Below are 144,179 nucleotides of genomic sequence, written 5' to 3'. Positions count from 1 at the left end.
AGGGTGCAGATCCTTCCAGAAGTCAGTCCACCGCTTGTCACAGGGGAGGTGGGAAGGGAGAAAAGAGCAATCAAAGGTGGTATTTGTCAGTCATGTGCCTGGCCATGCTCTGGGCTTGAATCCCCAGCTTCATCTTTCATTAACTTGGTGAACACAGGCAGTTTTCCTAAACCTTATAAGCCTCAGTTCCTTCTGCTACATGAGAACCAAAGTCAGGGTCCCCATCCTGCTGGGTGACTCTGAGAGTCTGTAAGATGTTCTAAGCACCTAGAGCAGGACAGGCACATGGGGTGCCCCAGATGAACCATAACTGTTACTGTTGCTTGTGTCCCCAGTTTCTTGCATCTTGTGGGGGTTCCCTTCGTGCGTGGGGAGTCCGTGTAAGAATTCAGAGAATATATAAATGTAAACCAATACGCTGGCATAATTTTTACAGGCGTAGAAATGACCACTCACCTTCCTCGCTGATGCAAATGACACATGTGCCTGTGGGCTGGAAAGATTGCCAGTTGCCGGCGCGTGTTTCCACCAGGGATGACTTCCATGGGAGATGGCAGCCCCACGGCTTCTCCCACTGTAGAGACTGGTAAATGTTTTATACTTATTTACAAGGCAGAGCAATTATGTGTAATTATTCCATAATGCAAACACATTATGAATACTTACAGCACCGCTTTCCCCTCCTCCTCCTGAGGAATCTGGCTGAACCGTGCGTGAAAGATATTTTGTGTAATTGAAATTTGGAACAGGTGTAAGAAGGGAAAAAGGAGCCTTCTTGATGGAGGTGAAGAGAACTGCAATCAGGTCTCCTGTTAAAAATCAGAAACGAGGGACTTCCCCGGCCGTTCAGTGGCTATGACTCTGTGAACCCAATGCAGGGGGCCGGGATTCGATCCCTGGTCAGGGAACTAGATCCCACATGCCACAACGAAGATCTGGTGTCCCACAACTGAGACCCGGTGCAGCCAAATAAATATCTTTTTAAAAAATTGGAAAGCTAGCCTAGGAAGGACTGGGGAGGGGCTCTGTTATGGAGGAATCCTGCATATGAGAGAGCATCAGACTCAATAGGCAGGGAAATCGAGACCTCAGAGGAAGAGGTCCCAGACACAGCGAGGCCACCCCTGAAAGAATCTTCATTTGATCCCTTGCCCGCCTCCCGCATGGGGGGTCTTGTTCACTGGTGTGTCCTTGTAGCCACAGCACCCCAGAAAGGTCTGGGCACATAGTAGGCACTCAATAAATGCCTGTTAAATAAGCAAGCAAAGCAATGAACACTCTCTGGAGGGAAGCCGAAGGGAGGAGGAATTAGTATTAAATGAGCGCTTACTATGCAGGACAGTCACGTGCTTACGTTCACTCTCACAAACACTCTTGGATCTGGGGTTTGACCCCAGTGTACAGGGGAGAAGCCTGGGATTCAGAAACACTAAGATCACAGAGGTACCGAGCTACAGAGATCAGAGTCTCGCTCAGGACTGGGCTCTGTCCGCCGCACCACTGACCTGTCTCCCACATCTAATATCAGCACCCTGATAAAAGAGGCATGCTGTCTGGGTGCCCAGAACATCTTAAGTCCCGCAACTGAACAGCACTTCCAAGATCAAAAGAGCCGTCAGACACAAACGCTGTTTTCAGAAAAGAAAAGGGAATCTGAGTAGCTGGGGGAGGCCGTTCATCAGGGGAGCTCATTTTCCCGACAGCTGCATGGAAACTTGAACTACAGCCTCTCAACCTGAACTTCGACTTGGCCTCATTCTATATCGAGTGGCGACAGTTTGCCATCTGTCCTGGGTCTGGCCTGAAGAGGACCTCAAAGGGCAGATCTCATCTCTTCTTGCTTGGCCTTGACATTCCAATCCGTCTGTTCTTACTTAGGAAACAATACTGGCATTTATGCCCTGACCCCTCACAGATGGCCGGTCAGCCGCCTGCTCCCTCTGTCCCTCCATTTGAGAGAGCTGGGAAGGGACAGTCACTTTCAATCTCGGGTGGAGCCGATAAAAGCCCTCATAGCTGGAATTAGACGGGACATGACAGACGACTCCCATGCACCTTTGCCCTAAGTGTCAGCTGGAGACGCCCCATGGAGACAACGTGGACTTGGGAATCAGACTGTCATCAGACCCTGGCTTCCTCCATGCTAACTGTGTGAACTTGGACAAGATCATTTAGTTCTCTGTTCAGCTGTCTTTAGCTTCAAAGATCGCCCCTTCCCCACTGGATTACTGAAGATTTAATTTAATGGGATAATGTCTGTAAATCACCCTGGCTCTGACACGGAAGGAGCTTCTTAAATAGTAGGTATTACTGTTAATAATACCTAGCGAGACAGCGAGTGCATCTTAAGCTAGAGAAGTCTCCAGGAACACAGCTGCAAATCTTTTCCTTTGTCGCACTAAGCTCTTCCCAGGACTCATCCAGAAAGTCAGTTCATCATAGAGCCATGAGAGATCTTAGAAGCAATTTGATCAGCCCACTTTACAGATGAGGACACCAAAGACCAGAGGAAAAGGATGCCAGAGCCACCCAGTGAGACAGTGGCAGAGCCAGGAGTGGAACCCCAGGTCCCCGAGTTCCCCGTCTTCACTTCCCCAAGCTCTGTATGCTCTGTATCAGTTACTCTTGCTGCATAAAAAATATCTCCCAAATTTAGTGACTTTAAACAACAACCACCTATTCTTATCTGTATTCATTTGCTGGGCTGCCAGAGTCAAATAATACAGACTGAGTGGCTCAAACAACACATCTTTTTTTTCTTCTTCTCATAGTTCAAGTCCAAGATCAAAGTGTCAGCAAGTTTGGTTTCTCCTGAGGCCTCTCTCCTTGGCTTGCAAATGGCCACCTTCTCGCTGGGACCCCTCTTGGCCTTTTCTCTGTGCACCCACATCCCTGGTGTCTCTTCCTCTTCTTAAAGGAGACCAGTCATATTGGAATTAGAGCCTCACCCTTATGAACTCAGTGAACCTTAATTGCCTCTTTAAAGACCTGATCCCCAAACATAGTCACATTCTTAGGTACAGGTTAGGACTACAGCATGTAAATTTGGAGGAGAGAGACATGATTCAGCTCATGGCAACATCTCTCACTGTTTCTGCAGGTTAGGGGGTTCGGAGGCAGTTCTGCTCCCAGTGGGCAGTTCTGCTAATGGTTTCTCTGGCTGTAGCAGTCAGATGGTGGCTGAAATGGAACCATGGGGGCCGGGGCACATGAGGACTCTCCACACAGTCTCAGGGCTCCACCAGGGGTCTCTCCACGAGGACTAGCTTGGGTTTCCCCTGGAGGTGGGATGGCTTACCTGGCAGCACAGGCTCTGACCCAGGTGATCAGCCAATGAGCTGTCAGGCAGGGCATCACTTTCGCCCCTTCTGTGGGTCACACGTTACGCGCTGTACCGGGTAGGAGACTGCACACCCAGAATCCATGTACACCCAGAACCTCGACATGTCACTTTATTCGGACACAGGGTCTTTGCGGATGTGATTAGTTAAAATGAGGTCCTAGACTTCCCTGGTGGTCCAGTGGTTAAGAACCTGCCTGCCAATGCAGGGACACTGGTTTGATCCCTGGTCTGAGAAGATCCCAAATGCCATGGAGCAACTAAGTCCACACGCCACACCTACTGAAGCCCATGCACCTAGAGCCCGTGCTCTGCAACAAGAGCGGCCACTGCAGTGAGAAGCCTGTGCACTTCAACCCCACTCGCGGCAACTAGAGAAAGCCTGTGCACTGTGATGAAGACCCAGCACAGCCAAAAATAAATAAATTAAAATTTATTTTAAAACATGAGATCCTACTGGAATAGAGTGGGCCCTCAGTCCAATATGACAGGGTGTCCTAATAAGGAGAGGGGGATTCACATCCAGAGACATGGAGGAGACACAGAGGGGAGCGGGGTGAAGACAGAGGCAGAGACTGGAGGGCTGCAGCCCCGAGAATCACCAAGGATGGCCGGCTGCCACCAGAAACCAGGAAGAGGCAAACAAAGAGTCTCACCTAGAGCCTTCGGAGGGAGCGTGGCCCAGCCAACACCAAGAGCCCTTGATGCTCCTGAATAAACATCAAGAGAGTAAATTCCTGTTGCTTTATCCAGTTTCGACAATTTGTTACCCAGCCTCAGTGAACCAAGACACAAGCCCACCCAGATTCAAGGGGAAGGGAATTAGACTCCAGCTCTGGAGGGAAGAGGTGAGGGTCTTGAAGAGCACAGATCTTCTTGCAGGGGCCACCTGTCACCAGTGCCATCTGCCCCAGACTCTGAGTCAATTAGACAACTGTGACTTAAGTCACAGGCCTCCAGACCCTCCCGAGCCAATCCTAGCTCTCAAGGGTGGACCACCCCCAGCCTGGGGAGCTCTGGAACCATTAAGATAGTGGTTGGACCTGGGGCCAGAATGAAGGCTGGCTCAGGTGGGCAGAGAAGCTGGGGAGGAATGGCCTCTGGACTAGCATGAAGCAAGTCCCCTTGAAGCCTGAATAGGAATGTTGACCAGGCAATGCCAAGAGTCTGTCTGAGCTTAAGGGAGATCTCATCTTTCCAGGGCCAGCTGGGGCTAAAGCGGAGGACCCTTCTGATTCTGGAGATGCTCTGCTGCTGCTCCTGGCTGCTCTCCTGCTCTCTTACCACCTCACCCTCCACTGGGGCCAGAAGGAACTGCATCGCAGGTTTTTGCATCACAAGTGCCAACCTTGATTCAGAGTGTTAGGGGTCAGGGCTGGGGGCCAGGGAGACCTACATGCTAAGACCAGTGCCCAGAGGTCTCAGCAGGAGATCCTAATCATTCCATCAATCGGGATGCTGTGTGTGTGTGTGTGTGTGTGTGTGTGTGTGTGTGTTAGTCACTTAGTCATGTCCAATTCTTTGCAACCCCATGGACTGTAGCCTGCCAGGCTCTTTTGTCCATGGGATTCTCCAGGCAAGAACACTGGAGTGGATTGTCATTTCCTTCTCCAATCGGGATGCTAAGAGCTGCCATAAATCAAAGTTCTACCTCGATCTCAAAGGAAATGTTTTACTGCCTAAAAGTGTCAGACCAGGGGTGGGGCAAACTCCAGGCACACCGTATTCATGAAGGAAACCCTAGTGCACGCAAAAGCAAAGTCACAAGTGATTAATGCCACCAAGTACAATAGAGGTTTATTTCTCTTTATTCTCTTTATTTCTCTTTATTCATGTAAAGCCCAAAGCAGGGTTCTGACCAGCAGGTGCCTCTTCTCCTAGGTGTGATTCAGGGACCCAGGCTCCTTCCATTCTGTGGCTGCTGTATCGCCACATTCAACTGCATCACTTACAGAAACGATAAGCTCAGGGTAGAGGGTTGCTTACTTCCTGTCTCCCCGACAAGAATGCAGGGGCCGTGCGGGCAGAACGCTGAGTCTGTTTTATGCTCTAACGTATCACCAAATGCCAAGCAGTGCTTGGAACATTGCAGACCCTCAATAAGTCTGTGTTGGATGAATGAATAAAAGGGTTGCTAGGGCAATCAGGGCTGTGTGCCTCCTGATTCACACCAAGCAGGGCAAGGACAGGGGGTTTAAAAACTAATATTCCTCCAGCTATGAAATGCAGACTCCCTTTCCTAGCTTTTGAATCTGACCAGGCCAGTTTAGGAGGCATGCTACCCCAAGACTAGGATCCGCCACCCTCACTGACTTGGCTCTTTTTATCAAGCTTCCCCCTCGTGGTTGCAAGATAGCTGCTATAGCCCCAAGCATTACATCTTCACACTGTAGTATCCAAAGAAACAAAGGGAACTCCAGCAAAAAGGAGATCCCCGTAGATACCGCTCTTGTCGGAAAGGAAACTTTTTCTCAGAAGCCTTCCTGAGCAACTCATACTCCAAAATAGGAAGACAAGACTTGCCCTAGCTGTAAGAGAGCTGAGCAAAGGAACTACCAGGATTTTTGAGCCTCCAGCATGGAATGTGAACAAGGGTGAGGGGTAGGCAGCCAGTAATGTTTAGCACACAGCCTCATTCATGACCAGCTCAAGGTGGAGCACTGTAGAGGCTGCAGGAAGGAAGAATCCGAGGAATCCAGGCCACCCTGAGAGAGAGCCAGGATGAGCCACACACAGCTCCTAGTCAACTAACCGGAGCAGAGATGGGTTTCAAGCCCGACTCTCCACAGCCCAGCCAGCATCGTCCCCCAAGCTCCAGGAAACCCCACTCCATGGGGCATGAGCAAGAAGATCCTGGGAACCACCCATGAGCCACCTGGGCGGCTTCCCAGGTGGCTCAGCAGTAAAGAATCTGCCTGCCAATGCTGGAGACCCAGGTTAATCCTTGGGTTGGGAAGATCCCTGGAGGAGGAAATGGCAACCCACTCCAGTATTCTTGCCTGGGAAATCCCAGGACAGAGGAGCCTGGCGGGCTACACAGTCCATGGGGTCGCAAAGAGTCAGACACGACTGAAGCAACTGAGCATGCGTGCACGCAGCTTCAGAGGCGCCCACCTCCCGCAAGAAGGAGCAGCTTCAGAGGTGCCCACCTCCCGTAAGAAGGAGCACAGGATGGAGACAAAGCACTGCACTGCTTTCGATCAATCCCTGCATTTCTGTCATGGCTCCCCTCACACTGACCAAGGAAGAAACGGGCACAACACTGTTCACCCACCTCACGATACCCGTGCATCCTCCTGAAGCGTTTTCCTCCTATTTAATTTCCTCCTCTTTGAGCCACTGTAATATACAGTACAATATATATTTTTCCCGGAAAGAACAGCTATTTTATCAGCATTACCAAACACCTTCAATTTGAACTCAACTTGTAACCACAGCTGAGGACTACTTCACGTTTAGTCACCATTATGTTGGAATGTTATTCATTACTTTTTCCTATTTTCAGCAATATGTTTTCCATCAATGTGTATCTTTTGTGACTTTTTTCTTTTAACACTATTGAATTCTTCTCTACCACACTATTACTTGAGGAGAACACGTGTGCTAAACTCCAGCATGTCTTTGACTTCTTGGAAAGGAAAAGCAAGGTGGAACTGAATTGAGGCTCTTTTCCCTGAGCCTATCCTCAGGACCTGCAGTGACCCCACTTCCTCCACCCTCCACCTGCCAAATGAGAACCGGGCTCCGTGGGGACACGGCAGGGTTGGTCTTCCTGGTTGTCCCAAACTTTGGGGCTCGGTGGGTCATGCAAGCCCACAAGTCTAAGTTGGAGAGGAGGTGGGTGGCCCTGGAGACACCCCCAACAGAGGGGATAGCCCACTCTGGCCAAGGGAGTAGTTACAAGTGATGACAAGGGGAAGCAGCCTCAGCACATAGGAGATTCAGGCTGGGAGCAGAGCCTCAGAGCCGGTCTCCACAAAGTGGGCTCATCCCCTTGGGCAGGGGGAGGGTCACAGTCTCTCCCGGTCACCGTGTGTGGCCATCTCTAAAAGTCAGGGCTCTCTACCTGGGAGTCTTGGCTGGTCTTCAGAAAAAGCAGAACCCAGCAACAGGGGTTGGGGACCTGACAGTTTGGGAAGGAAGAAAAGCAGGAAATGCCTCCTAACTTCAAGGTCTGTCCAATGCCACCTCTGCCAGGAAGCCTTCCTGATTCCTCCACCTTCATCCCTGTTGCTCCTTGCACAATATTCACTTGGGTTCTGCGTGTTTCTGCCACACCCGAACTTCTCTCACTCATCAGTGGAAGCCCAGAGCCTACTTTCTTCTTTTATTTTAAGATTTTTTTGATGTCGGCCATTTTTAAAGTCTTTATTGAACTTGATGCAATATGGCTTCTGTTTTATGCTTTGGGTTTGGGGACCCCGAGGCATGTGGGATCTCAGCTCCCTGACTAAGGATTGAATCTGCATCCCCTGCATTAGAAAGCAAAGTCTTAACCACTGAACCACCAGGGAAGTCCTGCAGAGCCTAATTTCTACTCAACACTCAGAAAATACTAGCTGACTTGCTTGATGAGCTCAGGCATGTTCAGGGTGGTATGGCGCAGACAAAGCTGACTTGACTGAGACAGTCAGGGGTGCTGCTGCTGGGTGCAGACACAGGTAAAGCTGAATAGCGCCAGCCTCTGCAGCGAGTCCTCTGAGCTCAGGGTGAGGGCGCTCTCAAAACACAGCTCCTTGAAGAACTGACTTAGAGAAAGGCAAGGCGCATCCAAGGGCCAGGTCGTGGCCAAGTGGTCCTTTGGAAAGGTGAATCCCATCATTTCCGCATCACCTGGAGAGCCTGTAATTAACCAGCTCCTGGCAGGTGTGTTGCCATTTACAAAGAGCTCTGGAGGACGGCAAGAAAAAAAAATTTGAAATGCCTAGGCTAGTGTTGGGTTAGTTAGTATCTAGAATGGGCATGCTGCTGCTGCTGCTAAGTCGTTTCAGTTGCGTCCGACTCTTTGTGACCTCATGGACTGCACAGTCCATGGAATTCTCCAGGCTGGAATACTGGAGGGGGTAGCTTTCCCCTTCTCCGGGGGATCTTCCCAACCCAGGGATCGGATCTAGGTTTCCAGCGTTGCAGGCGGATTCTTTACCAACGGAGCTATCAGGGAAGCCCATGAGCTTAAGAGACCACTGATTTCAGAGAGGTTAAAACAATTAAAAACATGCATATAAGAATCCCTGAAACTTGGTAATTTGCGGACTTGGAGGTCATCTGGGACTGATGGAGGAGAGGAGATTGAGATTAGGCAGTGGCTAGAAGCACTGGTCAGGAAACACACCCACGACTGGGTAAATCAAAACAATAACTCTTACTAAACTTATTACGGTGGGTGTCTATGTGGAGGGAAAGATAAAGAGGGGCATGGGGAGAAAGTGGAAGAACTAACTAAGTAATGAGCAATATAAATGGTGACAAAAGCGAGAAAGGGATCTTGAAAATATTAAAAGTCACCCATTCAGCTCATTTAATCCTCACAACTCTGACAACCTCCAGCTGGTAAAACTGAAGCTCTGCAAGAGTGGGATGGAGACCCAGGTCCAGGAAGGGGAAAACTCTTATTTATTGAGCACCTATTGTATGCCAGGTGCTTGTTTAGCCTCCTAACAATCTGCTCAGGCAGGCACGACTGTCCACATTCTATAGATGCAGAAACTGAGGCTCAGAGAGAGAAGCTTTCTTGCCTGAGGACACACAGCTCAAAAGGACCAGGCTGAGATTTGAGCGTGGGGATGAGGCTCCACAATTTGCCTGTTTCACTGGGTGCCCTTTAAAGGCTCAGGCCAGGAGAGAGAGGGAGAAGAAAGTCTGAGGAACTGGAGCCTAAGGCCATGTCTGCAGGGAGTTAAAGGGCTGTGAACCCTGGAAGACAGTGGGAATGGGGAGCTCCAGCCAGTGGAGGAGCCAATCCCCTCTCACACTACGAAACTATAAGCTCAGACGACTTCACCCACAGGGCTCAACATGCGGGAGGAGACGTGTGGCCCAGGATGGCTACAACCACAGGGCAGGCTTGGTAGACAAACCCCTGTGGGTGTCTTTGCTGCATCCACACTCTGCCCAGACCTCCAGGCAAGTTTCAGAGCATCTGAGTCCTGTGCATCCTTCCTTCCAGCTGCCTACAAACACTTCTGTGCCCAGCTTTGGAGGCCAGACAGGAGGCTGATACCCAAGGGACAGTTCGGAAACAATGGGGTTAGTAGTAAATTATGGGCCAGTTGAAACTCAGGAGGGCTTCTTGGAAGAAGTGATCTTTTGAGCTGGTGGGAAGGAAGGATGACAGCAGCTCGCCAAGAGGTGCGGATAGAGAGTGAACACCAAACCCCCAGGGCTGTGACAGCGCTGTCCTTGCAGGGCCACCCTGTGCACCGAAAAGGTGTGGCCTGTGTTGCCCTGATGAGAGATCTGAGTCCCAGAGAGACATGAGGGCTCACTTGGGTCTGTCTACCTCCAAACCCTGCACCCTTCTTGCAGTATCCCAAAGCCCAGCAGATGTTCAAAGTAACAAAACCACTGGGGCACAGGCGCCCTTCAAAAGGGAAGCAAGCTGGGGTGGGGGGAGACCTCGAACAGCCCCCTGTAATCGGAACTGTAGTCAGCGGGCAGAGAGTAGTCATGAGACAGGTGGGAGGGGGAGGCTTTGTTCAGAATTCTGACACGTCTACCCTGACACCCCCTACCCCACACGTAACATGCAGCCCCCACCCCCATCCCAGCGTCCTTATCCCAATTCCAGCAGTTGCTGTTCTGTCACTCAGTCGTGTCTGTCTCTTTGTGACCCCATGGACTGCAGCACACCAGGCTTCCCTGTCCTTCACTATCTCCCAGAGCTTGCTCAAACTCACATCCATTGAGTCGGTGATGCTATTGAACCATCTCATCCTCTGCCGTCCCCTTCTCCACCTGCCTTCAATCCTTGCCAGCATCAGGGTCTTTGCCAATGAGTTGGCTCTTTGCATCAAAGGGCCAAAGTATTGGAGCTTCAGCTTCCCAGCGGGGAGCGGGGGTAAATCCCAGCTCACACCGTCAAATCACAAGCCAACCAAGCAGCTTCACTGGCCCTTGGCCTTTGTGTCCTTCCCACGTATTAGTTACTTTATGTATTTAGCTGTTCTGTTTCCCTCCCAGGAGACTGCAGCCCGCATGAGGGCAGGATCTGCTTTCTTCTCTGCTGCATCCTCTGATCTAGAACAATGTCTGCAAACAGGCAGCCTCAATCAAAGCTTTGTTGAATGGATGAACTCATGTCCGTACTCCACACTGTAGCAGCACTATGGCACCACGGTCCTGAGGTACTGGAGCGGCCAATATCTAGTCTGAGCCAAGTTGGGACATGCTCAGATGTGCAGGAGTGGATAATGGTTAGGAGCCAGGTTGCCAGCATGTGATTCCTGATCCTACCTCAGGCCAGGTAGTTTTTTTGTAGTTTTGTGGTTTTGTGCAGGTCACTGAATCATACCTCATGTGCAAAGCAGGAATGAAAATAGTACGTCCTTCATGGTGTTTTGTGAGCAGGAAATGAGTTAACACACATCGTGTTCAGAACGGCGCCTGGCACTTATGAAAGGCCCAAGAATTGATGCTTTCAAACTGTGGTGCTGGAGAAGAGCCTTGAGAGTCCCTTGGACTGCAAGATCAAACCAGTCAATCCTAAAGGAAATCGGTCCTGAATATTCTTTGGAAGTACTGATGCTGAAGCTCCAATACTTTGGCCACCTGATGAGAAGAGCCAACTCATTGGAAAAGCCCCTGATGCTGGGAGATTGAGGCAGGTGGAGAAGCAGATGACAGAGGATGAGGTGGTTGGATGGCATCATCGACTCAATGGACGGAGCAAACCTCGGGAGACAGTGAAGTGCAGGGAAGCCGCGTGTGCTGCAGGCCATGGTATGAGACGTGACGTAGCGACTGAAGAACAGTGGGAGTGTCAGTCGTGTATCTGTTAGTGTTTACTGTGTAATAAGCTACCAAAAGTAGCGACTTAAAATGGCAATCCTTTACTTAAGGCATGATTCTGCCCTTTGGCAATTTTGATGGACGTCGACTATGAGGTTCTTCTGCTCGGCCGGGCTGGACTCGTTGGTGCGTGTGCTGGCAATCAGAGATCACGCTCACATGTTTACAGGGAGACCTGGGTGTGTGTCTCTCTCATCTTCCAGCAGGCCCTCTCAGGTTTTGCTATGTGGAGGCAGGCGTAGTTCCCGAGAGCAGAAAGAGAAAGCAAGCCCCCACGTGGAGGTACTTCCCAAGCCCTGGTTGCCTCATTTTGCTAATATCCTACTCACTAAAATAGAGCCACCCCAGCTTCAAGGAACAGAGAGAGACAGACCATACTTCTTGATGGGAGGGGAAGAATTTGTGGCTGTTTTGCAACTTACTGCTGCCTTTACTTTTTCAGGAAGGCCAGAAGCAGCTAAAGGGAACTCAGAAAGCCTTTGCCGATGGCCAGATTGGCTAGAAGACTGGGAGCCCTCTGGGGTGTGAGGAATGGGAAAATCCACCCATCTCCCCCCGCCCCCTCGTTAACATTACTTCCCAGTCCTTTGACATAAAAACCAGTTATTTTGCGAGGTTGATTTCTGCTTTGTCTCAAATGGTCCTTAAACTTCAGGGGTTAGGGTGCTGGCTCAGAGCAGACCCTCCTTCAGGGGGTGGTCCCCCTCTGCCTGAAGCATCCTTCTGGGGTGGGGGGTGGTGTTCTCATCCTCAGTCCACACCATCCAGGCTGTAAAAGCCGTCTCACTCAACGCCTGCTCAAACAATAATTTGAAATCAACGAATCCTGCTCTAACATCCTCCGCCCCCATGATTACTGAGCCCTAGACACAGGGAAACAGACATTCTCCACTGAGCCCTCGATCCGTGATTACCGTTATTGCATAATTGAGGACATCAGGAGCAACCGAGGGCCTCGAGCTGCCAGGCCCCAGCTCCCGCTCAAATGGCACCCTGAGTTCAGCTGCTGGGAGACGGGAAAATGTTGGGTAATTGAGACTAAAGACTGTTCTGTGCAGCTTTCTAATTTTCTACAGTTAGTTCCTTTTCATTCTGCAGTGGGGTCCTTTTGGTAATTGACTTTCAAAAACTACTTGTTACATATCGCACTTAAGCGGGAGTGTTCATGGCAGGGCTGAGCTACACAACGGGTCTAGAAGTGGATGTCATTAGGGGAGCCAGCTCTGCAGATCTGGGCTACCCCCAACCGTGCCTGCCACATGCAAGCGCTCAAGAAACATGAGCCAAGAGGCACACTCGCACAGTTATCAGTGGACAGAAATCATGGCACGATCCACGTGGCAACCACAGACAGGATCCCCACATCCTTCCTCTCACATCACAGCATCTGGTAAAAAGCTCGGAAGGACCAGTGATAAATAAGGAAACTGAGATATAAATTTGGATCAGTCCTTCCCCCATGTAGTTTATCACCTACTCTAAGCCAAGCTGGAAATACTGACACGACTAAGGTACGATGTTCACAACCCTGATGGGGACACGGGTCAGGAGAGAGAACAAGAAAACAAATCATAGTAAAGCAGCAGGAACGTCTATACAATAAGGACTGATACAAATGCAAGATGGAGCCGAAAGGAGAGGAACTCCCTGTGGGCACTAAGGAGGTAAAAATCCAGTGGGGTCTTAAAAGGTGAGCAGGAATCAACCTGGTGGAGAGAGGGGTAAGGCACCCCAGTTAAGGCAGCAAAAAAATGTGCTGTCTATTGTAGGGAAAGGAAGAAATCCCCCAGGACCCATGTGCCAAGGGCATGCAGAATGGCCTGACCTCAAGCCCCTGGCCTGGGCAGCACCCACAGTTTTGTGGGTACATGCCATCAGACTGTTTTGCAGATAAGTTGTCCGTTTCTGCTAGCGTGGGCCCTCACGCAAGGCTCCCACGACATCCTCTGGGGAAGCCACATGCACTCCAATCTTGTTTGGAGTCTTGTTTTCAAATTGCCACTGGAGTCCATTTGTAAGCCATATAACAGTTTTGTTTTTATAGCAATATAATGTTTTTGATCCCAAGAGCTATATTCCTCAGCATAACTATCCATTTTGTTGCTAGATTTGGATAACTCCAAAGAATTTGGGACTCTCTCCAAACATTAAATCTAGCCTCAGAGATTGATGATGATCTCTGCACTGTACATTTTCAAAGAAATGGGCAGGGGACCTGGTGCCCAAACGCTGATGACCCTGAGTATCCATCAGTGGCTCTTGTCTTTCATTCAGTGGGATTATTAAGCTGGTCCTGTCCTCATCCCCACCGTGGGAGTTAGCCAATTTATTCAGTCTGGCCTAAACAGCTCACTTTCATTTGCAATTCTTGTGACTCAAGGTCAGTCAGAGGAGCTTAGGACCCCAAGATTTGGATTGGGGTTCAGAAAGCTCTAAGAGGTTCTGCTTACTTTGACAGACAACATACTTACTGAGATACAGACAACACAGGATGTTTGTTATCAAAAGTCTGATGAGTGTTTAAAAGCCACAGTTTGTATGCAGACAATGATGGGAAGAGTAGCAAAGCATTTTCCATTAAAAAAATGTTGACAAAATCTTTTTCGAGGGAACACGAACCCAGATAGATAGATAGATGAACCCAGAGCCCACTTGTAGGCCACTGAGTGAGTCACAAGATTCCCCTCCTGTTGTAAAGCATGGGGGTGCCCCCTGCACCAGGCTGATGTGTGAGCCGCTAGCCTGGAACCCCACCACCACCACCCGGAGGATACTGCTGTTCTAGGATGCCAGCTCTGGCTCTCGGAATTACAGGCTGTGAACTACTGAAACTAAAACCCCAGGACCACAGAGGGTAGCAGACAGAAGGACTGGCATTTCCAGCCTGGGAATTCCAGATTGAGGTCCCTGGGTGGGGGCTATGGTCCCTCCTCGCTCCCGAGGGCAACCGGGTGGGTGGCTGCCCCGCTTTCCCCTGGCGCCGACGAGCAGGGTGACACCGTCATTCACCAGGAAAAGTTCACTTCCCAAAATACCACACGCTGCAGGTAAACGGAAGAAAGGTCAGAATGATGTAGGCGTGCATGTTATAAACCATCTCGTACATAAAAATTGCCTAATTACTGGAAGATGTGGAAGAGCACATATTACTCTGAGCAGCGGACCCTCAGGGCTGTGCAGGAGTGAGGGGGCGCATCTCGGGATGCTGAGAACTTCATGCTTCCTCTAGCTGCAGAAAATGCCAAAATTCTTCATACCCCCATCCCCACCACGTTATTATATATAAAGCAACCTCTGTACCAACAGAAGGGAACAGCACGCCTATGCGAATCTTCTGTCTTCATTTCACACTTAAGTGATGTGACCGATCATTGTTTTTGACTCTTTGCTCTTGGGTTTTCATTATGAAGATTCAAAAGGTGTAAATTTCACCCATTAGCTTTGGGAGCACACATCGCATGTTATTTGAATGAATTACATTTTGTTGACTTGTGTCTATTTCAGTCAGATTTCGAAATAAGATGGGTATACATCAGATCAGATCAGTCATTCAGTCGTGTCCGACTCTTTGCGACCCCATGAATCGCAGCACGCCAGGCCTCCCTGTCCATCACCAACTCCCAGAGTTCACTCAGACTCACGTCCATCGAGTCAGTGATGCCATCCAGCCGTCTCATCCTCTGTCGTCCCCTTCTCCTCCTGCCCACAATCCCTCCCAGCATCAGAGTCTTTTCCAATGAGTCAACTCTTTGCATGAGGTGGCCAAAGTACTGGAGTTTCAACTTTAGCAGCATTCCTTCCAAAGAAATCCCAGGGCTGATCTCCTTCAGAATGGACTGGTTGGATCTCCTTGCAGTCCAAGGGACTCTCAAGAGTCTTCTCCAACACCACAGTTCAAAAGCATCAATTGTTCGACGCTCAGCCTTCTTCACAGTCCAACTTTCACATCCATACATGACAACTGGAAAAACCATAGCCTTGACTAGACGAACCTTTGTTGGCAAAGTAATGTCTCTGCTTTTCAATATGCTATCTAGGTTGGTCATAACTTTCCTTCCAAGGAGTAAGTGTCTTTTAATTTCATGGCTGCAGTCACCATCTGTAGTGATTTTGGAGCCCAGAAAAATAAAGTCTGACACTATTTCCACTGTTTCCCCATCTATTTCCCATGAAGTGGTGGGACCGGATGCCATGATCTTCGTATACATGGTATGCCCCAATCTCCTTTTATTTTGCTGGGTACCCAGTCTCTCTGTGGCCCAATTCAGCAAATAGAGGCTCTTTACCATTCAAACACAGTCTCTTCTGCAGCAATACCATTCTGTTTTTTTTAAAAAAACTTCCTAATTCAATTATCCCACCCAAAATCATTTATTAAATGTCTCTTATGTTGTAGACCTTGGGCATTGCTCCCGTATTTCTGTGAACTTTTTGGGAAAAAACCACATAGCAGATATGTAATTATAAAACTAGCTGTTCATAAATGTAAAACAGGGAGCAAATAGGAGATTGATGGGATCTAAGCCAGGATGATGGGATCAGGGAGGGTTTCCTGGAGGAAGTGAAGCCAGACCTTTAAAGAATTAGTAAGAATTAGTTCATTGCAAAAGAGAAGAAAGGGCTTTGGGGCCAGCGAGAGTGTCCTGAGCAAAGACACGGAGGCTGACGGAGCAGCTCATTTGAATAACTGCCAGCCATTTAAGATGCATGACACTGTCAAGAATTGTGAGTGGCAAACCCTTTATTTCCAATTAGTTTTTCTGTGCACTAAATAGAGCTCCTTCTTGAGTCTTCCTTCTTCTTCCCTTCAGGGTATGATGGTGACATCAGTGTTAAAGTCGATACCATTTTTTCTAGGAAACAGCCACTATTAGAATACAGAAGCCAGGATAACAGAGATTTCTAGCGAGATGGACAGGAGTTGGAAGAAAGAGCAAACAGCGAAGCTTTTGGAAGAACCAGTGAGGGGCTTCTCTGGTGGTCCAATGGTTAGGAGTCTGTCTTCCAATGTGAGGGACACAGGTTCGATCCTTGGTCAGGGAACTGGGATCCCATATGCTCTGGGCAGCTAAGCCTGCATGCTGCAACTAAGACCCTCAGATCAGATCAGATCAGATCAGTTGCTCAGTCGTGTCCGACTCTTTGCGACCCCATGAATCGCAGCACGCCAGGCCTCCCTGTCCATCACCAACTCCCGGAGTTCACTCAGACTCACATCCATCGAGTCAGTGATGCCATCCAGACATCTCATCCTCTGTCGTCCCCTTCTCCCCTTGCCCCCAATCCCTCCCAGCATCAGAGTCTTTTCCAATGAGTCAACTCTTCGCATGAGGAGGCCAAAGTACTAGAGTTTCAGCTTTAGCATCATTCCTTCCAAAGAAATCCCAGGGCTGATCTCCTTCAGAATGGACTGGTTGGATCTCCTTGCAGTCCAAGGGACTCTCAAGAGTCTTCTCCAACACCACACTTCAAAAGCATCAATTCTTTGGTGCTCAGCCTTCTTCACAGTCCAACTCTCACATCCATACATGACAACTGGAAAAACCATAGCCTTGACTAGACGAACCTTTGTTGGCAAATGTCTCTGCTTTTGAATATGCTATCTAGGTTGGTCATAACTTTCCTTCCAAGGAGTAAGCATCTTTTAATTTCATGGCTGCAATCACCATCTGCAGTGACTTTGGAGCCCCCAAAAATAAAGTCTGACACTGTTTCCCCATCTATTTCCCATGAAGTGATGGGACCGGATGCCATGATCTTCGTTTTCTGAGTGTTGAGCTTGAAGCCAACTTTTTCACTCTCCTCTTTCACTTTCATCAAGAGGCTTTTTAGTTCCTCTTCCCTTTCTGCCATAAGGGTGGTGTCATCTGCATATCTGAGGTTATTGATATTTCTCCCTGCAATCTTGATTCCAGCTTGTGCTTCTTCCAGTCCAGCATTTCTCATGATGTACTCTGCATACAAGTCAAATAAGCAGGGTGACAATATACAGCCTTGACGTACTCCTTTTCCTATTTGGAACCAGTCTGTTGTTCCATGTCCAGTTCTAACTGTTGCTTCCTGACCTGCATACAAATTTCTCAAGAGGCAGATCAGGTGTTCTGGTATTCCCATCTCTTTCAGAATTTTCCACAGTTTATTGTGATCCACACAGTCAAAGGCTTTGGCATAGTCAATAAAGCAGAAATAGATGTTTTTCTGGAACTCTCTTGCTTTTCCCATGATCCAGCGGATGTTGGCAATTTGATCTCTGGTTCCTCTGCCTTTTCTAAAACCAGCTTGCACATCAGGAAGTTCACGGTTCACATATTGCTGAAGCCTGGCTTGGAGAATTTTGAGCATTACTTTACTAGCATGTGAGATGAGTGCAATTGTGCGGTAGTTTGAGCATTCTTTGGCATTGCCTTTCTTTGGGATTGGAATGAAAACTGACATTTTCCAGTCCTGTGGCCACTGCTGAGTTTTCCAAATTTGCTGGCATATTTAGTGCAGCACTTTCACAGCATCATCTTTCAGGATTTGGAATAGCTCAACTGGAATTCTATCACCTCCACCAGCTTTGTTCATAGTGATGCTTTCAGTGGCCGACTTGACTTCACATTCTAGGATGTCTGGCTCTAGGTCAGTGGTCACACCATCGTGATTATCTGGGTCGTGAAGATCTTTTTTGTACAGTTCTTCTGTGTATTCTTGCCATCTCTTCTTAATATCTTCTGCTTCTGTTAGGTCCATACCATTTCTGTCCTTTATCGAGCCCATCTTTGCAAAAAATGTTCCTTTGGTATCTCTGATTTTCTTGAAGAGATCTCTAGTCTTTCCCATTCTGTTGTTTTCCTCTATTTCTTTGTATTGATCGCTGAAGAAGGCTTTCTTATCTCCTTCTTGCTATTCTTTGGAACTCTGCATTCAGATGTTTATATCTTTCCTTTTCTCCTTTGCTTTTCACTTCTCTTCTTTTCACAGCTATTTGTAAGGCCTCCCCAGACAGCCATTTTGCTTTTTTGCATTTCTTTTCCATGGGGATTGTCTTGATCCCTGTCTCCTGTACAATGTCACGAACCTCATTCCATAGTTCATCAGGCACTCTATCTATCCTAGATGGCCAAATAATTTTTTTTTTTTTAAAGAAGGGCTGATGAAACAATCCAGGGGCCATGGGAAGCAACTCTCTGACCATCACAGGAGAAATGGCAGGTGCTAGTTTCTGCCATTCCATTCCCATTTCCACATGTGTGAACACACACACCTAAGGGTCATCTGGGGTGACTCTTGGGTCATTTAGGTGAAGGGTTGAATAGATTCATACAATAGATGAAGAGAAGGTCCCTCATGTCAGACAAGGAACAAGACATGGGTCAAAGCTCCTTCCTCTGTAGTTAGCAGGACACACAGTCAGAGTAGATTCTTCTTGGGGAGTCCTGCCCTGGACCAGCTGTCCTCTGTGGACGGGGCACATAGGAGCAGGATAAAATATCTGAGGAAGGAGTTCATGATCTTGATATTTCTAAGACTCTTCAGATAGCTACTTTCCATTAGTGATGTAGCATGGTGTAGTGGTAAAGAATCCACCTGCTGGTGCAGGGGACACAAGAGATGTGGGTTTGATCCCTGAGTCAGGGAGATCCCTTGGAGGAAGAAATGGCAACCCACTCCAGTATTCTTGCCTGGAGAATCCCATGGACAGAGGAGCCTGGCGGCCTGCAGTCCGTGGGGTTGCAAAGAGTTGGACACAACTGAGCGTACACACATATTAATGATGCGCATTGGGCAGCTGATACTTCCTGTTTTTCTAAAGTGGATCTTTCTAAAGGACTAAATTAATTTAAAAACTGAAAGAAAAAAAATGCAGCCAAGAGCCTGAAATGTGAGCTGGACTGGGGCTGTGGTCCCCAGACCTTTACTGAACACACATTCCATTACTGGTTCATCCACCGCTTCATGGTCTGATGTTTGTCAAGCACCTTCTAGATGCCAAGAGTCATGGGAGACGCAAGGGCGAACCAAGAAGTGCTTCCTGCCGGTGAGGAGCAGACAGTGAGAAGACATGACCACGCTGTAGGAAGGGGGCTTGGGAGGGCCGCACCCCCACGCTGTGGAAGCAGAGGAAAGGCAGCCCCCGTCCAAAGACAGGGTGATCCAGGGAAGGGCATACAGGGGAGCACAAAGGTTTGGGCCCCCTCCTCCTAGGGGAGGAGCCGGGGCCTGCCTGTGACCACAGCGTGGTCTAACCTCGCCCTCTGTCTCGCCTGGCTTTTCCTTCACTCCCCATGGGTGCTGACATACGACCCTGGGCACCTCTTCCCAAGTCTGCCTCCTGTCACATCAGCAGCTAGAAATCAGCCATGGGGGGACTTTTACCCCAGGGAAACTGTCAAACTATAGATCAAGACTCCTCCCCGCCAGGAAGTGGTTGTTAAAGCAATACCTACATGCGTGCCCCACTGTCGGTCTCGACACTCAGCGAGCTTCCTGCCTCAAGACCCTGTCCCTGCTCAGGGTCCCTTTCCTGGAGATCCGGTTAAAGACACCAGGTGACTCAGGTAGGTACACACTAGCCCCACCTTGACACGGGGACTTCGGCCACTTCACCTGATCACAGTGAGCCTTCTGTTTCTCAAATGCTTTCTGGGTTGTGTTACATGGAATGTGGGATGCCCAGGGCATCTGCAAGGTGGTGGAGAGGACACCTCATCCATGCACAGCCTGGGACCTAAGCCCCAGGGTCCCCGTCTAGTAAATGGGGATGTGTCCCTCAGGTTCTTATAAGGAATGGAGACCAGTCCCAGCCCAGTGCATCTCTCTGTATGAGTGAAAGGCTCTCAGACGGTGGTCCCTGAGAACGGGATTCTTTACTCCCCCAGAATCCAGTGGCTCAAAAACATGCCAAGTGATTAGACAGAGTAGACCACAGCAAAGAAAGAAACAGGTAACCAGCCAATCCAAACACAAGACTTTCACTCCCATTTTTTTGTTGCCACCGTAAACAGAAGACAGAGAATTCTAGGAGAAGTATTCAATGGCCACAGAGTTCAAATCAACGAACCACCTCTTTAGGACCGCTCCGCTTTGCTTCCACTGTCAGACTACCGGCTGGTAGGTGGAAAGGTCTGCCTTGGCTTTCGGCATCACGCTCTTGTCGCAGAGAGCGGATTAGATTTACCCTCGCCTATCTGCATCCAGCTACAGTTGAGGGTTAACTGTTACCCCGGAGTGGGCACACAGCTGTAGGTCTCTCCTTGTGGAGCCTAATCAAGAGGATTCCTAGTAACCCAAGATCGGTATCAGGCCTTTCTTGGAAGCAGATGAAAGCCATTTGTCTTTAGCATTCCATCGTGCACCTCACTGATCCCCAAATGATGTGTTCGGGAAGACAGTCTGAGACACTGCTTCCGCATGGCTGTTTGGCAGGGCGCTTTCCCAAGCTCTGTCTCACATCATTTGAAAATTAGCAGCAGGTACAGTTCAGGTGGGGTTTAGCAAGTAGAAACACAGGACACCCAGTTACATGGGTGTAACTTCAAATAAATAATGAATCGTTGTTTTTAGAAAAAGTATGTCCCAGGCAATACTGGGGAGACATTTATACGAAAAAGTTACATGTTCATCTGAAATTCAAAAATAACTAGGTATCCTATATTTGGGGGCTTCCCTGGTAGCTCAGCTGGTAAAGAATCCAACTGCAACGCAGGAGACCTGGGTTCGATCCTAGGAAGATCCCCTGGAGGAGGACATGGCAACCCACTCCAGTATTCTTGTCTGAAGAATCCCCATGGACAGAGAAGCCTGGCCGGCTGCAGTCCACGGGGGTCACAGAGTCGGACTCAACTCAGTGACAAACACTTTCTTAGCCACCTGGAACGTCTTCTAAGTGATCTCAGCTACTGCCCCGTGACAAGTCCTGCCGCTTTGTCCATCATGTCCATGTTCTTCTGGAAACAGAGGGGAGCTATGAGTTAAGAACCTCTGCCTTTTCTAAGTTGGTTTATTTCTGGTTTGGTGCTTGATTTCCAAACAGGGGAGAGTACCACATTCTATCTGAAAAGTTGGTGGAGGGTGGGGAGAGGAGAGAGTAGAGGGTAGAGGAGACTGAGAGCCAGAGCTAGAAAGACAGAGAGACAGGGAGAGATATCTGAAACTGTGTGTAGCACAGGGCTTGCCCTCAGCCAGAGAAAATGCTTGGATTCTCACCTGCATTCCTGGACCAAATAAAATAAAGAGGTGGGGTGGGGGCGGGGGCAGGAGTCTAAAAGCTTCTGCACTTCCATTGACTACATCATCAGTGCTATCATGGCTCACCTTTGGCCTCCAAGACTAGCACTCAAGGGAGTTAACGACTGAGGCTGTCCTCGCAGTCTATTGGTAATTATAAAACAAGACTGTCTTCCATAAGCTACTAGGAAACTCAGCTCTCATTACTTAATACTGCTACATCATGATCTGATTCAAGTAACTTGTTATTTCAACCCCTTCCTGCTTAGGAATGAACTCCACTCAAGTTGCTGGCCAAGTATTCCCAGTTCTTCTTCCCCGGGCAGGCTGGGTCGTGGGGTCTCCAAGGACTCATAGTGTTCGTTCACAAGACAGATTTTCAGCTCTTTGCCGACACTGACTTTCTCCACCCCACTCCCTGAGACCACTTCTGTCCTCTTCTCCAAACGAAATTATCCATTTTTTCCACTGTTTGCTGGCGTAGCATGGTTTCTTAACCATCCTCTATCCTTCCCACCCTCTTTGGAAGCACGTCCCTTCGTCTGGGTCCATGCAAATGGGGCACCAAGATGTGGTCTGTTGGCTGCAGAGCGTATCAGTCAAGCAGCCTCTGGCTGGTCACCACCCTTCCACTGACCTGGCCCAGGGGACGGTCAGCAGCTTATGTCTCCTTCCCTTTCCTATGATTTGCTGATGGGCCATGCCTTCTTCATCCCGCTCTTGGTAAGTAAATGTTAGTCACTCAGTTGTGTCCAACTCTTTGTGACTCCAGAGGTAGCCCGCCAGGCTCCTCTGTCCATGGGATTCTCCAGGCAAGAATACTGGAGTGGGTTGCCATTTCCTTCTCCAGGGGATCTTCCCAACCCAGGGACTGAACTGAGGTCTCCTGCATCACAGGCAGATTCTTTTCCACTAGTGCCACCCGGGAGGCTGATACTCTTGGGTAACCAAAACTTTTTCCCTGAACATTAATGCTTGGCAGATTAATTTCATTTCCCAGTTTTCCTCAACTTCCAGCCAGTCATTCATTCATTCAGCAAATAGTTATCCCCCGTCAATGATGTGCCAGATGCTGTGCTGAGAACCGAGGCTACAAAGACCAAGACAAGAGGCTCAAGGACTGCTGAGGGAGAAGGACTGATAATCAGAAAGACTGTCCAGACTCTTCTGACTCCTGATATCATCCAAAGTATAAGCTGCTGTTGCTAGTAACTTTTTTCATCTGTGGACATGACGTTTTTGGGGCTCCAAAAAAAAAAGTGTCATGTCTACAGAAAAATGACAGCAAGGAGATCAAACCAATCCATCCTAAAGGAAATCAACCCTGAATTTTCATTAGAAGGACTGATACTGAAGGTGAAGCTCTAGTACTTTGACCACCTGATGCAACGCGCCAACTCACTGGATAAGACTCTGATGCTGGGAAAGACTTAGGGCAAAATGAGAAGGGGGTGGCAGAGAATGAGATGCTTGGATGGCATGACCAACTCAATTGGTATGAGTTTGCACAAACTCTGGGAGATAGTGAAGGACAGGGAAGCCTGGTGTGCTGCAGTTCATGGGGTCACAAAGTCTGACACGACTGAGCTACTCAACACCAGCATGACACGCAGGTTCTTATGTCTTTACGTAAAACACAAAGGAAATGTGGGGAGGACTGAGCGACAGCAGGACAGTGAGGCCTTGTCTGGGGGAGCTCTGCCCTCCAGCTACGACTCCACCTGACGATACGATGCCCATATTTCTGCACTGTTCCCAGGACCCTTTGTTTTGCTGAAATAAAGTTTCACTCTTTTTATTCCTCATAACTAGTGGCAAAGGAAATACACAAGACAGGAAGGAGGAAGGGGGAAGGAAGGAAAAAGGGAAGGGAGAGAGGGAGGGCGGGAGGAAAGAGGAAGGCTTAAAATGAAAAAGATTTACATCAGCATCATGTTTAAATAAATCCAGAATATGATGTGATGATGACATTTGAAGATTTTCCCAGTCTGTTATTTTTTCACTTTTTTCAGGGTTACTCAAAAATCACCAACCGTGTTTCAATCATCACATACCAGCATGTCCTGGCTGTCCCCTAGGGTGCAGGAGGTCAGTGCTTGGACAGCTTGGTTCACACGACGTGTAGTCCTGACTCCACTTCTCTTGAGCTTTGAGCATCCCTTAGAGAAATATTTTCCTTTGACATATCAGCATATCACTGCTCGCCCTTTCATCTGCCAACATTTACACAGCACCTGGCAGACAATGGGCACCCTCTGATGTAGCAGCACAGAAGCAGCCCCTGGAGGGCTCCCCTGGGCAGCACAGGACCCCAGGTTTCCCAGGGAGCTGGGGAGAGATGCAGGGCTGGAAAGGAGGCAGCTCACTCGGACCCTAGTCTTCCTTCCCCACTCATTGTGGCCTTAAACATTTAACATTGTCTCTAAAAATGTTTAAGGATAAACTGAAGGAAACCTCCCCAAAACTGGGATGAAAAAAATTAGAGAAAAAACAAGAAAGAGGTCCAAAAAGTAACTGCTAAGACATAAAACAGAGAAATTGGAAAGAAGGACATAAAGACTAGAATAACACTTCTCAGAACTGAGAAACAAAGTCTCTTCTGGTCAGAAAGGCCGTGGATTCCAAGCCACATCATGTAAGTCTGAGACGGCCTCCGCAGGGGTCACTGCCAGCGTCTACTCCGGGTCCTCTGCGTCCTGTTCTCCCAGAGTGCCTCAGGTGGTCTTTTAAAGGGGTAAGCAGCGCCTACCACTCCTCTCATGTCTGTGTGTAATGTTCCAAGGACTTTCCATTTCAAGGAGACTAAAACCCAGACTCACTCCTACAGCCCTGCGTGGTGTGGCATCGGCTGAGCTGCCCAACCTCATTTCTGCCAGTCTTTCGTCCACCCCTCCCCCCACTCTATTCCCTGCCCATCAAAAATGCTCGGCTCAGGACCTTCACTCTTCCTTTTGCCTCCAATAGAGAACCCTCCTCTCCAGATTGCTTCCTCCTCCTCCTCACTCCCCAGGTCTCCGCTCTGACATCATCTCATCAAAGGGAGAGGGGTCTTCGCTGACGCTGTCCCACAGACGTCCTCCAAATCCATTTTTCTATGTTCTTCACTGTCCTGTCACTATGTGAAATTATTATAGCTATCTGTGTATTTCTTAGTTTCCCCTACCCGATTATAAGCTCTATTGAGAGTGAAAACCTCATCTGTTTTATTCACACATCACCTCCAGTGTTCTGAACAGTGCCTGGGACAAAGTAAATTCTCAGTAACTGACAAATAATTGATTTCCTAATACAGCAAATGACAAGATGCCTCGCTGAGTCGTGAACTATTATAACAGCAAAGTTAAAGAGAAGATCCTAAGCGTTTCAGAGAGAAAAGGTAACCAATGCATTGGACGTCCCTTTGGCAACATTAAATGCCAGAAGGCAGTGGTGTAAAATTCTACAAAATCTGAACGAAAAGACTTTTCAACCTAGGCTTCTATACCTAGCTAAATATCTACTACATATAAAGACAGATTAAAGATATAGTTTTTCAGACATGAAAAGATTTTTAAAAAATTAATAACAACCTCCCACACGTTTTTAAAGCAGCTTCAGGAGGATTACTAGTGCAAAGTGAGAGTAAGGATCAGAGAGGAACTGTAGAAACCAGAACAGGAGATACACTACAGCGAGTGACATGGAGTTCAGTATTACAACCAGGAGATGCCCTGGGTGCAGAGCTCTGTGGGAACCCAGGGACTAACTGGCATTCAACAGAGCAAGAAGGCAGGCTCCAGCTAATTTTTAGCATATACATGTAATATACTATAGGTTCCCAAATGTTATATGGTATGCTATTTTAAAATTTCTGCCAATCACTTTTTTCCATCATCCTCTCTATACAGTTTTTTTAAAGTATAGTAGACATACAATATTAGTTGTTACAGAAGTGCTATATAATTACTACTTTTATTCCTACTGATTTTAGTATCATGTACCATTACATGTACTACCTATTCAAAATGAGTATTTCCTAAAGCTTAGTTCAAAATGATGTATGGGTTAAGGTAAGTCTAACATATATTGCAGACATCCACTTAAAGCCCACAAAGGCCATCCATCAACAGCTAGAGGGTCCCCTGAAAAACCACAGGAGGGCTGTTTCTGCCTTCAGTTGCCACAGGAGAAACCATCAAGCCCTGACCTCTAAAGAGTTTGACCTGATTTTCAAAGCCAGTTCTATTTTTATCAAAGGCCAATTAGTTACATACACATTTTTAATAGTATATTAATTAGACAGACTTAAGAGTTGAACCATAAAGGACGCTGAGTGCTGAAGAATGGATGCTTTTGAATTGCGGCACTGGAGAAGACTCTTGAGAATCCCTTGGACAGCAACAAGATCAAACCAGTCAATCCTAAAGGAAATCAACCCTATTTTGGACGGACTGATGTTGACGCTGAAGCTCCAGTTCTTTGGCTACCTAATGTGAAGAGCTGACTCATTAGAAAAGACCCTGATGCTGGGAAAGATTGAGGGCAAAAGGAGAAGGGGGCAACAGAGGCTGAAATGGTTGGATGGCATCACCGACTCAACAGACATCAGTTTGCACAAACCCTGGGAGACAGTGAAGGACAGGGGAGCCTGGTGTGCTGCAGTCCATGGGTTGAAGTTGTACATGACTGAGTGACTCAACAATACAATTTGCACATAATCTAACACGGGATAAAATGACCTTGCCCTCTTCTGTCAGCTTCTAGCAGAGGACAGAAACCACCAGAGAGGCCCTCCAGCATTTCTGGTCCTCTGCTAAGACAGGTGAAGCTCTTCACCCTTGTCAAGGAGGACTTCTCTCTCACTGATGGCAACCCAGTCATCTAGCCAAAGGCTACAGGAGCAAATCCCGATGAAAGATCGTGTGTGAATGTGGACTACTGAACACACGTACAGTTGAAATGTAACTATAATGAAAGCTTGGGTTTCACTAGAATTTGTCTGCCAGGTGGCCTGCGGTAGGGAGGATAGCACCAGCAAAGCTACAGCTTCACAGTTCTGAGACTGAACGCTAACCCAAGGAACAGCCAGACACTGGGGAGTGGAAAATATTCAAACATGCTTACTGCTTTAAAAATTAAGATTAAACTACAATTCCTAATATCTTCTGAATGGGGAAATTAAAAAAGCCACCATTTGGAGTAAAAAAAAACACAAATAAACCTGTACGTTTTTGATGGGGATCAACTATTCATTTCAAAACAGGGCATGGGCAAGAGGGGCAGCCAGAGGTGGGGATGAGCTTCGGACGCACTCGTCTGAGTCAGGGCGACAGGACCTATTTGCCGGCTAGTTTCTCCCCACATCTTCATTCCCAGGGTCCTGACAACTCAGAGAGGAAATGTCAACTGAACGTGCCCGTGCTAGTCTAATTTCTTTTGACAGCCTGTTTCACAAATTTAAAAAAAATTCTGAAATTAAGGATCTTTGAAAATGGAAAACAGACGAACTGTCCCAGGATGGAGGGAGGGGGCACGCCATGGATAAAGAAAAACTGCGGCAAACCAATTCGCAAAGGGTTGGGGGTGTCAGTGTTAGAAATGGTCTGAATTAAAAAACACGAACAATAGAGACTATCAATTAAGCATGAGGGCTCTGAGCCTATGTGCTGGCTCGTCTACAATTTTTTTTTTTTAATGTCTGGCAGAATGTTTTACAAACTAAAACCCAGCAAGACTACAATTCTACCAGAAGGTGCCTCAGATGGTTTTGCTAATAATTTTGATCAGCTGAAATGGAGAAAAGCATCATTTCAATTATTCACTTTTCAAAACCTGTCAATTTTAAGTTGGAATATTAAATGCCCCTTTTCTTTCTCCACCACCAACCAAATAAAACCAAATCCCAAAAGAACACTCACAGAAAGGAAAAGGGGGTCGACAGTGACATTTTCTAGTATGTTAACATACTAAAAATCTGGATGTTGATTTCTTGCCACTCAGAAGGAAGTGGGAGTCCAGCTTACGTGTAACTTTGAGGGACAGAAAGTTCCTTGAGAGCGAGCGAGCTAGGGAGGAGGCTGGCATTGCTCCTGACGCAGAGATACAAGTGCGAACCACCGTATATTGGCTTTTGTTTTAATAGCCTTTTAACCAACTTTGTTAATGGACTGAATGCAATTTAGATATGGAACTTGGCTAAAACGTAGCTTCAATTGGCTATTAAAATTTAAGAGCCAACTAAGATAGCTAATTACAAAAAAAAAAAAAAAAAAAGCTCCAGTGATAATGCTAAGCAGAATTAGTAATAGCAAATGACAGTCTGTCTGGTCTTATTCCCATAGGGAAAGAAACTCTTAACTGAAGTCAACCAGAGACTGTGCAGCCAACCTAATTGCATTACTGGTATTATGGCACACAAACCTGGCAGCTTGCTGGGACACAACAGAAAAGGCAGTCTATCCAACCCGAGGCAGAAAGTAACTGACCCTCTTCTCCATACCAGTTACAACAGGTTCCGGGAAATTTTATTTTTATTCGGTTGATGGGGAGGTGGTCTTTCCTGAGGAATCTCCCGGTAAAACCCTGTGAGGAGTGAGAACGAAAGCAGAGAAGACTCCAGAAAGCAGTTCAAAAGGAAAAGAGCCTTCATGACACGGAATGAGATTCTCCCGTTAGAGATTTAGGTCTGAAAGAGACAACAATAAATATCTGACTGCTAAAAGTTGAGCTCGGGGCGTGAGGGGTGGGGGGCGCGTAGGGCTGGGGCGGGGGCGGGGACAGTGGTGGTGGTGGTGAACGTTCCACTTCTTTGCTTCATTACAGAACCCTCATTATGGCATCGGGGAAGTGCAGACTAGCTCTCCTGTGAAGATTTATCGTGTGTGGTGGCCACTTTGAATCGGAGGTGCCGGAGTCTTTAACATTCCCTAGTCAAGTGTCTCCCTGCTGCGTCTGTAAATGTCAGTCCAGTCTTTTCACGGCTGTGCGCACAGATTAGAAACAGCAGGAGAGCCGGGGAGTATGACTACAATGCCAGTCAGGACACTTGTCTTCGTGGCACTGCTCAAGTGATTCTTGGAATGCAGGACCCCGCTGTTTTCTAATATTTACACACAACTGGAGTCATCAAGAGCAGTAAATGCAGTCTAAAGGCAGTCTGCTTCTTTTGTTAGGGACTTTACATTCAAATAGGGACATCAACAATAACACCAGGAAAAAAAAAAAACCAAACACCACAACCGCCATTTTAAAAAGTTTCATATTCCACTCCACCTCCAACTCCCCCCCACCCCCGATTTTGCTGCTAAAAGACCAACCAGGTATTATCGGGACTGTTCCCTTAGCGCAACCCTCTCTTCCGAACATCTTCTGTGAGCATCACACAGTTCACTGGGAACAGCAGGGGTTCTGGATTCTTGACCCCGAATTGTGATTCTGCAGGCTGCGGTTCCTCTGACCTCCACACGAATAGACGGGGCCTTGGAAACCATTTTGATGTAATTTCAGCCACCTTTGCTTGCTGAACACTTTGCATGACATATCAAAGACTTATTTGGGGCCTTGTAGCACCTGGAATAGACTTCTTTTTCAAGAGCATGGTTAGGAGCTTTAAGAAAGGGCGGTGTGTGTGTGTGTGCGTGTGTGTGGGGAGCCCACTGTAACTGTGTGTGTATCTTAAGAAATGTCTAAACGATCCTATTTTAAATGATAAATTATAGGGTAAGTTATGTATTTGATCTTAAGTTTTTAAACATCTGCCAAGAATTTCTGGAAGAGAAACCTGAGAGGTGCTTTTCACCTTATGAAACCTACACAGTGTTTGTCAATTATTTCTCAGTGAAACTGGGACAAAAAACAAAACAACTTCCGTGGCTGGTAGAAGGTGATGGAGTGCTTACATATGGACCACACATCACACACTTGGCAACAAGTGCTAAACAGGTAAGGACGTGCATAGCACCCCTCCAGGTAGCCTGACTCATGGGTCAGCACCAAAATATTCTACAAGAGGTAAAAAAACATGAAGATTAAAAAAAAAAAGCTCTTTTTTTTTTTCCCAAGGGCAGTGCGGTGCGGAATCTAAAGTGCCTAGAACATGAATGTCTTCTTAAGGATCTTAAAGGCACAGGTCTCTCCCTTGAAAAGTTCAGGAAATAAACCACCTCTCTCTCGGCCAGGCAATCCAACAGAACAATATGTACTTCCAGTTGTAATCTTCCGAGATATACAGCCCTAGAACGTCACAGTGTTCAGGGTTAGCAGACCCTTCAGTTGCTTCACTATGAATTTTAAGTACATATCCAACCCGTATGAGGAAAGCTTGAGACATCTCTCACATCTGAGAATACCGAGAAGGTGCGCCATGAACTTCTGTATTATGATTTTTGTGTTAAGGTTAGAAAAAATGTAAAATGCAGCAACTTTTTAGTTATTAAACAAACTGAGGCCCAAGTGTTATAACGTGCTCATTTACATAACTGCAATCACATCTCTAAATCGTGACCACTTGCTTCTAAGACACCAGAAGCAGAAAAACCTACAGAAACATGGAAAGATTTCAGACTACTGTCCCACCTCCTCCCCGCCCCCACCCAAGGCTGGATTCAAGCCTTTAAAATTCCTTCCTGCCTCTGTACTCCAACCACAAAGATTATCTTATTTCCACTGATAACTCAGACCCCTGACAAATGGTGGACCTAACCAAGACAACAAGAGGGTTTTTCTAAAGAGGCTTTTGCAATTCACAAATAAATCTGTACTTTGCTCAATGGAGAAATTTTACAGGTAATTTCATGACAAGTCAAGACTACAGAAATTCAGGACTACTACTCATCAGCTGCAAAATGCTACTGCTATAATAAGAAAAAGCTCACCAATATATGAATAACACAGCCTTAGTACAGTGGAAACAATATTTTATTTGTAAAATAACAACCAAGTGGTATGAGTTGCCTAAACCATCTGGGCAACAATATATTACACAGAATCGCTAATACAGTGAGTGTGGCTGTATTTACCTAAAGAACCCCTTTCTAATGTTAATTCTTCAGTGTGTCTTGCATTTTTTATATCTGTAGAGCTTAATGAGTGATGGGTATATAGAATAAACTGTGGAACTTCAGAAGACACATATGCAAAACTTTAACAGTGCAACTAGTACAACTGGAAAAATTACATGAAACAGAAAAATAATACAACCAAAGGATAAGAGTTTGATTGTTGTGGCAGTGGTGAGATCATAAATGAATTTTTTTCTCATTTTGATTTCTGTTAATGTGGTTTGGGCAGTAAATAAGAATTAATAAGTAAAACGGCACTAATTAAATCAGTGTGGTGCTGGCATAAGAACAGACAAGACAGATCAATGAAATTGAACTGACAGTCAGATCCTGGTATAAGAACTTAACATGTAATAAAACAGGCAAAACAGACCAGAGTGGGAAGCGGGTGGGGAAGAGAATTTAACAAATGGTAGTGAAACTACTGGTTAGCTATTTGGAAAAAAATCCATTGTGATCCTTATCTCACGGTATACATAGCAAAATGAAAGTGAAGTCGCTCAGTCGTGTCCGACTCTGCGACCCCATGGACTGTAGCCTACCAGGCTCCTCCATCCATGGGATTTTCCAGGCAAGAATACTGGAGTGGACTGCCATTTCCTTCTCCCAGGGTATACATATACCACACTGAATTTCATATGGATTAAAAATTCTGAAGCATTAAAAAAAAGCAAGCCCTGGTAAACATTTGATATCAGGATGTGAAATATTTTAAAACAGTGGCAGAAATTATGATGAAAAAGATCAATAGATGAAAGCCACAAAAATTAAGTCTTCAAAAAAAAAAAGGGAAGAGTCAGCAACAAACACGACAAAAGATCATTACTATACAAACAGTGCAAACACACACATTCAAAAAGTAAATAGAATGATTAGTTTACAAATAAAAAATTGCTCAGGTTCACTAGCAATTAAAAAAAATTACCTTAAAGTGTAAAAATTAGTAGTAAAGTATAAAAAATTAGTATAAGGATGACAAAAACGTTAAGCTGAGCACTGATTTATTGGGTACAGTGTTAACTGGTGTCCTTTTGCAAAGCAAGTTGATAACATGCACCAATAACCTTCCATTTTCATAGTCTTTCACCCAAAAGTTCCCTTTTGAAAATCTAAGGAAATACTTGCAAACCAGCCAGACTCTGAAATGTGTGTTAGTACTTCAGGGCTTCCCTGGTGGCTCAACTGGGAAAGAATCTGCCTGCAGTGCAGGAGACCCAACTTCAGTTCCTGGGTGGGGAAGATCCCCTGGAGAAGGTAATGGCAACCCACTCCAGTATTCTTGCCAGGAGAATCCCCTGGATAGAGAAGCCTGGTGGGCTACAGTCCCTGGGGTCACAAGAGTCAGACACGACTTAGCAACTAAACCACCACCACCACCACCACAGAGACACTTGTACATGTGGACAAAGACTTCTGCCCAATTTTATCCAAGAATATTGTTTATAATATCCTAATATTGAAAACAACGTCCAATATGAGGGAAATGGTTATAACAAATTCATAAGAAAAAAGTATTATTGAAGCACAAAAACTATATTTACAAAGTATCTGTAATAACATTAAGTATTTAATGTTCACTTTACAAAGCAGAATATAAAGACATGTGAAGTATGATGTTTAAAGATAAAAATGCATAGAAAACATGTGTCAAAATATTAACAGCGGGTTGCCTGTGTGTGGTAGTAATATGGCTAGACAGTTTTCTGTATATTCTACATTTTCTACAGTGATCATGTATTACTAACGCACTATGATGATGAGAAGAAAATAGAGCACTAAAAATAGAATTTTAAAGGATAAATAAGCATACCACACACAAATACAATGAGGTGTTTATATTTCCACCAATTATTTACTGCTATGCAACTTAAGCTCTTGATATGCACATTTAAGTTAGAAATTAAAGAAGTAACTGGGGCGGGGGAGGGGGTGGGGCGGGGCTGGGGGGGAGTTGCTGCCCTGGCCTATTAGCGTTTGATTTGTCTTAAAGATCATTATTGAAGAACACCTAGGAGCTACTTTACACCAGGGCTTCGATGGTTATCTAAGATTTATCAGTTGTTTTCTAGAAAATACAGAGCACCTGTAGCTCCTATTGTCTGAAGGCAAGTGCCTGGCACAGGTGTGGGTCCTCAACAGAGCTGCAACCCTTGCTCATCACTAAGGACCGAAGAACACAGAGCGGAAGGCAGGTCACGTGGACAGGAACGTCCCACGTGGACGCTGCATGGTAAAGGGAGAAGGAAGAAAGGCAAACCCACTGGATGCAGGGACTGGAAAGCAACACAAGACTGAAAACAACAAGTATGGAATTGAAAAAGTCAAGGATCAAAAGCCTAACTCCGAATGACAAGGAGGTTATTTGACCACTTTTTAGAAAAATATATGGGGTAAGAAAATTCAGAGAGAGGTAGGGAACAGAAGAACAGCAGAACGAGGGGATGCAGCTGAGGAATCAAACTGGCTACTGCGGCTACTGGGTTTTCATTTCTGCAGCCCTGCCAATAGAGTAACATTCGAGAAAATGCCAGCACTTGTTAAAAACAATATGTGAGGAAATATTTGTTTTCTTAATATTTAACCAACAGGTTTTTGCTATGTTTTTGTGTTTTGAAAAATAAAAAGGCGAAGGCATATACACAAAAACACGCCACACACATTTTATCCTATTTTAAGCGTCAATGTGTTTGAAACAGAACTCGAGAGTCGATTTTAGGTGTTACAAATAAACTTGAGTCCATAGCACTGATGAGTACTAAAATCCAGCAATCTACAGAAAACTGGAGGAGGTTCTGCCCCAAATCTAGTTCTCTATTCTGTAAAGACACAGAGCCCAAGAACTTCAGGAGGCGTTTAAAAGATTAACCTTTAAAAGAAAGTTGCAGATCTGCTTTGCATATTTCAATATCCAACCACCACAGTGATAAACGCTTTGTGTGACAACTAAATACCCACACTGGAGAGCAAAGGGTAAAGTCTGTGTGTTGGTTCGGAGTGGCTCAAACCTGGCACAACCCTGACAATTTCCGGTATGTCTACATCCACCTGTACTATTATTTAGTGAATATTTCCTTCAAATCAACTTGCTTTTTGAAAAAACTCTAATACCTACTTTAGCCTTGTCCTAAGCAAGAGAAATTGCCAGTTTAATGCTATTTATATTCTGAATACATATTAAATAAATGCTTAAATATTTAAATAAAAGACCATCTAAAAACACTGTATAGGTTACAAGTTGTGAGGCATACCACCCTTAGAAAATCCCATCCGATTCCAATTTCTCTAATGAAGCAAATCTTGAAATTGTTTAAATTCCAAGCTTTATTCCTAATGCAACTACAGAAAGTCCTCATTTTAAAATTTCTAATCACTTACACTCTGAAGTGTTTGGTTTTCTGTACAAGTATATGCTATAAAAAATAAAAAACTTGTAAGAAAAATAATCTCCTGTAAATGAACAATAAGTCACATGTATATATTTGACAGTATTTCCTTAAAGGAAGCCAGTCTATAAAATCTTTGATCATGCCACCTTGTGATAACTGTTTTCTTATCATACAGCTTGCACACTTAACTAATTCTCATGTAATCTTTCAAATACATATTTCATTTCTCACGGATATACTTACTATTCTATGTTTTCTTCCATAATCCTTTCCCTTCTTTTTGTACCTCTCATTTCATACAGCAGGTGATTAATAAATGCTTGTGAAACTGAACAAAATCAATACAAACTAAAATCTTATGGTTACAACAAATTGTGTAATTGTATCACGCAAAAAAGGACCTTTATTTTAAGTTGTGTACTTCCTTAAAAGTAAGGCTTTTGTCAGACATTTATACTCTGGAAAACATACAACAATTAAAAAGTGCAAACACACTGTGTGGGACAGCTTAAAGGGTATATAACCTTAAAGTTGGTACATTTTATAAATTAGGCTTTGATAAATTGTATAAAGTATTTATTTAATTTAAAAAAGTCTGCTTTTCAAACACATAGGTACTTCATTGTTACCCCCACTTCCACAAGACTCACATGAAAATAAAACACTTAATACAGAAAAGGAGGAAAAGGTCAACTGGAAAGGAGGAAAGCCAAATGAAAGGAAGAAAAGAAAACCAGTTCACAATATTTACTTCTGCACTCTCTTTCTGGTTTTTGAACCTTGAAGAGAAAACAAAGAGATTTAAATCATTAATCATTACTTTACAAAAGCAAAATAACAGATACATAAGCATTTCCATATACAGTTACTAATATTCAAAATCTAACTGCGATTTTGTGGAGTAGTCAGTGGAGATGAAATTCAGACACCAATTTATAACTGTTAATACCCTGAAAATCTTAGGAAATTGTGTCATTTTTTTTAGTGTGTCAAAAGACATGCTAACAAAGTCTACCTTCTACTTGGAGGTTATATGAGAATGCATCCACTGGTAAAATATACCCCATTTACACTGGTCATGAACTATTTCTCCCCTAAATTTTTACTGTGCAATTTAAAACATTAACTTCTAATATAAATCATAGCCAACGAGGTAGGTGTTCCTTGGGGGAAAGCACTGAGTTACGCTATTATGAAAAGCCAGGAATTGTGCCTAGAAGCGTTGCTTTTTAAAGCCTGCTCCCTCTACTCTTCAGGCAGGAGAGCAGTGGGCTATTCCGAAATGCTAAGTCTTGTCCACTAGGAATTAAGTAGATCCCAACCAAGTCGCCTTCTAGAAAAGCGTCACATCTGACATTGGCCTACGTGCCTTCGGACAGCTCCTGGGCTGGGAGAAACCAGCGCTTCTTTATCTGGGGCATGCGGATCCGCCTCCCCAAGGAGACTCTGTCCCCCCACACCCCAGGCCACCTCCACCTCGAGCATAGCAGAGGCAGAAGGACGAGCCCGGCCCAATCACAGCCGCCTGTGCTGGCAAGTGGAGTGTGCCTTCCAGGCCTCGGGCTTCCTTCCGCCAGGAGAGAGCAGCGGAACCAGGGTGAGGGCAGCGAGGAGCCCGCAAGTGATCAATGAGCGCACTGAACAACAAAGAGATCAATACTTCTTTTCTGAAGTGAACAAAACATCCTTTGAATCTAGGACAAAATATCTACCACACATGTCTAATCACACACAGTTTCTAAAGGCTTTCTGATTATAGGTTTATTTAGGTACTTAATCGGAAGATCAGTGTTTTGTTTTTTTTATTTCTCCAGGTTCTAGTTTCTATTCAGGTGCCATACATTTCAATTCATGCAAACTTTAATCTTATATAAATGCCTTTTTTTCACCACCACTCATAGTGCTCAGCCTAATACTATGGTGGGCTTAAGAGTTTTTCTTCAATTTTTGTGATATGGCCTTCTTTTAAAAATACCCCATGGCAGACTTTTAGGTTTTTACTATAATAACTTTGAAATTAATTTTGCATAGAAAACTGAGACCGCTGTGATTGTCTGAAACTGGCATAACAGAATAACACAAAATCAAGGTCAAAGGGAATACATCTCCCTTTCAATAAAATCTGAATCTACTGCCACGTTACAAAGGACACTAAAGTTAACAGTTATAACTACTTTCTCATTAATGTCCTAATTTGACATTCTACTCTTAGATTAAATACCACACTGCTACTTATCCCCATTCAATCTAGATTTAAAGTTTTCCACTGCAACTAAAAATGCCATCACCACCTAGAATTTATTATATTCTAAGTATTATGCAACGTAGACACCTTGTTACAGGTATCAATTCAAAATGGCTTCTAATAATCAATTCTGACTGTTTCAAGAAAAAACCTATTTCTCCTCCAATCCCTTTAAAATATATACTCATTTTCTTAATATTTTACTATGGGTAAAAGGCCCAATCATAAGACTAATGTGTAAAATTCAATATTTGAAAACTAAAATATACAAGATTGGGATATTCTTCTATGATGCAGAAGGAAAAAAAAAAAAGTGGGAAATTTCTTTGCAGGGTGCCTTAGAAATCTCTCTTCCTTTACTAGACCATAGCTCTTTAAGGGGTAAACATGTCATGCTTTCCTCAAAGAACCCTCAGGAATAGTCCAAAATCCAAGGTACTTCAAAAATACCATCACCAAGAGTAGGCTGTTGAGTACTGTCTATTGTATGAACAGCAGGGACAAAGTACACTAGCCATAAATATCATGGCTATATTAACTAATTTTTAGTGCAATTCTGAAATATTGGCATGGTTTTGAAATGCCAGAATACATGTGGTTTTTTTATAAAGGTTTATCATTTTGTGGGGGGAAAAATTACTTGCAGCAAATTACCAAATTTCCTCAATTGGTAAAAATTATGCCTTGCATAAAAATAAAAGGATTAGAGGCCTCTCTTCTTCCTGAAAACCACCCTGTCACCCCCTCTCTTTCTTCAAGAAAACCTACACAATACACATTTTGAAAGCTTTCAGAAAGTGTTCTTACACAATAGACCCCCAGCTAGTCAAAATGAGTTTAGGTGTATCAAGAAAATTATACACATTTTTAAAATGGTCTAAATAGATATTAAAGGGAAGTTGCTCCCATTTTGCTAGGCACAGCATTCTGAAAGATCACACAGTGAGAAAAATCTCTTACCATATTGTAAACCATAAATTGTGTTTGAAAATAAAATTGTTAATGAAGAAACTGACATTTCTAAAGCAGCTGTTAGAGGTAACCATTCTTGAAACATGTTTCTGACACAAAATCTTAAAGCTCTAGAAACACAGAATTCACTGAATCGTATTATGCATTTCTTTAAAAAATTCAAATGTAATAATGTGCCTTCTCCTTCAAGTTACTTTAAATTGATGAATACAAATACATACATTTTCATGAACCCCTGGATGGTTTTTTTCTTTGCAAGAAGCAATAACATTTTACTATCTCAGGTAAAATTTCTGTCATTTATGAATATTTAGATAGCAAAATACCTTAACCAGCCTTATATTTTAATGGAGAAAAAGAATTACAATGGGAAAATAACAGCATTTAATTAAAGCAATTCAGAGTTTATATGAATAAAAGAGAATCTATTATCTTCATTTTTTAACATCAAAAAAATCTGGATTGTTAAATTAGTGATGGAGTCTATTCTCTTCTTTTGTCATTAATAAATAAAACAAAGGTACTAATATATTTTCTTACAGTAAAAAACCATCAGTATAAGGATCTTAAATTAAAATTTTAGGCATAAAAAACACTTTTCATAATTATAGTCAAACTGAAAATCAGCACCAAAACAAATATCTCAGATGCTCATTAAGCAAAGTTCAGGGAACAAACGACCCTCAGGCATGAAGGGAGGCAGGAGGCTTCCCCAGGCACAGCTGGGAACTGGCTTCGGTCTACATGGGTATCAACCTTACTATAACAACGTAGGCCCTCTCCTAAACTAAAATTGCATGTTTTAAATGTAAGGGGTTTCTTTAGGTAAAAATATTGTTCGATCATTATAAATACTCCTTAATTTGGCTCCCAGTCACCATCATAGCTGTTGCCACTAGCCTCTGGCTGAGACATACTTCCATGTATTGCTCCCCGGGACTCCTCACTTTCTAATAACAAAATGAACAAGACAGGGGAGGAGATGCAGGGGAAACAAAAACAGGAGGGAACGGAAGATGGCAGCAGAAAAGTGAGAGGCACTGTTTCAAAGCCTTTAGCTTCCAGAGTGATGTTATACACTCCCTCTTCAGATGTCCCAAGGATTCTCTTGGGTAAATTCAGATAAACCTAAGGACGAACTATCCATAATATACAATGAAGAAAATGATCGTAAAATCAGGGTGAAGGTGATTCTCTCTCAAAAGTCAATTTTTGCTTTCCACAAACATGCACCAGTGCTGCTTGTCAAAGGGAAGGAAAAATACAGCACGGGCCTGGTCTACAGGGCACTGACAGTCTGATGAAATTTTTCCCCAAAATTAGCCTTTTCTTTCAGAAATCAGAAACATTTCAGGGCCAACAAACTAATAAATAAAAGGCAGACAGAGAGGAGAGAGATTTGGGTAGGGGGTGGGGGGGGGGTTGGGGGGTGAATAATGGTACTGTAGCCAGCTCTGAATCTCTCCTCACCGAGGCAAGTAAGCCATCTCTCATGAACCCTGGAACACTCCGCCCGTTTTCTAAGCCCCACAGGTGTGCCTACACACCACAGGCTGGCCATTCACTAACCAGACCAAAGTCCAACCTCGTCTTGCCCTTTGCAGGTGCTGCCTTGCTAAGGTCACTTCTGGAAGCCACGCTTGAAGTGTTCTCAGAACCAGTGTAGGAGTCACTGAAGAAATGACTTTATACTTTGCTTCCTGTTTCAAGAGCTTGGAAAAGTGATGATTTGAGGCTTTAATTCCGTGCAGCCCAACTTGGTGACAGAAGAGTTGGCAGACCCTGTGGGAGGCCATGTACTAACCACCTGACCTGACATGCTCCTTCAAGCCCAGAGTTCTGTAGCTAAGTGTGGGAAGCTGGCCAGAGAGCAGCCAGAGAAGTGTGTTCTGGTCTGCACATCTAACCCTTTCACAACATTCTGTCATGTAAATGCTCTGTGTCTTGGGCTCCATATCTGCAAAAAGAGACCAACTCCTGGTCCCAACTTCAGATTCCTGGAAACATGTTGAGAGTATGTAACACAATGCGTGAACAAGAACAACGTGATGGATGGTGTCTAAGACATTCTCTTACTTTTTTAATTACACAATGAGCATGTTACGACCCAAACAGTTAACCCTTAATTCACTGGGAAGAAATGAAATTTGCGTTTATTATATAAGAACCAATAGACCATTCAACTTACGGGTTTGTGTGGCCTCTTCTGTCTGTTTATCCGAGCATTCCATGTCTTCAACACTAGATTCTACGCTTTCCTCAGCTTCTTTCTTTCTCTTCTTACATATAAAAATTAAAAGAAAGAAAAAGAAATGTGGCATGATGGTTGAGTAAATATACAAGCTTACCAGATATTAGCACGAATCTATCTATACAGGATTGAGTGTGCCAAAACATACAGAATACACACAGCTTCAAGGTTGGGAGTCACCTAAGGAAGGGGTCAGGGATGAGAGAAAATCCGGTTAAGAGAAACTTTATCTATATAGTTAGCCTAGCAGTGGGTACATTTGCTATATCCACCTTTTTATGCTTCATATAATTTATCATTGAAAGTCATGTTTTAGCACCCGGACTGACTATACAGAAACCCTTTTTGGAAGCAAAGTGTTTTACAAATTTAACACCACGGCTTGCTCAAGCCAGTGATACTTTTGCCATTTACACAACGTGGGAGGAGTGGTGGTAAATCCATTTAATAGGAAAATATATACCTGGCCCATGCATTGAGTCAATGGTTATACCCTAAGTTGGTTGGAAAATTGCATTCATTAATCAACAATGACAAACTTCCAATAAATGGGTTTGTTTGGTTTTTTTTTTAAGTTTAAGAAGGCCATAAACCTTACTGTAAAGGAAGAGTCTTAAAAGTATACAGTGCTCCTAAAATCTCAGAAACAGAATGGATTTTCTAATACTCTCTCAGGCCTTTCCTGTTTTCTATGTACTTTTCTAGTCAAGTGTTATTAATACTTAGGAGCTAATGCCTACATTCTATCACAACCAATTCTTTCCAAATGTTCATATAACTTATTTTTCTTACTTTCTATCACAACTATAGTTTCTAACTAGTTCAATACTGTGTAAAACATTTTAAAATTCTTTTTTTCTTGTTACTTTCTTAATTTTATTTTTTATTGAAATACAGTTAAGTTACAATATTGTGTTAGTTTCAAGTATACAGAAAGTGATTCGGTTATTTTTTTTTAATGGAGGAAAATTACAATGTTGTGGTGGTCTCTGTTGTACATCAACACGAATCAGTCATAATTATATACATTTGTTATTATTTAGTCGCTAAGTTGTGTCTGACTCTTTTGTGACTTCAGGAACTGTAGCCCACAGGCTCCTCTGCCCATGGGATTTTCCAGGCAAGAATACTGGGGTGGGTTGCCATTTCCTTCTCCAATCTCCTTCTACATATATATATGTGTGTTTATATATATATATATATATATATATATCTCCTCCCTAAACTTCGTAACATCTCTCTATGTGGGTATACCTATAGAAGGACATTAGTAATGAACCGAAAACTTTGTATTTTCCATACAGCTTTATCCCATGTAGTCTCAAATTTAAATGAGTTGAAATCCACATCAGAACTCAGAGCTTCTCTCGGCTTCCTAAAGTAAGTTTGTAGCATTTAGGAAATCATCTGATACCTCCCAAATCTCAGAGATTACAGTACATCAGAAGGTCCTTGTTTATATTTTCCTAACAATTAGTTTTAAGTTAAACTTTGTTGAAAAAATAATTTTCCCAGCTTCAGGCCATACTGTGTACAGCTATGAAAGAGTATAAGAATGCCTGCTGACAGGACATGGTTCTTTTTCCTAATGGCAAGCATGGGTTCTGTTCCATAGACAACTACAGGGAAAGCACAACTCTATTCAAATGACATCATCTTAAAATCACCAAATGGTCAGAACTGTTGTTATCTATATACCACAATTAATCCCACTGTTCCAAAACACGCTGAGGGTGGCTATGGAAAGATGAGAACGCAGACATACACACCATGGTCCTGAAGAAAATGCACTGCAAATATAAAAATAATATCCTGACTAAACCTTATGAAACTTTCAAAGGCATTCATTTAGCAGATTTGTATATGGAGGTATTGCTTCTCAAAAATAGCTGGAAGAGTGGCTGTAACTTCATGTAAGTGATGAGAGAAGGGGATAGTGCCTCACATCTTTCTTTTCCAAAGTGTTGCTTCATGATTACCATCTAAACCCTGCTGGGCTGAACAGATTGGTTCGATAATTACATACAATAACTGCAGTGGGCAGGTAACCCTCAGCTGGCACAGGGCAGCTCCCCTGTGAGAACTTCCATATGCAAACTGCACTGATGGAGCACATTAGGTGCCTCTCTCCTGCCGGTGCACAGGCCTGATTAACGCCAGCCAAGACTCCAAGGTTAGCATGTCAGCAGATTTGTGATGCATTAGGCAGGAATAAACACAGACACTTTTGTTCGTTCGGACCAAAATTAAGGAGGAATACTTCAGTACTACGTTGCTTTCCATACGGGAGAGAATGCATTTTCCAGTTTTAGGAGAGCAGATTTTTAAATGCTCATTATAAAGGGAGCTATCCAATACGTTCTACCCAAGAACCCAATGCATTCATCTTGTTTTCAGGCTTATTTAATAAGTAGGAGCTTTCTTTATCCCCATGCAGGTAAATTACAGAGGAATGAAAATCAGACAGTATTCAACCAACAAAAGAAGCACCTGTGTTTGAGCAGGCCGCACTGGGGAAAGCACTGAATCTCCGGAGCCTACGCTCCAGGCGGGCGTCTCTCGCCCGACTCTTCTGACAATGCCTACAGTAAGGATGCAAAGGACCAAAGGTCTACAGACTAAGACCAACGAACAACAACAACCACCTTCCTGTTAAAGAGTATCATTTTACAAGGCAATGAGTAAACTTCCTAACCACGTGCTGCCAGCTTCTTTCTCCTGGTACCACCAAATGCTTCACTTTGTTACCTGACAGCATCCTGGGCTTCAGACAGTGCATTATTTTGGTTATCTGTGAACAGAAAACAACTTCACAAAGTGTGCTGAGCTCTGACTTTGACATATTCCATATCAGGTCTCACAAGTCTCTTTCTTTACATTTATAAACAAAACCAAAATATTACAGGACATACAAGAGTAATTCATAAGCTTAGGATAAGGCTTTCTTTTAATTCAGCATGGCTAAAATATCTTTTAAAAATTAGGTTTACTTCAAAGGGCATGAGTGCATACATTACACATTATATTTCTGAAGTGCCTAGATATGCTAGGCTACAACTTCTCACCTCTAATTTAAAAACAGGAAGACAAATCAGCTAGATGCATTGAACTGATAACTTACTAACAGTCTAACTGAATGGAGGCCAGTTATAGACTTAAAGCTGTTTTAAGGGAAAAGAGAAGAAAAGTCTTCAGAGACAAAAACCAAGGACCAATTCTTTGCACCCCAACTCAAACATCCAAAGATAACCTCTAAATGCTTTCAGCAGCATCTAAGAGAAGCCAATTAAATTCATGGTTACAGCAAAGGAGACGCGTGCTCAAGGACTGCTGTTGGGTTTTCCCCCCTTATTACAAAAGTCATAAATGTTTATTATATGGGACTTCCCTGGTGGTACAGTGGCTAAGAATCCACCTGCCAATGCAGGGGACACAGGTTCGATCCCTGGTTGGGGAAGATCCCACATGCTGCAGAGCAACTAAGCCCCTGTGCCACAACTGCTGAGTCCGTGCTCTAGGGCCCACAGGCCACAACTGCTGAGTCCATGCTCTAGGGCCCACAGGCCACAACTGCTGAGTCCGTCTGCTGCAACCACTAAAGCCCACGTGCCTACAGCCTGTGCTCTGCAACGAGCAGCCATGACCATGAGAAGCCAGTGCATGACAACTACAGATAGCCCTGCTCGCTGCAACTGGAAAAGGTCCATGCACCGCAATGAAGGCACAGTGCAATCAAATATAAACAATTTTTTAAAAATTACTGTTCCTTCTCTTCTGTTCCCTCCCTTCCTCATAGGAAACCATATTTCAAAAAAGTATTTATTATAGAAAGTTAGAATGCACAGCTTAAAAAGTTTAAATGTTTGGTACTGCACATGCGTCAAACAAAGAACTGTACACACAAACATGACACTGCAACACACGGTTAATCTTACTGAACTTCTTTGATTAAGGCCACTGAAATCATCAGGCAAATGTCGACACTTACAAATTACTATTATATTCCTTAATAGTAGCCAGAAATAGAGTATTTGTTACTAGTGGTAACTAAAAGGAAAAAGACAGAATGTATCTTCTATGACCCTAAAGAAACCTATGTGCTACACCACAATATTTATAAAACCAGAGGATCTTAGTTAAATTTCACTATGTAGGCAGAAAAAACTGAGGCTGGGACAGAAGAAAAGCTGGGAGAACCCGTTCAGTATTTCAATCTGGTGGGGGTGAGGCCAAGAGGACTCAGAGCTCGTGGTTCTTCTCAGAACTTCCTTCCATAGGACCATACTTCCTCCCACAAGACTTTTCAGAGTGACATGGTGGTTACCAATAGCGGTGCTTTCACTGTAACAGACCCCTTCCTGGAGAGCCAGTGAGCACTTACATTCATGTGTTCCTGGCCAGCCACTGCCCACGCCCTCGTTACCTGCCCTCCCACCCTGGACCCTCCTGGGGGCAAGGGCACCTGCCACTATGCATGTTACACACGCACACGTATCTGGGGTCTGCACCTGTTGAGCAAGGAGTCCACTACTACAGTAAAAACAGAGAGCTACGAGGCAAGCCCCTCAAAAACCATGTAAATGGACGAGTGATTATAGAAATGTTTTGAGAAAAAGTAGGAAAAGATCAGACATAACGGAAAAGAGAAGAGATGAAAAGATGGGAGGTGGGTTAGGAAATGAGTCAGTGACCTAAGTGAAGGGCAGATGAATTTAAAGAATGGTCTAAATGTTATCATACATCAAAGTGATTTATTATTTTAAATGAGTTTGTGTGATAAAGGTTGTGATAAGAGTAACACATGCTGTAATTTCCTACCACAGTAACCTTGATTCTACTGGAAAAGAGGCAGGAACCCCATCGTGTATTTTCTAAGCACCTACTGCTTCCCTGGTAGCTGACCTGCTAAGAATCCGCCTACAATGCAAGAGATCCCGGTCTGATTCCTGGGTTGGGAAGACCCCCTGGAGAAGGGACAGGTTACCCATTCCAATACTCTTGGGCTTCCCTGGTGGCTCAGATGGTAAAGAATCTGCCTGCAATCTGAGAGACCTGGGTTTGATCTCTGGGTTGGGAAGATCCCCGGGAGGAGGGCATGGCAACCCATTCCAGTATTCTTGCCTAGAGAATCCCCAGACAGAGGAGCCTGCGGGCTGCAGTTCATAGGGTCACAAAGAGTCGGACACAACTAAGCGACTAACACTATCACTGATAAGAAGTCATTCAGAGTTCCATAAATGAGTCCAATGTAATCCCACATATATAGAATTTCACTCTGTGAAGTATTAATTCATTTGTAAAGTGACACAGGCAACACAACATGGTCAAACCCTGATTTTCCTTACATGGCTGACAAAATGTGGAATATCTACGTCCTTCACCAGTTCAAGCTACCACACTCTTACGCCATGAAGAATGAAGCACTGCCTGTAATTAGATGAAAATGGTGCAGCAAAGATCATTGCTAACTCATGAGTGAGCAAATAAAACCAATGCATCTGTAAACTGTCAGAATAAACAAACAAGTGGAAACACTGCAACTAGGTAGCAAGCACACGTGATTGCCTGCTCTATGGGCAACACATTTTTTAGCAAAAATTGCTTTCACAAAGTAGGCATAAACGTCCACTTGCTTATCTGGAGTAAACGTGTGTTACTTCTGAGGACCTAGAAACGAGCTGCTTTAGGCACCTACTGTCACCCACACTCCTAGAAAAATACAGCCACTGAGCAGATAAGGAGCTGAAAAACAAGCTGGATCTGGGCACGTGACCTTCAGGAATACTACATGACTGAGAACTTATTCTCATCAAGTAATAAAGGCAATCAAAGCCTGGCAAGATCTCCCAATATAAGCACTTCGGGAAACAGTAAATCCATCTTCCACAGTGTTGGCAACAATGGCTTTTTGAGACTATCATCACTCACATCACAAGCACCACAAATATGATCAAACTCATGATCACTGAACAACTGAGAGCTGTATCCAGACATTCACATTCAACAAGCAAATGTCTAAAGACGCACACATGACAGTACTCTCTTCTGTGCTGGAATTAATATGACCTGAGGCTTCCATCACCTGTACCATTAATGTCAAAACTCCAGCAAAGTCACAGTGCTTCAAGGGCAACTTACAGGGAGAGGCAAATGCATAGCTAGTGATGCTTTAATTGTCTTTAATATTTTATATCTAAAACCACTAGGAGATTTTCAAGTGCCTTGAGTTCCTATGAAGGAAAAAACTATATAAATGCATAATAATAATAATTAATGGTTGTATGGCCCTGAACAATTCATCTAACTTCTGATTTTCACTTTCATCATTTGTAAGCAGATATATCTCATATTAGTGCTGTAAAGTATATGCAAAATAACGTAAAAGTACTGACAGACCGCAGAGTACTACATACATGCTCAAAGGAGACCGAAGGCTGATATAACCAGCGCTGAGCACTATCAAGTCCCCTGGGTAAACTTCAAACTAAGAATTAAAAGCACAAGACTCTGAAGCTGTAATGCTGCAAACTAAAGAGGCCAGTATTTATAAAAATACATATTTCAATGAAAACCAAACCCTCTGTATGTACTGGTGGGGAATTAAACGCTCTACAGGCATTCATGAACAAGTTTCTTAAAACTAAACCAGGCTGCATTAGCATTCCTATTAAAAACAGACTGTCTGACCTCCCCCCACAATGTATCTATGCCACAACATTTCTAATCCTTAAACAACATGGGTGAATGGTGAACACAGAATCCTCTGGCATCAGAAGTCCTCTGCTTTACATCAACTGCCTAGGTCCCTTAGTATCAATCAACAGCTTGAGGGAAGAAAGTTAACTTCAAACTCATTAATTTAACCATTTTTAATATGAGTGAGTTATGGAGCTCTATTTTGTAACCTTTATTTCACAGCAATTATCATCTTGTTTTTGTTGCAAAATCAACTTTTACCCATTCCCCATCATTTACTCTTCCAAACCATCAACTTGAACACACACACTCACCAAGTCAATGTAAGCAAGTCTTCATTCACATCCGCCCGATATACTTCATCACATAAACTGAACTTTAATAATATATGATCTTAGTTGAAGGTGTTGAAAGATTCAAATAAAAATTATTTCATTTGAATCTTTATTTTCCTGACATCAAGACACCAGAAAGACTTGAGAAAATGTACTCAGTGAAACAACAGCATTAATGTTGCAGTTAACATTTACTGATTAATTTATCATGTGTTCAGCACTGGTCTAAGTACTTTCTAAATCTCATTTAATCCACACAACAATCTTACGAGCAAGATAGGCAATATTATTATTTCCACGGAAAGATAACTTTTAAAAAACTCATTATTAAAAATAAATTCACACAAATGTTTAATATAATTCCTAAAAACTAGTCATGATATCACAGAAAAATGGAATCTTGGTCTAATACTGTCTTTTGAGATCCAAGTTTTGAACATATCTTATAAGCATATCTGTTTATTATGTCCAAAAATAAATCTCCCTACATACCGTTCAAAGCACTTATATGATGCCAAATTTCCTTTTCTATCTCTTCCAATAAAAATTAAAACACGGCATGTATGAATAACTGTCTATGAATACAAACTGGTCATGAGGCTGATAAGTGCTATTATTTAAAGTCTTTTAGACTTAAATGCCCAATATCTGCTTTGTCTATTTGCAAAAGGAATGCTTTCCACATGGAAGCTAGAATTCTAAGATACTCAAATTTTGGTTGGCAGTGGTTCTCAGCTATGCCTGCACAACATAATCACCTAAAAATCCTGAGGCCTAGGTCTACTCCCATAGCTTTTGGTTTAATTGGTCTAGGGTGTAAGCCAGGCAATGGAATTTTTAAAAAGCTCCCAGGTGATTTTAATATGCAGTCAAAGAGGCCACCCCCTGCCTTTCATTTGCACCAGAATCATCTGAGGCACCTGTGGTATGGTGCCCTCCCAGATCATAGCATGCAATACACAGCTGGAGACCCCACTGTGAAAGAAAACGCAGTCCTCCCCTCAAAAAGAAAACTTATAAAGTAAACTTGAGGCTTAAAAAAAGTTTTTAACGATTAAAGAAATGAGAATTTTTAAAAAAGAAATAACAAGGCAACCAGATAGCTAATAAGCAGAAAAATAATCATTATAGAATTTGTAACTATACTAGAAATTTCAAAAACCACAGACAGAGCTGACAACTAAATGACATGAAGGAAAGGTCTGGGATGATTACAGATGAGGCAAAAGAAACAGACCAAGAATTAAGTAAGCAGTTAGACATGGAAGATGTGTATATTCTCTACATAGTCAGATGCAACCACAAACATCACTGAGGTAAGTGGAAGAATACCTAAATAAATAAAGAGGTATACCATATTCATGGAACAGAAAAGAATATTGTGAAAATATCAGTTTCCCAAAAGTCAATGCAATCAAAATCCCAGAAGTATTTTTGTGGAAATTAGTAAAATTTATAGGTACAAAGGGCCAAAAACAGAAAGAATCTCATAGAATAACAAAGCTGGAGAACTCAACTATCAAATATTACCACAAAGAAGTAGTTCAAGCAGTGTGGCACTGATACAAACACAGAAGAGCAGGCCGACGGCAGAGAACAGGGCATCTGGAAACACATTCAAGCACGGGTGGCCACCTGAAAACCAGCTTCCTGCTCTAGGGACACCATGATCTTTTCAGTAAATGGTTCAGATCAGCTAGATAACCAGAGGGTAAACAAACACCAATTCACACCATTCACAAAATCAACTTATGTTAAATTACAGACCTAACTGAAAAAGACAAAATAAAATTTCTTGACACAAGAATGATTGTGAACAAAATCTTTCTAGACTAGAATACACAAAGCACTAGCCCTTAACAAACACACACACACCAAAAACCCCTAATTAGGCTTCATTAAAGTTAAGAACTTCTCTTCATCAAAGATGTCATATTAAGAGTGAAAAGAAAAACCAGACTGTATATAAAAAATGTGCAACACATATATTGTGTATATACAAAGTACTTAACTCAGCCAATCAAAGAAAAGCAGACAACTCAGACATATTTTAATGAACCTGAAATGCACTTCACAAAAAAAAGGTTATCAAGACTGATGTGCACATGAAAAGGTGTTCAAAATCAATATTCCCAGGGTATGAAACTAAAACCATCCAGAAATACTAGTGAGCACCTACCGAAGTAGGTAGAATTAACATAATGCAATAAGTAGTGTCAAGAGCAACTGAGACTCTCCTAAGCTGCTGGTCAGAGAGCAGAGCGGATAGAGCCTTGGCAGGATCTGCTGAAGCTATTAAGCATACACAGACCCTACGCCCTGCTAACTCTACTATATACACACCCAACTTGAATTAATTTTATGTGTTTCCTAAAAGAATTTATAAGCGTGTTTTTAACAGTGTAATTGCAATCACCGAAAACTGGAAACAGTGCATATATCCATGAACAGCAGAAGAAACAAACGAATCATGATACAGTCATACAGCAGAGTACTGCATGCGTGCTCAGTCACTTCAGTCGTGTCCGACTCTGCAACCCCATCGACCGTGGTCTGCCAGGCGCCTCTGTCCATGGGATTCTCCAGGCAAGAGTTCTGGAGTGGCTTGCCACTGCCTTCTCCATAACAGAGTACTATACAGGAACAAAAACCAAAAAGACTTCTGCTACTTGCAACAGCACAGAAATTCGAAATACAAATGAATCAAAGACTCAAAAGTATACAAAACACACGGTGGTACTGCTAAGTTTTTTAAAACAGCAAAATGAACTCACGATGTTAGAAGTCATACTGTTGGTTATTCTTAATGAAGGGTAATGGCCGAGAGAGGTTTCAATGAATGATCCACATCTTGATTTAGGAGACATTTAAATGCATGTGTTCACTTCTGTGAAGTTCAAATTTCTCACTTATTTGTGCACTGTGCTGCACAGGTAGAGCTTCCCTTGTGGCTCAGCTATAAAAGAATCCACCCGCAATGCGGGAGACAGACCTGGGTTCGATCCCTGAGTTGCAAAGCTCCCCTGAAGAAGGGAAAGGCTACCCACTCTGGTATTCTGGCCTGGAGAATTCCATGGACTGTATAGTCCATGAGGTCACAAAGAGTCAGATACAACTAACTGACTTTCACTGCACAGATATCATAATTTCACTTATTTTAATGGACTTTAAAAAATTAGGGGCAAAAGATACTTGACAAAATCCAAATAAGACAATATTCAAAGTAAAGAAATCAATAATGGGATTTATTGATATAATGGGATTTATTGATTTATTAAGGACAGAAATGGTATGGATCTAAGAGAAGCAAAAGATATTAAGAAGAGGTGGCAAGAATACACAGAAGAACTATACAAAAAAGATCTTAATGACCCAGATAACCATGACAGTGTGATCACTCACCTAGAGCCAGAGAGACATCTTGGAGTGCAGAGTCAAGTGGGCCTTAGGAAACATCACTATGAACAAAGCTAGGGGAGGTGATAGAATTCCAGCTGAGCTATTTCAAATTCTAAAAGATGATGCTGTGAAAGTGCTGCACACAAAATCCCAGCAAATTTGGACAACTCAGCAGGGGCCACAGGACTGGAAAAGGTCAGTTTTCATTTCAATCCCAAAGAAGGGCAATACCAATAAATGTTCAAACTACTGCACAAATGCACTCATTTCACATGCCAGCAAAGTAATGCTCAAAATTCTCCAAGCTAGGCTTCAACAGTACATGAACTGAGAACTTTCAGATGTGAAAGCTAGATTTAGAAAAGGCAGAGGAAACAGAGATCAAACTGCCAACATCCGTTGGATCATCGAAAAAGCAAGAGAATTCCAGCAGAATATCTACTTCTGCTTCACTGACTATGCTAAAGCCTTTGACTGTGTGGATCACAAGAAACTATGGAAAATTCTTAAAGAGATGGGAATACCAGACTACCTGACCTGCCTCCTGAGAAATCTGTATGCAGGTCAAGAAACAACAGTTAGAACTGGACATGGAACAACAGACTGGTTCCAAATCAGGAAAGGAGTACGTCAAGGCTGTATACTGTCACCCTGTTTATTTAACTTATATGCAGAGCACATCATGAGAAATGCTGGACTGGATGAAGCACAAGCTGGAATCAAGACTGCCAGAAGAAATATCAATAACCACAGATACGCAGATGATACCACTCTTATGGCAGAAAGTGAAGAACTAAGGAGCCTCCTGATGAAAATGAAAGAGAAGAGTGAAAAAGTTGGCTTAAAACCCAACATTTAGAAAACTAAGATCATGGCATCCAGTCCCACCACTTCATGGCAAATAGATGGGCAAACAATGCAAACAGTGAAAGACTTTATTTTCTTGGGCTCCCAAATCACGGCAGATGGTGACTGCAGCCATGAAAAGAAATGACACTTGCTCCTTGGAAGAAAAGCTATCAGAACAAACCTAGACAGCATATTAAAAAGCAGAGACATTACTTTGCTGACAAAGGTCCATCTAGTCAAGGCTATGGTTTTTCCAGTAGTCATGTATGGATGTGAGAGTTGGACTATAAAGAAAGCTAAGCGTGCAAGAATTGATGCTTTTGAACTGTGGTGTTGGAGATGAAATCAGTCAATCCTAAAGGAATCAGTCCTGAATATTCATTGGAAGGACTGATGCTAAAGGTGAAGCTCCAATATTTTGGCCACCTGATGTGAAGAACTGACTCCTTAGAAAAGACTCTGATGCTGGAAAAGACTGAAGACATGAGGAGAAGGGGACAACAGAGGATGAGATGGTTGGATGGCATCACTTAATGGACTTGAGTTTGAGCAAGCTCCGGGAGTTGGTGATGGACAGGGAAGTCTGGCGTGCTGCCATCCATGGGGTTGCAAAGAGTTGGACATGACTGAGCGACTGAACTGAACTGAATGGGATTTATAGGGAAAGAAATTCTTAGTAAACACCAAATCCACTTAGATATAGATTTAAAAGCAAACTACCATTAAAAAACAAAGAAATGTATCAACTGCAACAATCTAAACTTATATAATTAAAATACAGTTTCTGCTATTCTATCATACAAAAACAGCCAGACAGACCTTCACCAAATTTAGATGGTATATTGGAGCAATCTGACTTCAATTATAGGCTACATGGTATAAATTTAATGATGCTGAGGTGTGATCACATCAAAGAGACAGAAGTTGTCCACCAGAGCAGCTGCAGGCCACTGATGGGAGCTGGAAGACCTTTCTTTGCTCTTGTTCAGTCCTCTGTACCATGTTCCAGGCTGAGCGCCAGCAGGAATTTATTTATTATTTATTTAACAATGGTTAATGATTTTTCAGAGGAACTATGGAAAGGTCGACTAGCATCACATAACTTAGAAAAACAAAAAATTGGAAACAGAAAAAAAGGGTACTTGGACATCACTTATAGGGAGCAACAATATATACTGCTTGAAAATAAAAAACTGCAGGCCCATGCTCTAGACCTAGTCAGCAGATCTCCAGGGATGAGACCCAAGAGATTCTAATGAACAGCTCTTTTTGTTGGCTTGGGCAAGCAACTTAATCAAAACCTTATAAAAAAATAGCTAATGGAGGTATTAATGTCTTTTAACTTGCTGAGTTCTTTCCAGTAAATTAAGCTGTTCTTAACCCAGATGGGACAGGGAGAAATTCTTTAAGGACAGAACTACATGTTATTGATCCCTGTAGCCCCGGGGACCTAGCCTAGATCAGGTACATAAATTAGACCCCACACATAATTGCTGAAAGGTGAGTTAAGAGTACACAGTGAATCCAGTAACTGTTGCAACTATACCTACAGATTCTAAGTGCCAGTTCTAATCAACAGTTGAAATTTTTGGCTGCAGTATTTTTTAAGGAGAAACTAATACTTAGTATCTTTCTACTTCAGCTTTATGTCAAACCAAAATTCTGTGCTTTAAATAATACCCTTAGGTTACCGAGACCAAAACCAGTTACAAGTGGATACATTCATATTTCACTACACTTTCCAAATTTACTGTACCACAATCAAGCATGGCTGTAAAATACTAGATAGAAGCCTTGCTTCATTTTACTGCTGACCAATTCTTATAGGTTTAAAAAAACAAACAAACAACTCTTATCTCTTAGGAATATAAAGAGAAATATACATTGAATTGATTAAACTCATCTCTTTCAGAGATTTGCTGCTGCTGCTGCTAAGTCGCTTCAGTCACGTCCAACTCTGTGCAACCCCATAGATGGCAGCCCACCAGGCTCCTCTGTCCCTGGGATTCTCCAGGCAAGAACACTGGAGTGGGCTGCCACTGCCTTCTCTGTCAGAGATTTGAGTGTCGTAAATACAAAGAATGTACACTTTAAGTTTTTTAAAAAATTATGACAAAGGAAAAGAATAAAGAATAAATATGCAATTATAAGGATTAATACAGCTTCTATGACGAAGCATTATACTCAGCTCTGAAATTCTGAAAACCAGAGCAAAAAAAAAAGAGGAATTTCAACACATGTTCCTAAAAAAGAGATGGAATATACTAATTTCTCAGAAAAGAAAGCTTTCTCTTGTTGGAAGTCCTCAGACTCAAAAGTTGGATGAAGCTCTGCTTTTATCTGTTTTAGATGTGGTATATTTACAATTTATTTGAAGAAAGTGTTCTGATGCTTAAAAACAAAAACTAACTCTTTCACTTTACAAATAAAAAACAAAAGGCTAACAAAATCAACAATTAATCTACAGTTAAATGCCGAACAAGCAGCTTCAGGATCTTACCTAATCTTAACTTTGATTAATTTCTTTTCAATACAAAAACAGTCTTGTGCCAGTTTTGAGATGGGAAAAAAAAGGGCAGCAAACCAATGAAGGAAACCTAACAGTTCAGCTTTTTATTCATGTTCTTCCCCTAAATGAAGCTTTATACATGTAGGGGATGATCTAACAAGAAATTTCCAGCTTTCTGAACTATCCAAGGACACAAGAGAATTATAAGGTCACAGATGTTAGCTCTGCAGCAGACTGACCTATTTAGCTGTGAAGTCAGCCAACCTGGGGAAACAAAATTTTCTCTAGCATGTAGTTACAAACAACAGTGATTTGCACAGGGAAGGGAGATGGCACTGGACAAGTTCTCAGGACTACAGAGATCTTTATTTTTCAATCAGCAAAATTTTAGAGCAAAACACTACAGAAGCCAGCTATAAATATTAATGCACAAAAATCTGTCCTGAGCAGGATGTGAGCTATATGTTTATACATATATGCAAATTCTAAGTTTACCACCTTCCTGAAGAATTCTACTCAGCCTTCAATTTATCCTCTTCACATAAAACTGGATATGTTTTTCCTCATGGTTGTTGACCACAAAAATGGAATAAGGTACAATTAAGACAAAACTTATGAAAGCAAGAAGATGTATATATAGATGCATATGTATAATTCCAAATTCTGTGATGAAATTATAAAGAAATCTACTATTAGCCAAAAAAGTCAAATTAATGATCCAATTTCAAAATTCCTATCTCCTCTGAAATTAAAAAAATTATGAAAAACTTTTAATATGCTGTTTATTCTAAAGGGAGAAAATCTGTTTTTAACTCTTTATCTCATAGTTTGGAATATGAGACTTTCAAAAAGTCTACTGGAATTTTACAGAGTTAATGACAATTAAAAGTCAATAATGTAAAAACATATTTTTCTTCTAAAAGTAGTCTTCCTTTTTCATATAAAAGCAACACAATTTCAGATTAAAAAAGGAAAAAGTTAACCAATAATTATGAAAAATAACCAGTAAGATAATGTATACCTTAAAATCTGAATTTTAAAGTGATACCAGGGGTTATGTACAAGTCTGTACAATACTTCTACCATAGGTTTATTATTTAACATTTCTTTCCAAAAAATTAATCTTCTTATATACAGATATACAACTTTATGAAGTGACATTTCTGTAAAGAGCAAAATAATGTTTAAATGGGAAATATACCACACCAACAAATAAGGAAACTTTCAAATGCGATTTTCAAATGATAATTTTTCAAAACCAATTTTCAAATGGCAAATACGTGGGACCACACCAATGAACAAGGAAAAAGTGAAACACAGGATCAACCGAAAAGGGTGACATGGGAGAAAAGGACACACAGAATGTGAACTGAGCGCCCCACCCAAATTGCTCTGCCAGATACTAGTATCCCAAGTTAGACTTGTTCAGGGAATTTCTTAACTTGCTACCGGACATAAGAAACACATACTCATTTTTCTAAAACCCTCTATGTATTTTTCCATATCACAAAGGTTTGCTTTTACGTAATGATGATAAATATTTGACTGCAGAGCAATCTGCTATTTTCTTTACTGAGCTACTGATTTACTTGCCTATATTTGTTGCAAACAGTCACAGGAAACCCAAAGGAAAATTCAATAACAAAACTCACTTTTGCCACTGGTTTTGCTTTCAAACTTCCATTCTCCACAACAGTGAGGTCCAGCTTGCCATCATCCTTACTTCCTATAGCTTTCAGTCCTTGCAAAAGAATATCTCGTAACTTTTGATAAAGAGGTTTTTCGACATAATCCAGTAATTTCACTGTTTCCATGTACTTAGCAATTTCATCTAAAAGAATAACACAATTATTTTGTAGTTTTTATAATAAATACAACATATTTACCTCTTCTAAGAAAATGATCCACAATTATAGTAACATTAGAATGCAAATATATAGCTTGTTAAATATGTCTTTCTATCACGTCTTCATTGGAAGTATGCTTCTGAATTCAGGAATTGTCAGATAAGTCAAATAAAAAAATGTATTTTTAGATACAATGCAAAAAACGTCTTTTAATTCTGACAATAAGAAAGAAGACAAGCTTAACATTTAAATATATATAAAAACAATTACTAATAGAATTTTAAAGCTACTTTTTAAAAGGACCTAAAATAAATGTTATGAAGTAAAATGTGCTTAAGTACAATAAATATCATAGCCAGAATTTTTTTTTTGCCACAGAAGCCATTAGTTCTAGAGAAGACAGCTGCATTTTTTGGGTAAATGAAAAATAAAACATGAAAATCAGGTTGAAAAAAGAAACACAAGGAAGCCCTGATTGTCCCATAAAAGAGAAAAACCAACTTATGAATGATAAAAGGTCTACTGGACACTGAGGCAGAACCAAACCCATAAAAAGAAATCTTACTAGTCAAGATCAGCACCTCTCAACACCCATCTAAAAATCCATCTTGGGGTTAATGACTCATACATATATATGCCCAGTTCAGCCTTTCCACTGACCTCCAGACTTGTATACCCACTGACTTCCACTGACTCATATACTGGCTGTGTAACTGGCATCTCACATGCCAACCAAATCCAAAATCCTGACCAACCCCTAAAACCTGCTCACCCTGCGTTTTTTCTGTCTGAATTATAGAAAATCCCGTTCTCCCAGTTCTTCAAATCCTCCTCCCACATTCAATAAATCAAGACATTATGTCAGTGCTACACACGCATTCATTCATTCATTCATTCAGACATTTTAAGTACCTACCACATGTCAAGCATGATTCTAAATACTTAGGTACGTGAGAAAAAAGAAACAAAAATCCTTCCTTTCAACTTTCTTAATCTGATAAAGGGGATCTACAGAAAACCAAAAGCAAACGTCACCAAGTGTGATAAAACACTGGACTTCCCTTCTGAGAGAAGAAAACAGCAAGGAAGCCCATCTGTACCGTTTCCATGCTGCCTGAAAGTCCTGCAGTTTTTAGCCAGTGCAGTAAGGCAAGAAAAGAAACAGACAGCACTGAGTGGAATGGAAGATGCAAAACGGTTTATTCACAACATGAGTGCACGTAGAAAAGCCTAAGAAATCTATTAAAAAACTTCTAACCAATATGTAAAGTTAACAAGATCATAGGATATAAAGTATTTAAAAATCTTTCTATACACTAGCAACAAGCATTTAGAAAAGTAATAAAAACATACCATATACAATAGTATCAAAAAGCATCAAATACCTACAAACAAATATAATGAAAAGATGGGCAAGATTTTTTCCAAATGGAAACTATAAAACACAGGTCAGAGAAACTGACACCAAATTAAATGAAAGCCATAAAGTATCAATTATATAAAGATGCCAATGCTCCCCAATTAGTCCACAGAGTCCCTGCGATTCCACTCAAAATTTCAGCATGTTACAGAGGGAGAGGACATGTGTGGAACTGACAAGGTGATTCTAAAATGTACAAATATACAAAGGATCATGCAAAACAGCAAAGTCAAGTTTAAAGAAGAAAAAGTGCCAGAGGACTTAAACTATCAGAGAAAGCTATAGTAATTAAGACAGTGTGCCCCAAGAACAGAAAAAAAAAAACAACTACTATGAAAGAGCCCAGAAACAGACTCACAGATTCGCACATGATTGAACACAAAGGTGCCATCACAGAGCAAGGCTGGTCTTTTCAAGAAAGGCTGCTGTTAACAGTGTGAACTATGCGAGGTGATAGCAGTGCTAAATCATGCTCATCGTTCTCCAGTCTACATGTACCGGCAGATCTCAGACGACACCGCGGGTTAGCTCCAGACCGCCACAATAAAGCAAGTATCACAATAAAGCAAGTCACCTGTTCTGGTTTCCCGGTGCATTGAAAAGTGATGTCTAATACTGTAGTCTATTATGTGTGAAATAACACAATGTCTAAAAAAACATGCATACCTTAACTAAAAAAACACTTTATTGCTAAAAAGTGCCCACCATTATCTGAGCTTTCAGTGAGTCATAATTGTTTGCAATAATAATATCATTGATCACAAATCACCATAAGAAGTATAATAATAATAAAAAAGCTTAAAATATTGTGGGAGTTACCACAATGTTTGACACAGACAGGAAGTGAGCAAATGCTGTTGGAAAAATCAGCACCAACAGATTTACTCGACATAGGCTGCCACAAACCTTCAATTAGTAGGAAAAGCAACACATCTGCAAAGTGCGATAAAGTGAATCGCTATAAAATGAGGTATGCCTACATAGCAAATCATCACATTATAGAATTATATTTGTCAATTATTCCTCAATAAAGTTAAAAAATAAAAACATTTTAAAAATGTTAACAATGGGAATGAATTTCATAAATGCAGTATTGAATGAAAGAAAAAGAACGCCACCAGAAACTAGAACGTTAAAAATCCCTGCCCTCGTGAAATTATCTGTTTAGTTCACTCTATGATTCCATTTCCATATAGTTCAAAGAGAAATCCTTGATGTTGGAAGTTGTGCTAGTGATTCATTAGGCCAGAGGGAAAGGCTGGTGACTGGGAGAAGGCAACAGGGAGCAAATCTGAAAAAGCAGTAACACTCCATTTCCAGATGTGGTTGACAGACTGCAAATTTAAAGAGCTTAAGCTCACACAGTAGACCTCCCTGGAGACAACTGAGCAAAGGCTTGAAAAGATCTAAATATATCCAGACTGACCACTGCTCACACCTGCACTGCTACTTCCCTTGCTCGGATTATGGCAGGAGGCTTCTAACTAGCTCCTGTTTGTACCTGGCCTTGCCTCCTTAGCAGTCGATCTTCAAGACAGGAGCTGGAGAGACTTCCCTTAAAGACAGACAGTTCACATCCCTCCTTTCCTCCACACTTCATGCACTCTTGCTCAAAGTAAAAGCCAAAGCCCATGATGGCCTAGATGCAGGCATCAGCAGGCACTCAGGTCCTTCCGCATGGACACGTTCCTCCCCAGAGCTCACTCCATCTCCTTCCCACAGCTGCTCAAATGGCACCTCCACAGGAGGACCGTCCCAGGCCACCCTAGTTACAGTAACAACCCACCCATCTCTTCAATTCCATTTCCTGTGTTTGTTGTTTTTGCCACAGTACTAACCATGCAATAAACTGTGCAATTTACTCCTTTACTGTCTACCTTTCCCAACTAGAGCTTCACAAGGACAGGAGTTTTTATTTATTTTGATCCCTAGTGCCTAGGAGAGTCTGAGGCACAAAATAGAACCTCAACTAAGAAAACAGCTGCATTACTGAATGAAATTTGGTTCCTTGACTGAAAGCGCTGAATAACAAGTGAGTAAGGCCCACCTGTGGAAAGACCAACGTGAGCAGGCCCCAGTGAGACGCTTACACTTAACAATACCGAAGCTCTTACATTAAGCGTTGTTAGTCTATGGACCTCAGGAGCTTTCTCCTCTCAGAAAATAAAATCCTTATGAACACTGAAGAAGTCTTTTCTTACCCGGCTTGTTTTTCTCAGGAAAACACTTGTCCATCAAACTCGCAATATTTTCTCTGTATCTGTTAAAAATTAAAAGAATGAGTCATTGTTTGATGCTTGATGCCATGGAAAGTTATTAATACTTAGTAACAGTAAATAGCACATTAAGCAGCACTGTGCTACATCCTAAATACACTTACGAACATTCTTCTCAAATAAATTCAACAAAAAGAAACCCAAGGAATCTTACTGTTAAACAAGCCCTTTCTTATTTCTACATTAGTGTCCGTTAAAGCAATAGTCCTCGTAAAGAAGTTCTGACCGAACATCTGCCTCATCATTTTGCCCGAAATAATTTACTGTAAGTTTTCCTTTACCTAATTTTGGAATCTCTAACGTAGTTAGGATCTTTCAAATTATCTTCCCACGGCAGATGGCCACTAAGCCACTGGATCATGCAATAACCAAGGATTTCCAAGTCACCGCGTCTTGATGGTGCTGTGAAACAAAAGAAGCAGATTCAGCACAGTGAAATGATGTTTAAGGCAGAATTTCAGGTATATCTAAAGCAATAAGGTAAAAAGAGTCAACCCTATGGTCTTCTTTTTCATCATACAATCTTGACTCCATTTTGAAAAAAAAACACCGAATACTGGGCAGTATCAAAGAACTCATTTACCTCCAACTAATAATTTACTTTATAACCCAAACTGGCAAAACTCTACAGTTTCAAACTGAGACTACTAGTCTACGAAATAAATTATAAAGCAATGACACATTTAACAGTGCCCTTGGAAAATGTGAAGATATTAAAAATGCTGCAAGGTATTAAGAGGCCCAGAGAACAGGGGGTTTTAGCTCCTCCACAGTGTTGGACACAGAAAAAAAAGAAACGATGGCTGAGGAAACAGGCCAGCTGAATGGGTGACAAAGTAAGTCTACTGGTTACAAAGTTGTAGCTGCATAAGAAAACACAAACCTTTATGGAGGAAAGCCCCCAGCATTCCAATTAAGCTAAAGAAAAGCAAAAGAGGCCTCATTGCAGCTGACTGCACTACTTCGCCACCGACCCGTCACGACCTCGGAAGGGTGAGAGGAAGATGGAGAGAACAGAGGTGCCCTGTCCCTCAAATGCAGGAGCTTAAGCTCTCTCTCCTTCCCCCGCCCTATCCTGCCTCTTCAGTTCTGATCCGTCTGCTTATCTACTGGTGCAGCATGAAAAGCCGCGCAGGGGTTCAACGGAAAGCACTGGTGCTGCAGCTCTAGTTCAGGTGCCTCAGACGTACCCACGCCATTGTGCGCGTCGATGCTGGTGAATTCAACTGTGCCATCATGACATCTTTTGGGGTCTTCTTTGTATTCCTTATGAGTCCCTTCTGGGCAGTATCGATAAGCAAGGCCATAGTCTACCAAGTACACCTACAAATGTCCAAGCACCAAGATAAATTAAAGCCTGTAAAGCTCAGAAACAGAATGCTGTCACTGGAGGGCAGATTCACCCACAAAGCCACACTATGACACCCCACGTTTGATCCAACACGCGAACAACATCAAGTACTTAATTGTGAAATACCTTTTATTTAAAGAAAAACATTAAATGACCTACGTAGCTACAGTGAAGGTAATACCACCTGACTTCCTTACGCAAGTATGTGCTTTACTTGTAATAATCTTGTCTCCTCAATTTGAGCAAGGATCATAAATCATACACTTTTTCTTATGGCATCGAAAACAAAACTGAGCAGAGTAAACCATCAATACTTGTTGCGATACAACTGCCACACGCTGAGTGCAAGTGCTAACTCAGCTGGCACATGGCGTGTTAGCTTTTCCTCTCTTTACTTATAGAATAACCAAGTATCGATTCACTTCATAAAAATATTTTCAAGATTATAATGATGACCTGAAGATCTTTTAGATGAGGCTCTTGGGTACATTTAAATAGTATATGTTAAAGTCAAGTCTTCATAATTAAAACTAAATTTTAATATAATGTATACACATATCTATGGGAATATACATGTACATCTGATTAGCATACAAAGCTAATAAATTTGGCTTTCCTCTGTCCCAGAGCCACATATTACATCTCCAACTCCAGGTAACTGTCTTGCAGATGTATGCATCTGGTCACAGGAGGGAAGTGAAGTAAAAATATGGGTCTGGATTGAGCACATACATCTAATACTAAAAAAATTATCCCATCCAAAGCATATGCCCAAAGGATAGCCAAGCTGCAAAAATATTTCCACCTGAACAAAAGGCAGCATGTTTTAGTCAACTGTAAAAAGAAATTATATTTGTATTTATTAACATAAGTCTGGTCTACTTCAATTAACGGAATCCTTACCATTCAGGTTCTTAGCTGTGTATTGTTTGCTTGCTTATTTTTAACCTAAATGCAAATAAAGTAAGCTGCCTGGAAATTCTGTGGCTGCCTTTAGGACTTCTCCATTAGCCTGCTCTAACCAGCAACTTCCTTCTGTGGTACCTACATAGCTCCTTACAGCCACCATAACAGAGAGAGGGAAGGGGAGGACAGGAAAAGAAAGGGGAGCCAAAGGAGAAAGGGAAAGCTAAGCAAGAGGAAGTCAAAGTCAGGCCTAAGACAAAGAAGAAAAAAGTACAGTATACTGACTCAACACACCTAAAGTGCCCAAGTGTCCCTTTCTTATACAAGCTCAAGTTAAGAAGTGAGAATACACATAAAACGGATTAAACACAGAGGCCCAACTATGTGCTGGAGAAGACTTCAACTTCAACTTCAACTAAACCTGTGCTGGAGAAGACTCTTGAGAGTCCCTTGCAGTGCAAGGAGACCCAACCAGTCCATCCTAAAGGACATCAGTCCTGGGTGTTCATTGGAAGGACTGATGTTGAAGCTGAAACTCCAATACTTTGACCACCTCATGTGAAGAGCTGACTCACTAGAAAAGACCCTGATGCTGGGAGTGATTGGGGGCAGGAGGAGAAGGGGACGACAGAGGATGAGATGGTTGGATGGCATCACCAACTCTATGGACGTGGGTTTGGGTGGACTCCAGGAGCTGGTGATGGACAGGGAGGCCTGGTGTGCTGCGGGTTATGGGGTCGCAAAGAGTCGGACACGACTGAGCGACTGAACTGAACTGAAACCTGACTTTTACCAAAATCATGGAGTCAGCTTCAGGAAAATTATAAACCCCTCTAACTCCAACTAAATTGACCCAAATAAAGGTATAATAACATCAGCCTTTCTATTTTCCTTAAAAAGTAAAAATTATAAAGTGAATGTAATAAGCTTAAAAAAATGCATATTTCAATTCCAAACCCTATACAAATTTAGACAGCTAAGATATTTCTGTAAACCAGTTGATTTCAATAATCAACATGTTAAAGACCAAATTTTCCAAGTAACAGAACACTTACATTTGATGGATTTCTTGAACAAAGGAAATAAAAAAAACGACAAAGCAGACAGGCAAACATAATTCATTGGTGCACTATGTAATTTTAAGCTTCCACCCCCAAATAGCTATTTGAAATTCATTTTGTATCACAAGTACTTCTTCTGAATATTATTTAGGGCAAAATAGCCAACTTGATAAAGTGCCAACAAATCGCATCAAAAATGTAGAATGTTAACTAGATAAAAGTGTCAAGAAGAAATATTATTATTACCATATCTACTTCAAAAAGTAAAACTTCTGCATGGGTTCAAAAGTTCATAGCAACTGTATTTGTTTTCAAACAACAGGTTAAACAGTAGAAATTAAAGTTATAAAACTACCTGGTCAGGATTCTTGTAGCTGAGAAGAAGATTTGAGGCCTTGATATCTCCGTGTACATACTCATGCTCATGAATATATTCCAGAATATCCAGCTATGAAAGCATCATATACAATAAATTAATGCAGTACCTGACACCAACCAGCAGAGGACCAAGCGTCAACACAACTAGCCTTTACTGGATTAAAAACGAGAAGAATGTAGCTCACATACAATTCTTAAGCTTAGCTGCAAGACAGTTTTCCGAGAAAATCTTTTGGCATTTGCTTCATATATTTTCTGAAGGTCACTCCCAAAGCGATCTATTATCATAAATCTGTAACTAAAGACAAACAAGAAAAGTCAATGAACAGAATGTAACTCAGGAAAACCTACTTTGCCATGACTACTCTCCTTTCAAAGTAATTTTTTTCAAGGCAATGTTTAGTAAGAAAGTAAAAAGTGAAAGGAAAGAAAGACATCTGAAATTAGTTCTTCCAATGAAAAATCTCAAGAGCTGCAAGGGCTGTACTGGTTTTGCCTTTTATCTTAGGGGCCTCCTGGTCTCAACAAGTTACGTGAGACAACATTCATTGCAAGGAAAAAACACCCACAGAAAGAAGACAACAGACACTTTACAGTAAAGATAATAAAATAATCTGAGTAAGGCTGATATCACTGATTTTTGTCATAGTTAAAGTTAATTTATACTTCTGGATATCAGCTTCCTGTCTGTGACTGTTCTCTATTTTTAAGGGACATTTTAGCAGTATTAACATTCTGTTAAAATCAAGACTGTCAAGAGATGCTGTAACAAAAGCTAAATGCAATAAAACTGCTTAAATGGTATAAAAGAATTGTATACTAAGTACTCGACAGACAAGATTTGGGGAATAGTAAATGTACCAGAAAAACATAGAGATTTTCAGTTTTGCCACAAAACCAACTGTCACCTTGGCCAAGTCACATTTCTTGGTTGGGCCCCAATCTGCATAGGTGTCGAACAAGCCAGTAGGGCCTCGCGCTTTCTAAGGTCTTTTCCAGCACCCAAACTCCACGACTCAATAACCATACATATGTTTCTGTACGCTGTGCATACAGCGTACTTCAGGGCACTGAAAAGCATCACCTAGTCGCAGTGACATGGTTCATCTTTTGCTCTGTGAACCACTTTTATCTTTATAGTTTTCCAAATTCTGAGCTGTCTAGTTAAACCACTCGATAAATCAATAAAAAACCAAGATGTATCAAACACTCAAAATGAAGCTATTTTCTAATGGGAAAAAGATTAATAATCACTGTAACAACAACAGCTGGCATTTACTGAAATAGGAGAATGGCCCTATTCTAAGCACTTTAGATGTATTAATGTCAGTGCATTTAAACCTCCCATCACCCTGATGAGGTAGGCACCCCCAGGAGCCCCATTTTACAGCAGAAGAAAACTAATCATTGGTCATTTGTCCTCTAGGAAGTGGTAAATTCACATTTTTGACCATCACACTAAATATATCAAAATAAATAAACATAAGTAGGACACAAAAATCTTACATATTTTAGGTTTCTAAGATAAAAATACAGTATGACAATTCTATAGGAAAAAGGAAGAGCTAACAGTTAAAAGGCAATATGCCAAATAAAAAATCCAAGATTCTACCTATTCTTGAACTGGAAAAGAATTAGAGATCCTTCTAAACATCTTTTAATAAAAGAATTAACATTTATAGAGGCAAAGTTATTTGTCCAAAGTCATGTAATTAGTCAGTGGCAAAATGTCTTAATTTTTCTAAGACCTTCAGTACCCCGACCTCAAACATAATAAAGAGGGAACACTGATGCTGACTTCCTGATTTCCTCTGTACAATAGGTTTTGAGAGGTTGAGGGAGGAAACCAAGGACTCACGGATGTGTTTGTTTTTACAAATGAGTGATATGATTGTGTAATTATTATAAAATAACGTGTAGGTAATGAAAAAATACAGCCTCTGCTGACACTCTGAAAGGGAGCTGAAGCACACGGAGTTTAATTCTACTGGAGATCTATTAACACATCACAGGACGTGGAGCTCTGTTTTTATTCACAGATCACCCCACCACTACTCTCAACAATTCCTCCCTCTTCTCACCATGTCTGAACTACCCACATCAAATGAAGCAAGATTCTGTCTACTGCACAGAAATCTACCACGTTCTTCCACAAAATTATTTCTACCAGAGCACTAAAAGAAAAGCTACTTCCAAGTAACTTCTCTAAAGTAAAACCACTGGTGTATACTTTCCTAGGGACTTGAATACAACAATGCAAATAATGGGAATCTATAAACCAGCATAAATGATTTAATAATGAAAGCAGCCAACATTTTTACGAGCCTAACACTGTGCTAAGCACTATATTCACATCACTTCAGATGAGTTACAGGAGGAAGTAAGGATTTCTGGCAGGGGAGGAGGGCGGGAAGGAGTCTTACTTTTTTTTTTTACTTTTCTAAGAACTAAAATGATTATTTCTTAAGAGCTTCAACCTAAAAAGTAAATCATTACCTTACGGGTGATGTACCTTCCCATTCAGAAGATATCTGCAGCCAACTCTACGTCACAAAAGACACGGGCTCAGTGGTAAGGTCACCAGGAGTCAATGGGGGGTCAGCTGTACGTCAGACGTGTCTGTTCCTTGAGTAAGCACCTGCAGTAGCTTCCAGCCACCTATCGCACACAGGCTCCAAACAGCCCTTTCTCCCGTGTCTTCATTACCTGCCTCAGCCTCTTTCTCCAAGTCATTTCCTTCTCTTTCTCATGTGTGTGCAATCACCCTTTCTTTGTTAAAGACAGATGGCCACGAGGCCACCCCGAAGGCCAGAAGCCTACTCTGCCCGTGTTCAGGTCATTCCCCGCTTGAGATGCTATTCCTTGTCTACAGTGCTTTTCTAAACCAGCAGTTCTTAATATTTAAGGGATTAAAGACCCCCTTGAGAGTAAAGCTAACATGTACACATTCTAACAGCTTTACATTTAATACTCTTTATTATGTGGGTAGGTGTTACTCTGCTTCACAGATGTGGTAACGGAGACAAGGAGTAACGTACCCAGTCACACACATTTTAAGGGGCAAAGCACAGATTTGAAACCAAGTGTCTGTGTCTAGTCTGCTCTATACTATTTCTCTAAAAAATTTCATGAAAACTACAGAAACTTGTCCCAAAAAAACTATAACAAAATACTATCTGGCCATTCCCCGGAGTTGCTGGGCTCCCTGGGTTCCAGGATCAGAACTTCCCAGTGCAGAGCGCTGGCCGCCCACCAGCAGCTCCTCTAATCTCCATCTTGTCCGGCGGAGCCCCGCTCGGGTTCAGGCTCTCTGTCCTCTCCCCTGTCTCATCGCTGTGACCACTCTGCCCTTGCCAGTGGCTGGTTTAAGAATGAGCACTGATAAAACTCCAACAAAGAAAACATGGAGGAATGCCGGGCACAAGACCCCTGGGAATGGTTTCCCTGCCAGGAAACTGAAACTCATGCGAAGCAACCGTATTTTCTGCTGTGGGGGACTGTCTGCATGTGAAGTCTAGAAATGGGCAGTCACCGTGAGACTGCACAATGGAGAATTAACAGAGAACAAAGCCAAGATAAAGGAACCGGGGCACCTGATGGTGACTTAAAGAGAGCTGAGTCAGTTTTATCTTTACCTGCAGCTGAGAGCATCCTAACCAGTACATCCCAGTTCCAACCAAAACGACTCTCCGAATCTCAGCTACCAGCACTGCTGAATGACACTCTATTCATTCAATCAAATATTTTTTAAAGTGTCAATTATGCATCAAAAGCATTGGAGGTTTCCTCCAACTCAACTCTGCCAACAATGTCCTCTCCTCTCTGAATTCCTAAGACACACACGAGGCAGAATCCCACAATTTGGCACTTAAACTGGTCTCTGGTTGTTTCAAACAACTTTGCTTTTCTCATCAGCTAGACTGAAACCTCATCAAGGCGGGCAGATTATGCTGATGTCTCTAACAGGAAATGCCATGTTGAAGCCCGAGGGCTCCCTTTGACATAAGCAACATGAGGTTTTCTCTTTGCTTATTCATTATTAAGGGGAAAAAACAAAAAACAAAAACACAGGCACTTTTGGCTTTGTGTTCCTACTCGTCAGCTGGGTTCCAGGCAGCTGCTACCACTTGGGACAAGCCCCCCAGACGAGAGAGAACACTGTGTTCATCTCGGCAGGAGACACTCCACACAACCCAGGTGAAGGCTGAGCAGTACTGCAGGTAGGTGCTCAGTACATAACTCTTGACTAATCAAACTGAACAATAAATGCTCAAAATGGGAGGAGAAAAACAAAACACACATGTTTTTACCTTTTTCCATTTTTGTCATGTAGACCAGACCCCCAATACTTAGGGACACCCAGGTACTTCAGTTTATGGGTACGGATCCATTTTTGAACTACAAGTTAAAACACATGCTTGTGATTTCAGTTTTGTTATACATAAGCAGGTTTTTATATCTTCAAGAACAGAATGCGTAAGATTCCACCTTAATTCACAAAAAATAAGTGAACAGTACATAATAACCAATAAATGAAAAGTACTTTACAACTGAAACATTTTTATCAACCTACAAAATTGTGCTATCCTGCCCTAAATGTTGTCTTAAAATGAAAAATCTGCAAAAGACATTTTTTTTTAAAGTCAAACCACAGTACTGCCATTAAGATTAATATCTCCAATTACCTAAGTGTTTACTTGTTTCCACAGAGTCTTACTTTTTGCCTCATTCTAAAGGTCCTCAGCCAGGAAATCAAGCTCGAGGAGAGACAGAGCCTCTAGAAAGATTCTCAAACCCAATACCAGCCTACCAGGAGACTCCCTGGATCTGAGAGGGTATGGGACAGGGGAAGGGGACAGGAGGACAGGCAGGATCGGGGCAGTGGGAAGAGACCTTGCCCTCTCCCTTGGCGGTCTGTTCTAGTTCCTCGTGACGGCAACCCTGCAAGTCATGGTCTCCAGAACTTAGGAAAACACTCAAAAGAAGGTTTGGAGATCCCTGAGCCATTCTCATGGGTTAGGGCTAACTCTCAGTTTTTAACACTATGTCCTAAATCATATATTATTTATTAACTCTGTATTATCAACATAAGTGAAATCTTATCATAGCAAATCCATTAAGAGATCAAAATTCTTTCACACAAATCTCAATAAATACAATCTGTAAAGTAAAAAATAACAAAACCATACTGCTCTCATCTTGGCTTAAAACAAAAAACAAAGCCAGCGGTCACTTTAAAAGCGCACACACACGTGTACTGTATTGGGTACTGTGTTTCTTACTTTGTTCTGGTTTGGCAGCTCGCTGGTAGAACTTTAATTCAGTAAAAAGAGGTCCATTATCACTGGGTTCCTTAAAATAAAAGAGTTCGTTAGTACACACAGTAGTTAAAATTACTGAGTAATTTTCAATGAACCTTCAAAAAACACTAATACATCAATTTTTCTTTTCAAACTCTTTGTGACTCCATGGACTGTTCCCCCAACAGGCTCCTTTGTCCATGGAATTATCCAGACAAGAATACTAGAGTGAGCAGCCATTCCCTTCTTCAGGGGATCTTCCCAACCCAGGAACCGAACCTGGGTTTCCTGCATTGTAGGCGGATTCTTTACCATCTGAGCCACCTAGGAAGCCCTCTTCCAACAGTATGATTTTGATATTTCAGTTTATAAACTATGTTTGAGATTAAGTAAAACGCTTGAGTATGTTTCAGATAGTCTCAGAAGAGTCCATAAGTCTTGTATTTCTCAGGGTTCATTTCTACATGTGGTAAACGATACAAAATCAGATATACAGCCTAATCTTTGCAGAAATTTAAGAAAACTTTTTAACCTTATTTTCACCATTATTAAACTGTCTCTTAAGCAAAGATCAGCAACCATGTTAACTGTTTCACCAAGGGGCTACAAGATTATTTCTGAGATTTAACAAAAATTTCAACACCTGATTTAACCCATTAGTGGCAAAATCCCATTCCTTTCCAATTTCTCATCACAGTTATATCCAACACCAAAACTGGCAGGAAACCAATCTTATCACAAAGACAAGTGTTCTGGAACCCCAGAGCAAGCAAGCATGTCCAGGTGACTAGATCCTTTGTCTTCATTCCTATGATTTTGAAGGAGGGAAGCCTACAATTTATTCCCCGCATGATAATTTAAAGTTCAGAAGGAAATGAGGCTCAACAAACACTGTTTTCCACCAATGTTAGTGAACTATAATACTCATTTCTTATTTTAAGGGATATGAACAGTTAAAATTATTTGTAAAGAGGCTTATATTCATAAAAAAGTACTTGAAAAATAAGAAACATCAGCCTGTTGGGAGTTTTGCCTAGCTAAATAAATCTGGGATGGTGGGAAACATAATTTTGTGAACTTTCTAAATAGTAAATTTTGTCTAATAAAACTGATCAGTATTTAATGTTTGATAGTTTATGTTGATATTATCTTAATTATTAACAGTCTAAAAAATTTTGAAAAGTATCAAATTTTCAAATAAGGAGGCTAATATTTCTAAACTAATTTTAGGGCTGTTTTCTTTTGGAGAAGTTCAGGAAGAAAGTTATTTCAGTCAGAATGTCTGTGTAACTGGAGTTTCAGGGTCAGTGGAGCATTAGAAGAAGCGGTAAGAGAAGTCTACTACCTTATCAGAGAGAGAATTTGAAGAAATATGTAGATTTCCACAAATATGCAAATACTTAATATATGTTCACGTTTTCTTTATTCAAGATACTCTCACTGTCAGAGAAGTTAATTTTGCTCCTTAAAGTTTAAACAAAACTAGTCTAAATACACAGTTTATTATCTCAGATTTCCTGTTATTCAGAAGAATAGAAATCCCTAGTTAAAGTACTTACAGGAAGATTGATTAGACAATATGCAGAGTCAGGCAGTAGCCACTAAGAGTAAGTATTCCACAGCAAAAGAGCAACATACATAACACTGGGATCAGAACTGGAAAATAAGCTAGCCTTATTTGTTACAGGCAAGCTTTGGAAGAGACTGGTACACACGGGCTGTACACCATGTATTAAGAAGTAGAAACTGACCAGTATACTAAGGTGTGCCAAATCACTACCTTGTGGACTCACAACCGCAAGTTTTGCCATAACCTGTAGTTCTTTTCCTTGCAGCAATGGGAGCTAGACAGACACTTGTGAATGCTTAGAGCCCATGGCTGAGAACAGGCCTGCAGGAGGAGTAACAGATTCAGTGTAAGAAATGGAAATTCAGGAGAGGAATTTTGGGAAGCATCTCCCCAAAGGCTAACTTTTAGAGTAGCTCATAACTCAGGTTTGAAAGGAGTTTCCTAAGACACATTCCTGGCTTATTACCATCTGTATAAAATTCTGATTTATTCAGTTTCAACCTATGTCATATCAACTTTAATTTTCAAGCTTTCCTTCAGGCAATAATTTATTAAACTTATAATAATAAGAATCAACCTATATAAATCAAGCTATTATATTGAAAGTCCCATTACAATAAAGACTCTTTGATCTCATTTCATCCTTTTTTCTAATTCAATAAAATTCCATTATAACAAAATAAAGGACCTACTTCCTTGGCACTGCACTCCAGCCAAAGCTAGCTATTTCTGTTGAAGAAAATACCTTAACTCATAACTAAAAATTTTATTAACATACTTCAAATCTAAAATACTTTGCCAACTCTATAATAGCCAAGATTTAGAAAAGAAATTGGGACTGACATTTTAACTAGAATATCACTAAACGTTTCTTTAAGACTTCTAAGTGTCAAAATGAAGATGACAACAGAAAAAAAATTAAAATGTGATATATTTCAACGGCACCATCTAAAAGCAACTGGCTGCCATTTAAAAATGAAGCTGTATAAAGTTTCTCCTTCCTACCAAAAAATTATGATATATGAATTGAAAATTCAGGTCACTTCTCATAACATCAGTGTAGGAAATTAAACATCAGTCTTCACCTTCTTTCCAGAGAACTTCAGACTACAGATATCTATTAGTACATGCTGGCAACAGACTATAACATAAAGAACTGTTAGAATATAAGATCCCAAAGCCTGACCTCTACCCCAGTTCTGCTACTAGCTCACTGACATGACCACAAAGGGGGACTGAATGAAGTAATCCATTATACAATCTGTTAACAAGGAAACACAAAAGGAGGGACTTCCCTGGTGGTTCAGTGGTTAAGAATCCACCTTGCAGTGCAGGGGACATGGGTTCAATCCCTGGTCGGGGAACTAAGATCCCACATGCTGACAGGCAACTAAGCCCAGGCACCATGACTAGAGAGAAACTTGCCTGCCACACCAAAAGAGCGAGAGTGCCACAACTAAGACCCCATACAAATAAATAAGTATTTTTTTTTTTAAATACACAAAAAGACGTTTTTCTCCTTGCATTATCCAATTTACCATTTCTCTCTACACGTTTACTTTCCTGAAATAAAATACAGAGAGTGCCTCTCAGGTCTCCATCACCAGTGCCCTAGCACCATGAGTCCAGGACCACTCCCGTAAGTCAGTAAGGGCGAACCAGACCCGGTCACTGAGGAGGACAGAGACTATACCTGCTGCTGCTGCTGCTGCTGAGTCACTTCAGTCGTGTCCGACTCTGTGCGACCCCACAGACGGCAGCCCACCAGGCTCCCCCATCCCTGGGATTCTCCAGGCAAGAACACTGGAGTGGGTTGCCATTGCCTTCTCCAATGCATGAAAGTGAAAAGTGAAAGTGAAGTCGCTCAGTCGTGTCCGACTCTTAGCGACCCCATGGACTGTAGCCCACCAGGCTCCTCCGTCCATGAGATTTGCCAGGCAAGAGTACTGGAGTGGGGTGCCATCGCCTTCTCTGGAGACTATACCTAGCATATACCTAAACATCTGTCTTAAATGTGTTAGTCGTTACTTCACTTCAAGACCAAATGTAAGAAATGCATGGATTAGTATTTGGAGCTCTTGTGCACACCCGTTAACACTGCAAGTGCAGTAATCAAATGTTCCAACCAGGCTTCCACACGGAGACCGAAACCCTACCAGAAGCACAGGGTACCTGGTGCCCCCAGGGAATAAAAGGATACCAGGCAAAGATAAGCACGGGCATGAGCACAGGATCCCACTGAAGACTTCAGAACTACGGTGCTCTAGGCGCCAGACCCCACCAGTGGCTCTCAATCTTGATGTATAACAGAATTTCTTGAGGAGACTTTACTAAAAATACCGATAACCCAGCCCTGCACTTGGAGATTGTAATTATCCTGTGTAACCAGAGCTGAAACCACTGTTTGATTTGATATGCTATTAAATTATTAAGTCTAATTTCACATTAAAAATCAATTTGCCTTTATTTCTTAAACAATTTTTTTCTTTCTCTAAAGATAAAATACCAATTCACTTTAGAAAATCTGGAAATACTATATTTTCTTTCTATATATAGCTATTTTATACAATTACCTGTGTATTATAGTTTTATATCTTGCTTTTTTGGGTAATTAATTACGAAGTTTCCCCCAAAGAATAGGACTTGTTCTTTGAAAAAAATGGTATTTAATAGCTCCTGATGTTTAACAAGCAAATGTTCATAAACAGTTCTGATCTTAATACTGGAAAGAGGTGATAGTCATTTCACATGTTTGTATTTGATGAATCATTCTGACTTCTACAAAGCTCTATGAGAATAAAAGAACTGTAGATAAGTAATGAACAGAGCTATGGCGCTGCCTATCACAAGACAAATCACAGACAGGCCTACACTAGAAGGCACAGACAAGAAACAGAAATAGGTGCATCAGGAAGTTACAAGGTGGTAAGCAATTATGGCCAAAAAGTTTTGAAAAGAATAAAACAGGCATTTAAGGGTGGCATAAAGAAAACAAATTTTAAAACAAGGTCCTTAAAATCTAGTTGGGGAGATAAAATTAACACCTAAAAACTAAAACAAGTAGTGCCATGAGAAGGATATCACCAAGTGAAATTGTAAAACAGATGGAAATATACAGAACGGGCCTCCCGCGGTTTAACGGAGTTCAGGAAAGACAGGTATGAGGGAAGACGACCAACAGCAATCACTAAACCAGCTCTTAGAGAGGGAAAAAAAGTCAACATTATTTTGCTTATGGCATTCTTCCAGGATCACAGACAAACCAGGACATTGAAAATGTTACTGAAATATTAAATGCAAGAGAGAAATCAGCTGAATATTGATCATCGCCCTAATTATAAAGGGAAGACGTAATATGGGCGAATGGGAGTGGAACCAAATTAGGAGACAGGAGACAGAGGCCTGAACCAGGGGTGATGACAAATGGCTTTTAACTTAGAAATGTAATTTGCTACCTTAAGCAGTGAGGATATACTTGTTTCTGCCCATTTTCTTTCATAATTCTGTAAGCAAAAAAGACACTGACTAACAAATAAAATTCTTAGAACTACTCACAGTGAAGAATATTGTAAGCCTAAAATAAAACATACTTTAAAGAAGCTAAGGTTACACAGAAGAAAAAGAGACATGGTTACACAGCAGCCCCACCTACAAGCCGTGGCTCAGGCACTTTCCTCTGAGACCTGGAGATAACCGTGCAGGTAAAGCAGCCGCCTGGTGGTCAGAGGCAACCGTATTTTCTGAACCCCACTATTATGACAAGTTCATAAGGGGACTTGTTTTTTTCCCACAGTGGAAACTATTTAAAGATCCTAAGAAGAAACTCATCTTACCCATAGATTTTAATATTTTAATTTGTCGTATCAAAGACAAATGCAGATAATATTCCATGCAAATTCAATGCAAATGACCCAATTTAATAGTACAAACTTTTGTTCCTCTGACATAGCAGCAAACTAAGTATTTCAAAGGAATTTAATACATGAGAAGGAAGAAAAATCCAAAACGAAAAGGCATAAAGAAAAGTGAAATGGCAGGGGAAACAAACCAACCACACTCACTTTAAGGTTACCCACGTTGCTTCCACCCACGGGCATGACGGAATAGCTGGGATCCAATTAGCCCTCTCACAGTAAACAAATATGAACACTGGACAAAATACAGGAAAATGACTATCCTCAGACATCTGACAAAATAGGCAGTACAGGACTGTGACTTCTAAAGGACCGGAGACAAGCAAATGAGCCCCAAGACAGGACACTTGAGATGCTGTGGGGCCAGAAGGGGAGACCAAGCTCAGTACGCCAAGAAGCCTGACACCGACACCACACAAGGAGATGAGAGATGCTTTCATTGCAGGAATATTAGGAAAAATTAACAACCAATATCCCTCATGAACAAAGATGCAAAAATCCTTAATGAAATATTAGCACATCAATTCCAGCATTATGCAAAAAGCATAATACACCGTAACTAACTGGAGTGTCTGATAAGAATACAAAGTCAGTTTACCATCCAAATATCAATCAATATAAACGCCACATTAACAAAATAAAAGAAGAAAATCCTACGATTCATCTCAAAAGATGCAGAAAAAGTATTCAGAAAATAAACAGGCAAACCGCAAACTATGAGAAAAGATTTACAACACATGTATTTAAGAAAGGACTTGTATGCAGAATAACTCTTACACTGAATTATAAAAAGCAAAACTAGTTATTAACAAAAAGAGGGGGAAGGGCGGTACCAGAAGACCACAGAAGACTGAAGAGGCTCCACAAAGGAAAATATATAAATTGTCAATAATCATAATGCACAAGTGCTCACAACCAGTCAGCAAGTAAATATAAGCTAAAACTATGAAGACACTACTACATTTCTGATATCACAGTCCCAACAAACCAACAACATACCTGACAATTCCAAGTGTTAAAGGGGACACAGAGCAGCTGGAATTCTCACATGTTACTGGTGGCTGTGTAAAATAGTAACAACCACTTTCGAAATCTGGCTAGTACTTTCTTATAAATTGAAATATGCACCTTCCCTATAAACCAGTAATTCTAGGTACTGATCCAAGAAAAACAGTGACCAGAGTATTTACAGAAGGTCTACTTATAAGAGCCCAAAACTGGAAACAATCCAAACGTCTATCAACAGGAAACAGAAAACTAAGTCTAATATAGCTACCGTATAATACTACGACATAAAGACTGACCAAGCAACTGAGATGCCAACAAGATACCCGAGCCTTTAAAACACTATGCTGAGCATAAGTAGTAAGAGGCAAAACAGAATGTACTGCATAAATACCATTTATAGGACATTCTAGAAACAATCCACAGGGAGGAAGGAAACTCAGACAAGTGGTTTCCTCCACGGTGATCAGAAAATGACACCAGAATCTTTTGGGAACGATAGAAATGCTCTGTATTTTAACAGAGGTAGGATTATACAGGCATATGCACTTGTCAAAAAGGATTCAAATTGTTTATTTCATATCTATTTCCTTATAAAAACTATACGTGAATAAAAACTTGGTGAACACAATCAAAAAACAACTCAGATCCAAGAGTTATTAACTCAAACGAGATCAAATATATTCTTTTTTTAAAAAAAAGACAGTAAAATAAATCAATCAAAAAACCTTGAGGTAATTCTAATTCCAGAAATCTGTAGCCTTTAGGGAAAAAAGCAGCGCTGGGGGGACTTTGTGGTAATCTGCCCAAATAAGAGACCCTGTTACTTCTTCTATTTAACAAAAACGTGTTCTTTACACACAATGAAGAATTTTGAGAGGGGAGTTACAAATGCTGGTAAGCAAAAAGATGCATACGCATACACCTTCACTTACTAACAAATAGTAGTTAAAATGCTTGTTAGTGCCAATATATAAATTGACCTGGCTATTCAGAGTATGTCTATGTTAGACAAGATACTGTCTGCCTTTACCCATTACAAACTAATTTCAACATCAGGGTAGCAAAAAGAAGTTTCAAAGTGACCACAAATAAATAACTATTTCCTAAAATGAAAGGGGAAGGAAAGATAACGGGAAATAAAAAGAAAAACTGACCAAGTGTAAGTTCAGAAGCAAATGCATGACAAAATACAATAAAGCTCATTAAAGTAGTATCATCTTGTAGGATATAAAGAAGCATCTCATCTACTATGAATATAGCTGAAATAAAATGAAGGAGCTGAGTGTCCCTACCCCACACCCACAAGCCTCCAGCCTTCACTCCTTTCCCACAAATACTAGTGCCACTAAATGCAAGAGAGGGGAGAGAGCTTCTGAATTCAAATTATTTAGAACTATAAAGCTATGTTTGGTCTCACTTAATAATTATGAATCATTATTAAAAATGCAGTACCTTATGGTTTAATTAATTCTAGTTATTAAAAAGAATGTTTTACAAAATAAATACAACTAAATCAACAGAAAAGAAAAAAATCAGCTAGAAACATTTCCTTACCACTTTTACAACACAGGGTGCATCGTTGCCCACGGATTTTGAAGAATTCATATCAGCTGTTTGAAAAAGTGACATATATGATATCAGAACAAGAAGTAGCACTATTATAGCCTTTTACTAACCCTTTATTAATATTTAGATCTGTATATCTATAACCTTTTGGTAGAATAAATTTCAGTTCCCAAATATGTGTCTCAGGATATCATTACTGCCTATTTCCATCAATTTTAAGACTTTTTTCCCACAATTTAACATGTCTGAAATTGGAAGTCATCTTACAATTGCTGCTATTTTCAATGTGATCATCAATTAAGTATGGAAAACTGAGTTAAAGATTTCTTTAATTCAAAAGTACTCCTGGTCTTTGATATGCTAATATATGCTCTGAATTCCCAAGAGGATGATAACTAATACAATTTCTTAAATTTAACAAACTAGGGAATCCTTTTAAGAAGTAGCATTAGGAAGGTAAGAAGAGAGGGAGCTAAAGTTCTAAAAAGCACTCGTTTGGGGTAAAGGTAACTTCTCTAGAACAGTGGCTCAGGATATTGGCACTAGACCTTTGAAATGCCATCCAGAGTAATTTTAATGTGGCTGTCGTATTATTTTGTGCAAATAAGAAGCATAGTTGCCCTAAAATGCTGAATCAGGAAAATAAGGTTTGCCATGCTCATTAAACACATATTTTTTTACCAGATAGCTATTACATGCCAGTTTCTATGAAACTGATTTAGCAATGAACAGGAGCAAACAATCTCTACTTTTATGATGCTAACATTTCAGTAGTTGGACACAGACAACGATTAAAATATAAAGTATATTTGATGGCAGTAAGTGCAAGAGAAAGAAAAATTAAGCAGGAAAGGAAGGTAGAGAGTTGCAAGTTAGTAAAAGGAAACTCAGTGACAGGGTGTCACTAGAGCAATGGTCTGGAGACAGTGAGGGACGGAGCCATGGAAATAATCTGGGAGAACATTCCAGGCAGTCCAGTGCAAAGGCCTACATGTGCCCGGAGAAGAACAAGTGAGGTGCAAAGTAACAGAGCACAGATCAGAAAAGCAGCAGAGAACAAATACAAAGACAGGCGACCTAAAGCTGTGGCTATGAATGCAACGGCGAGCCACTGGAAGCTGGAGAAGAGAAATGGTAAGCTCAGACTGATTTTCTAAAGAATTCTGCGAGTGGCTTTGTGGAGAACGGAGGGTGGACAGTAAGAGCAGAGCAGAGAGTTAGTTAGGCTATCAGAATACGCTGGGTGAGGAATGGTAGCAGCGTGAACCAGAGCAGCAGCACACAAGGCGGTGGTAAGTGGTCGGATTGTGGACATATTTTCAAAGAAGAGCCAACAAGATTTGCTGATGAATTAGATGCAGAGGGTAAGGCGGGGTGGAGGGGAGAGGCCAGGATGACTCCAGGTTTTTGGCCTGAGCAACCAGAAAGAGGAAGTTGCTACTTGCTATGACAGAAAACTGCAGGAGGAGCTGGTGTTTTGGGGTCTCTTAAGTTTGAGATGCTTATTAAACATCCAAGTTCAGGTGTTAAACAGGCAGCTGACGTACAAGTCCTGAGTTCAGAAGAGTGGTCCAAGTTGGATAAAGAAATTTGAGAGTCAACACAGAAATGCTATTCATTCAAAGTCATGAAACTGGAAGGGCCCCTAGGGAATGAGTATAGACAGAGGAAAGAAGAAGTCCTAGGACTGGGCCCTAAGGCATTCTCACATAAGAAGCTGAAGAGATGCGGAGGGACAGGCAAAGGAAACGGAGAAGACACCAATCAGCTGGAAAGCAGAAGTACTGTGAAAAGGCTGTAGCTAAAATACTTCAGACAACAGAAGGAACACCAAGCCATACAAATGGCTAAATGGGCAAAAGAGGTCTGGGCTCCTTAAGGAACACTCCTGCTGGGTGACTGCATCACCCAGACGCTGAATTAATAACAGAGCAAAGTTAAATTTTTTAAAATAAGGATTTAATGCACAAAGTGTTAAAATGAGGATAGTATCCCAAAAATACTGCACAATTCAAAGGGGGAAAGGGAAGTTCAATAATTCATTCAAACATATACTGAAAAATATGCCAGATACCAGGAAACAATAAGAAGAGTTGTTTCACTGCCAAGGAGGACATATTTATTTTGAGAAAAACAAAATTTCAGTGCAGTGTGAAACACACTATGAAAGGGTTAACAGAGGAGCATTGTAATCAGATACCACCTGCCCTAAGGTCAGCTTTGGAAAAATAAAGCAAAAGAAACATCACCTACAAAGATCAGGAGGCAAAGGGCAGCATGCTAGTCAAAGATAGATTCTGAGGAAATAAAAGGGATGAAGAAAAAAGTTACATAGGGACCAGACTGCGTGGAAGGCCTGGGATGCCATTCTCAAAGTCTGGCACTTCATCCTAAGGTCCCTGGGGGAGCCATCGGAGAAGCATCAAATAAACAGAGTAGATCACTCAAGCTACAATGTGAATAACAGGATGCAAGAGGGCAGGGCTGAGCAGAGAAAATTCACTGCTATAGTGAGAATCCAGACAAGACGTGAAAATGACCTGAACCCAGGCAGAACCAGCAAAAGAGAGGGAGAAATGAATGTATCTGAGAAGTCTCATAGCGGAAGCAACAGCACCAGCTGAAATACCAGGAAGATTAGAGTAATAACACTTGAGAATGCTTTCCAGTATCTTGCTTGAGGGGTGTCATTCAATCAGATCATCCTCTCTTGATCCTGACAGAATCACAAGATGGAAGAGGATGATATACATTTTAGACATGCCTGTGGGTCATCCAGAGATCCCTTGTAGGGTACTGACTATGGGCTTGGACTCAAGGGACCAAGTAAGTCCTTGGCTACTAATAAAAGATATGGAAATCAACAAAAAGAGACAACAGAAGCCAAGAGACTCGATGAGATCACTCAAAGAGACTACACAGAAGGCAAAGTGAGCTGAGAGCACCGAGGTAGCTACAAAGACGACTGAGCACGTCGAGAGGTAGGAGGAAGACCACAGGTGAAGGTGTGTATTATGAAAGACAACGGGAGCCGTGTTTATGAGGAGAAGGTGAACCGTATCAAACGCTGCAGGAAGCATCTAAACAAAAAAGCAGTCTTTTAGCAGAAACTGCTGGTGATGTTGAAAATGGCTGTTTTGGGGTCAGTGGGCAGAGAGAGATAAAGTGGAGGCTGCAATACTGAAGCAAACTCCTTTTCCAGATCAATCTAGTTTTAAAAAGTGAAAGCTTTATTACAGAAATCTGTCAAACCGTTGATTATTAAAAATACTATTAGATGGCACTTTCTGATGAGAAATACCAATACAGATAAAACAGGTGGCACACATGCAAAGCAAGTTGCAAATTTGCCAAAAGCAACTTAACTAACACAAAGTGAAGAATTTACTTGCTTTAAGATAAGTTCCCATTCCTAACATAGGAAGTCTTCAGTATACACATTCTGCAGTAGAGCGAGCTTACAGAATTGTCAAAAATACAGACCTGGCTAGCTACAGCTACTAACCTTTCATGACTTAGGAAGGCTTTCAGTTTAAGTCAGATAGTCTAGGTCCCTGGGATGGGTTTGGTTCTGAATAAAACTAAAGGAACAATTTATTTCCCCTAAGACAGGTGCCACTGATCTAGAGATACAGTATTTATAAAATACAGTAAAGTGCTGGTTTTCAAACTATGTTTCATGAACATACCTCTAGAGACTGCAGCTAACCAACTACAACTCATTGGTCCTGGCTGAGTTAGACCCCTCTTGACTAAGAGCAGCTGCTCTTTCATCTATGTCAGCGGTTCTCAAACTTTCCCAGGCATCTACCTGCACCACCTGCAGGGCTTTTTCAGTCACAGGGATATACCTTCTCCCTGTAGCTGCTGATTCGTGGGTCTGGGGTGGGACTCGAGTGTGCACTTCTAACAAGTTTTCACACGATGCTAATCTAGTATTAATAGTAGTATTGTCAGGAAGATGTTGCTTGAAAGAAAAAGAAAGTTTTTAAAAACAAGATTTTATAAACCTCATACAGAAATTTAATAAATAAAGTTTAGAGGAGTAAGAATATATAATAGAAAAGTCAGAGAGAAATATCAAAAGCAATCATTAAATGCACTGTATCAATACTAATATTCTAAGAGAAACAGCTTTAGAAGCAATCAGGTAAAATGTTTTTCAAATGAACAAATTAGCTAACTTATAGTATCTCAGGGTTCCACAATGGGTCCCCTAAAATTTAAATAATGTGCTAATTAAATAGCACATTTCAGACTTAATATGCAATTTTTAGGTCATTCTCTTAAATTCCACCATGATGACTATTAAGGCTGCAGAGAAAGAAAAAATATCCATACCTATTAAAGATATGAAAAAATCTCCAAATTACACTAAACAAACGGAATGTATCCTAATTGGGTGGAGGTGGGGAAAGAAAGATATGGCTTTTTTGGGGTCTCAAAGGAGATTAACATCATATAGAATATCTATGAAATATAAAGCCTATGCTCACTACGGGCAACACTAGAGATGTCTTATCCTCTATTTCTACTGTGATTAAATCAACCGTCTTCTCCACTCCCACGTCAGAGAGGTACTTTTGCCTAATAATATTATGTTGACGTAGACTATTAGGAGCATCCTGTAAAACCTGCAATTAAGGAAATATTTTGATAACAAACTTGTAAATCTTTGGACTGACAATCAGAAGTAGTAGAATACTTACCAAGATATATACAACCAAAGCCACCTTGGCCAATGGGAGACCCCAGTTTCCATTCCTTTTTGTTCATATCAGTGATTATCTCTCCGGCTGCAAAATGTTCTGCAAGACGTCTCTTTGCAGGGCCCTGTCTTCCAGCCTGAGCTGCTTTTACACGAGGCATTTTCACTATAAAACAAAGCAACACTCAAAATTATAATCCTGGAAAAGTTGACAATGTTTTCACTGAGGAAAGCTTTCTATGCAAAGATGCTATTCAAATTCCTACTTACTCCAAACTTTAAATAAAGGACTCATAAGTGCTCAATTCTATTTATCTCTTAACTTGGAAGAGGAAGCAATAAGCAACATGATCCATGCAATTACTTGCTAGAAAATATTTAAAGTTCCAGTGGTATAAATCATCAATGACTAAAAATGCTATTTAATGCTAACAGTGTATGGAGGTGGTATGTAATTTCAAACTCTTAAGAATAACCTATTTTAATCTACTAATTGAAAAATATTTAAAACAAACAGTTTTCAGGATTCTATAGTTCCTTAAAACTATATTATAGATATAGTAAAGAAAGAGATTGATAAAAGCTGTAAGGTAGTCTGCAACATCTGAAATGGCTATTCAGATAAACGATGTCTGTTAAAATTTGACAATTTACGTAAGTAGTTTTGTTTTGAGCCTGGATATTCTAAACACATACACACCACATTAGACTGGAAAATTTAAGCAAGTATCTACCCACTATCATTCTACATACACAAACTCCATTTATGCAAATGCTCTTTATTAATTTATTGGGAAATTTTTAAATTTAACTTTTCCTGACAGAGTACTGATATATATCTTCATTGTCTATATCCTAAGTTAACAAAAAAACCTCAAAATAAATGAATGTGCTTGTTATTTCTTCGTACCAATCAATTCTCTTAATGTGTTTGTAATCATTAAAAAGAGTTTCCTGAATGGAATTTCAGTGCAACCATAATAGCCCATATTCGAAACACCAAAAAAAGGTGATTTTGACAACTACAGTTAAACAGATTGAGTATAATAACTAAAACACACAGTACTATCAAATACTAAAAGGAATGCCTTCTAAATTTTATCAACTTTATCAAACCACCAGAGTAATCTCCTATTAATTTCCTTACAGCATTCAAGACAGTCTAAATGATTTAATTAGAGAAGATTCCTGAACTTAAAAAAAAAAAATGTGAAACTACAAAATGAAAGATCACACCCACATACTAATCAACCCAGGATGATCAGCTCTAAGATACAACCTAGTCTGGTAAAATTACTGAAATTAACAATAAAAGAAAATATTCTTTGTGCTTCCAGGCCAAAAAGAAGATATTCTGCAAGGAAAGTAAAATCACATTGTCATCACATTGACAGCAACACTTTATGCCAGGAAAAAAGGGAAGTAACATATTTAAGACTCAAGGAATGAAAATACGAACCAAAGACTCTATACTCAATTAAATTTCAAGTCTAAAGACTTCAAAGTGTTATCAACATAGAAATGAGGGAAAGGAGTAAGAATCTACTAGAAAGCAAGTCTCAGATACACCAAATGACTAAAGAAACATCACTGTAAGAACTGACAGTGAGCAGTAAATAGATAATTATTTGCAGAACTGAGTCTCAACAAGGGTTATAAAGGAGATGATAGAGTATATAATAGGTATATGTTCTGACAATGCAGACATAGTACAACTGCAAAAAACAGGAAAACAAGCTGAAAAAAATCAACTTTCGCTCATATTGTGATGATCCTTGGTTTTGTTAACTAGGGATATTATAGGCAGACATGGAATAATGCAAATGAATAATTATGTGATGTTTTAATTCTACCATTGCTGTGTCCTTAAAAAACAGGATTCAAATATGGAAGGGGATGCAGATGAAAGAAGAGGCAGGATTGTATTTGGAAGTATCGTTTTTAATTCAAAAGGTAATTTTCTCTTTTACAGAAAGAATATATATATATATATAAACACACACAGATATATACCTCTGTATTCCCAAGCCCTATTCACAAAAAGAAAAGCTGAGAAAAAGAAACAACACAGTAGCAAACAAAGAGCATTCCTAGTACACAAACTGTATTCTTGAAATACTATTTCCTGTTAAAACGGCGCCTTGAACAAATTACTGATTTCAGGTCTGGAGCTAGAAATATACAAGATAATCTTGGAAGATCTCGTCATTTCTAGATGTCAAGAACGCTATCAAAAACTACTAGAGTTATGTCAGATATGTCTAGGGAGTCAACCTGGAAGATGCTACCACTAACCAAAGATGATCCAATTTGAGTCAATAAAGATAATAACCATAATGGATTAAAACACACAAAATGGGTAAATCGAAGAGTTTATAACAGTAAGAAAACTTAAGTGGTCACCTCCAGAGGATAGCAAGAAACCACTCAATTTTGAAAACCAGTGAATAAAGGGAAACAATCAAGCATCCATCCTTCCTTTCCTATATGAATTGTACCACTAGGTAACCAAATAGAAGATGAAGAGAAATTTCTCTTTACACAGAAAAATTTCAGCTAGTAAATGAGTAAGAATGGTTTTAGCTTAATCCCACTTCCACCTCCTAATGAATTAACGGATCCAGACATTGAGCACTGATAGACACTAACATCAAAAGGAGAGAACTATTCAGACAGTATATGCTTCCTGATAAAAGAAGACGCCACTAGCCATGAAGAAATCCTGCCAAAAAAGAAATAATAAACAAACAGAGCCTGAATCTGATTCAGCCTATCAATTCACAGGATATGAAGGGACCAGAAGAATACGATAAACTATGACACGGGAATGCAATCAGCAGAATTCTAACTGCGGGAAGGAAACCCTTATGGTGCATATGACCTCACTTCTTCAACAGATAAAGGAGGAAAAAAGAGATGGGGGAGAAGAAAACTACATTTTAAAAGACTTCAAAGCATATCTAACAAAATCTGGCAAATCTAAACCACAGTGTTGAGGGATACACATTTGAATGATAAAACTATAAAGAAAAGAAAGCCATTACCAAAAAAGCTGGAGTTGACTTTGGGGAAGCATAAGAAAGTTGGGATTTGGATGGCGTCCATGGTGGGCACATTTTTCTTGACGTAAGTGGTGGTTATGATAAAATTCCCTCGGATTCATTATGTCTGTATGTGCATAATAAGGTTTTCTGAATTGTGACATATTTTATGGTTTTAAACTTTATTTTACTTTTTTTTTAGGATACCTTTTTATTTATTATTATTATTTTTTTTTTTACAATATTGTATTGGTTTTGCCATACAAATGACTGTTCCTATAATTAACAATCACCAAGAGATCAAAATTGGAAATCCTTTCATACTCTATGAGCTTGGTCCAATCACACATACACACACAAAAAGATTCCAAAGTAAAACCTGTACTTCATTTCCTGTGAACTATTGGTGGCCTTTTGCTCTTTTATTCATGGGCACTCCTTATATATTTTATATGTATTAAAGAAATTAGTTCTTGGCGTTACAACTAATCTTCCCAATTTATTTGTCTTTTGACATTGTTTATTTTCAGTTTTGGAGTTTTATGTCATCCTTAGAAAGACCTCTCCCAGTAAAATTATTTGTTTTTTTTTTTTTTTTCAAACATCTCCTATGTTTTCCTTTAGTTATCTTATGGTTTCATAAAATTCTTTGCTAATTTTTTTGTCTGTCTACACTTATACTGGTATAAAATATGAGGTGGGAATCCAGCTTTTTTTCCCTTTTAGTCAGTCATCCATACACATTAGGGAGATGCACAAGTATTGGAGAAACCCACTCCAGTGTTCTCGCCTGGAGAATCCCATGGACAGAGGAGCCTGGTGAGCTACAGTCCATGGGGTCTCAAGAGTTAGACACGACCTAGCGACTAAACCACCACCATATATATCAAACCAACCCAAGTAAACTAACTATAGAAAACAGTTCATATAACTTGTATAATGTAGGTCCTTTGTATCACCAGTTTCTTTGGAATGGAATGGAATGGAAAGTTGGTTTCTAGTTAGTATTTGAAACTAACCTCATCCTTGGGTTAAAACTTCCCTCATACCTCCAGACTACTCCACATGAATGTGAAGAAATCACTGACATATACTCTGCTGCTCTTACAAAAAGGGGCCACTACAACACAGAATTTTCTTTAGAATAATCCTAACTTAAACTCCTTTCCTCCGGTGGCTTTTTGTGGAAAAAGATACAGCGGTCCCCATCCAGGCAGTCCTACAATCTTAGATGGGCCACAGACAACCAACAGCCATGTCAGTGCTCAGAGCTGGCTTCTGCTGGGTGTGAGAGGGTGACAATGACGGTAGATTAATAAATAAGCATCTGGTCAGTAACCTCTTAAAACATTTACTTTTAATTGAAGCCTAATTGCTCTACAATGTTGTGTAGGTCTCTGCCATACATCAGCACGAGTCTGCCACAGATGTGTTCCCTCCTTCTTGAACCTCCCTCCCATCCCACCCCTCTAGGTTGTCACAGAGCCCCAGTTTGAGTTCCCTAAGTCATAGAGCAAATTTCCCCTGGCTATCTATTTTACATATGGAATAACCTATCTTTTAAAATGTGAGGACAAACAAAAGACTTAAACAAATGCAGCTGGTTACGCTCACTTCATAAAAAGACTTTAGAAGTTTGTCTTCTCTTACCACAATATAAAGAGTTTAAACAGCATTTAAATTATCTATTCCTAAAAAGTTTGAAGATCTGCACTGTGAAAGCCTGACAATACCAAGTGCTGGTAAGGATGCGGAGCAAACAGAGTTCTCACGCACGAGCCAATGTTTCAACCACACTGAAGATCTGCTGTGCAGCAGCTGCGACCCGACCCAACAGTTTCTCTCCTGTGCACATGCCCAACAGAGACGGAAACACATCCACCAAACACACGTGAGAGGGCGACAGCAGCTTTACTCAGAGTGGCCAGACACTGGAAACCCACGTGTCTGTCAACAGGAAAACAGATACAATAAAATACATGAACCTCCAGAAACATCACTTTGCCAACAAAAGTCAGTATAGTCAAAACTTTGGTCTTCTCAGTGAGAACTGGATGTGAGAGATGGACCATAAAGAAGGCTGAGTGCTGAAGAATCGATGCTTTCGAACTGTGGTGCTGGAGAAGACTCGAGAGTCCCTTGAACTGCAAGGAAATCAAACCAGTCAATCCCAAAGGAAAGTGAAAGTCGTTCAGTCGTGTCCAACCTTTGGAGACCCCATAGACTGTAGCCTGCTAGGCTCCTCTGTTCATGGAATTCTCCAGATCAGAATACTGGAGTGGGTAGCCATTTCCTTCTCCAGGGGATCTTCCCAACCCAGGGATCGAACCCAGGTCTCCTGCACTGCAGAAGGATTCTTTACCATCTGAACCACCAGGGAAGCCCAAGAACACTGGAATGGACAGCCTACTGCTTCTCCAAGGGATCTTCCCAACCCAGAAATGAACTGGGGTGTTCTGAATTGCAGGTGGATTCTCTACCAGCTGAGCTACAGGAAAGCCCATATCCTAAAGGAAGTCAACCCTAAATATTCATTGGAAGGACTGATACTGAAGCTAAAGCTTCCAACACTTTAGCCATCTGATGCAGAGAGCCAACTCACTGGAAAAGACTCTAATCCTGGGAAATTTTGATGGTAAAAAGAGAAGCAGGCAGCAGAGGATGAGGTGGTTAGATAGCATCAAACTCAATGGAGCTTGATGGAGCAAACTCCGGGAGATAGTGGAAGACAAAGGAGACTGGGGTGCCCATGGGGTCGCAGAGTCGGACATGACTTAGCGACTGAAGACCACCCACCCAAATGGTATGTTGACAGAAGAACCCTGACACAAGACGACACACTCTGTGATTCATCTCATTAATCCGTGATGTGCTAAGTCACTTCAGTCGTGTCCTACTCTTTCGACTCCATGGACTACTGGAACCCAGCAGGTTTCTCTGTCCATGGAACTCTCCAGGCAAGAATACTGGAGTGGGTTGCCATTTCCTTCTCTAGGGGATCTTCCCGATCCAGGGATCGAACCGGCATCTCTTGAGTCTCCTGCACTGGTCAGCAGGTTCTTTATCACTAGCGCCACCTGCGAAGCCCACTCCATAATAACAGAAGTCAAACAGCAGGACCACGGAGTCAGGTTTCTGGGGCTCTGGTCATGTCGCATACCCCAGTCTGGGTAATATCTACATTGTATGCTCATATCATTAAAATTAATCAAGTTATACATATGACTTATTTCATCCTATTTTCAAATTTATGTAAAATTAACAGCTGATTATACAAACCTTAAGTGTTATTAACAGTCAGGATCCAATCAGGAGTTAAAATGCATAAGTAACTTAAAAAACTTATAATAAAAAATTATTAATTTGTAAAAGGTACTATTGACGATTAAAAAGGGTAAGAGAACTCTAAGGAAGAGCAAAGGCAGGGAGCAGGTACAATCTACAAGATCAAAGGAGAGAAGACAGAAAGGAATTCCTCACTGGATGGGCTGTGGCCACAGCCCACTGGGCGGCAGAGCCCTCGAGGGCGCCTGCTGTACACAGGACTCCACCTGCTGGGGTCCTGGTGGAAACAAGATAACTGCTACTGGGATGCGAAACAAAGCCATGGAGGATAAGCATGCTTTGCTCATCCACTCTTTAGAAGGGTGGCAGGGGCGGGGGGCGATGGGGGTGGGGGTGTTGGGGAGACCAAGCACACTGCAACAGCAAGAGAAGCCCCTTTCCCACTCTGCCTAGCAATGTCCCTCCCTCACCCTCTACTGACTAACCTAACGTTGTGCTGGAGAGGAAAAATGCTTACAGGGTCTAGTTCAAGCATCATCAACAGAGCAAAGAAAGATGTTTATGGAATTGAGAGGCAATAAATTGATAACCTGCATAAGTCCCACAAAGGCTGACAAATCTCTGTACACGCACACACACTTGGGTACCAACCACATCGGAACATTTTCACCCAGCAAGTGTCCCTGGGCCCTCTTCTGCTGCCACCCACTCCTGTTCTTCCAGCAAAGGCTACTGGCGGTGCCCTCGGGGTGGGCCACTTCCTTTGGAGAACCTACTCTGCCAGCTCTGCCTGAGACCTCATCAGGCCTCAGACCTGAGGGAGCCCCCTCCTGGCACCACCTGCACCCTGTCTGACCTTTGCTCCGCTTGGTCACTCCTCTTATTCTCTGGTTCAGAGTAAAAGATGTCTCCGAGCTTCAGAGAATATGAAGTCTCAATCTCCTTGTCCTTTTAAGAGGATTTCTGAAAAGAAGAAAGGAGAAGTACTTAAAATCAGAAGTCTCTGGTCAAAAACTAATAAATAACATGACCATAAGCATTTGCCTCAGTAAAGAACTTAAAATATTCACTGGAATTAAACAACTGCTTTAGTATATTATAGGTTTCTCTTAACAATGAAATCAATACCTACATTAAGGTTTCTATTAAAAGAAGAAACCAGAGGGAACAAACATCCACCAAATTAAATCTTTCTGCATAATTTCTGCCCAGCTGGAGCAAAGCAAATCCAAGTTATGATGCCCAATCCAAGAGAGAGATTTCAAAGAAAAGAAAGTTCACTGTCACTAACCATTACATAATCTGACCACTTCTTCTCCCACTGACATTAAATGAAATTCAGATTCAAGTAAAAAGCACATGAAAATGTAAATCAACACCACACTTTACTGAAATCATTCACTGGTATATTCCATATTAGCATATTCACCAAAACTTAATTGTAAACAGAGTAATTATGGTACTAAAGTTATTAAATACACAAAGCAAGCTTGGGACTATACATATTCAAATAGAATTTCAGTGGCAGATCAACTTTTATATCCGAAACAATACCCTAATTAATAGTCAGCTCTGATAATAAAATGGTCCTCTGTTTTTCAGATAACATTCCAAAAAAAGTTCTGCTATGAATATTAAAAGAAAGTTTTGTGAAAAGATTCTTAAAATTTCAATAGCTATATTTATCACAATATGGTACTGTATTTAGACAACCGGCATTTTCCAAGTCCTGGATTCAAATTTGGAATTTTTTTTTAATCCTCTGTTGAAGAGAGAAAAAAAAAGCTTGAATGAATCCAACAATGCCGCTTACACTCAATGAGCTCTGAATTCATCATATCCAAACTGGGAAATTACAATGCTGTATAAAGCTTGTCACATATTGGATGACTAGCCATACATTTTCCCTAAAATAGGTGTGTACTTGAGTTTCTCTGAGGGGATCATATATTTTTATGAAATTTTGTTTCAAGTCGTAAGTTCTCTGACGCTTTTAAACTGCACAGAGACACGCTGATTCAAGGATAATTTTGAACAACCTGGACTATCCACCAGGCCATTAACACGGTACCAACATAGTGCTACCTCTGCTCTCTGCAGCAGAGAGCACTTTCTCACCCCCACTCCCCATATACACTTGCTGAAGATATTTTCCATGCACAAAGATCTAGCTCTTCTGCAGTCAGACACAACCTCTCAAGTTTCAGTCCTGTTCTTACTGCTTATTGCACTTGATAAATGTTCCCTATAAGTTTATGAGCTCCCTAACTATGAGACCTGTCTTACAATATACTGCACTTGGTAAGAATTCAATATATGTGTCAAGTTATACAGCAAAAAGGTTAATACGTTATCTTTTCTCAAGTACCTGACATCTAACTTTATGCTTAATATACATCCAAATGGAGCGGACAGTGCCACTCCTTTGAAAAGCCCAGCAATCGAAATCCACATCAAACCCTATTTAGTCTCCTCAAAACTGTAATTCTCCTTCCTAACTCATAATTCTCAACAGATGACCTCATCTCCTAGCTCAGAGAAAAAAGCCAGAAACTTCAATGGGAGTTCCTCTATCTTTCCAAGACTCAAACCCACAAACCACCTGCATCCACTTCAAGTCCAACTTTCCGTCCATCCTGTCCTCCTCCTCCATCAACACCACCAGCTCCTTCTTCAGCTGCATCCCACCCCCTCCTACGTCCTGACCAAAACTATTAACCCCTTCTCTCAAATATTCAACATCTCCTTCAACTAGAGCCTTCCCATCAGCTTTTAAATATGCTCATGGCATGCCTAGTTAAAAAAAAGAACTTTTTAATTCCCCTCTGCTATCATCAGTACCAACCATCTTAAACTTACCTGTACTTACTAATGTACCCTTTCGCTTCATGTCACCACAACTCACTCCACCTGGACCATGAGTCCAGTCCGATCACTCTCACTCTGGGCACTAAACCCAAGTACCCTTCGAATCACCTCACTCACCCTGCTCATTCCCCAGCAGCACTCAACACTGCTGTTCACCCTTTCTTTTGCTTTCTCTTGCTTTTCTTGCATTTTGCTTTCATTCTCTTGCTTTTGCTTTCTCAACACAACACTTCCCTGGTTCTCACTCTACTGCTTCCAGCCCTCACAGCCTAGATAATTTGGGAGACACAGCAATGAGTAACAGCTCATTCTTTCAAGGAATTTGTTCCACTTTTTGAGTATATTTTTCCAGGATTGCACCACTCTAAAAAAGCAGACCATCTATATTTCCACAGTTTACATCACAATACAAATTTTATAAGAATAGATTACATAAAAGAAAAACATGCTGTTAAGTAAAATTAAGGCCTCTGGAAATAAAGTTAAGAGCTTTAAAAGTAAGATGGAGGCATATACAAAAAATATAACTGATTGATGTGACTTCCTTAAGCTAACAGATCTTAAGAGTTCATAGCCTTCAAGCAGTATGTGCAAACCCACGCCCCAAGCAGCACTACTCATAACCACGCAAATGTGGAAGCCACCGAGGTGCCTGTCCATGGGTGGGTGGATACACAAAATGCGGTATAAACATGATGCAGTATCTGCAGCCTCATAAGGAAGGAAATTCTAACCCAGGTTACGATAAGGAGGCACAGAGACCAGTGGTATTATTTCAAACGTTGCTCCTGTAGATGTTAATTACACAAATCTAGCCATTATCACAGCAGTAAATAAAGGTCAACTGTGAATGACGTGAACTCAGGAAGGAGAGGAATGGTTTGTTCATTCACTCATTCATTCATGCACTCAGCAAGCACTCACTGATAACCTGCCACATGCCAAGCACTGCTCTAGTTCTCCTCTAGCTCTTCACTGCTCTCCAAGGAACCAGACAAAGGTCCTACCTTTGACACTTACATTCTAGAATAAAGAGAATAAAACCTACCAGAATGGGAAAACTATCTAATATTTTAGAGGATGTACAGGGTGTGTTTGAAGAGAAGAAGAGCATGGTGGCTGGGGGCGGCATGCAGTGTCAACAGAGAGGTCACTGGCAGCCCCCCTGAGAAGGGGAGACCCGAGCAAGGGCAGGAGGGACGTGGGAAAGCTGGCCATGAGCATCTGGGCAGAGGGCTGAGCAGTGCAAAGCCCCAGAGTAAGGAGTGTGCCATGCAAGCAGAGACAGCAAGGGTGCCAGGTGGCTGGTGTGGAGTGGGCAAGGGGAAAGGAGAAGTCGGAGAAGGAACACAGGAGCAACAGATCAAGGGGAGCCCCAGGGGCCACTGCAAAGGCTCTTCTGACTTCAGCAAAAGGGTAAACATGATACTAGGAACAGGTATTATTGCATCTTGATTCACAATCTTTCAAATCAGTCAGGATGAAAATCATACTCTGATTACTCAAGTCAAGAATTCTCCCACTGACCAATTTCTCACCAAAATTTTTACATTTTTTAAATATTTCTGGCTAATGTGAATTAGTTCATCCTCAAAATTTATTCCGTCTATAAGCTGAACTTGATATAAATCTAAAACCTTAAGTGCTTTAGTCATTAAAGTCACCTCAAGGTAGGATTGGTTTTATAAAGGACTGAAATTCATTTCCCGACAGCACAGACTAGGACCAGACCTTACCCTCCCTTTAACACACACATAGGTCACGTGGTAGCACTATTACACTCAGTGGCTGCAACTCTGGGACAGGAAATACAAAACTTTACTATGCTATGCCTCCTTAAAAATTTAAAATAAAAATAATACTGAATCCTACAGAATTCTGTACTACAATATACAGTGTCTGCTTCATTAATTCATTTGCTCAACAAATATTTACCTTTGTGCCAGGAACTGCTCTAACAGATGGAAATAAAGCAGTAAACAAATCAGACAAAAATCTTGCCCTCACTGAGCTTATATATTATGTGAGGAGAGAGACAATTTTTTTAAAATTTGAAACATGTGCTATGTCCACTGGTGACAAGTACTGATGGAAATAATAATAAAGGAGGAATAAGGGGTGGGGTGGGGGAGCTGGGGCTGAAACTGAAATGTAATCTGGTAAAGCCGCACAAGAAAGTGACATTCAAGTAAAGACTGGTGCTTCCCAGGTGTCTTGGTGGTAAAGAATCTGCCTGCAATGCGGGAAACGTGGGTTCAATCCCTGGGTCAGAAAGATCTCCTGGAGAAGGAAATGGCAACCCATTCTGGTATTCTTGCCTGGGAAATCCCACGGACGGAGGAGGCCAGCGGGCTATGGTGCATGGCATCCAAGAGTCAGAGACGACTTAGCAACTACACAACAAGAAAGCAAGGGAAGCCGGCCAGGCGGTGATGAAGACGAAAAGCATCTCACACTGAGGGAGCCACAAGCACAAAGGCCGAGGGCCAGCGCCTACCCAGCACAGCAAGGAGGCTGGCGCAGCTGGCAGAGCGCGTACTGGCTGACGCCAGACGCCTAAGAGGGCCAGGTGCGGCCATCACGTCCAGGACACAGGCCACTGTGAGAACTAACTCTGAATCTCAGTGAGGTGGGAAATCATGGCAATGTTTGGAGCAGAGGAGTGGTATGCTCTGATTGAGGTTTTCAAAGGACCATTCTGGTAGACGCGTCAAACAGACTTCGGGGGCAAGGCAGAAACCGCTACCAGGAGAGCGTGGCTACTGGAATAACCAACGCCTGCCTTCATGCTACTGACCAGTGAGAATGGCAAGCTTTTAAAAACTGATTTTAAGCCACCCAAGAGAGGGATACAGAATAACAGGAGGTTTTTCCAACCTTTTTTTTTTTTTAAACTTTATACAAGCTATCCACTCCCAAAAAAACAAGTCTCCAGTGCCAAGTCGAAACAATCAATATTAGTGACAGATGGTCTAGGAAACATGCTAATCATCTCTTACTCTAGATTTTCTAAGCTCTATCTCACGGCAAGTTAATTCACCAGGAAATGAAACATTTGAACTCATTTATTCCAAAGGCCTTTATAAAACACCTCCAGTATATGTGCTGGGCAATGTGCTGGGGCTACAAATATAAACACAAATAAAATGCAACCTTTGGCTTCAAGAAGCTGCACTTAGCTTCATGCAGAAACACCATCACACAGTTAGGATTTAATATTAGACCATCAGCTTCAAACAAGGATCAATAAAAAGCTCGCCAGGTAAAAAATGTTTCTGAATTCTTCTTAATAAATAAAAACTATTTATTAAAGAAAGTGAGCAGTTGCAGACATCTACAAGATCAAACTTTATTAGTTTCATGGTGGGGAAAAAAGTGCCTCTTCCAGTGATGGAAGTTTTTAAGCCATTAAGAGCTATGAAACTCCTGTGTCCCCTTTTTCACTGAGTGGCAGGAAGTTCAAAAGAAAAGTATAAACTCGATTACGTAACTACCTATTGTGGGAGGCAGTAATTCTCAAATCCTGGCTACACATCATGATTACCAGTAGAACTGTAAAACACTAACGGCCCTATTTCACAAGAGCCCCAGTGCCTTATGTTTTAATCCTGCACAGGCAGCTGTGAAGTGCAATCTGGACCACTGGTCTACATACATCATCCCTCCATATCGTCAGGGGATTGGTTCCTCCACCCTCTTAGAAAGCAAAACCCACTCAAGTCCCTTACATAGAATGGCACAGTATTTGCATATAGTCTATGTACATCCTCCCATATACTTTAAATCATATCTAGATTATCTATAATAATACAATGCAAATGCTATGTAAACAGCTGTTCACATGGCAAATATAAGTTTCACCTTTCGGAATTTTCTGGAAACTTTTTCCGAGTATCTTTGATCCACAGTTAGTTGAATTCACAGTTGACTGAACCTGTGGATGCAGAACTAATGGATATAGAGGTCAACTGTGTTCTGGCGCATCTTCCTTTCCTCATTAAGTCAATCATTTTCAATTAAGGGCTCTATTACATACAACTCTGTTGCATCAGAAAATTTTAATAAAAGCCTCCTTCATTTTAGAAGTTGGGTAAAAAATATAAAGTAGTGAATGAATGCTTCAGAAGGACTCCCCCAGCCCCACCCTACCCAAATCACCTTTTTCCCATCCCACCCCAGGCCAAAAACCTTCATTCATATTTCAAACTTATTTGAAATTAAGAAATAATTACATATTTGGTATAAATAGCTTCCTGCCTGTCTACAATAAGTCAAAGAATAAAATCAACTAGAAGATAATCAGTCAGTAAGAACTTCATCACCTCTTTTGCTAAATTGTATCAATAATTTGAAAGCAATACATCTACAGACAATTCTCTTACAAATGAGCCAGCTAATCAGAAGTTGATTAATGCATCTGATGAGTATGAAGAAATCATAGGAAAAATAAAATATAGAATCTTGAGTTTATATACGCTTCCCAACAATATACAGGGTCTCTTTCATATATTTACTTCATTTTATCCCCACAAATCCTACAGTTGAGACAGAACTGTGAGGATGACCACAGGAATGAATGCAGAGTTACTACCAATACCATTTACCATAAACTAGTGAGAAGCAGGAAGGTTTCCTCTGACTTCCTGTTAGGGACACCCAATCAATCTCCTGGGAAAAGGCAATGGCACCCCACTCCAGTACTCTTGCCTGGAAGGCTGCAGTCCATGGGGTCGCTGAGGGTCGGACACAACTGAGCGACTTCACTTTTCATTTTCATGCATTGGAGAAGGAAATGGCACCCCACTCCAGTGTTATTGCCTGGAGAATCCCAGGGACGGGGAAGCCTGGTGGGCTGCCGTCTATGGGGTCGCACAGAGTCGGACACGACTGAAGTGACTTAGCAGCAGCACCAGTGAGAAGCAGGAAGGTTTCCTCTGACTTCCTGTTAGGGACACCTAATCAATCTCCTGGGCTTCCCTTGTGGCTCAGCTGGTAAAGAATCCATTTGCAAGGCGTGAGACCTGGGTTCGATCCCTGGGTTGGGAAGATCCCCTGGAGAATAGAAAAGCTACCCACTCCAGTATTGTGGCCTGGAAAATTTCATGGACATTATAGTCACGGGGTTGCCAAGAGTTGGACACGACTGAGCGACTTTCACTTTCACGTTTCAATCAATCTTCCTAGTTTCACTTAAAGAAATGACACCATGCGTGTCAATACAAGTATGAAAACTAATCATGGCTGTTATGAATACCCTCAGCAACACTAACAAGTTAGTTAGTGTTAGTCACTCAGTCATGTCCAGCTCTTTGTGACCCCATGGACTGCAGCCCGCCAGGCTCCTCTGTCCACAGAATTCTCCAGGCAAGAATACTGGAGTGGGTTGCCATGCCCTCTTCCAGGGGATCTTCCCGACTCAGGGACTGAACAAAGGTTTCCAGCATTGCAGGCAGATTCTTCACTATCTGAGTCAAACATAACACAACAAATCATGCAAATTTAGAAGTGAACTCCCATAGATAATGATCCTATCAATTCATAGGTTTATGCCTGAAAAACATTAAGCTAAACTCAAAGAAACATTAAACTAAACTTAGGACTGTGACACAATCTTTAGAAGCAATTGTCATACTAGTCATGTTTTCACACCTAAGCTGCGAAGAACTAGGTGAAGACTCAAACTTCTAACTTGGAAAAATAAAGTAGGTTATCTTCATAGGAGAAAAATTTCCTCCTACTCAGATTTTTTAAACTTGTATTAAAAGTGATTAACATTAGATTTTTGTAAAAAGTTTTAGTACAGTGAATAAAATGTTTAAAATACAGTATCAGATGTACTTCAACTTTTATTTCCTTTAAATGACATCCAAAAGTTCTAAAAGAGGAACACTAACGGCAGAACTAAATTTAACCGAGAATATGCAGTGTGGTGCAGTCTAAAACATAAGCCCCAGACACCTCACGGCCACCACTTCCCCCCAGAAGGAACAATTTCATGTGGTTTCTGCTGTGCACTTCTCCTTCCAACTTCTGATGTAGTGGTTAAAAGATCCAAATAGTTCTCCATGAATCAACTGTGAAGAAGACCCTACAGTAATACCTGGAAAACTCCTTGCTTTGCCCAGACGAAGGCATCAACTCAAAGAAAGGGGCAAGCTTGAAGATGCGGAATTCAAAGGGAGGTAGCACCTAGCTCCTTGATCCATAAGCTCTACAAAAAAGAGCTAAAAGGAATGCTTCTTTATGTAAAGAAAACACTAAAAATTTTCTAAAATTAGAAATTTTGAACTACATTGCTAATTTTTAAAATAACGTTTAGCACACTTTGACAGTCTTGTTAAATGACAGATCTCCCATCAGTTCTGCGATTGGGCGGGGGGCGGGGTGGGGGGGGTGGCGTGGCGGCAAAATTAACTACCAAACTTTGGGCATGGTAATTCTCCAGGTGTTCACTATTAAATCTCTACAGGATAGCGACTGAACAACATCCTTCCTTGTATATTCTTGCAGCAGGGCTCCAAGGAAGACTATTTCTAAAAGCTCTAAAGGAAATTAAGATGACCAAACAGTCACAGTAAATCAGAATAGGGCTACAGTCATTAAAAAATTCTGCATAAAAACATAATAAACTTTTCAGAATCCCAGAGAAGGGTTTTTCTATGCAACACACAAAATAAAACACACAGGCCTAAAGAAAATTGATAAATTTGACAAAATAAAAACTCTCCACAGATTAAAAACACCATAAACAAATTCAAAAGACAAATGAAAAATATCTACAGAATATGTGACAAAAGACTAATTTTCTCAGCACATATTAAGAATCCTATAGATTATAAGAAAGACAAAAACCCAACAGAAAAATGGCAAAGTGACAGAGAGAGGCAAATTCATAGAAAAGGAAATACAAATAACCTTAAGAAAAAAATTAGAGGAATTAGCAAATGCATACAAAGTAAAAAAGTGATCTAATGAACTCCTATGTACACATCACCCAGTTTCAACAATTATTCACATATCACCAGCTGGTGTACCAATTCATAGCCCCTCCCAAGAGTATTTCAAAGTACACCTCAAATATAATACTTCATATGTAAGAAGTATTTACTTCTAACAGGGACCTTCTAAAAATACAGCCACATTAACATTGTCACACCTAACAAAATAACAATTCCTTAATATCACTTAATAAATAAATGTTCAAATATCCCCAAATGTCTCCAAAAAAAAGTCTTCCTATAGTTGATTTTCTAGTCACTATAACTGGCTGATATGTCTCTGAATCTCTTAAGCAGACAAGTACCACCTCCCTTTTTTTTTCTTTCCCTTGTTGGTGCTCCACACTTTGGATTTTGCTGATTATCTTTTAATTGTCAAACTTTACCCCTGTAAATTTTGTTACTGTGATTGCTAAAACTGCTCTATCTCTGGTGTCTGCCTTTCAGCAAGAGACCACCAGAACACACCTAGTCTTGTGAGTTGGAACACACACCCACGGAACAGTGGGGCATCTCAGTAAGAGAACGTTGTAAAGAACTCCCTGGGGGTACAGTGGATAGGAATCAGCCTGCCAATGCAGGAGACATGGGATCGATCCCTGGTCCAGGAAGATGCCACATGCTGAGGGCAACTAAAGCCTGCACGCTGCAATTACTGGAGTGCTCCGCAATGAAGGGCAGCCTCTGCCCACCACTAGAGGAAAGCCTGTCCGCAGCAACAAAGACCCAGTGCAACCAAAAGTAAACTAATTAATCTAAAAAAAAAAAAAAAAGAATCTGTGACAGGATTTGGGTTTTATTTGGGTAAGCCGGGGGAGGGTCTAGGAGGGAAGCTTCCCTGATAGCTCAGTTGGTAAAGAATCCACTGACAGTGGAGGAGACCCCGGTTTGATTCCTGGGTCGAGAAGGTCCCCTGGAGAAGGGAAAGGCTACCCACACCGGTATTCTGGCTTGGGAGAATTCCACAGACTGTACAGTCCATGGGGTCACAGAGTCAACACAACTGAGTGACTTTCACTTTTCAGGGAAGAAATGGCACCCCACTCCAGTACTCTTGCCTGGAAAATCCCATGGACGGAGGAGCCTGATAGGCTGCAGTCCATGGGGTCGCTAAGAGTTGGACACAACTGAGCGACTTCACTTTCACTTTTCACTTTCATGCATTGGAGAAGGACATGGCAGCCCACTCCAGCGTTCTTGCCTGGAGAATCCCGGGGACAGGGAAGCCTGGTGGGCTGCCGTCTCTGGGGTCGCGAAGAGTTGGACACGACTGAAGTGACTAAGCAGCAGAGTTTCTCTAAACTGGATGCAATTAGAAAGCAGGGGGGTTCTATGTTGGGTATCTCAATAAATCTTATTTGGGAGGAGACAAGAACAAAGTGATAATTGGTAAAGAAGCTGTGGTCACTCATTCTAGCCAAATATTCTGTGGATGGCAGCAACTCCGGCTTTGTTTGTGCTTTGTCTCGTTTTTTGTGCTCTCAGAGAAACCTGGTTTGAGGCGTTCCGTGAGGCTGGCTGCTGAGCTGGAGGACACAGGGCCACCTGTGCCCCAGGCCAGCTCCTGACGCCGGGCCAGTCCTCTCGCTTTTCTTTTGCCCTCGACAATGAAGCCCTTCCAGCTGGCCACCCTGTCCCTCTGACTGGACCCCAAGAGCGCTGGATATTTTTCTGGTCTCACAACCTGGGACAGTACGTCAACAGGGCCAAGAATAAAAAAATATGGATTTCAAGTATAGTTTTTTGTAAAAAAAAAAAAGCCTCTTTTGCTAACTAACAGAAGCAGTGAGAGAGTAGAGTGCATACTGCAGAGTCATTTGCAAAATGAAAAGTTTTTAGGTGGTAAAATATTTGCTTTAATGACTAAGAATATAAACGTCATAAAAATAGTGTAAGACACAAAACAGAAACGTATCCATGTTACTACAAATACACAGCCTACTGTTAAAAGAAGGATGACTTCCAAAGATCAAGAGGACAAAAGTAACCAAATGTAGAACTCGCCAGAAAAAAGCTTTTAGTTGCGGTTGACTAATACAAAACATGACAAAAATTCAGCTGGAAAAACTTGATGTGATAAACTACTGCAGAATATATGATAAAACAGTTAAGAAAATACTGTATAAAAATAGCACGAAGAGACTATCTTCTAGATTCCACTGAAAAACGCTGAAGATTCTAAAGTCAGTTTCTTCTGCAACCTCAGCATCTGGATGATGGCATTTTTGTTACCATTCCTTACTGAGTGGTCCAGATAAACTCAAGTACTCAAAAATCTACATGCAAAAGAAAAGTGAAAGTCTCAGCACTGAGTGGAGTTAAGAGCACCAGACCATACCTCCTTGCACACCTCTCACAATGCCTGTGACACTATCACCATGAGTTGCATATGTGCTGTGCTTGTTTGATGTATTTTATGAGGATATGAAGTCAGGGAGTCTATCTTACCCCAGTATCCCTTGAGTCTAACGTATCACTTGGTGAGAAACCAACAGCCATTTCCTAAAACTAGGCTGAATGAAGTCATGGTCCAGGGCCACCTGCTACGAACTGAGACAAGGCCCAACTTCTCCAGGTCCTTTTCCTTAACTAAAATGGCCTGAGTTAAAGTTTAACCCCGTGCTTTACCTACTGGCTTCTAAGGGAAGAAGCATGGTTCATTTTAGAAGTAGGATGAACTACAAAAGGATCTATTCCAATAACCAGGAGATGTATATTTTCCATTCTAAGGTATTTCACAGTTACATATTTTGCCAATGGAATCTGTTGCCAAGAGAATGCAAAAGGGCTAGAGAACCTTCTTGACCTGCCTGCTCACTTCAGGAAAAATAAATGGTCCCTGAACAAAAGGAAAGAAATATAAAGGAAGAAAAATCAAGGGAAAAATGTTTCTAGTTGCAAATACATCAAGGTGATTCAAGGTGAACATTAGAAGGTTAATGAACTCAGTAAGAAAAAGGCAACCAATTTAAAAACACACAAAGGATTTAAATAGACATTTCTCCAAAACAGATAAACAACTGGCCAAGAAGCACACAAAAAGATACTTGACCTCATTAGTCATTAAGAGAAATAAAAATCAAAACTGCAATGAGATACTACTTCCCACATAAAAAACCACCAGAACTGGTGAAGATTTGGAGAGACCCGAACCCTCAAACAACTGCTAGTAAAAATGTAAAAAGATGCAGTCAGTTTGGAAAGCAGTTTGGCAATTCCTAAACAGAAGTTAAACCGAGTTTCCCCGTCACCCAGCAGTTCCAAGGGTAGTATACACTCAGGGAGATGAAGACGCGCACACATGAAAACCTGTGCAGGACTGTTCGCAGCAGCATCACTCATAATAGCCCACGAGTAGAAACAACTCAAGTGTTCTTCGACGGATGAATGGGTAAACGTGACATACCCATACACTGGGATCTTACTGAGCAATAAAAAGAAAGAGAGCAGGTTCTGCTACAACACAGATGAACTTTAAAAACACGCTAGGCCAAAGAAGATGCTCACAAAACACCACATATTGTATGACTTCAATCATGTGAAATTTCAAAACCAGGTAAATTTGTAGAGACAAAAGCAGATTAGTAGTTTCTTAGAGCTCTAGGGGGTGCTTCCCAGGTGGTTCAGTGGTAAAGAATCTGCTTGCCAATGTAGGAGATGCAGGAGACACAGGTTTCACCCCTGGGTCGGGAAGATTCCCTGGAGGAGGAAATGGCAACCCACTCCAGTGCCTAGAAAATCCCATGGACAGAGGAACCTGGTGGGTTACAATCAATGAGATCACAAAGAGTCGGACAGGACTCAGCAACCCTGAGCATGCACACAGGATTCTGGGGAGCATGGGAGACAATGAAGACTGACTGCTAGTTAGTTGGTGGGGGAGTTCTCTTAGGGTTGATGAAAATATTCTAAAATTAGATTATGGTGATGGTTACATCCTGTGGCTATACTAACACTGAACAATACCCTTTGAGTGAGCTATATGATAATTGAACTGTATCTCAATAATGCCTTTTTTTTTTTTCTATCACAGGTGGCATTGGGGATCTTAGTTCCCCGACCAGGGATTGAACCCGTACCCCTGCACTGGGAGCGCAGAATCTTAACCACTGGATTGTGAGGGAAGTCCCAATAAAATTTTTTAAAAAAAAGTTAATGACAGGGAAAATGTGATATCAAGAATGACAAAGGAAGAGGAGTTATGACATTCTGCATAAAGAAACTATACTTTCTGAATGAAGGACAGAAATCACCCCAACACAGGCTACCAAGAACACTGAGGAACCAGCTAAAGGCAGATTTTGCTATGTCACCAGCGTGGTTCCTGACCGCTTCACTGAAGGGCACCAGTACAGTACACAGCTATTTGCAGGAACTGCCACATGGGAGAGAGAATCCACTGAGACCATAACTCATTTGATCACGAATGACTTCTGCTGATCCCTGAAACTCTACATTGTTATCTGTGGTTCTTAGGAGTTCAAGTAGGAAACCGAAGGAAAGGTCAAAGGAAATGAAAAGCTATGTCTATGTGAAGGTCGTTCACCTGAAACTGGTGTCCTGAACCACAGCTTACCAACACAGGGCGGCGAGCTCCTGGCAAGGGACAGACTACAGCAAGATCAAGAGAACACATGCGGGGCGAGGACCTGACACCGTGATAAAGAAAGTTGTCTTTCACCAGTAGCTTAGATGAAAAACTAGATGGCAGGCTCACCACAGCTGGCGATCACATTAAGCTGGGGGAGATCAGGGACACATTAGGTCCCGGAAACCAGATTCATGCAGATTCTTACAAGCCTAAATAAAACTGCACACTGGGCAGAATGATTCAACAAACCAGAGCCAGAAGGAAGACCAGAAACATTTCATTTTGGCCCTTCATACTGCAGCTGAAGCTGAGGCCAGACAGTTTTAATAACGTGCCCAAGTTCAGAAGGTGCGTTAAAGGTAGATGAAGGCTGAGAATCCAAGAATGCTAACTCTCAGGCTGGGGCTCACCTGACCCAGGGCTACCTGCTACCAGCTGTGGAGATAAGCAAACGGGGAGAAAAGGAAACTTGGCCCTCACCTCACCACACACCAAAAAATCAGTTCCTGGAGACTGAGACCTAAATGTGAAAGGTCAAAGGATAAAACTGCTTGAAGATAACACAAGAAAACATCTTCAAAACCACAGAGTAGCAAAACTTTGTGAACAAGACACAGAAAACACTAGTCAAAAAGGAAAAGACCTGTAAACGGAAACTGATTAAAATTTAGAATTTCAGTTCATCTAAAGACACAAGAGTGAAATGGCAAGCCACAGGATGGAAAGAGATTTTTACAATTCATATTTTCAACAAAGACTTCATATCCAGAATACATAAAAACCCCAACATTTCAATAAGGAAAAAAAAAAAGACAAGACTATTTGTTTAAAATGGGCAAATGACACTTGAATTGGAGAAGGCAATGGCAACCCACTCCAGTCTTCTCGCCTGGAGAATCCCAGGGACGGGGGAGCCTGGTGGGCTGCCATCGATGGGGTCGCACAGAGTGGGACACGACTGACGTGACTTAGCAGCAGCAGACACTTGAATAGGCACTTTATAAAACAAGATATTTAAAAGCCTAATAGCAAATGAAAAGGTGCTCAAGTCACCAGTTAACAAAAAAATGTCAATTAAACCACACTGAGATCTTCAACACAACCACAGAATTGTTTAAAAAAAAGAAAAATGTAATGTTTAACCGATAGTACCAAGCGCAGGTGAAGCTGAAGAGCAATGGGAACTGTGTTTTCTGGTAGAGGCATGAACTGGTACACACTGTGGAAAACCGGCAGTACCTATCAAAGCTAAAGATACACACACACCGGGACTAGCAATTCTCCTCTTAGTATACGCAACTAAAATGAATACAAACGTGAACCAGAGATAGAACAAGAATGACTTCAGCAGCATTATTCAAAACTTCTCCAAAGTAGAAACTATTCCAATATCCATCTACAATTACAACAGAATGGATAAATTAGTCTACAATTTATGGTGCTTTTTAAAAATTGTCACAGAACTTTTGACACACCTTTCTTAAGATGTGAGGTCTAAGTTCCTTCCCCTTGAATCCAGGCAGACCTGTGTCCATTTCAACCAGTAGAGTACAGTGGAAGTGACGCTGTGTGACCTCAGGATGAGTCACTCTCAGCAAGCTTCCAGTGGGACCCAGTCCAGATGCTTGAAGAGCCAAAGGCCCCGTGGAGGACCTGGAGCCAGGGCACAGCCACCTTCAGAGCAACCACTATACCAGTGACCACCTCTCCGTCTCAAAGGAAATCTCTGCTTCTGGATACAGACGATGACTTTCCTCTGGTTAAAGACCATCATCGGCCCCGTTACACCCTTTCCAGCAGCAATACCTGAACACTATCCAAACGATCTACTCAAAAGTTGCAAAGAAGCAAAGCAAGTTTCAAGTAGAAGTCTTTGCCTCCGTTCTAACTGTTTTAGATATACCACTGGAAAAACAAATAGCCTTTCAAAAAAAAAACAAAATGTAAGTGCTCCAGTCAACAATCCCAGATGGTCCTGGTCTTCATGACATCCCAGCCAAAGCACCATACATGTGAGTAAGGGAACCCTGAAACAACAGGGCAAGCTGTCCTAACCAAATTCCAAATCCATGAGCATAGTAATATGGTTGTTGTTTAACTCCCACTAAGTTTGGTGTTAGGTAGTAGTCAATAACCAAAAAACTCATGTATTACACAGTAACAGTTAACCAGAATTAGAGAGTACTACCAACACACACAACATACTATATGCAGCATGAATGAATCTCAGATGTGCGTGTGCTCACTCAGTCATGTCCAACTCTGTGACTATAGCCCACCAGGCTCCTCTGTCCATGGGATTTTTCATGCTAGAATACTGGAGTGGGTTGCCATGCCCTCCTCCAAGGGATCCCAACCCAGGGATCGAACCCAGGTCTCCCACACTGAAGGCAGATTCTTTACCGTCTAAGCCACCAGGGAGTGTATGAAGGTAAAATAAAGAGTAACTCTAGGTGTTCAGGCATAACTGACTAGGTAATACCATTAACTGAACAGTTAAACCATGGGGCAAATAAAGACAGGAGCAGAAAGCAGGGACGATGTCCTGTTCATTTGGTATTCAAGGATCTACCCCAGTATTTAACACACAGTCTCTCCAGCTTCCAAGATAAACTCATTTTCACCCTACTTTTTTTGGCCCACCCCTTCCTGGTCTGTCGCCTCCTTTGTGTCCAGCTGCCTCTTAACATCAGGATTCCCAGGTTTCCACCTCCAGTTCCCCTTTCAGACACATGCACATGGACACACGCACGCACACAAACACACACCTCTCCCCCATATTTTCACTCTCAGCTGACAGCGTCATTAGCACCTACTTGCTCTTTTACGCTAAAACTTCAGAGTTGACCAAGAATTTGGACTGCAGTTAGCTAAATTAAAAAAACAAAAAATTAACAGGATAAGCAGAAGTTATCATGCTTAAACACCAAAACTAATGCATAAAAACAGGCTAAAGAAGACATGGCTTAAATACATCTAAGGGTTTTACTCAACTCTAGGTTCAACATATCATGTGGTCATTAAGAGGATACAGCTGATAATAAAGGATACAGCTGAAAGCATGTAGATGATGAAAGGTAATCTTTCCTATCCTAATACAAAAGTGTTGTATCTAAAGTAAGGGATGCAACTCAATTTTTTTTTTTAATTTATCAAGCCCTGCATGGAGTACTGCATTCAATTTTAAGCACTACCATTTAAAAAAATAAAAATAAATTAAATCAAAGGAAAGTCACTAATGTGGTGAAATGACATGAAATCAAGACTTGTAAGAAACAGTTAATGAACTAGATGATGTTTCAACTCAAAAAGACTGAGAAGACTTGATGACCATTTTCAAGTATTTGAAAGACCATAATACGAAACAGGAATTGAGCTTGTCCTACATGTCTCCAAAAGACAGAACTGAGTAGGAAAAACAAAGACTTCCACTCAACCTAAGAAAGTACCTACTAACAGTCAATACTTCATTAAGAACAGCAGAGAGCAGTGGTTCTCAATACTTCATTAAGAACAGCAGAGAGCAGTGGTTCTCAAACAGGGACAATTCTGTGCCCCCTGGCCGGGGATGATGAACACCCAACAATTCAGAGAACCCCCCAACACAGCAAAGGACAACTCATCTAAAATGTCACCAGTTCCATGACTGAATAACCCTTTTCTAAAGGTAGTGAGCTCCCTGTTGTTGGAGGCATTCCATTATAGACTAAACAATGTGATGATATCCAATACATGACTTTCAAGAATGGTATTAATAGGAAATGAGTGGAAAAAAGATTTCCCTGTTTCAGTAACTCTCCAGAGAAAAATGCCCTCAGGTATATTACAGCAATGATGATGATGATACACGCTTATTGAACACATACAGGGGACCAGTCATTACACCAAGCAATTCACTGTACAGGTTTCACAGGCCATTCTCATAACCACCCTATGTAACAGCTATTATTTCATCTTGATGTGATGGTAAAATTAGCTTACCCTGATGTCACACAGCCATCAGTCTGTGAACTCCGGTCTACCTGACTCCAATCAATTATGTACATCACTGTCCAAACCATAAATACCTATGGCTTCAGAGCTTCTTTACACGAGAAAAAAAATGCAACAGTATATATTCTAGAAGTATTGGGACCATGTCTGAACAGTTTTGTACTCACTGCAAACCAAGTTGGCTAGGAAAAAAAGAAAAGGATTATTTGAAGTAGTCCTGGGATGAAGGAGAGGACAATTATCCTGATTGTCCCCAATTGCCTACTTCTGTAAGTGCCAAGAAGCTCTTACATACCCATGGAATCTCAGTCAGAGGCTGAGATTAATGATGACATCCCTTTATCCATAGGCGTGAACGCTCAGGATGGACAGACGTTTGAACATCCCCGACTGGGAATCCTGCCCTTAACAAATACACTAGATGCAGATACATGGTTTCTTGGCTGCCTCTACCCACGCCCATCTGTCAGGATGGCAGTGTGCCTGCTCACATGTTGGTCAAACTGTCACTAGGGCATAGGTGCCAAGCAATGATAGTTTTAAATGGGCAGCTTGCATAGCACTGTAAGAGCTTGCTCTTCCGCAGAAAAAAAAAATTCCGTTTTAATACTGAAGGGTTGCGATCATGAGTGAAAGTCTTGGTCAATCTAAACATTTCAGTGGGAAAAAGATCTAGACTTGTAGAAAAGAATCAGACCAAGAAAATTAAATCAAAGAGAAAAACTGCTCTGAAGGCAAATAAGTGATCGCAGGAAAGCTTCTCACACTGCCAATCTTTCATTAATACATGTCACGGTAATCTCTTATGCAGTAAAATCCTTTGCTCAACAAGTCATCACTGATGTTTTATAAAAATGGGATGATACGCTTTTCCATGTTCTAAATTAAAAAGTAGAAATGCATGGATATTTAGCAGTTTGATGTTACAAAAGTTCTATTTGTTGAGAAGCTATTTTTTTTAAATGACAGAAGTCTAATCTACATCTAAGATAATCTTTTAAAACGCACAAGAGAAGGCAGAAACCAAACGAGATTCCCAAAGGTGAACAGAAAAAGAAATATAATTTGTTCAGGGAAAGAAATCAAGAACAGGAAGTGGTTGTTAAGAAAACAGAAACAGTATTTCTGGTCACAAATTAATAAATTAGGACTCGGGGGCTGTCACCCGTCACATCCCCAACTATAAGAAAAATGTTCCTAGACTACATCTAGGCTTCCTATTCCCTCTCTAAAGACCCTTCCATTACTGGCAGGAAGCATCTAATGTTCTCACTGCCTGGAAAGTCCTTCCTCAGACTAAAACCCTAATCTTGCCATCTGAGCTGTCTGTCCTTGCTCAGTCCTCGGTGACTCTGAAGAACAGCTGGTCATCACCACTCTCGGTGTAGTTCTTCAAATACAAGTATCAGGACGTTCTGATTAAATAACCCCTGAGTCTGCTCTTAGCCGTGATAAATAAAAGAGATTCCATTAACTTTTTCTCATTGGACCAATTCATCAACTCTTTTATGTTTTCATCATTTCAGTTGCTCATCTCTTGGACTCCTTTTAGGCCTGATAAGAACTGTCACCAAAGTCAACAATGAGCCAACACACACAACTTACTAAAGGAAGCGTTGATGTGAAGGAGTTAGAAGGCCCAGCAGAGTTCTCAGGAGCCATCACTAGGGAGAAAAGTCTGAAAAAGTGGCCAAAGTCTAAAATCTACCAAAACCCTTCAGAGAAATACAAAGGACTTAGTTATAAAGTAACAACACTGTCAGGGTCATGGCTGTATCCTCTTCTTCCTACTAACCTAGCACTGCCATCTGAGTGCTTGCTTAGTAACTCAGTCATGTCCAACTCTTTGTGACACCATGGACTGTAGCCCGCCAGGCTCCTCTGTCCATGGGATTCTGCAGGCAAGAATACTGAAGTGGGTTGCCATGCCCTCCTCCAGGGGATCTTCCCAACCCAGGAATTGAACCCACGTCTCTTATGTCTCCTGCACTGGCAGGCAGGTTCTTTACCACTAGCACCACCTGGGAAGCCCCATCACTGCCATACATACCCCTAAAAAAAGTCTCTCGAAGACTATTTCTACCATATCCTTCTTCCTGCTCCAGAACCTACAGTACCTTCTAGCAGTCAATAAACTGATTAAAAACTGGCCAGCAGTTTCCTAGACACATGAATGAATTATCCTCCCTCAATGTCCCTCCCTCTCCTTCACTTCCATGACACCCCAAAACAGCCAGTTCTTATTTTCTCTAGGACCTAAATTTGCTCATGCTATTCTCTAAAATGTTTTCCCACTTCCTCTCAAATCTATACATATTTTTTTGAAGACTCAAGCCATGAGCCTTTATACCTTCAGCATCTGTATTAATTTCCATACTTAATTGCTTATTCATTTTGTTTGCAGTTTACAGCCAACTGATTTTTGATAAAGATTTAAAAAAAAAAAAAAGACTCAATGGAGAAAGCATAGTCTTCTCAACAAATGGTTCTGGAACAAGCAGACACCCATACACAAAAGGAAAAGAAAAGAAAAAGACCTAAAAGTCATACTCCGTGCACAAATTAACCCGAAATGGATTCATTGATCTAAACGTAAGACATAAAATTGTTAAGCACTTCGAAGAAAACTTGGAACATCTACCTGACCTATGGTTCGGTAGAGTTCTGAGACATGCATGACACCAAAAACGATCCATACGTTGGTAAGTTGGACTTTATGAAAATTAAAACCTTCTGTGCTGCAGAAGACACTGTAAGAGAATGAAAAGACAAGCCACAGACTGAGAGAATACATTTACAAATCACGTATCTGGCAAAGGACTTGTATTCAGAATATATAAAGAATGCTCTAAATTCAACAGTAAGAAAGCAAATTAGAAAACGGGAAAATGATTTGAACAAAGTAAGATATGACTATGTGGGAAAGAAAAAATATTTCCTCTACCATTCTAGGTTCTTTTGCTACTGCATCAATTAAACTGGCCTAAGACAAATTAACAGGAGAAAAACAAATTTAATTGTACCTCCACAAAAATATGGGCCCCAAGGGCAGGGCAGGCCGTGGAGGCTTATTTGCCATCCTGAGCAGAGGAAGGGGACAGGGGGCGGGGACTTCAAAGAGGAGGAAGGTAATTCAGACATGTGATCAGATGTTTGTTATTAGATGCCACACAGTTAAGCCTTTCAGTTAAAAGTTATCTCTGGTAACAGCTCTCTCTGAACCAGGCTCCTTATCTAAACTAACTTGTCAGTTGAAGTGAAGTGAAGTCGCTCAGTCGTGCCCGACTCTTTGTGACCCCATGGACTGTAGCCTACAGGCTCCTCCGTCCATGGGATTTTCTAGGCATGAATACTGGAGTGGGGTGCCATTTCCTTCTCCAAATCTGTCAGTTGAGGGGGCAGTAAAAAGCTCCGGAATCTTATGGGTCTTCACTCTCTTTGGCTTAAAGTAATCCACTTGCCATAATGATACATTTTGTGGAGGCTTGTTCTGAACCACTTCAAAGGACAAGCATATGGAAAGATGTTGAACATCATTAGCCATTAGGAAAATGCAAATTAAAGCCATTCTGAAGTACCAATACACACCTATTAAAATGGCTAACATAAAAAATACTGCTAACACCAAATGCTGGTAAAAATGTGGAGAAATTGATCACTCATATAGTGATGACAGGACTGTAAGATGGTACAGCTCTGGGAAAGCTTGCAGTTTCTTAGTGAATAAAGTCTATACTTACTCCTACAACCCAACATCATGGAGCATAATAGTGATCAAAATTAGGAAACTCACTGATACAGTGTTAGTAACAAAAGTACTTATTCAAACTTCAGTTTTTACCGTGTGTGTGTGTGTGTGTGTGTATACACCTTGTGACATTTCATCGTATGTAAAGATAATTAAAACCATCACAATAACCAAGCCACAGAACTGTTCAATCACCCCCAAAGAAACTCCCTCAGGCTACCCCGCTATAGTAACATCATACTCCCAACCCTCACTGTGGCAAAACTGAGCTCTTCTCCACTACTGTAACTATATGGTTTCGGGAACGTTATACAAAGGAATGTTAATCACACAACCTTTTCACTCAGTACTGTGCCCTTAAACTCCATCCAAACTGTTGCTCGTGTCAGTAGTTTGCTCCTTTTTGTTATGATTTTGTTTCGTTTGCTCCTTTTCGTGTTCCATTATATGGCTAAACCTCATTTTATTTGACCATTTACCCACTGAAGGATGCATCGGCTGTCTCTGAGTTTTGGCTTTTATAAACGAAGCCACTAGAACATTCACATACAGATCTTCATGTGAACATAAGCTTTTATTTTCTGAGGATAAATGCCCAGGGGTGTAACTGCTGGATCATGTGCGTGGTGTATGTTCAACTTTTTAAGAAACTGTCAAACTAAATCCCAGAGTGGCTGCACCATTTCACATGGGCTGCAACATGTGAAGTAATGCATTTGAAAGTCACAATTTCTACAATATTTTCTATGCTATGCTAAGTCACTTCAGTCATGTCCGACTCTGTGGGACCCCAAAGACGGCAGCCCACCAGGCTCCCCCATCCCTGGGATTCTCCAGGCAAGACCACTGGAGTGGGCTGCCATTTCCTTCTCCAATGCATGAAAGTGAAAAGTGAAAGTGAAGTTGCTCAGTCCTGTCCGACTCTTAGCAACCCCATGGACTGCAGCCCACCAGGCTCCTCCATCCATGGGATTTTCCAAGCAAGAGTACTGGAGTGGGGTGCCATATAAAACCAGTAAGCAAGCCTCTTAAATGTTATAACCTGGCCTTGGGTTTTTTTTAATGCATTTCTAGAACTTTTTCCCTGATTCCCAAAAAAGACTTTTTTCCTTACTACCTCTAAAAAAGAATGCATAATTAGATATAATCTGTATGGTGATAGCTCTGCTACCATGTTAAATAGTAAATTTCAATAACAAGTGGAACAAAAGCAACAATTCCAGCAGAAACAGCAAAAGTTTGTTCCTGACAGTCTATGAAGACTGAAGGCTTAATGGCACTTTCTAACACGCCATGTGATCACAATGCATTTATACACAGCATTATCACACAATGGCATTTGTTCGGCTGTTATTAATACTTCGTAAGACAATTTGAGGAAAGCAATTAATCTGAAATAAAGCTGTAGTTATCTTAGCTCTAGGATTTCTAACTTCATGACTTTTTTAAAAATTTTGGATCTAACTGACAGAGATAATGGAGCCTCTCTAGGATTCCTGAAACAAGGAGCTAGCACTAAGACTATCTGCCCCAAACGTGAACAGCAGCAAGACCGGCAGTGTGCAAAGAGAAATAAATGCACAGAAGGAAACTATAAAGCCATGAAAAGTAAAAGATGGTGCTGCCCTTTGCCCACTGGCTTTCCAGTTCTCATTCAGACTGGGTACTAAGCTCTGTTAAGACAACTGTGTCCAGAACATTCCCAAATCTCAAATTAACAACCCTGCAACTTAATTACATGACTTCCATCTAGTGTCTCTTCCCATTTAATACATACAGCTTCCTGATCAACACTTCAGTCTATGTGTAGGTTTAATATTCACCCTAAACATTGGCAGTGCGGACAGCATCTCATTTTCAAATCGGAGATGGTTCCTTTCTCTTGGGTCAAAGACCCATGGAGAGACAGGACTAACTGCAAAGAATCATAGAAATCCATGTACCTCCATGAAGACTAAACAAACAATACAATTCAAACCAAGCTGACAAAGACACTGTGGCTAATAAAATTCTTGATAAATTTACCAATGAATGTTACTAGAAGTAGTTTCCTGTCATTAGTATTTATCAGTGAATATTAAAAATCAAACTCCAATTACAGGGGAAGGGCAGATTTCATACCTATCCACACTCTAGAGAGCTTTTCTTTCTTCAAGTGTTGTCCACATGTCATCCAGAAAAGAAGAGTAGAATGTGCTTGAGTTTGAGTTCAAAGATTTAAGATGACATTGGGAGAGATGGAGCACTGCAAGAAATTAGTTCAAAACAACAACCGTGGAATGTTAGGTACTTAAATATCACTCAGAAGCTAAGGGGGCAAGATATTAAAGGGCATGCCCTTCTTTACATCTTTTTTTTTTTTAATTAATTTATTTTCATTGGAGGCTAATTACAATACTGTGGTGGTTTTCGCCATGCATCAACATGAATCTTCACATCTTTGTAAAGGCAAGTAAGAACATGTTCACAGGAATCTGGGTCAAAAGGGCCAAATGTATCACAGAGTGTGAGCACATCTAGGTCACACCACCCAGCTAACGCTGTAGCAGACTCCATCACTTTTCCGTATCATCCTTACACCTTGATTAAAAATTTCCTGTTTTCTACATTTTACCACGAACACTATAGTTTTTCGAATGTGCCATACACACTTGACTTCTCGTGTGCTGGGTGCTAGATAACCAAAGTTCAAAACAATGACCTCTATTAGCTTAAAAGAAAAGTTGCTTCGACAAGACCCTCCAATCGCAAGAACAGATTCTGCCCCCGGCACAGCTCCTGACATACAGCAGGCACAGGACGTCTGGTGAATAAACAAGTCCATCTCTGCTCACTCTGAAAAATAAACTCGGCAAACGTGCAAAATGTACTACCAGTCTGAAAAATATTCTCCAGGCCTATTCGGTAACCCATCCATTACGAAGAACAATTTCCATGAGAGCCTCAGTCACACACACAGAGGCAGCACTTAATTTCCATTAGGTTCAATGCCTGATCTATGAAGACACTAACATTTGCATAAATTCAGGAATCATCCTTCATTTTGATATAAGGTAAATTTTCAAGCTTTGCCTCATTTCCAGTAAGTTTTATTTACCAAATAAAAATACTTTCAAAGTTTTATTTTTTAAACCAAAATTCTATTCATAGCACATCATATCTTATTAGGGATGGCTTTAAGGAAAAATATGTATATAGTTGTCAAAATAAAAATCGTATTTTTCTTCCCAAGACATCTGGGACCCTCACTTACATTATTTATTATTATTTCACATTAGTTCTCAAAAAAAAAAGAAAAAGAAAAAGCCTGGCCTAATTAAGAAATTTAATTTTAGGGTCTGTCAACATTTTCAATGCACTACTATTAATTTTAAAATATACAACTTGCACCCTGGAATAAAACTTAACATAAGCTTTCCACATAACCATCTCCTGGGCACTTACTAACTTATTATATGCCAGGTTCTACAAATGTTACATTCCTTCATTTTCTCATTTAACAAATATCCTCCCACAATTCTTGCTGTGCTTAACGTAAGCCATTACACTCTAAATCTGGTATTTGCACTAGACTGTTGTTGCTGTTTAGTCGCTAAGTCGCGTCTGACTCTATGACCCCGTGGACTGTAGCCCACCAGGCTCCTCTGTCTACGGGATTTCCCAGGCAAGCACGCTGGAGTGGGTTGTCATTTCCTTCTTCAGGGGATGTTCCCGACCCTGGGATCAAATCTGTGCCTACTTGGCAGGAGGATTCTCTACCCACCTGGAAGCCCTTTTGCATTAGATACTAGTATAATAAATGGACAGTAATGCTTAACACAACCAGTCCATTCTCAAGGAGATCAGCCCTGGGATTTCTGTGGAAGGAATGATGCTAAAGCTGAAACTCCAGTACTTTGGCCACCTCATGCGAAGAGCTGACTCACTGGAAAAGACTCTGATGCTGGGAGGGATTGGGGGCAGGAGGAGAAGGGGATGACAGAGGATGAGATGGCTGGATGGCATCACTGACTCGATGGACAGGAGTGTGAGTGAACTCCGGGAGTTGGTGATGGACAGGGAGGCCTGGCGTGCTTCGATTCATGGGGTCACAAAGAGTCGGACACAACTGAGCGACTGAACTGAACTCTTAACACAAGTTTACCGTCACTAGATTCAAGCTGGGTTACTATTATCCCAGAATCTGATGAACAATGTTGACATGACACAGCACCTGTAGCAGCTTCAGCAGAGAAGTTTGTGTTAAGTGACTACTGAATTCCCTTCTACAGACAGCTGATGAACATCATCTTATCTTGGAGGAGAAAATGGCAACCCAACCCACTCCAGTATTCTCCCTGGGAAATCCCACAGACAGAAGGGCCTGGGGAGCTACAGGCTGTGGGGGTCACAAAGAGTCGGACACAACTGAGGGACTAAACAACAACATAAAGAACCCCTGCTGCCCTCTGAGACTTCTTTAAAACTGGAGATTAAATTCTTCCCCAAAAGTATCACACTCCACATGTCAAGAAAAGTAAGGTGCCTTTATTCTGAACTCTTCAAAATAAATGCTGCCCTATTTATTTTTAACTCTTGCAAAGTTCAGACTCCACAGATGGGTAACTGCAGTTAAAATAGAAAGAAATGAAAAAACAGTAATTAATGAGGCTCTTCAACAGTTCCTTAAACGCACCTTCCTCCCAACAGCAAAACTGGTTATTTCCAGGTTGTTTCAAGAAAAGGAGATTGCGAAGGGAGAGGAAGAGTCAACAACAAGCAAAAAAACAAAAACAAAAAAGGCGGGGGTGGGGGGGAGTGAAAAATGGGTGGCCTCAACAGGAACGTCGTGTCTGCGTCCCCTTCCTCCCTCTCTCTCTCAACCCAGAGACTCTGATGCTTTTTGTCTAATTTAAATAAATGACCTATGAGTTTTGACACCGGAGCCAAAAATTATTCGAAAAAGGAAAAACTACTTGCTGTCCTTGAACATGGCTACATCAGCAAAGGGTGCCAACCCGTAGCTACGGAGGGGCAACAAAAAACCGTCAGAAGGATGCTAAAATCCCTTGTAAAACTCTCCTACAGAGCTTCACAGCCTTGAACGTTGCGGTCAAGTGCAAGCAAGCTCTTACCCGGCCTCAGCCCGACACCGACTGGTTAGAAACGCCTGGAACGCTACCCTCTGGGGAGAAGGCTCCTTCGCCCATCTCAGGTCTCAGGACCAACGTCACCTCCTGAGATGCTCTCCGTCACCCCTACCACTCCGGCCCACTGTCGCCTATCCTATTACTAGGGAGCTTTTCGGCATCTGCAAATGGTACTATTTGCTTCTACTCCGATTCCCCTGCAGAGTATGAGCTCCGAGAGGGAGGAAAGACCCCGGCGGTCCAGGCTGGCCTTACAAGGGCCATCTCCCAGACACGGCGCGAGTCTGACCGGCCTACATGCCGTCCAGAACGGGAAGCTGAGCCTCGGGCACCCCCCCCGGCCGGTGCAGGAAACCCAGGGCCGCAGCGGGACCTGAGGGAGCCCCGGCGGGAGAGGACGCCGGCGCCGCACCGACCGCCTCCCTCGACACCGCCCGAGGGCACGGCCGCCCGGCCGCCCCACGCTAGCCCAGCTCCCCGGCCGCCCCCTCCACAGTCCCCGTTCGGCGCCGGCGCCCTCGGACCGCTTAGCGCGCGGCCGCCCTACCCCAAGCCGCAGACCGTCGCCTTCTGCCGAGTACGAACTTCCCGCCGCTTTCGCCGACTCGCAACTCCACGGCGGCGCCAGCCCCGTCACACCCTGCAGTATGGGGCCTTCCCATTGGCTCAGGCGAGAGGGAGAGGCGGAGCGAGCGGGAACGCGCGGGATGGGCGGAGCCCGCGCTGGCTCCCGCCGGCCCCCGAGGAATGACGGGAGCCGCGGGCCGGCCCTCGCACTGCGTGCTGGGAAATGGAGTCTTTCACTGGCAAAGCGAGATCGTGCTGGCTCGGCCCCAGTGGGCCTCTGGGAAATGCGGTCTACAGTCTCTTGAATCCGTTCTTATGGTCAGATGCTGTATCCGTCAAAGCCCTAGGAACCGAAATAAATATCGCCCGTGTTCGCAGTAGCTTGATTTACTAAATAATGTGTTGAAAAGAGTTGGATGTAAAATATTCCCGTTTGGCCAAGTGGTGCTTCCATTTTCGCACCTTCTCGTCCATACCTGCATGCTTGTCACACAGCCGCTTGGTTCAGTATATTAGGGCCTGGCTCTGGAAGCAAACAGCTCGCGATCAAATCCCGGCTCCTCCACTCTCTAACTTTGTGAACTAAATGACTTAACCCCTATGAGTCTCAATATCTTGTTTTTGTCAGGATTAAATGAGATATCCTAGAGACAGTGCTTTGTCTGTAGTAGATGCTCAATAAAGAGCAGAGAGTATTATTCTCGCCACTCATAGCCACGCGTCTAAATCCTGTCAAAGCCTATATCCATGCCTACCTAATCTGTGTATTCCATCCGTAATTATCTTACGCCATAGTTTGCTTTGTAATTCTAATCAGTTGTCTAAGCCTTCGGTAATCCATATCCATGAGACAGTAACCTTATTTAGGGCAGAGGTGCTGTTCTAGGTCAATGTCCCCAAAGTCATAGGCGGAGGGAGATTTACAGTGAAACTAATGAGGCTTAAGCACATGTCTCATCCAAAGCCTTCTGTTAACCATTTTAGTGGGTTTTTGTTTTTTGGGTTTTTTTGTTTTTGGTTTTGTTTTTTTTTTGCCAAGGTAAGATATTTTTGTATGATTTTCTTTAAGCAGACCCCCCAAATTGTGTGAACTTCGGACCTCACAGAACCTGGAATCCCTATCCACCGGACAGTGCAGTATTTTGCCTGTCGAGGTGCATTTGCCCCTCCAGATACCCTCCAATGCTCCAGATGCTCCTCCAGCCTGCCGTCTGCCCCCTGAGCTGTCCAAGCCACTACCAGGTTCCTGGGCTCCAGGCTCCTGGAGGATTTGGCTGGTACGGAACCCCACAGAGGAGTGGAAGGAAAGAGAGCTGTTGCTGAAAGTAAGTATTCCCCTCAATCCTGGTTGGCAAGGTCCCCTGCAGTCGTCTGGGCCCTCAGCTGAAGGCCACTGCTGCCTGGCCCTCCTCTCCAGCTTGCAGTGACAGCCCTCTCCCTCTGTGCCTCAGACCTGCAGCTGATAACCCCAGGACCACTGCTGCGCCAAGGTTACTGCTCCATCCCCATGGTTCCCACCCTCACACTTTTGCCAGTAGTCTCATTGCAAATAAACCCTCTGCAGATAAACTCTGTTTTAAATGTGTCGTCTGCTTCTTGTGGAGACTCTGATGGAAACACATGCACAAGGCGAGCACTCAGTGAATACTTGTCAGCGAAGAGGTCTCAAGATTCACACATCTCACAGGTGTGGAATTCCCCAGCAAGAATCTGTGGCCAAAATCCACTGAGAGAAAGATAGTCTACATATGGACACACACATATGCACACACACACGTACACATGCGCAGACACACATATAAACATATATACACATATGTGCACACACACATAGACACATATATACATACACATGTATACACACATACACATATTAACACACATATACACACACACATACACACTAAGGAGTCTTGGAACAGGATTTATATGTCACACCATCACCATGTTCCCCTAACCTCACCATACATGTGCAAAGGGTCTGTCCTTTCACACCGGGTTGAAAACTGGCTGGCCTTGAAACACACTTAAATCAACAGGGCCTGGAATATTCCAAGGTGATAATGGAAGGTATTTATTCTGCAGCTCATGACTCCTTCACCCTCACTCAGATGACTTGCTGTTAAACAAAGCTTAGATCCAACCGCGCACCAAGGCAACTGACAACATCTTCGACACCACCCACAGGTGCTGAGATGTCCTACCGGTGCATGGCAGGACATCAGTCCACACTGCTATCACAGAGACTGTGTGTCTGACTGTGTGTCTACTGTAGGTACAGTTACAGCCCTGGGACACAGGGGCCCTCAAAGGATGTTTATGCATTGATACCTTGGTATCAAGATCAGGGTTCTGCAGAAGATGACCCATGAGGACTTGATGGATCTGGGCTTTAGGATTTAAGAATTGAACTTGAGAGGAAAAGTTCATGAGTATAGTCCTGCCATATATTCAAAAATATGTATATCATCCAAACAGATGTTTGTTGTTGTTCAGTCACTAAGTCGTATCTGACTCTTTGCAACTCCATGGACTGCTCACGTCGGTGATGCCATCCAACCATGTTATCCTCTGTCATGCTAAAATCATCCCCTTCTCCTCCTGCCCTCAATCTTTCCCAGCATCAGAATTTTTTCCAGTGAGTCAGCTCTTCACACCAGGTGTGACCAGGAGTTAGACAAACCTCTGGGAACTCTGGGGTTTCCAATTTAATGATTGTTTACTGAGGTCTTACTATGTATTAGGCACTGCGCTTTTTCACATGCACTATCTCCGTTCTTAAAGAGGAAAAAAAAAAAAAAACCTTTACGTGATTCCAGGCCGCCTGAATCTACTTCCAGCTTCCAAATTTTTTTTTTTCCTTTTACTGCCCCTTTATGCATAGCCTCAGTACATGAGGATACTTTCTAGAAGGAAATAATTTCAATGCTGTGATAGAGATTTATGGAAGATGCTGGCTTTTAGTTGGGTAAAGAGATTCTTGGACAATGGATCATGGTAGATAAAGCAAGGTGAGTCATGAGCGGGTTCGGCCTGATGAATATATTTTTTCCTCCTGCCTGGCAAGAGCAGACCAGCTGAAAATCTATGCATGGAATCTGTGTTGATTTGCCACATAGTCAGGCTCTGGAGTGCCCTCCTTTATTTCCAGGCACTCTCCAACCCTGGTGACATGAGTATAAAGACACAGACGGGAACAGTAACACAGGGAACTTCGGGAAAGGGAGAGAAGATTGGTAGTAGCTAGATCATAACAGAAGCTCAGTCTGTGAAGTTCAAACAAGCATGACTGTCATTAGCAAGCAACACTGCCCTGGCAGGCTTCAGCAGATACTGGACCTAACAATGAGTCAGTTTATGAGTCCTTGCCCTTGTTGTTTCCATCTATAGAATGGGCACAAGCATCCTGGACCAACCAGTTCTGCACCTCCCAAGGCCAATGAGAGGTAGACGAGGTTGTGTCTGAGAAGGGCTTTGATCTTCATGAAACAAAGCTGCTAGGGTGTCCTTGCTCAGTGTAGGCATCCTAACAACAACCCAAGAGATTATTACCTCCTGGGGTGAGGGGAAAGAGAGAGGAATGAGGAACAGAATATGTTCAGAAGTCTTCGGAGTGCCCCGGCCAGGTTCCTACTCCTCCATCCCCTTCTGATCTCATCCCGGGGGTCCAGAGCCCCTATTTCCATTTTAGCAAGGACTTTTGAGGATAAAGTTAGCACTTTTACCATGTGCCAACCACTTGATACAGTGGTTGATACAATCTACAGTATCCTTACAGATTTATAATCCAGACATATATAGACATGATTACAAATTCTAGTAACAATGATTTTTATGAGTATTTATTATATGCTGGGAAAACTATCTCATGTAACTCTGAGAGGTAAGTAATATAATCCCCAGTGTCCAGATGAGGATACAAAATCCCAGAGAAATGAAATGATTTGCTCAAGGTTGCACTGCTAGTGGCGGCCAGTAGGGCTGGCTGACTCTAAATCCATCTTGGTATCAGTCATACCTGCTGACTCTTAGAAAATGTAATGAGATAATATGGTGACTCTTAGACTCCGTGCACTGAGAATGCAGGAAGAACGCACTATTCTGCCAGACCTCATAGTCAAGGTAACACTGACCTAGTTACTCAGCTGAACTAATCTAGCAACTCTCACAATAGAAGAGATAGGTTCTTTCAGATTTAATGATACAATAATCAATGATTACAGGCTTCCTTAGTGGCTCAGTGGGAAAGAACCTGTCTGCCAATGCAGGAGCCACGGTTCAATCCCTGAGTCAGGAAGATCCCCTGGAGAAGGAAATGGCAACCCACTCCAGTATTCTTGCCTGGAGAATCCCATGGACAGAGGAGCCTGGCGGGCCACAGTCCATGGAGTTGCAAAGAGTCAGACATGACTGAGCGACTAACACACTGAGGTCAGAAGTGGATGAAAGAGGCTTTACAGTCCTAGGAAACTGTTTCCTTCACCTTTCCTTCATCCTGATAATGATGACATTGATGATGATAATGATAATGATGATGGCTGCATCCATTTACTAAATTTTAAGCACTTTGCAGGCATTGTGTAATAATCTACAAACATTTCAAAAAATCTTCACAATAACCCCTGAAGTTTGATATTATCCCTCCCCCGACTACAGAGATAAAGAAATTAAAGCTCAGAGAAGGTAACTGACTCAAGGTCACACAGCTTGTGAGTGATCATTTGGACTTTAAGCCAAGGTTTAGACTGATCCAGAAGACCAAACATTTAATTGCTCTCCATGCAGTGCACAGACCATTCATCATTTCGTGTGTTTGTATCTCCTGAGCGGGTTTTAAAGGTGCCGTAGTTATTTGTCTTCCCCAAGATTTGAGAAATTAATGGTACAGAAAAATTTAATGTGTGAGCCTCTGAGAGTGACTGAAACGTTTCACACTCTGCTGGTGAAACTCCCTGAGCTGGGGGTGATGTGAATGGTCAGCGGATGGGTTGCTTTCTGTCCACTTGTTGGGAGGAGTGGCAGATATGGTACTGACACTCACACACATTTCTACTGCCTTCTACTGTCATTTCCTGCTGCAGAGGCTGCAAATCTAAAAGCTGTGTTTCCCAGGCATCCTAGTGCTTAGGATTCTGGATGTAAATTAGGTTCCTCCCATGAGATTCCTCAAGGAAGATTTGGAGGCAAAGTGAAGTGTCAGTACAGTCATGGAGTCTTGGGATTTTTCTGCAGCGATGTTCCAGTGCCCTGTGTATAATGCTATGTGTGTCAGAAGGCAGCTGTGCTGGTGGAAGTAGGAGCTTCCTGGTTGATGGGTGGTGGGTACAATTGTGAGTGCATTCTAAAGAATTTAACCTTGCCTAAAGACAGCTCTGGCCTTTGTCCTCAGCAAGGTGATCTCCAAGACCTTGGAATGTCAGTTAGGAGTCTCTATGTTTGCTTGGGGGCCTTGGGTCACCAGATTGTCCCACAATATGACTGGTGTGGTGGCTGGCCATGCTAGAAGGATCAATAATGCAATCTACGTGGATTCTTTGGGTCATATGGTATCAGTCAACCTCTGGAGGAACTGGAGACTGAGCTCAGCACATGGACAATGAATCACACATTTGTGATGGAGCCCTGGTAAAAGCCCTGGACACCGAGACTTAGGTGACTTGTTGGTAACACTCCATGTGCATGGTCACATGTTGATGTTGAGAAGGTAGAACTGTCCTAACTCCATAGGGAGAGGAGCTCCACATTCAGAAATCTCTTGGGCTCTGCATTTGCCCTTACAATTTTAATCTGCATCCTTGGCCCACAATAAAATGTATCCATGAGTACAGCAGCTTCTGGTGAGTTCCATGAGTTCTTCTAGAAAATTATCAAAACTAAGGGTGGTTTGGACTATAGGACGTTTCACCCCAAAAGAATGAATTTCACCTTTTTCTCAAGGGCACACAGATCATTCTCCAGGATAGATCACATCCTGGGTCATAAATCTAGCCTTGGTAAATTTTAAAAAATTGAAATCATTTCAAGCATCTTTTCTGATCACAATGCAGTGAGATTAGGTGTCAACTACAAGCAAAAACTTTTAAAAATACAAACATATGGAGGCTAAACAACATGCTTCTGAATAACCAACAAATCACAGAATAAATCAAAAAGGAAATCAAAATATGCATAGGAACAAATGAAAATGAAAACACAACAACCCAAAACCTATGGGATTCAGTAAAAGCAGTGCTAAGGGGAAGGTTCATAGCAATGCAAGCTTACCTCAAGAAACAAGAGAAAAATCAAATAAATAACCTAACTTTACATCTAAAGCAACTAGAAAAAGAAGAAATGAAGACTCCCAGGGCTAGTAGAAGGAAACAAATCATAAAAATAAAGCAGAAATATATGAAAAAGAAATAAAGGAGACTACAGCAAAAATCAACAAAACTAAAAGCTGATTCTTTGAGAAGGTAAATAAAATAGACAAATCATTAGCCAGACTCATCAAGAAAAAAAGGGAGAAGATTCAAATCAATAAAATTAGAAAGGAAAATGGAGAAATCACAACAGACAACACAGAAATACAAAGGATCATAAGAGACTACTATCAGCAACTATATGCCAATAAAATGGACAACTTGGAAGAAATGGACAAATTCTTAGAAAAGTATAACCTTCCAAAACTGAACCAGGAAGAAATAGAAAATCTTAACAGACCCATCACAAGTACCGAAATCAAAACTGTAATCAAAAATCTTCCAACAAACAAATGCCCAGGACCAGTTGGCTTCACAGGTGAATTCTACCAAAAATTTAGAGAAGAGCTAATACCTATCCTACTCAAATTCTTCCAGAAAATTGCAGAGGAAGGTAAACTCCCAAACTCATTCTATGAGGCCACCATCACCCTAATACCAAACCAGATAAATATGCCACAAAACAAGAAAACTACAGGCCAATATCACTGATGAACATAGACGCAAAAATCCTCAACAAAATTCTAGCAAACAGAATCCAACAACATATTGAAAAGATCATACATCATGATCAAATGAGCTTTATCCCAGGGATGCAAGGATTCCTAAATATTGACAAATCAATCAATGCGATACAACCACATTAACAAATTGAAAGATAAAAACCATATGATTATATCAACAGATGCAGAGAAAGCCTTCGACAAAATTCAACATCCATTTATGATAAAAACTCTCCAGAAAGCAGGCATAGAAGGAACATACCTCAACATAATAAAAGCCATATATGATAAACCCACAGCAAACATTATCCTCAATGGTGAAAAATTGAAAGCATTTCCCCTAAAGTCAGGAACAAGACAAGGGTGCCCACTCTCACCACTACTATTCAACATAGTTTTTAAATTTTTAGCCATAGCAATCATAGAAGAAAAAGAAATAAAAGGAATCCAGATTGGAAAAGAAGTGAAACTCTCACTCTTTGCAGATGACATGATCTTGTACATAGAAAACCCTAAAGACACCACCAGAAAATTACTAGAGCTAATCAATGAATATAGTAAAGTTGCAGCATATAAAATTAATACACATAAATCCCTTGCATTTCTATACACTAACAATGAGAAGACAGAAAGAGAAATTAAGGAAACAATCACATTCATCATTGACTTTCTTCATCTACCTAAAGAAACAAAGGACCTATATATAGAAAACTATAAAATACTGATGAAAGAAATCAAGATGACAGAAATAGATGGAGAAATATACCATGTTCATGGATTGGAAGAATCAATATAGTGAAAATGACTATACTACCCAAAGCACTCTACAGAGTCAATGTAATCCATATCAAGCTACCAACAGTATTTTTCACAGAACTAGAATGAATAACTTCACAATTTGTATGGAAATACAAAAAACTTTGACTAGCAAAAGTAATCTTGAGAAAGAAGAGTGGAACTGGAGGAATCAACCTGCCTGACTTCAGGCAGGTTGATTCCTCCAGTTCCAGTCATCAAGACAGTATGGTACTGACACAAAGACAGAAGTGTAGATCAATGGAACAAATAGAAAGCCCAGAGATAAATCCATGCACCTATGGACATGTTATCTCTGAGAAAGGAAGCAAAAATATACAATGAAGAAAAGAACAATCTATTTAACAAGTGGTGCTGGGAAAACTGGTCAACCACTTGTAAAAGTATAAAACTAGAACACTTTCTAACACTATACACAAAAATAAACTCAAAATGGCTTAAAGATCTGAATGTAAGACCAGAAACTATAAAACTCCTAGAGGAAAACAGGCAAAACGCTCTCTGACATAAATCACAGCAAGATCCTCCATGACCCACCTCCCAGAGTAACAGAAATAAAAGCAAAAATAAAAAAATGGGACCTAAGTAAACTTAAAAGTTTTTACTCAACAAATAAAACTATAAGTAAGATGAAAAGCCTTCAGAATGGGAGAAAATAATAGTAAATGAAGCAACTGACAAAGAATTAATCTGAAAAATATACAAGCAGCTTATGCAGCTCAATATCAGAAAAATAAATGACCCAATCAAAAAATGGGCCAAAGAACTAAATAGACATTTCTCCAAAGAAGGCAAACAGATGGCTAACAAACACATGAAAAGATGCTCAACATCACTCATTATCAGAGAAATGCAAATCAAAACCACAATGAGGTACCATCTCACGAAAGTCAGAATGGCTGCTATCCAAAAGTCTACAAACAATAAATGCTGGAGAGTGTGGAGAAAAGGGAACCCTCCACACTGTTGGTGGGAATGCAAACTAGTACAGCCACTATGGAGAACAGTGTGGAGAACCCTTAAAAAACTAGAAAGAGAACTGCCATACGACCCAGCAATCCCATTTCTGGGCATACACACCAAGGAAACCAGAATTGAAAGAAACACATGTACCCCAGTGTTCATCTCAACACTGTTTATAATAGCCAGGACATGGAAGCAACCTAGATGTCCATCAGCAGATGAATAGATAAGAAAGCTGTGGTACCTATACACAATGGAATATTACTCAGCTATTAAAAAAAACACATTTGAAATAGTCCTAATGAGGTGGATGAAACTGGAGCCTTTTATACAGAGTGAAGTAAGTCAAAAAGAAAAACACCAATACAGTATATTAATGCATATATATGGAATTTAGAAAAATGGTAACGACGACCCTGTTCACGAGGCAGCAAAAGAGACACAGATATAAAGAACAGACTTTTGGACTCTGTGGAAGAAGGCGAGGGTGGGATAATTAGAGAGAATAGCATTGAAACATGTATATTACCATATGTGAAATAGATCACCAGTCCAAGTTCAATGCATGAAACAGGGCACTCAAAGCCGGTGCACTGGGACAACCCAGAGGGAGAGGATGGGGAGGGAGGAGGGAAAGGGTTCAGGATGGGGGACACATGTACACCCATGGCTGATTCATGTCAACGCATGGCAAAACCCACCACAATATTGTAAAGTAATTACCCTCCAATTAAAATAAATTAATTAATTTAAAGAAAAACTCTCCCCAAACTTGCAATTGCTGTTGGAATTGAGAGTGGTGGGCTGTGTTCTGTGCAAGTGACTAGAACTCCGGCAGAGTTCCTGAACTCTCTAGTTCCCATGGCCGCCTCCTCATTCTTCCTCTTTTTGATTGTAGCAGAGCTAGTGGCTTCCCAGGTAAAGCAGTTCTGTCGTGCTTTCACTAGCGTCCGCCCTTCAGCAATTTTATGAGTACCTAACTCCCTATATTAAATCCCTCTGTGTTTAAAATACCTGGAATGGTCATTGCACCCTGCATTAAACTTCAGCTATTGTGGGAGAGCAACAGTTAGAACTGGACATGGAACAACAGACTGGTTCCAAATAGGAAAAGGAGTATGTCAAGGCTGTATATTGTCACCCTGCTTATTTAACTTCTATGCAGAGTACATCATGAGAAATACTGGGCTAGAAGAAACACAAGCTGGAATCAAGATTGCCAGGAGAAATATCAATAACCTCAGATATGCAGATGACACCACCCTTATGGCAGAAAGTGAAGAGGAACTCAAAAGCCTCTTGATGAAAGTGAAAGTGGAGAGTGAAAAAGTTGGCTTAAAGCTCAACACTCAGAAAACGAAGATCATGGCATCTGGTCCCATCACTTCATGGGAACTAGATGGGGAAACAGTGGAAACAGTCTCAGACTTTATTTTGGGGGGCTCCAAAATCACTGCAGATGGTGACTGCAGCCATGAAATTAAAAGACGCTTACTCCTTGGAAGGAAAGTTATAACCAACCTAGATAGTATATTGAAAAGCAGAGACATTACTTTGCCAACAAAGGTCCGTCTAGTCAAGGCTATGGTTTTTCCAGTGGTCATGTATGCATGTGAGAGTTGGACTGTGAAGAAAGCTGAGCGCCAAAGAATTGATGCTTTTGAACTGTGCTGTTGGAGAAGACTCTTGAGAGTCCCTTGGACTGCAAGGAGATCCAACCAGTCCATTCTGAAGGAGGTCAGCCCTGGGATTTCTTTGGAAGGAATGATGCTAAAGCTGAAACTCTAGTACTTTGGCCACCTCATGAAAAGACTTGACTCATTGGAAAAGACTCTGATGCTGGGAGGGATTGGGAGCAGGAGGAGAAGGGGATGATAGAGGATGAGATGGCTGGATGGCATCACTGACTTGATGGACGTGAGTCTGAGTGAACTCCAGGAGTTGGTGATGGACAGGGAGGCCTGGCATGCTGCGATTCATGGGGTTGCAAAGAGTCGGACACGACTGAGCAACTGAACTGAACTGAACTGAATGTGGGAGAGGAACTGACCCTAATAAATGACATCTTGTATCAATTCTAACAAGAAAGCTTTTCACATTTTAAAATGTGAAAAGTCTTTAAAATCAGAGTATGTCCTATAACTGATCGATGCCATTGTAACTGGTGTTGGTTTTATTTTTTCCTTATTAGTAGCACATTAAATAATGGGTTATTTTACAACTGAGGGAGCCTTGTGTGTGTTAGTCACTTGGTCGCATCTGACTCTTTGCAACCCTGTGGACCGCAGTTTGCAAGGCTCCTCTGTCCGTGGAATTCTCCAGGCAAAGATACTCGAGTGGGTTGCCATTCTCTTCTCCAGAGGATCTTCCCAACCCTCGGACTGAACCTTGGTCTTCTGCATTGTGGGAAGATTCTTTACCATCTGAGCCACCAGGGAACCTTAGAATTTATTAAATTCTAGGGTACTTGGTGTCTGCTTCCTCAGAACTTCGCTGCAGATCATCTCTCCTCTTTGTTCCACTCCCCACGTTGCACATTGGATCTGACACTCCCGAACTCTCTCAGTGATGTGGCGCTTTCCTCCTTTCTCCCACCCCATGCTTTTTGAAAGTGAAGGCAAACATCCTTAAAGAAAGGAGGAAGCAGTGTGGTAATGTGATAGGAGTGTAGGTTTTATGAAGGAAACAGATTCTGGGACTTCTTTCTACATTTAATTGCTGCATCACCTTGGATAAATTATTGACCTCACTGAGCCTCCTCCCTTATCTGTAAATGCTAGCAGTTGTTGGGATTCAATGAAATAGCATGTGTAACATTCCTTGCTCCTGGTATGCACTCAGTAAAGTTTTTGCCTCCTCCTTCTGCTCATCCCTCTCTTATTTTCTTCCTTCAAAACATCAGGAGGTGCACTTCACTCCATCTCCAAGAGCCAAGCTACAAGCAGCTGCCATTGTGGATTGTCAGGGGTTTGCCATGGACCCAGGTCACATATACATACATGTTCACATCCAGCTGCCAAGTTGCAAACAAGGAAAGTTAGAAGAGCTTTTTCAAAAACAAAAGCAAATTGTTGCTTTTATCTTTGCAACCATCCAATTCTTGTTATGTTTTGATTTCAAGACTGCTCCAAGATTCTGAGACAAAAGGCACTATATATAAGCATTATTATGAGACTCAAAGGGTCTCTGAGCAAAACAAAATCCTTTCATGACAAAAGAATTAGAGAGATTTGATGCTAAATATAGTCACTGTGTGGAAAGTGTTTTTCCCTTTTTCCACATATCATCACCATCACCACCTCCTGGCTTTAACTAAACCCACAGCCTATCAATTAGTCTACAGGCAAATATTTCTAAATAATAGCAACCAACATATCTCAGCATCGGACCTTCTATCACCACTGGTGATAGAAGCAAGGTCTGATGCTGTAAAGAGCAATATTGCATAGGAACCTGGAATGTTAGGTCCATGAATCAAGGCAAATTGGAAGTGGTCAAACAGGAGATGGCAAGAGTGAATGTTGACATTCTAAGAATCAGTGAACTAAAATGGACTGGAATGGGTGAATTTAACTCAGATGACCATTATATCTACTACTGTGGGCAGGAATCCCTCAGAAGAAATGGAGTGGCCATCATGGTCAACAAAAGAGTCCGACATGCACTACTTGGATGCAATCTCAAAAACAACAGAATGATCTCTGTTCGCTTGCAAGGCAAACCATTCAATATCACAGTAATCCAAGCCTGTGCTCCAACCAGTAACTCTGAAGAAGCTGAAGTTGAACAGTTCTATGAAGACCTACAAGATCTTTTAGAACTAACACCCAAAGAAGGTGTCCTTTTCATTATAGGAGACTGGAATGCAAAAGTAGGAAGTCAAGAAACACCTGGGGTAACAGGCAAATTTGGCCTTGGAATACAGAATGAAGCAGGGCAAAGGCTAATAGAGTTTTGCCAAGAGAACGCACTGGTCATAGCAAACACCCTCTTCCAACAACACAAGAGAAGACTCTACACATGGACATCACCAGATGGTCAACACTGAAATCAGATTGACTATATTCTTTGCAGCCAAAGATAGAGAAGCTCTATACAGTCAGCAAAAACAAGACCAGGAGCTGACTGTGGCTCAGATCATGAACTCCTTATTGCCAAATTCGGACTTAAATTGAAGAAAGTAGGGAAAACCACTAGACCATTCAGGTATGACCTAAATCAAATCCCTTATGATTATACAGTAGAAGTGAGAAATAGATTTAAGGGACTATATCTGATAGATAGAGTGCCTGATGAACTATGGAATGAGGTTCGTGACATTGTACAGGAGACAGGGATCAAGACCATCCCCATGGAAAAGAAATGCAAAAAAGCAAAATGGCTGTCTGGGGAGGCCTTACAAATAGCTGTGAAAAGAAGAGAAGCGAAAAGCAAAGGAGCAAAGGAAAGATATAAGCATCTGAATGCAGAGTTCCAAAGAATAGCAAGGAGAGATAAGAAAGCCTTCCTCAGTGATCAATGCAAAGAAATAGAGGAAAACAACAGAATGCGAAAGACTAGAGATCTCTTCAAGAAAATTAGAGATTCCAAGGGAACACTTCATGCAAAAATGGGCATGATAAAGGACAGAAATGGTAAGGACTTAACAGAAGCAGAAGATATTAAGAAGAGGTGACAAGAATACACAGAAGAACTGTACAAAAAAGATCTTCATGACCCAGATAATCACAATGGTGTAATCACTCACCTAGAGCCAGATATTCTGGAATGTGAAGTCAAGTAGGCCTTAGAAAGCATCACTACGAACAAAGCTAGTGGAGGCGACGGAATTCCATTTCAAATCCTGAAAGATGATGCTGTGAAAGTGCTGCACTCAATATGCCAGCAAATTTGGAAAACTCAGCAGTGGCCACAGGACTGGAAAAGGTCAGTTTTCATTCCAATCCCAAAGAAAGGTAATGCCAAAGAATGCTCAAACTACCGCATGATTGCACTCATCTCACACACTAGTAAAGTAACGCTCAAAATTCTCCAAGCCAGGCTTCAGCAATATGTGAACCGTGAACTTCCAGATGTTGAAGCTGGTTTTAGAAAAGGCAGAGGAACCAGAGATCAAATTGCCAACATCCGCTGGATCATCAAAAAAGCAAGAGAGTTCCAGAAAAACATCTATTTCTGCTTTATTGACTATGCCAAAGCCTTTGACTGTGTGGATCACAATAAACTGTGGAAAATTCTGAAAGAGATGGGAATCCCAGACCACCTGACCTGCCTCTTGAGAAACCTATATGCAGGTCAGGAAGCAACAGTTAGAACTGGACATGGAACAACACACTGGTTCCAAATAGGAAAAGGAGTACGTCAAGGCTGTATATTGTCACCCTGCTTATTTAACTTCTATGCAGAGTACATCATGAGAAATGCTGGGCTGGAAGAAGCACAAGCTGGAATCAAGATTGCCAGGAGAAATATCAATAACCTCAGATATGCAGATGACACCACCCTTATGACAGAAAGTGAAGAGGAACTAAAAGGCCTCTTGATGAAAGTGAAAGTGGAGAGTGAAAAAGTTGGCTTAAAGCTCAACGTTCAGAAAACTAAGATCATGGCATCTGGTCCCATCACTTCATGGGAACTAGATGGGGAAACAGTGGAAACAGTCTCAGACTTTATTTTGGGGGGCTCCAAAATCACTGCAGATGGTGACTGCAGCCATGAAATTAAAAGACACTTCTTGGAAGGAAAGTTATGACCAACCTAGATAGCATATTGAAAAGCAGAGACATTACTTTGCCAACAAAGGTCCGTCTAGTCAAGGCTATGGTTTTTCCAGTGGTCATGTATGGATGTGAGAGTTGGACTGTAAAGAAAGCTGAGCGCCAAAGAATTGATGCTTTTGAACTGTGGTGTTGGAGAAGACTCTTGAGAGTCCCTTGGACTGCAAGGAGATCCAACCAGTCCATCCTAAAGGAGATCAGTCCTGGGTGTTCTTTGGAAGGACTGATGCTAAAGCTGAAACTCCAGTGCTTTGGCCACGTCATGTGAAGAGTTGACTCATTGGAAAAGACTCTGATGCTGGGAGGGATTGGGGGCAGGAGGAGAAGGGGATGATAGAGGATGAGATGGCTGGATGGCATCACAGACTCGATGGACATGAGTTTGAGTAAACTCCAGGAGTTGCTGATGGACAGGGAGGCCGGGTATGCTGCAATTCATGGGGTCACACAGAGTCGGGCATGACTGAGCAACTGAACTGAACTGAACTGAACTGAACATATCTCAGCAGTTATCATGCACCAGACATGGTCCCAAATACTTCACATCTAGTGTCTCCTTTGGTTTTCCCAGTAGCTCTGTGAGGTAGGAACCATAATTAGCCAGTTTTACAGATGTGGAAATTAAGTCTTGGAGAACTTAGGCAGGCAATTTGCCCAAAGTCACACAACCAATAAGTGGTTGAGGCAGGATTTGAACTCAACTCTGAGATGTCAATGATTATGCTCTTCCTACCTGGGCTATAGAATGTGTTCAATAAACCTTTGTTAAACAATAAATGAATAAACTTCGATTTACACGAGCAGATTCCTTGAAGGGCTCTGCACTGTGTCCTGAATCCTCTTAAAGTTGCTTCACAGATTTTTAAACCCCCTGAGGTTTTTGTCTCTGTGCTGTAAGACCAATGATGTCAAAAGGAATGTAGAACACACGTGATCCCAGATCTTCAGAAATCTGATCACTGACATAAGTGTCAAGATCAGGTGGAGATTAACAGAATTCCTAGAAAATAGCAAAATGGGGCTTAAATGAAAAGGCATTGCACATCTGTTATGGGAAGCATTGAGAAGTGGCTGACTTACGTAATCCTTATTATCAGTCCTGAAAGGCAAGCATGATTATAATTTCCTGTTATGTGAGAATAGGATCTTTAACCATGACTGTGTCTCATTGGTGACAGTGGGCTTTTATACTTGGGATTCTTTGACTCCAAAGCCATGATAAGTCCACACTCCCGACTGAAATTAGGTCAGCGGACTTTTCCCCACTCTTTTTCTGCATCTATTTCTCTGGATAATACCTTGAGAGAGAGTGAATAATCAGGCTGTTGATAAATTACATGCACGTCAAGCAAACAAGTCAATTGTTGTTTTGCCTCTAACAGGTGTGCCTTGATTGCAGACCATTAGTGACCATTATAAAAGAAACCCAGGTTGCAATTTCCCAGGATTTGTATTTCTCACCAGGGAGCTGAGCTCAGACAATATTTTCAGAAGCGAACACCTGCAGCAGAGGCAGAACTCATGACCTTACAGAGGTAACATTTATCTTTGGAAATTAGAACTAATCCACAGGATAATCTGTGAACTAGATCATTGTTTCCTCTGCCGGGCATTGGTCTTACAGCACAGAGATAAAGCCTCAGGTGTTTTAAAAATCTGTGAAGCAATTTTAAGAGGATTCAGGACACAGTGCAGAGCCCTTTAAGGAATCTGCTTGTGTAAATCGAAGTTTATTCATTTATTGTTTAACAAAGGTTTATTGAACACCTACTACAGCCGGGGTGCTGTGCTAGGTTCTCAGGATAGGAGAACAAGATAAGACCACTGGCCCATGGTTGGCCCATTATCTCTCCTTAAAGCATGTTCTCCTCCTGAACATGCTCCTCCTCCTTATTATAAAGCAACAAAAAATTAATTTTAAAGAAAAGAAATGATAATGGGTCTCTATAACACTAGAGTCTGCCTTGGTTCCACTTTCCTTTTCTGAAAACTTTGCAATGCTGCCTGCTAGCACTTCTTCTTCAGCCTCAACTTCTACATCTTAAAGGCCCGCTGCTCTATCTTTATGTTCATATCTATGCAGATTTCAGAGGGTAAAAAGAAAACCTTGGGAATCATCATCACATAGTCAGCTTGTTAGAAATGGAAGTGGACAATAGAATATTACACAGCCATAAAAAAGGAACGAAATTGGGTCGTCTGTAGAGACTTGGATGACCTACAGTCTGTCATGCAGACTCTAAGTCAGAAAGGGAAAAATAAACATTGTATATTAATGCATATATGTGGAATCTATAAAAATTATATAGATGATCTCATTTGCAAAACAGAGACACAAACATAGAGAATAGTATGAACACCAAGCGGGTAAAGAAGGGAGAGCGGAGTGAACTAGGAGACTTGGATTGACATATATACACTATTTATAATTTGTGTAAAATAGAGAACTAATGAAGACCTCCTGCATAGCTAAGAGAACCCCACTCAGTGCTCTCTGAATGGGAAGGAAATCCAAAAAGAGGGAATATGTGTACACACATGGCTGGTTTACTTTACTGTACAGTAGAAACTAACACACGGAGAAGGCAACGGCACCCCACTCCAGTACTCTTGCCTGGAAAATCCCACAGACGGAGGAGCCTGGTGGGCTGCAGTCCATGGGGTCGCACAGAGTCGGACACGACTGAGCGACGTCACTTTCACTTTTCACTTTCATGCATTGGAGAAGGAAATGGCAACCCATTCCAGTGTTCTTGCCTGGAGAATCCCGGGGACGGGGGAGCCTGGTGGGCTGCCGTCTCTGGGGTCACACAGAGTCGGACACGACTGAGGCGACTTAGCAGCAGCAGCAGAAACTAACACAGCATTATAAAGCAATAAAAATTAATTTAAAAGAAAAGACATGAAAATGGCTTATCCGTGAGGATGGATGAACTAACCCAAGGAGGGAATGTAGATCAAAAAAAAAAGTCAAAGGACTTCCCTGGTGGTGCAGTGGATAAGAATCCTCCTTCCAATGCAGGTGACATGGGTTCGACCCCTTGTCCAGGAAGATTCCACGTGCCACAACCACTGAGCCAGTGCACCTGAAGCTCGTGCTCTGCAACAAGAAAAGCCACTGCCATGAGGAGCACACGTGCCTCAGTGGAGTGGCCCCCCATCCCTGCAGCTAGAGAAAGCCCACATGCAGCAACACAGACCTAGCATAACCAAAAACGAAAACAGAGAGTTCCAGGGGCCATGGTGGACTCACTTACGTCATGCTCATCTCCCACAGGACAGTAGCGAACAGCAGGCAGACTGAAGGGGATGTGACCCTTGAAACAAGGGAGCCAGTGTGTGGGAGACCCATGTTTATCAGACCTTTCCATTGAGAACACTCCACAGTCTATAGGCCACAAGGTGGCTAGAACTCAAGAAGAAAACCACAATCCTCTGAGACTGAAGAGTCAGCTGCATGAGAAAACCTCCAAGGCTGCACAAAAGGGAAGCAACAGTTGGAAGGTTGAAAGAGCAGGCAGAGCCAGCTGCTGCCCCTTGCAAAGGAGACCTAGTCCTACCCAAGTCAGAGGAGCTTGGTTATTTCAAGTTAATTTCTGGTTCATTACAGGCTACCCATTGAAAAGCAAAAAGTACCAGGCCTGAAGGGCTTCCTAGGTGGTGCTGGTGGTAAAGAATCCGCCTGCCAATGCAGGAGATGCAAGAGACTTGGGTTTGATTCCTGAGTCAGGAAGATCCCCTGCAGGAGGGCATGGCAATCCACTCCAGTATTCTTGCCTGGAGAATCCCCTTGGATGGAGGAGCCTGGAGGGCTACAGTTCATGGGGTCTCAAAGAGTCAGACATGACTGAGTGACTGAAGTGAACTGAAGGATTATAGAACTGAGAAAGGGAGCCCAACAATGTCAGTAGTTTATTTTAGGTACACAGCTAATGTGTGAAAGGGCTGGGACTCAAATCCAAGGATTCTGCCTCCAGAGCCCACGCCCTCAACCACTGCATTCAACTTTACTCTCTCAGCACCCTGTATTCTTCCTTTAAAGCTCTCACCTTCAAAGTCAACATCCAGTGTCTTCGCACAGTCAGTTGCTTGTCTCCTGCATGAGAAGAAAGATTTCCTAAGAGCAGAGGGCTTGCACAGTGCCTGGTACCCAGGCCCATAAAAATCTGTTGAATGAACAAGTGAATAGTTTGAGGTGGCTGACTCACCAAAGCCTATGCATGTATAATGTATTGATATGTTTCCTATTAGTAAACACATATCATTAAAAATGCAGTCCCGCCATATAATTTCACTCCCTCTTATGATCCTGGAGGGAATTAAATCACCAATAATCACTCTGGTTGTAGCTGGGTTTATTTGCACGTATCTGTTACTATGTTTAAGCACCATCAGGAATTTATAAGCGTAATATGAATGACTCAGTATTTTGATTAATCAGCTCAGTAGGGGAAATTTCCATGGGTAATCAGACTGAACATAAAGATAGGGCACATGCTGAGAATGAATCGAGGGGAGGGGCGAGAGAGAGAGAGAGATGAAATTACCTTGTAGTCAGAAAGGCAGTTTGAGTCAAGGCCACAGAACTTGCAAAGTTTCTGTTTTTATCGTTTATCTGTTTGGCTGTACTGGGTCTTAGTTGCAACATGTGAACTCTTCGTTGTGGCATGTGGGATCTAGTTCCCTGATCAGGGATCAAACCCCGGGCCCTTGCTTTGGGAGCTAGGAGTCATAGCCACTGGACCACCAGAGGAGTCCCACAAAGGGCAGAGCTTATGAAAGCGAGCAGAACAGACAGTAGCTGGAAGGTTTTTGTTGTTGTTGTTTTGTTGCTAAGTTGTGTCTGACTCTGTGACCCCGTGGACTGTAGCCCGCCAGGCTCCTCTGTCCATGGGATTTCCCAGGCAAGAATACTGCAGTGGGCTGCCATTTCCTTCTCCAGGGAATCTTCCCAACCCAGAGATCAAACCTCCATCTCCTGCTTGGCAGGTGGATTCTTTACCACTGAGCCACCTGGGAAGTCCCGAAGTTTCCGTTTTATCATAAACTTAGGTTGGTAGCTCTATTCGTTTCCTGTGGCTGCCATGACAAATTGCCACAAACAGGTGGCTTAAAAGAGTAGAAATGTATCTCTCATAGTTCTGAAGACCAGAAGTCCAAAATCAAAGTGTCAGCAGGGGGATTTCCCAGGTGGTCCAGTGGCTAAGAATCCAAACTCCCAATGCAGGGGACCTAAGTTCAATCCATGGTCAGGGAACTAGACCCCACATGCCATAACTAAGACCTGGTGCAGCCAAATAAATAAATTAAATAAATATTAAAAGAACAAATGAAAAAAACAATCCCCCCAAAGTGTCATCAGGATCAAAAACTAGGGGAGAACCTTCCCTTGACTCTTCCAGCTTCTCGTGGCTCTGGGCATGTCTCAGCACTCCTTGGCTTGTGGCAGCATCACTTCAATCTCTGCCTCTGTCTTCTCATGGCCTTCTCCTCTGTGTCCATCAAATCTCCCTCTTCTTTCTCTTTTAAGGACACCAGTCCCTGGATTTAGGACCCACCCTAAACCCAGGACGATCTCATCTCAAAATCTTTAACTTGGTTACAACTGCAATGACTATTTCCAAATATTTGCAGGTACAGGGGTTAGGACTTGAACTTGTTGGGGACCTGATTCAACCCATAACACCAGAGAGGCAATGTCACTGCCATTATTCCCTTGAATGGGATACAGAGAGGGGGCTGTGCTGACAATTTCCTTCTGACTTCAGGTACTGCTGGGCATGGCCCCTGCTGCCACGTGTTCTCCCCAGATTGGATCCTGCTCTGGCACAAGCACAACCACTCTGAAGGATCCCCGCTCTCCAGAGATGGAAACAGAGGCCATCTCTGGTTTTACCAGAAGTTTAAGGTTAAACCAGCTGGAGGAGTCAAAGTTTGAACCCAGGTGTGGTCTTCTCCAGAGCTGGGTATATGTCCATCCCACACGACCTGGAACACTCTCATTATAAGAAAGCCCCTGTACCCTTTAAATCCTTTGTTAAAATACAAATTCTTCCTTAGAGAAGTTAGTCAAGCCTTCATGGAAACCTCGATTGTGAACTTCTAGAATACAACACCATTTAATACATTCCTGAGATGTATTCTAATACACTCAAGAGATCCCCCTGGGAGGTCTTCTAGAACACAAGAGATCCCGGGGCTACCTGTGGGGAGAGAGCAATAAGGAGGCACTCTGATATAAGGGTAAATTTACAAATTGAGAAACTGCTGCCCAGAGAGGTTAAGTGACCTGACCAAGAGCACACACAAATCAGTAGCATAATCAGAAATCACATCTGAGGGTCCTAACTGTGTAAGGAAACTCAGAAGGCATCAGCCAACCTGAAATATTCAGATTTGCTGCGCCGGAGGGTTGCTGTCAGCAGAAGCTAGTATAAACAGCAAAGCCCGATCCAGACCGAGGAGAGGCTCCCCTGGGTCACCCCTTCCCAGGAGGCCTCTCTTGCTGCAGAGTTCAAAGAGGAGAGTCCAAGAGCGTGAAGCTGAGGGTAAAAGACCTGAATGCTTGTGGTAGGCCTGCTACTGAAGACTCAAATGACCTTGAGTCAGTCACTTCTCCCCTCTGAGCCTCAGTCTCTTTAACTTGAAGCAAAAACATGGGATTTAATCATCTCAAAAGTGCCTCTGGCACCGGGCATTTCTTATTCACAAGCATCTACAGCTTGAGCAAGCCTCCGGGCCAGCTAGAGCGAGTTCAACCCCAAACTCATATCTGCTGTTTCCTCTGCCCACATCCTCTCCTCCTTCCTCTGTGAGCAGCTTCCTAGGAGTCCAAAGGGAACCATCCTCTATAACTTTTACTTCACAGCTGAAAGGTGCAGACCCCACTTCCTGCTTCCACGCTGGGTGGTCACATGACCCAGGTCTGGCCCACTAGTGTAATTGTACCCAAAAATGCTGATTGGCCCAAGGAGGGACACATGATCCAATCTGAGCAGATGAGGTTCGACTCAGGGGCTTTGGTGGGAAATACTGAGAAAAAGTTCTCTTTCTGCTCTCCTGGCCGAGAATGTGAACTTGGGGCAAAGGGAAGGAGCTTGACCGAGCACGATATCAAGAGACAGAGGGGCACCAAGTCCTTGTAACATTGCTGGATACACCGTTCCCTGAACCAAAACACTCCGAGGTTTGTAGAGACATGAGCCATGATGGTCACTTTTTTTTGTTTTGTTTTGTTTTGCTTAAGACAGTTTGAGCTATCACTTGCAACTAAAAGTTTCCTGATTGATTCGAAAGCCCTCATTTTAAGAATGAGAAAATGGAAACCAAGAGTAGGAAAATGACTTTTCCATATAATCTGACAACAGGAAGCACCTCAGTGCCCATCAACCCCAATTCTTACTACTCACAGATAAAGAAACTGGTGTCCAAAATGAGATGAAACTTCTTATGCGTACACAACATACTCACACACACACAGAGTGGCGTGAATCTTCTTATTACAATGCTGAGAAACTGTTTATCATCAAACATTTCATATATCCTATTACACATGAGAGTATTATCTAGCCTGGTGCCGTGAAATGCTTTTTCCCATAATGGAATTTTACTCTGGAAGTGTATTTTGGTATTAAAAGGTTCCACTTTATAATGTCGATGGTTCAATCTGTGATCTAAAAGGCACTTAAACGCTTTGAACAAGAGGCATAAAAAGCTTTTATTGCAAAAGCCTTTCTGGATCTACCAATTTTGCCATTGATCCTTTTCCCCAGAAGGCTTCTCTGGAAGCAGCCCAGGCAAAAGCGAACCCCATGGTGGGGCTGGACCTCCAGCGAGTGAGTAAGACACATTTCAGAGGACTGCATTTTCCATACACCCATTTGCAGATATTGAAACTATTCTGGTTGGACTGCAGCAAGCTTCTTCAGGCACGTGCCTTGAGCAAAGACATCCAAGCCATCCAGAATTCAGAATCAAGCCCAAGAAGCTTGATTCTAACTCCCCTTCTTACTCCCAGTGTGTGTTTTTGGTTGGGTCACTTCGTCTGTAACATGGTTGTATAGTTGCTAAGTTGTGTCTGACACTTTCCCACCCCATGAACTGCAGCATGTCAGGATTCCCTGTCCTTCACTATCTCCCAGAGTTGCTCAAACTCATGTTCATTGAATCAGTGACACCATCCAACCATCTCATCCCATCCTTTGCTGCCCTCTTCTCCTCTTGCCCTCAGTCTTTCCCAGCATCAGGATCTTTTCCAATGAGTTGGCTCTTCGCATCAGGTGGACAAAATATGCACGCTGCTTCTGTGTCCTCTCTCGGGCAAAGACAACACCCTCAGAAATATGGCTCCTGGGACTTCCCTGTGGGTCCAGTGGTTAAGACTTCACCTTCCAGTGCCAGGGGTGTGGGTTCAACTCCTGCTTGGAGAGCTAAGATCCCACCTGCCTTATGACCAAAATGTGAAACAGCAGCAGTGTTGTAGCAAATTCAGTAAAGACTTAAAAAACATAAAAAGAAAGCAATATGGCTCCTGGCTGCAAGGAGCTCATTGTCTAAAAGGGAGGAAGGATGCATGAACAGATATGACAAAGTGCATGAGATAAAGGCACACCCTGAAGGGTGGGCTGGGGTGGGGCAGATGTCAGAGATGCTTTGTCTGAAAGATGAGCTGCCGCTGGAGGAAATAGAGGAGGCAGGACTGCTATGGAGGCAGCACGTGTAAAGCCCCCAGATAAAGACAGGGGGATTTCTGGAATGACAAGTGCAGTGGCCTTTGTATCTGCAGGTTCCAAGATGAATGAATTGGTGTATCTTAAACTGTGGATACAGAGGCCCATTATATAAAAGGGGCTTGAGCCCTTTTGAATTCTCACATGGGGCAAATACCATGTGAGAATTTGGTATCCACAGTGGCAGCGGGGGCTGGAACCAATTCTCCAGTGGATATGGAGGGAGTAGTGTGACTAAATTAGGATGGAGAACAGGAGATGAGGGAGAGGAGTAGAGAAGTGTGTAGAGGCTGGGCCCTGAAGAACTTCCTGAGCTGTGAACACCAAGGAACTCAGGGAGCCTTCAGGGGAGATGATGACAAAGGTTGGGACCTGGAATCCTTTGTTTGCACCTGGACACACCTGCCATCAAGCAACAAGATACAAAGAAACTGTATGGGACTGAAAATAACTGCAAGCCTGCACATTTGGCACCACTGACTCAATGGACATGAGTTTGAGCAAGCTCCAGGAGATGGTGAAGGACAGAGACACCCGGCATGCTGCAGTCCAAGGAATCGCAGAGTCAGACACGACTTAGTGACGGAATAACAGTGCACATTTGGGGCAAATGCTGGACAAAAGATATAAAGAGACCAAAAAAATGTAACTGCCACTTTTGAACAGCCTAGAGCAAAGCCAGGGGGTTGGGAGCAAAAACAGGGTACCGCACACGCCCCTTGTACACAGTACCGTCTGGTGGGGAGGGCAGACCCCCTAAGCCACCCCTCTGGCCTGATCCCTGGACACACCCTGCTCTCATCCCGTAGAAGGAAGAAACTTGCCTCCCCCTCAAGAAGCAAGCAAGCAGGGGCCCCAATAAAGCCTTGCCTGAATTTCTCCTCTGGTCTCTAGTCAATTTCTACTGATTGGGGGAAGGCCAAGAACCCTGGTTGGTAACAACTGAAGAACTCTATATTTGTGAGTGTGTGTGTGCGTGCATGAGAGTGGGTGTGTGCAGGGGGCGGGAAGATGACATGGTTTGATCTGTGGTTAAGAAGGATGGTTCTGGAACCCCCTGGAGAAGGGCATGGAGAGAGCACCAGCTGGAACACTGGGTCACGGCAGATAGGCAGGATGGGCTTTAAAGCATAAAGATGGCTGCTGATTCTGGCACTCTGCTGATGGAGAGGTGGAGTTTGTTTCCCTTCCTCTGGAACCGGGACTGGCCTTAGTGACTTGCTTGGTCAGCAGAATGTGGGAGGAGGAACACTGAATTCTAAGTCTAGGTGATAAGAGCCCTTGGAGTTTTGGTTTGGCCTTGGATTACTCACTCTGGAAAGGGGCCAGCAGTCCAGTTCACCTAAGATCTCCGTGTTGGAAGGATGCCCGAGCTAGCCACTCAGAGGCGTGTACTGGGAGCAAGATGCCAAGCTGGGCCCGGCTGTTCTAGTGATCCCAGCCCAGTCATCAGACATATGAGCACAAATTCATCTTGAATAATCCAGTCCTAGCAAACACGGGGTGGAGAAGAGGCAAGGAACACAGCCTGCAGCTTTGGTGGGCTGCTTGGCCGTCTCTGATTCTATACGACGTCCGAGCTGAGGCCAGCCTCTTGTGGAGCACAGATGTCTCCATTCCTAACCCACAGAATTGTGCCCATAATGGAAGGGCTGTTGTCTTATGCCACTAAATTTTGGGGTGGTTTAGTGCCCAGTAAGAGATTCACAGAACACCAGACAAGCTCAGAGCATCCAATAGAGTAAAAAATCACCTGTGTGTGCGCGCACACACACACACACACACACACACTCTTAGGCTCGTTTCCTAGTTCCTAGTTCCCTCCCACCCTGCCTCCTGCCCCAGCGATGTCACTGCATTTAGCCACAGTTCTGAAGTCACAGGGACAGTGGCCCGCTTGAGAAAGTACACGGCATACATCTGAACAGCATCGTCAGCGGGTGGATTTCACTAATCAATGAGAATTTGATGCAGTTCCAGGAGCAAGCAGTAAACACCATGTCAGCTGGTATTTCATTCCCATGGCAAGGTCATCTTTGCAGCAAGTTCTTATGTTCCTGAGTCAAATCCAAGACCTTGCGTCAAAGCCAGTGAAAACCTCCCTTTGGGGAAGGCATTTGCGGGGGATTTATCTCCTCCCAAGGCTCAGAGTCTACCTGGAAGAGCTAAGGGAGAAACTCGGCCTCGCCTTCGTCTTCAGACTAGAAATGCCAGGGCTGAGAGTCCTCGGGGAGGGGAGGCCATTCCTCAGAGGGAGAAACAGAGTCCTGGGGGCCTAGCATGAGCATCCTCGCCAGGCCACTCCTGGAGAGGCTCGGGCCCTGCTCCGGGAGGAGAGAGTGGCACACAGATCCTGGCTCTGAACCTAAGAGCCTCTGCAACATGAGAGCTGGTTATCTGTGGCTCTCAGTCTCAGGCGGGGTGTGGGCCTCAGTGACCTTACAGATTGTCCCTTAGGTCTGGGAGAACGAGCCTTGAGACCAGCTTTCTAAGCAGTTGCTGTGAGTTGAATTACTGGGTCTCCCCAAATTTCATGTTTAAGTCCTGACTCTCAGTACCCAGAAAGATGGCCTTATTTACACACGAACTCATTGGAGATGGAATTTAAATTCAGATGAGGTCTTCTTGGAGTAAGGAGGGCCCCTGCTCCAGAGTGACTGATGTCCTTATAAAAAGGGGAAATTTGGACACAGACATACCCACGGGGAGACCATCACGTGAAGAGTGGAATTCTGTGAGCACAAGCCAAGGAGACACCAGCAGCAGGAGAGAGGGCTGGAACCCATCCTCCCCAGAGCCTCAGAGAGCACATGGACCTCTGACACCTTGACTTCAGCCCTCTGGCCTCCAGAGCCATGACACAGAGCTTTCTCTTGACATCTACCACCCAATTTGTGGTCCTCTGTTACAACAGCCATAGGAAGGTAACACAACAGTTGTTTGTTTAACAAAGACGCATCCGTCAAGCTCATTCTATGTCCTGAGCCTCATGCACGGAGGTGGGTAAGACATATCTTTCCTTGCACTCACGAGTCCTCTTGAGAGAGACACTCACTACACAAGTTCAAAACAATGGCGGCACCGCGGTGCAGAGAAGAGGCACCCACCCCCGTCTAGGGACTCAGGGAAGGCTCCTGAGAGGAAGTGACCTCTAAGACTTGCGTGACCCCCACCTGATGCAAAGAGCTGACTCATTGGAAAAGGCTCTGAGGCCGGGAAAGATTGAAGGCAAAAGGAGAAGGGAGCTGCAGAGGATGTGATGGTTAGAGAGCATCACTGACTTGATGGACATGAATTTAAGCAAAATCCAGGAGATAGTGGAGGACGGAGGAGCCTGGCATGCTGCAGTCCATGGGGTCACAAAGAGTCAGGTGAGACTGAGCAACGGAACAACAGCAGCAACGGTAGGGGTGTGAGGGGCCAGTTGCCCATTGGATAAGTGCGGCTGTGTCTCACCTGAAGGGTTCTGGCACTTGACTCCTGCTCTCCTTTCTAAAAATAGAACCCAAAATGGCTGGATATGTCCAAGATATGAATCCTTTTTCCACATAAGGGTTCTCATTAGCATAAGAACAGCTAAAAGTATTGGAGAAGGTCAGTGAGGCCTTCTTGTGGCTCCACAATTCCACGTGAATTTGTGGGGGCAGGGAAGGGTTGGAATTTCAGAGACTCCAAACCCGGCAGGGTCCAGATCAGAGCCTGGCACCTGGTAGGTTTCCTGAAACAGTTCACTGAACAGAAAGAAGAGAGTGCTAAACCCCAGCCCAGGCCATTCCTGGGGTCACCTAGGCAGCTGTGACCGCCTGCTCCTGCACATCTGGCAGGGACCTGCTCACCAAGCCCACCCATCTGCGGCCAAGGCCACGGGTAGAGGTGAGAGGGAGGGAGTTGCAGCATACATAAGGGCAGCCAGTTGGGCGTCTGATTGGACATCTGACCCAAGGTGAGCTAGTAAATCCTTTCCTCCAAGGTTTTTTTTTTTTTTAATTAATTAATTAATTTTAATTGGAGGCTAATTACTTTACAATATTGTGGTGGGTTTTGCCATACATCGACATGGATTCTTAATCACTGGACATGACATGACATACATCAACATGAATCAGTCATGGGTGTACATGTGTCCCACCATCCTGAAACCCCTTCAACCGCCCTCCCTACCCCATCCCTCTGGGTTGTCCCAGAGCACCAGTTTTGGGTGCCCTGCTCCATGCATCAAATTTGCACTGGTCTTCTATTTTGCATATGGTAATACACACGTTTCAATGCTCATACTGTCCTGCTCTTGCCTTCTCCCACATTGTCAAAAGTCTGTTCTTTACATCTGTGTCTCTTTTGCTGTCTTGCATAGCGGGTCGTTACTGTCTTGCTAAATTCCATATATAAGCGTTAATATACTGTATTGGTGTTTCTCTTTCTGGCTTCCCCCAAGGGTTTTGAATTGAAAGGTGGGGGAAAGAGATGATGAGAGAGACAGGTGGACACCAAGAGAGCCCAAGACAGAGAGTGAGAGAGGGTCTTCCCTGGTGGTCCAGGGATTAAGAATCCACCTGCCAATTCAGGGGGCATAGGTTTGATCCCTGGTCCGGGAAGATCGCACATGCCACGGGGCAGCTAAGCCTGTGGACCACAACCACCGAAGCCCGGGAACTCTAGAGCCCGTGCTCAGCAACAAGAGAAGCCACAGCAATAAGGACCCTGCACAACGCAGCTAGAGAGTAGCCCCGGCTTGCCGCAACTAGAAATAGCCTGGGCATAGCAAGAAGCATTGCAGCCAAAAGTAAAAAATAAATAAAATTGTTTCAAAAAGAAAGAGAGGGAGATGGAGAGAGAATTTGAGTGGCCCCTGTCCTTGGTACTAGCTGCTGAGGCTGGCAAAGTTCACCTGTAAGGGGCAGGCTTTCTTTTTTCCTTCCCTCCAATCCCATTGGCCCTTGTAAGGAAGACTACCTACCACCAGGTGCCTTGGTGGGTTCTTTCACAACAACACAATGAAAACCGAGAGAAATCTTGGCAAACTTTAAAGAAAATACAGTTAATTGCCGCTGACAGTCTCCCTTTAGTTGCACAAGCAGGCCCTGGGTTTAATCACATGCATTACTGTAATCAGCCTGCCAATCACATTCTGAAATCTTTCATTTTTGACATAATTACAGTAGAATACCCACAACCCATCAATAATATGGATAAGGCAAGACTGATATTGTGTTTCCAAATGGGACCTGACAAAGCCGTCACTGCTTTGTTCAGAGGAAGAAAGGTGGGCCGGCTAGCATCTCCCTCTCATGTCGGGCCTGGGCTGAGCGGGCCTGTCTGGCTCGTCACTCACAAGAGCCTGGAAAATCCCACTCGTCAGAACCGTGACTGGGAATTTTCCGTTATTCAAGCCTCAATGAGTGTGATCCTCATTGAGCAACAAATTCCAAATGAGTGCTCCAACCAGGGGCTTTTGTGCATAGACGGTATTGTGAAATGAAAGTCTATCGTGGATCTCTGTTTTTTGTTAATTTGCCTCGTTTTACTTGTTAGCTCCTTGCTGTAGATCAGTTTATCCTCATCTACTACTCTTAAAAAATAAAAAGTGTGAGGGACTTCCCTGGTGGTCCAGTGGCTAAGACTCTGCTTTCCCAACCGAGGGGGCCTATGTTCCATCCCTGATCAGGGAACTAGATCCCACATGCTGGAATTAAGATCTCACGTGCTGCAATTAACAGATCTCGCCTGGAGCCACTGAGATCTGGCACAGTCAAATAAATAAATAAATATAAAAAAAAAAACATACGTATGAGAAACTGTAAACTTTGAACTTACGAGTTTTCCCAATAATTCAGCCAAGACGGGTAGAACCTCTGTCTCCTCCCCTTTGAATCTCGTCTTTTCAAGCTAGAGCTTTGTTTTTATTCTCAACAGTGAGTTTTAGAAGCTCTGGAAGCATGGGCTTCTAGAAAAAAAAAAAAATTTTTTTTTGCATACAGAATTCTGTTCGTTCAGGAGAAGGAACGTGATCCATGTGGCCAAAGTACTTAGGTTGGGAGAAAAGGAGGTGGCTCAGGAGAAAGGTCTGGCTGGCTAGAGTCCATAGGATGGCAAAGAGTCAGACATGACTGAAGTGACTTAGCACGTACTCACGCAGGTCTTAGGAGAGTGTTCTCACTCAGACCTTTTTTCT

The 144,179-nt window shown here is 42.2% G+C and overlaps 1 protein-coding gene across 9 annotated transcripts; it reads right to left on the bottom strand.

Annotated features, from left to right (window-relative positions):
- Nucleotides 1-34,352: 34,352 nt before the first annotated feature.
- On the bottom strand, nucleotides 34,353-114,841 carry VRK1 (VRK serine/threonine kinase 1). 9 transcript variants are annotated; one of them, XR_003507362.1, is made up of 15 exons: nucleotides 111,187-111,275; nucleotides 107,959-108,067; nucleotides 80,543-80,707; nucleotides 75,822-75,877; nucleotides 67,758-67,827; nucleotides 66,786-66,873; nucleotides 62,665-62,773; nucleotides 62,453-62,545; nucleotides 59,970-60,102; nucleotides 59,061-59,181; nucleotides 58,705-58,763; nucleotides 54,889-55,067; nucleotides 54,314-54,315; nucleotides 39,386-39,476; nucleotides 34,353-34,759 (listed from the first exon to the last, which is right to left on the bottom strand). XR_003507362.1 is itself a non-coding variant. In XM_027521073.1 (14 exons), exons 2-14 carry the CDS (start codon nucleotides 111,236-111,238, stop codon nucleotides 34,728-34,730), a joined length of 1,248 nt encoding a protein of 415 aa, XP_027376874.1. In that variant the 5' UTR covers nucleotides 111,239-111,310; nucleotides 114,742-114,841; the 3' UTR covers nucleotides 34,353-34,727. The 9 variants fall into 9 exon arrangements, 8 of the variants coding, with proteins under 8 accessions (XP_027376874.1, XP_027376879.1, XP_027376873.1 ...); XM_027521073.1 differs by lacking the exons at nucleotides 54,314-54,315; nucleotides 107,959-108,067 and adding an exon at nucleotides 114,742-114,841 and having other exon boundaries at nucleotides 111,187-111,310; XM_027521078.1 differs by lacking the exons at nucleotides 54,314-54,315; nucleotides 107,959-108,067; nucleotides 111,187-111,275 and adding exons at nucleotides 87,724-87,830; nucleotides 114,742-114,815.
- Between the last annotated feature and the right edge of the window lie 29,338 nt (nucleotides 114,842-144,179).

The sequence above is a fragment of the Bos indicus x Bos taurus genome, chromosome 21, assembly GCF_003369695.1.
Source record: "Bos indicus x Bos taurus breed Angus x Brahman F1 hybrid chromosome 21, Bos_hybrid_MaternalHap_v2.0, whole genome shotgun sequence".
Lineage (NCBI taxonomy): Eukaryota > Metazoa > Chordata > Mammalia > Artiodactyla > Bovidae > Bos > Bos indicus x Bos taurus.
Note: the sequence above shows the minus strand (reverse complement) of the source record. Positions and strands in the feature narration are given on the sequence as shown.

Bases quoted from the DNA above. Each gene is read 5' to 3' on its own strand.
- VRK1 (XM_027521072.1), bottom strand. From the start codon at position 108,013: ATGGATCGTTTTTGGTGTCATGCATGTCTCAGAACTCTACCGAACCAT. The intron at 75,878-80,542 runs GTAAGTATTCTA...TTTTTCAAACAG, and splicing joins CTTTGGTTGTATATATCTTG to CTGATATGAATTCTTCAAAA. The intron at 60,103-62,452 runs GTAGTTTTATAA...GGACATTTGTAG, and splicing joins GCTACAAGAATCCTGACCAG to GTGTACTTGGTAGACTATGG.